Genomic DNA, 142,311 nt, shown 5'->3' with positions numbered 1-142,311 from the left:
GTTATGCTTTCAATTAAATGCCATTCTCTGAACAAATGAAAAACTTGAGATAATGGCAGTGGTGCTTGTCTTTGCGGACGTGGTAATGCCCGTGGGGAGTTTCTATTGAGTTTCAGTACTGGTAACTTCTGGGAATATATGTGTGTGTGTATGCAGGTGTGTGTGTGTATATATATATATATAATTTAATCCTTTTCCTCAAAAACTGAGGAAAGTTAAAGCTGTACATCTGCTGAAGGGATGGAATTGCACATTTATCACTCTTTCTTCCCACCCATGAGGAATGTCAGCCAAAATGTGAATGCTACTCTTGAGATTCGTGGAAAGGCTGTAATACCCAAAGTATGACTCCTGCTAGGAGCCATCGTGGGAGGGGACAGGGGGAAATAAACATAGCACATCAGTAACAAGATCAGTTCTTTTCCTTTTCTGTACTTCTGCATTAGTTGCAGTTGAATTTCTTGCTCTGCAAGGAGCATATCTGGCTTTGATTGGAACATGCCTTTTAGGGGAGTGGGGATATGTGGTGTGTGGGTTTTGTAAAGTGGTGGGGGTTTTTTCTTCCAAGGTTGAAGGTGAATGTGTCACCTTTTAGCATACCTCTTGGCAAGGTCTTGGCAGATCATTCTACCTCTTTGCCTCAGAATAGAGATATTTGGAATTTTTTCCTATTACGCAGTGATTTGGAAGGTGCTTTAACACTTCATGGCAATCCTAAAAATAAGTCTGAAACTGAAAGCAAACCGGCTCCCTAAACATACTTGTTCTTCCAAGATGTTCTGGGAGGTTTACTTGAAGCAGCTTTAAAAATTCTCCAAAGCTTTCTGAAATTTGCACCTCTGTCAGTTCATGCCTGAAGAAGAATGCTTCCAACAAATGACATTTTCCCCCCACTCTCATCTGTTACACAACTAATGATGTTCCTATGTCTGCAGGATTGTTTCCTGTGATAACCTATAGGCTTCCGCCTCTTTCATTCCTGTGACATAGGTGACATGAAAGATAACAGACAACAATGTAAGGAAGAGTATCTAGAAAGAGGTGTAACGAACAACAGGAGTCACAAAGAAAAAGTGTCTTTGCTGCCAGGGTCTAAATCAAAACTGAGATAACTTTTTCCTTGGTTAAAGTCAAACCTGGAATTTCTGCTTGTCCTCGAAGCTGGCCAAGTTAAAAAGCACATTTGAATCCATCCCATTAAAAGGCTATATCCTGTATTTTGGAGGTAGTATTCTGTAAAGTCACATACATAGTTTTGTGTGTTTTGTATTGCAGTGACCCCAAAGCGTTGGGAGGTCCAATGTGTAAGCTGCTCAGTGGCACAGGACCGGCTAGCAGAGCGTATTGGGCCTGTACATCCTGGACAAGCTGCAGCACCATGAAGTTCAGCGTAGGCCCATCTACCTCTCTTCACAGGCAGGCTTTGCTGAGCTCCTTCCTTAGTGGAGCTGATTCTGGAAGCCCTGAGGTAGCCAAGGTAGAGCTCTGTGCTGCAGTCAGACAGATGGGGCTTGTTCACTTCGTTCGAGTTGCTCAGTGCTGTGATGCTGAGACATTGAATCCTTTGAAATTACGGGGCCGTTGTGGAAACTCACAGTGTGCGTGAGCACGCAAGTGCCTGCTTCTGAGCTCTTTGCAATGAAGTGAGCTGCAGCTTTCACTGTCGTCATATTTTTTTATACTTCCCTAGCTGCTGTATCTTGCTAGAATTTCATAAGTCTGATTGAGAAACCAGAAACTGACTATTAAGAAGGCAATCCTAAGAATATTTTTGCTCTTATTTTTCCTTTTCTGTCTGAGCGATAGACTGATATGGTGAGATAATTGAAAATCCTCGAAAGAACAATGCTTACAGTTCTGAAATATGGACAGGTTTGTGTTGACTGCAGTGCTGAAGGCACTAACTTCTGCTGATGTACCTAATCTACTGTACAGTGCCGTTGCATCCTGAGGTTAATGTATAAATCACGTGGAGTGCTTATTTTATTTAAAAAAATCAGTAAGCAAAAAGGCAGTGCTGCTTTTTTCCCCCATCCCACACCCCAAAAAAGAGACTGTGTTTTAAAAATATTTGAAGTGAAAATGCTATTAATTTAGCAGAAGCTGATGGCAATATCTAAGTAGTTAGAAGCAGCAGAGGAGAAAAGCAATAGAGAGCTAAGCTTGTAACTTAAACTTCAGGCCAGGGACGGAGTGACACAATGTGTCTTGTTATACGGGTTTTTTCCTGAACCAGAGTTCAAAAGCTAGAATTGATTTGTTAATGGTATAAAACTGCTTGTTATATTGCCAGCCTAGCAAATACTGCTGTCTGTTTTATGCAAAGATTAAATATTAATTTATTTAAAGGAAGGGTTTGGTTTGTATATAAAGATCCTGTAAAACTAGTGATTTGCCGTTTGCTGAGTGAATTTGGACAAGAGGTAGGACTGTTGTTTGTTTAATCTATCTGAAAATGGGAATAACAACAGTGAAAGGGATAGAAACACTTGCATGAACTTTGAGGCAGAAGAGAACTGGACATCTTTTATTTTTGTTTCACTTGAGGACGATAGGATGAAAATCACAAGTGTTTCAGTGTTGGCTTTTACCTCGAACTGTGAGAGTTTGCCAAACTAAAATTGTTCTGCACAGTCTAATAACTGCATTCTGACCTAAGGGACGGAGGTACAAAAGAGAAAATTATCTTCCTGGTGCTGTGAAGCTTTAATTAATTTTTATGAAGTTTATTTAGGGATCTTTTTGATGAAGTCTCATAGGTCATATAATCTTAAGAAGGCCAACAGAATTCTGGGCTGCATAGGGAAGAGTGTGGCCAGCAGGTCAAAGGAGGTCATTCTCCCCCTCTACTCTGCACTGGCGAGGCCACAACTGGAATACTGTGTCCAGTTCTGGGCTCCCCAGTTCAAGAGGGACAGGGAACTACTGGAGAGAGTCCAGCGTAGGGCAACAAAGATGACTGAGGGATTGGAGCATCTCCCTTGTGAGGAAAGGCTGAGAGAGCTGGGACTCTTTAGCCTGGAGAAGAGAAGGCTGAGGGGAGACCTTATTAATGTTTACAAGTATCTAAAGGGTGGGTTTAAGGAGGATGGAGCCAGGCTCTTTTCAGTGGTTCCCAGTAACAGGACGAGGGGTAACGGGCACGAGCTGGAACATAGGAAGTTCCAATCAAATATGAGAAACTTCTTCACAGTGAGGGTGACAGAGCACTGAACAGGCTGCCCAGGGAGGTTGTGGAGTTCCCTTCTCTGGAGACTTTCAAGACCCGCCTGGATGCAGCCCTGAGTGATGTGCTCTAGGCAACCCTGCTTTAGCAGGGGAGTTGGACTAGATGATCTCTAGAGGTCCCTTCCAACTCTGAAAAATTCCGTCATTCCATGATTAAGCTTTTTTTCTGCGTGAAAGACTGTTCATTATTTTGAGTCTTCAAACGTCAAATTTGGCTCACAATTTTGTTTTGTACTGAGAGTAGAAATGAGGCTAGAGATTATGGAGTGCTTTAACCATAATTACTTAAAAAAACTTCCTGTAGTTTTATACATAATGATGGTCTCCCATTCTGTTAGAGGATAATTAAGAACTTTTTTATATTTCTTGTCTAGGGAAGTACATGTTTGTCCAGCTGTGTGCAAAAGTGTTTACTCAAGATATCTGAGGAGCCAAAGTAAAAGCTTAATCTAAAGTACTTTTAATTTATTTTTTTTAAGTTGAGCAAAGAACCCTACTCAGCAAGCTTGTTTTACTTTTCACCTTTTTAATAATTTTATCTTCTCCATGTGTTGTTGAAAAAGTTTTAACTGGAGAAATAACACATCAGTGAAATTTCAAGCAGAAACACACGTAGGATTTGCTTTGAAAATAATGCCACTTCTGCAGCGTGCAGTGAAGTAGTTCTGAGACTGTATGGTGACACAACTGGACCTGTTCTTATATTTACATGCATACTTTGCAGCTTATCATGTACTTCAAGTCTATTCTTCTATGTGGATTGTGTCCCTGTTTCAGACAGAAACACAGGAGGAGGATGTGCAAGTATGCATAGCTAATGTGAAATTAAGCTGTTCTTTAGGATTGACCTCCTTTAGTTTGAAGCCAGCCTTGTTCTATTCTAGATGGTAATTCCTTCCTTCCTTTAGGTGGAAGGAACCACAACCTTTTCCATTAACTTCATAGAGGCTTCCATGGACAGATAGAGGGTGCTGAGTGAATATTTTAAGGGAGGGGGACAAAGAAAAAGGAAAAAAAAAAAAACCCAACCAAACAAAAATCACATATCTGAACAAAAAGCATCATCTATACATTGAGATATCACCTCATTACGTCTCTGTTGACTATAAAAAGAGGCATGGTTGCATAATACAGTTGCAGACCCTTAACTGCAGTTAAGTGAGACACATGCCACCTCTGTGACTGAAGTAACCTTTCAGAACGAGGTCTGCAGTGCATAATGAAGCCCTGCAAATTTAAGACTCTATAGTATGCATCACGAAAAAGCACTTTTGAACTGGCACACAGACTGATGACTGTAGAAATATTAGAGCTGAGAGAGAGGAGACAAGGTGGAGTGAGGTGAACTGCAGCAGGCAGGGTGTGCCCTGTTAACCTTTTGCTCATGCTGATGACCAGAAGCTTAAATTTGCTGTATAAGACAGAGTCAAGAAAATATCTTTTTCTTATAGAATTTCAGAAATTCAGTGTCTTAAGGAAGAGATCCAGCAAGGGGAGTGATATGAACAAAGTGACCCAGTAAGTACAGCAGCTCTCTGTTCAGCATCGTACCTAAACTGATTAATGAAGTGTGAAGATTTTGGAGAAGCCTCAGGGCTGGACGATGTACTAGTCAGGCAGTATACAAGGTAGATTTGAACAATAGAATCTGCTGTTGGGATAAAAGGGTATGAGGATGTAGAAGAGAAAGAAGTGGAGCGGTTTTAACTATGCCTGAAGAATAGTTAGGGTAAAAAAGTCAAAGGGTCAAAATAGTCAGGGTAAAAAAGTCAAAAATAGCATGTGACAGGAAGAGAGAAGTGGTGGGAAACAACTAAGAGGAAAGTAGGTTACATGTAACACAGTTTCACAAGAACTTCTGTATGAACTTCTTTTATTTCATTTTCTGCTTTCCAGTGATACAGCTGTTGGCCTAGTTGTTGACATGCCTCAGAAAACTTTGCTAGGTGCATATCTGAAGGGGAGCATGCATAAATTATGATCTAATTAATGTCTGTGAAAAGGAATGTGCTCGCTTGGTTAGTGCAGGGAACTGGATCTCTGCAGCTCTTCCGTTGACTCACCAAGCCTCAAGGGCTGTCAGGAGGAATACTAACTCCTGTTTTACCCCAGACTGGGGCAGGGAGGCTCTACTAACACCTGAAGTATGTTTTGGAACAAGTCAGCTATCTCATATATCTCACTTATAGCCAAACTTTTGATTCAGGACGTGTTTACTTACCATATATCTTTTTTTTTTTCTCTTCCAGTTACTATTTCTTCAACTGCAGAAAAAGGTAATTTTTTTTTAATTTTTTTTTAGACATGAATAGTTTTGTTGCACACGAGTCTTAAGGGACATAGAATTTAAAAGTACTCCTATATGTGTAAGCTCTGTATAGTGAATGGATTAGTGCTAAGAAACAAGGTAAATATTGTGAGGTTGAGTCTGTTTAGCTTCTAGTACCACAAGCTTGGGATGGTGACAAGACCTGTAAGTAACACAACTATGATTTAGGTTTGCAAATATTTTTAAATGGGTACCTTCTAAGAACAGAAAAAGGAGAAGAGAGAAGGAACTGCAGCAGATCCACAAGTCCATTTTGTGTTTATTCCTGAACACACCCTGTGACCTGAAAGACTTCTGGAAGAGGAATAATTGTTCTAGTGCTTGCTATTTTCCAAACAGCTTACCAAATTCTTCGGAACTCCATTCTTTAGGACTGGTTGGAACTATGTAAACACAGCTATTTCAAAGGTGGCTATACATTATAATTTTAAATTTCCAGATCAAGTGGTTAAGGCCTTGTTTTGACAAACTTTCCTTAAGTCTTCATATTGGCTTTGGCAAGTGTATGCCACAATGGCTAGTACTTAGAGAGATACAAACTGACCAAAAAAATGCCAGCATTCTTGCTCTGCCACTTCTTTTAATTGTGAACAAAAACTAGTATAAATGATGATTCAATTCCAGAAGTTCAAAATACAGAGGGTTTTTTTATAGAACTTTATCTCCCACCTGCCCCCCACAGAATTATACATGATTGATGGGATATTTGTTTGGGAGTTATTTCAGCTTATGAGGGGACGTGAGTGGTAGACTAAGCATAGATTTGCATTTTGTCTGTCCGCAGAGGGCTGTCTTCAGAGTGTGAGACCATGGGTAAGAGGCTCTCATCTCTTATTTTTGCAAAAGAGCATAAAATTTGAAGCTAATCTAGCGATTTTCTTCCTGATGGGTGTTTCAGAGTGTTCTGGGAGAACACTCTGAAAGGAAGGAACCTTGATGGAATCTGTCTTCTTTCATTTTCTAATTAAGAGGTGAAAGAGTGGGAAAACCTTCAAAATAAACTGTGAGTTGTTCAAGATGGGAGTTGTGTCTTACCCTGGATTTTCACATCACATTGCACGGCTGGGCTTCACGTAGACTTCACAAAATTCTGCAGATTGCCACTGTGCTTTACTGTTGACTTGTATATGAATAAGTTTTACTTTCTAGTTTCTTCCAGAAAGGCAAGATCTATGTGTCAGTTAAGGAAGCCTGGCAGAGCAACGATGTTGGTGTTGCATAGTCAGATCTCTGGCTTTAATACAAATTCAGTGCCTGTCTGACTGAAGCAGGTGCTCTTAAATCTATCAGAGAAGAAAAATGCTTGGTTAATTAATGAGACTGACAGTATCATTGGAACCTGACTGTTAGACTTTTAATACCTGTCACCTGCACGCTTTTTACTCCTTCAATTCTAGAGAATGTCACAGGCATCCTGCATGCATGAATGCATGGAGATTGATCTTACCATGGAGGATGATCTTAAAATGAGATGTTAAGTGGTTTTTTTTCATTTGAAATGAAAGCATTTTTAAGTTTTTTAAAGTTTGTATAAGTTAACTCGCAATAGCCAGGAAAATAACATCAGAAGGGTCAAAAGGCCAAAGTACCAGTGACACTGCTATGTAAATCAATAATGTGCATCTTAGCAAATATATTGTGCTCCATATTTCAGTGTACTGTGTTCAAATCCTTTTACTTCAGTACTTAATTACAACTTTTGATTAAATTAGTGGCAATTTTTTCATCTCATTAAGGCTAGTTGTTTTGTTGTAACATTGTCATATTCTTGTCTAGATTTATATCCATTAGGATAGGGGAATAAAGTCAACTCTGAATCCCTCAACAATATAATATACTTGTGCTATATATAATTTCCTCTCTGTAATGTGACTCTGTCTTGGAAGTAGTGTTAAGAATGATTCAGAAAAGGATGTTAAATCTTAGGAGTGCTTAGCATATTCTAGGAGGATGCTAGGAGCATGTCTTAAGACATTGTCTTCCTGAGGGCATAAATTATGGTCTAATATGCATCAGTGCATTTAAAAAGAAATGACTTCACTCGGTCACAGCATGGCACCAAGAATCCTGTATTCCCTTCGCTTAGCCAGGACTTCCTCGTGACTGAGTCTGGCTGAACTGGCAGTTATTGGGGTTTGACGTTTTTGACGTATTTTCCATCTAGCTTGTAATTACAAGAAAATGAGCTGAATTAGGAATGAAGCTGGCTTATATTTGTACTGGAAACTGATCCAAGATGCTTCAGGGAGTAGTCTGCAGAGGAGATACTGCTACCCAAAACGGTGGGTAGATGGACTGCCAAAGTAAAACTCTCCAAAATGGTGTCTTTCCTCCCTCTCATTTACTGGGGAGTGCTGACAGGACAGATACCTGTAACCACAGTAGGAATGGCAGCACAGGAGTGAGAAAAGCAACAAAAACTTCTTCAGCATGGACTGCTGATTGCAGGCTCTTTCTCCTCTAGCCTGGGTGGTGCCCATCACTGGAACAGCTGTGAAAGCCTTGCTCTTCCTGGAGTTACTCCAGTTTGGCTGCTGAGGACAGGCCCTTGGCTATTAACAGTGGTGACAGATTGCAAGACCTTGGTTATTGCAAGAGAGAAGAGCACTTTAACGTCTGCCCCTTTCTAGTAAATACTGGTAGCACTGGCACAGATCTGCACCGTCACTGCAGCCAGCTGTGGTGCCTGTTACTCTGTGTGTTGTTTGGGCATTTACAGCCTGTGACAGACTTTGAGGTTCTGCTGTTTGCAGTATTGTGTGTGCACTAAAAGTAATCCTTCAAAATAACTTGAATTCTGGGGATGATTTTTATGGACAGAATAGAACCGTTTACTGTGTAAGTTAGTTTTGCTGTGCCTTGCCCTCCCCTGTATCTCATTTGCTCTTTCCTTCTATTCAACTCCTCTAACCCTCTTCTTTCCCAAAGCTCTGATCTATGCAGCTGATTCCACTCCAATTTTGTGTCCGTTTCTTCTCTTTTACAAACCATTTTCTCATACTTTAATTGCTTAACTGCATTATGCTTGAATGTGTATAGTAGGGCTTTAATAAAAGACAATTTCTAATTATGCAGTGCCTAGTACAGTGATACACGAGTTCTTTCCTATCTGGATGACAATTTTAGAATGGCTTTAGAAAAACGTTTTGCTTCTTGCATTTTCAGTTAGCTCTACAGCTGAAAATTTGCCAGATCTGTCTGTAAGGTTGGAGGAGCCAGAGGCAAAGATAAAAAGCACAATTCTCTGAAGAAAGCTCAAATACAGTTTGTTTGGATTTTTTACTGTAACAAGCAATGAAAATCCTGAAAGATGATAAATTAAGACCACGTCTTCAGTGACTGTGTATAAGCATTTTCTGAGCTGTTGGAAGTTCCCAAAGTTTCGAGCCTGTTTTGCGACCCACTAAGTGCGTCATATGGCTTCTTAAAGGACTCTCTTTATGTGCACGGGGAAGTAGGTCAGGTTTCCTTCTTCCTGCAACTAAAGATAATATAAGTGAAGATAATGTAAATATTTAGTATGACTTCTTTTCTAAGGCTTGCTGTTCTGGCACAACTGATCTGTTTCCTTTTGACAAGTGGTAAAAGAAACTGTTAGAGGAAACAAGATTGGAAGAAGCTTCCTGAGTTTTAAGGTCTGGGTCTCTGGTCTTTAAGGCAACCACATCACACAAACCCATTCATAAATTGAGCAAACACTCTACTAAAGCCACTTACATTTTGTTGCCGCTGTGACTATAATAGCAGGACTCTTCCAGATTATATTCCTGTGATGATTTGAAAGAAGATACACAGATAATTTTTAACTCCGACAGCTCTATCTAGGAGTGCAGTCCTCTCCAAACCCCTGGTTTGGAGTTTTTACTGTCATTGAAGACCAGTGCCTTCTACAATGGCACAATGCTGTGCCTTTTCTACTAGAAGTAGAAATTAAATTGAGTTCTGTAGGTCAGTTATCAAATACTTTACTATAATCTAGAACAGAATTGTAGCATCTTTTTTTATCCAAAAAGGTTTAGTCGCTTACATACCACAGGTGAAGCTGTGTTCAGTTCTCGTTGGTTTTGTTTGATTTGGCTTTTTCCCTTCAAAGTCTGTTTTGGAATGGTACATAAAGCTTATTATTTCCTTTAGGAATAGCAACCATTACGTTTGGCGATTAAAAAAAATAATAGAGAAAAAAAAAAATAAGTGTGCACTCGTAGAGTACTAAGTGTTCCCAGTGAAGGGGGTTTGATATAACTTAATTTTATCAGGTGATTCATAGTGTAGTAGTTCAGCCTTCATCAAAGGTCAGGGATTTTATTTCTTGTTCTTTTCAGCGATTTTCACTGAACTCTTATTTGTATATTTTATTGCAGTTGTCTACCTTGTGGTTTTTCATCTGTCATTTGTCATGTTTGTATGGTCCTATTGGAAGACAATTTTCACATTTCCTGCATCCCCCTCTAATGAGGTAAATATAACGCTAGAAAAATGTCAATGCCTTTTTTATAAATAGCTGAACTGTTTTCAGTGATGAAACTTGTTTGCAGTACTGCATGATTCACCTTTTGCTTCTCATCATCTAAAATAGAACAGCATGACAGTGTATCATGAATGAAAATTGTCAAATTACTCTTAAAATACTGTATAGTTTGTGTCATGACATTTCCTTTTACAAAATGCCTGTTTAATTCACTGCAAGTTTGACAGTCATGCACAGTCCTTTGCTATAAAGTAGCTTCCTTGAAACCTGAACTTTAACACCAATAAATCAAATACAGTAACAACATTTTTATATTTCAATTTGAGACAGTTTTGACCTTTATTTGGGTAAGAAAAAGTAGTAATGCAATGTATACTTGTAACCTGGAGGACTGAACCACTTACTACGAAGTCAAGGGGTAAGGTTTAGTAACAATTGAGAACTAAATACATAAAGGAGCTTTACATAATTGCAAAAGAATGCATGATGACTGTAAGAAGTTTTGTTTTGAAAAAGAACAGTATTAATTGTAATAAGTCTGAGATGGATTACCTTGTTTTCTGTAAGGTGTGTGTATATAAGGATTAAATACTGGCACCAAATTTAAAATACTTCCATTCCCTGGTTTTATAAAGCTTTTAAAATGGCTAAACTGGGGTTTTGCTTGCTCCATGGCGGTTGCATTTTTATTCTGTTTTTATCAAGACCAACTTTTAGTGCTAATGTCAACCTTAAACATTTTTGAAAAGAGTTAAAACAATGCTTCTAAGGAAAAGGAAACTGTGCTCTGCAGTGCTTAATTATGGCTTAGAGATCTGAATCTTAGAAAGCTGTAGGATATCAAGTGAAAAAAGCTAAAGACAATTCTGCTGTTCAGCTAAGAACAAAGAGTAGTAATGAACTGTTAAACCTAAAAATTCAAAGGGACTTGTCTATAGGGTGGTTTGTTTCGGCTTTATCTGGGATGCTTCTGTAGGAAGCAGCTAAGCAGGTTAGCTAATTAAAATGTCTTTGGAACCATGTTATTGCAGGTTTTGTAAAGCTATATGAACTAGAGCTGCTCATAAAGCTAATGCCTAGTAACTTTTACTGTCTGCTTGGATTCTTCAATAATAGAAAACTTCTGACAGTACTCATCCTGTAGTTGCAGTAATGTTGTAGCAAGCTTTTTATATTTGGTGAGTGAAAGGGGTGGTTTGGGCATATGGCATGTAACGAATATCTCCTATATCAGATGTGGGGGTAGATCAGTTTTAATACAATTTGCTTCTAGAGCTAGCTTTAAAAAGAAAATAAAAAAAAACACAACCTACAACAACAAACAACAAAAAACCACACATCAAAACCCCCACAAAAATCAATCAAATTAAAAAAAAACCACCACCACTTTTTCTCTCTCTGGGCAAGTCCCTTCTGTTCATGTACCGGTGAGTACTTAAGAACAAACACCTGACTTGAGAATCTCCCCATTGTATGAGAGTGTAAATGTATATATTTTTAGTCATTCAAATTAGCCATTCTTGCAAAACAAATAGCATCCTGTGATCTTACTATTGAACTAAAAAAAGATTCTGCAGCTGCTGTTGTCTTAGTGTAATCCCTGTACACTTGTCATAAGAAAGAACAATCAACATTATACAAGATCCAGAAAGAGGAAGGAAACAAAGGGACTCTTTCTGTTTTCAATAAGAACTGCTGCAACCTCATTGGAAATTCTGTTAGCTATGTGGTAACAGACAACTTTTGATGTCTTTGAACATATCCTGCCATTGTCCAAAGAGGCTGTGCCCTCTTAATTTCTGAAATTAGAACAAAAATACAGCTGTGCAGAAAACAAAAATCCTCTCCAGGATTTTTGGAGTGATATTATGATGTTATCTGGACAACTTAAAAAAAGTTTTAAATGTTATGATTTAGTTCCTTTTCTGTGCGTTAATGGTTTGCTATAGAAACGTCGTCTAGAAGTAGTATTTTGTGTTTAATGCCACCTGCTTGATTGCAGGTCATGGAGACAGGCATTCGGTCACCTAGCAGACTTGCAAGGGCAATAGGGAGGAAGGCATATTGCACTGCTGCTTGCTGGCTTGATGCTTTGTATCAGTCTTAAACTTTTTATGGGAGCATCTCCAGTTTTCGTTTTTGAGTAAATATCTAGCTTGGAGACGGATATTAAAAATTGAGATCAAACTCTTTGTGGTGACTGAAATGTTAAACTTTAATTGCAGTCTTTGCATAGATTGATCCCATTTCTGATTATTTAAAAGGAGATTATGTTTCACGTTGTATCCTTGAATGGTGGACAGGCTCAATAACTGAGATGATACTGTATGTAACGGGAGACTTAACTAGATTCTGTGAGATACCAGGCAATTTATTTGCATTCTGGATTAGGAAATAACGCAGAGAAATTGCAGCGGTGTCTTACTGCTTCCTTCTTTCTGTAAGTGGAGTCTTCATTGTTGCTTGCCAACTTACTGTAATCCAGAAGAGGAAAAAGTACAGGATGAGAGGAAAATGCATGTGAACTAATCATATACATGTTCTTGCTAGGAAAATATGGTCATATTAAACCACACTAAGCCAGTTTTTGTTCCAGTTGCACACACAGCATTTTCCACTCACTACCATGAATACTTCGTCTATGTGCAGTCATAAAAAGGGCTCTTGTAGTCCATGCAGGAAGCTCAGAGTTGAAAAGTGCTTTGGAACAGAAAAATACCAAAGGAAATAGTGAGTTTAGCCCCAACTCTGCAGGGGCTTGTCAGCACACTGGGTTTTGTGGGTCTTAATGGTAAAGATCTTAATTTCAGTTGGATACCAAAGTGTTTCACAAGTGAGTAAAAGCACTCCAGGTTCTTCTGGTAAAACTTTACACTTCAGTGAGGCTTCAAGAGGAATGCTCCTCATGCTTTACTCAGAATTGTGTAACTCTCTGAAAGGCTTTGCTGAGGTTGCTTTCAATACAGCTCATGGATTTTGAGACTAGTTCTGACTACTCCCAAGTAAAAATTCTAGTTAAGCTCTTTCAACTCCTGTGCTGAAGCCATGAAGCCCGCCCTCCCCCCCTTTTTTTTTCTCCACTGTGGCTTGTACCTCTCTCTAAGGTTCCTCTCTAAGAGAGGAAGTCGGATAAGAGAACTTTAGTGCCTTAGAGCAGCAAAGGACTGTTGCACGTTCCTCTTGTTCACAGATCACTTAATTTATGCTTATCAGGAATTAAAGGAAAGGTTGTACCTTAAAACTCCTGAGTATCTGGCTCCTTTGTGTTGGAGGGAAAATGCCATAGAAAATGCAACAGACATAAATATTTATTTATTTATTAAAATATGCCCAGGACCATCTTGGAGTTTTGAGGGTCTCCTGTCATTCCTGTAGTATTCTTTTTTCTTTATGTGGGTTATTTTGGGTCTGTGGGTGGGGGTTGTCCGAAGACATAGGATTAAGATACATAGGGTCTTTTCCTTACAGCTCGACTAGAACACAAAGTAATAATCTCTTCCTTTCATTCCAATTGCTCTCTCCCTCCTAGTTCTGCTTGTCAAAAGCTGATAAAGAACAATATGAAAAAGAAGAGAGACCAGAATCCCAGCAGGAGATTTTGAGAAGAGCTGCTAAAGACTTGCCTATCTATACGACAACAGCATCGAGAGGTGAGATATAAAGATAATTCTGTGCTCCTGAAGCACAGACTGGTAAATAAATCAGTGAAATCGATTTGATGTCACTGCGTGAACAATCTATTAAGCACATATTGCAAAGGGTATGACCTTGTTTTGTTATTTGTTTGGGATGGGTTGGTTTTTTTTTCCCCCAGGAGAAACGGGAGTCCTTTGTCTGAGGATCTCAGCATGTAGGCAGTGTTTGGAATTAAAAAAAAAGAAATCATCCTCTAGCAAGCAGATAGATGACATTTATCTCTAATTGTGGCTATAAAAATAAACGTTGCAAAGAAATACACCTAGAAATAGAGAAAATTCAACTTTTTACTCAATTTTATAATCATTTATATCCCCCTTTAAACTTCTTTTTCTGAGCTGTATCAGTTCAGCAGGAGGAGAAACATCATACTTAAGGCTAGAATTTAAGAATGAATAAATACTCTTTCATTACCATCTGTCATTCAGTACAAAGTTAATTATGAGCTATTTCTGTATTTGCCTTTAATATGTATAGGCATTCTTATTTCAACTTATATATGAATGATTTGTGAAACTGCAGTCTTGTGTATATTCATTTAAAAAATCTAGATTTATGGGGGGGGGGGGGGGGGGTGTATGTGTGTTTCTCTTCTTGAAACTAGCAATGCTGTAGAGTTCTCCAGAAACATAAACTACTCAGAATAACTGTTACCAAAGTTTACTGTGGCTTTCCAAAAATCTTAAGGACGCCTGGCTTTTTGAATACAAGCCTCCCTTTAAGGGAATCCCAGTCTTAAGTTCCTGGGAAGCTCTTGCCAGCTCTTAGCAGTTCTGCTTAGCTGTAGGTGTTGGCTTTCCTCCTCCTTTCAAACTGCCTGTGCTAGTGTCTTATTTCCATTGATAAGAGCCTGAAGGCTTGTTTAAAAATATCCAGGAAAGATGAGGGGAGTGCAGAAAACTCTTTAAGATTCAGTTCACGTTAAGAGGGAAAATGTTTGTAAAATTAAATGAGTTCTAATGACTTGACCATTGCTACTTGAATGCAGCAATCAGATACTGTGATCGATGCCAGCTAATCAAACCTGACCGCTGCCACCACTGTTCTGCATGTGATGTGTAAGTAACTGAATCTGAAATGATGGATTTTCTCTCTCTTGCCATCGTGACTTCAGTGTGTTCATGTCTTCAGCCTGTCACCCCTTGCATAACAGGAGGTTTTACTATTTGTTCCTCCCTCAGACCCTCAGCACCTGGATTTCACGAAAGAGCAAAGTTCCTCCTCTTGGGGCAATATTATTATTGCAGTCCCATTATCCAAAGTGGCAGAACTTTGTAAAACAGTGCTTATATTAAAAAATAAAAAAATAAAAAAACAGCAATTGAGAGAAAGTAAAGAAAGGCAGGTCTGAAATACTAGCACCAGCAAATGCTTATTATAGAACTCATTGTATCTTGCTTCTGCCGCCTTGAAACGGATGTGTGTTACTAATAATGCTAAAAATCTTTATCTCAAAGATTGACAGTGGAATTACACGCCTTAATGATTTCAAAGACATCACTGCTATTCCCTAGCCTCATTCTGAATCATCAGAGAAGTCTGTATGGGCACTGAAGACTGAGGCTATGAGTGAGACTTCAGTAACCTGAGCTTGAGGAAGCCTAGTTAACTAGAAGAACAACTAAAATCAAATTTTAGCAAATACAGTGAATGTGTGTCTGAAATATCTAGTATCTGTCCTTATACTAAAGTTGGATGAAAATGGCATGTGGACTATTCAGATTACCCACTGTGCTGCTCTTTTCCTCAGCTTTAAAAAACAAACAAGCAAGCGTCAAACAAAAGGTAGCAAAAATAGCCCTAAGGTAGACTTAGTTGAAGTGAATGCCAGGCTAACAGACTTTATCCGCACAACTCTAAAGGGCCCTTTGGATTTGTTTTCTCTCAATGTGCACATAAAACTAGTGTGGCTTAATGAACTATTACATGGTGTTACTCATTAATGCTCCCCATGTTAATTTAAGAGACTTTCTTCAAAACTCTTCTGAATCTCACTTGGTCCTTTTTTGGGGTAAAAGGATGGCTGCTATAATACGGCAAATTGGCATGATTGAGAAGGCCTTGGAAAAGATATAGTGGGACAAAACACTTAAAAAAAACCACCAAAACAACACAAGCCCTGAACCTGTAGAAGCTAAAAGTATGTGTCTTAGAAAGACAATGTATTTTTTTGCTTTAACTTCTGGAAATTTTGTCTTTCAGATGTGTACTAAAAATGGACCACCACTGTCCATGGTAAGTTTATTTAAAAAAAAAAAAATAATCAGTATAATAATGATGAATTAGATCCCACATGATGAATTAGATGCTGCTTCAAAAATGCAACTTTGAAGTAGAACTTGATGTTCACAGAACTTCTTGATGGTTTAATATGTGAAAATAAATCTTGTTCTTAATGTGTGTGCAACATAGAGTTGTAGGCCCAGTAGCCCAAATCATGCGGTTTCTCCTTATACAGAGAAACCCTGGCATTAACAAGACCTACAAGGAAACAGCATTTCTTTCTTTTGCTTAGTTTGGTATTGGTACCAGGAGAGGAGATACCTACTACACTGTGAGAATCAGCTCTTGATTCTAGATGATACATAAGACCCGCTCAGACAGTTACTCTTCTGCAGTTTGTATTCACTGGTAGTCAGTAAAAAGATTAGCTGCTATCACTATAAAAGTACTGCTATCGGTAGTTGACTTGAAGGTGGTTTTGTAACCAAAGCAACGTTCACTGAAATTGATGGAGAGGCTCATATGACTGCAGTTAGTTCATAGTGTGTGAGGCGCTTCCTATACAGGCTGTATGTATCATATGCTTTGCCAGCTCATGTCCTGTCCTGTAGAACTTCATGGGGGACAAAATTTATGTGAGGTGCCCAGATCATTTGGCCTGAGGAAAGAGACTTCATTCAAAATGGTGGCTTAAAATACTTCTGAAACACTAGTTGCCAGCTGTTTTGGACATACCACTGACATCATACACATGTTATGCTCTGCAAAAGCTGAATGTATTGGGGTTTATTTTATTTTTTGTATATCATAGTAACCTCTTTCTCTTTCCCCTCCTTCTAGGGTGAATAATTGTGTGGGATTTTCTAACTACAAATTCTTCCTCCTGTTTTTAATGTATTCCTTACTGTACTGTCTGTTTGTTGCTGCTACAGTCTTGCAGTACTTCATAAAGTTTTGGACAGTAAGTTCTAAGACTTTTTTTTGTTGTACATTTGTTTAATCTTGCATGTGTTATTGGAGGCTGCATCAGCATGTTGTCACTAACCATTTACTCTGTTCCATAGTTCATTACCATTAACAGCATCAATCAAAGTGACTGAAGCAGGAGAACCTTCTGAATATTAATGAATTAAATGTATTACACTGGCCAGGATGAGTAATTAGGGGAAGAAGTTCCAGTGAGGACACTGTGCAGTTTCTCTGCTCCATCAAAATCAAGTGGCACAGCTATGGGTTTTTTTGAGTCTATTTGGTCTAGATCTGTAGGTACAGAAAGAACTGGCTATATCAAACAATTACACATATATATATATGTATGTATGTATATATGCACACATGTATATGTAAAAGTACTGATAAATGTGAAATATAAATGGCAATTTATATTGTTATTTATAATGTATCTTCCTAAACTTTTTTATGGGTAATTGCTACCAGATAAGGCAGATTAATTTCTTGGGAACTGATTGAGCTCTGTTTTGAAGTCCCTACATAGGCGTGTCTGAACGTCGTACTAGTGTTTTTTGTTGACCTGATACAGGTAGAATGCTAAGATACACACAGTGTTCATGATACACATCTTCCTTGCAACTGTTACGAGTTGTCAAATGATCGATACACATACGTCCATCTTACTAGATTTAATAAAATTTATGTGAAGGGCAAGCGTCCTTGTACGTCGGTGTTATATTCCTCCTATCAGGTTTGTTCCAGTCGCAGTCGAGGCTGAACAATGTCTTCTGGTGTTGCTCCCTTTCATCTCCAAAACATTGTACTGTGCCCTCCTGTCTCTACACAGAAGAGCTAGCATCAGAATTCTCTTAGTCAGCTTCCATTAACTAGCATGGGAAAAATCACTGTAAGTGGAAGGCTCTCCATCACATCTTTATAAGTAAATATCAGCACATATATTTCTTAGATGCTAGTTGCTGTCGGAGTAGCTGAGAAAAGCAGTCATTATCTGTAGCTGTAGAAATAAGCTTTATCAGAGCAAAAAGATATTGCCAGGTAAGAGAAGCTTGATCGTGTATTCAGAATAGCTGTACTTTGAGACAGTTGGCATTAGACAGGTAAGATAAATGGTGCAAAAAGTACCTACGTTTGTGTTCATCTAAGCCTATGGGTCAGATCTGCCAAAGTACTATGTTTCTCTTAGTCTGACAGTTCTGTATAGCAGCCTGTCACTGGAGAGCAAGGAACTATGTGGGAATTGAGCTGTCAGTATTGTGTGAGATGAAGGCCATAAATGTATTTATCAGTCATAGCTGTGGCTTGACAGATATTTCAAATGAAATGGTCTGATTCTGCTGTTCGGTCCTGTTTGACTGTAAATAGTTAAATTTTTAATTTGTGAATGTGCCACTCCGAAACATCTGCCTGGCTGCTTTCCAGTGCTTTGTATGCAGTTTCTAATGAAACTGTAGATGCGCTCTTACATATTTACCAGTCAGTGCTTGAGCAAAGAAAATTAATTTGCTTTGTCACCTCACTTTGTAAGTGTTAGTGCCACAAAAGTCTGCAGGACATCTGACCACAATGAACATTTAATACCAGCATTTGCAGCAAGCCTCTTCCAAAGCCCACCGGACACAATATTGAAGTGGACGCTTAAGCAGAGGACATAAACTTAAGAGGGATTTTTTTTTTAATGATCTAGTTGTTTAAAGTGCTTCCTGCAAGAATGGGCTACTTCTGAAATGTGACAATAGACAATATAGTTGTGTGCTTGCACTTGTTGCTTTCATATCTGGTTACTTCCAAGACAGAATCTGTTGATGCCATGATCTTATCATTAGAGTAGGTCGCTGACTCACTTTACTCATTAAATCACTCGTTACATAAAGCTAATATTCCTCTGATCTTATAATAGCCTGGTTAAAGTAGACTTCTGGAATAAGGTGGCAGCACCATAATCATGTAGGCTTGCAAAAATTAGTATGTCTCTAGCATGTAAGCTTTTATGCAAGTGCTGTTGACTGCAGAATAGAGTCCTGGAAGGTTCTACATCTGTATCCAGATCAGATCAGAGCACTCCTGACACGTGCTGTCTGTAGACTGCTTCAGTGCATTGCTAATGCTCAGCGTTGTCTGCTATAGCATCAGACAGATTACTGTTTTGACATTTTCTGTTGAGGCTCTCTAGATGTTGGTTTTTCCCTCCAAAGCTTGGCGATGTTATAGCATCCCTTCAGAAGGTAGCGTTTCTTTTCGTTTCCTCATAGATGTTTTTCAGAGAAAGTGTGCAACAAACTGCTGTATATATCCAGTGTTGGGGTGGAAGATGAATGACTTCTTGGGGAGTGTAGCCTTGGTCACTTCAGAACTTGTAGTATGAGGTTGTGAAGGTGTGTGATAACTGCACGGATTTTAGCAATCCATTGTTTTGCACTGTTAAAACTTGCAGAGAGACACAACACACCTATGCAGGTACTTGCAAACATTGTGAGACAGGCTATCTACCTACCTCTTCTGTTGAAAAAAGTCTTTGTGTTTCCCACTTGCACATGCAAGACTTATACATAGCATCTTTCATGCTCTATGCAGAAGCGCTAAAGAAAGATCTCTATACTGTTCATACAGTGGTGGAACAGCCTCACAGGCTGTAAATGTTTCCCACAGGCTCACACGCTGATGTGGATGTTAAAAATCTGTTTTGTAGATCAAGGGAACAAGAACGACGCCTTTTTTTATACTCTTAACTGCTTTCCCTATACTCATGAAATTTTTATTTGTACCTAGGAAGTTGTTAAAGATGAGCAGATAAAACCTCAGTTTATCCAAATGTATTTGACACAAACACCAGCACTGGCTGAACGCCCAGTCCTTGATGCTTTGTTTACATAGTGCGTGGTGGTACTCTTATTCTTCCTGCGCTCCCTCCCCCTTGAATCCTGTTCCAGCTGTTTTCAGTGTCTTTCATTGTCCTCCAAATTATTTTGGCAATCCTGAATATAACTAATTCAAGAATGCGACAGGTGTTCCGGATAGATGGCACAGGCTTCTGCAAAACTTTGGTTGTATTAACAAAAAAACCCCCAACCCATGACCAAAAAAAAAGAGTGATTCCAGATCCTTACTTAAAACTCATTCCTCTTGCACGCACGCATAAGGACATATAGCATGTTTTCTGATATTTTTCTAGATTGAAGTTAAACCTACCTACTAAAAGATGAGTCAAGCTCTGACAGCACTTTTTTTTTGTTGGGGGTTTTGTTTGGGGTTTTTTGTTACTTGATATATGCTCAAATGACTATGCTTATGAAGGAGTTTGTAGGGGACTCTTTTTAGAATAGCGACTGGCTTCAGTCTATTATGTGTGCTAAGTAGCCTAAATTTTATTGTGCAGATTGCTTCCCTTTGTAAGCTCTGCAGCTCTCTCACCTGCAAGTCTCTGCTTCTGTGCTGCTGCTGAGCACAATGATTTTAAATAACTGTCTGAAGCTTGACTCTCTTTTCACGTGCTGTGGCACGTGGACTGCTGCTAGAACACAACTGTTATACGCAGTCAAAGCCTGCGTGCTTCTCTCCAGGAAGGAATCGTCCTTTTTTGAAAGATGCTTCAGTTCTGCAACTGAACAGTCAAGAACTTAAAACCAGTGGCTGAAACTGGGTGGTCAGAAGATGTGAATGCTCCCTGGGGATAATGCAGATTAATCATACATAATTCAAAAAATCCTTCTCCAGATTATAGAGCTACTGTTTTAAGAAGATGCAACTGGAATAAACTTGTATTTTCTGGCCCACAGAAAACACAAAATCTGAGCTGCTACTGCTTTTTGAGCTTCAAAATCAACTGGCCTGAGGATTTTTTTATAGAGAACTATTTTGTTGGCATATGCAATTCCAAAAGAGTCATAAAAATAGAAGTTACAAAAATCAGTTAGGAAAGTGGGAAATGCTGCAGTGTGTTCTGAGGTAGGAGAAATCATCATAGCTTTAACATGAAGCTTAGGAATAGGCAGCAATTAGAGTACGTGTTTTTCTAGCCTCGATTTCAAAGGATTGCAAAACACAACATAGCTCTGCAGCAGGGAGGAGAAGGGACTGCTGCACAAACTGTCTAAGCAAAACTGCATCCAAAAAAAAAAACCAAAAAGAGGCATTAAATAAGGAAACTGAACTTAGATAGCAGTTCAGAGAGCTGGACTCTGCTATCATTTGCTTACTCTAGCGTGATCTGATGGTAGCCAGCATTTTTGAAAATGCTGTATGTATCTGCCCAACTCCAAAGTAAAAGCTTGAGCTCTCCTTAGACTTTCTGCGCAGATTAATGGAACTTAAAAGCCATACATCTTGGCTACAACAGATTCCTTAAGAGCTAGCATCTTAGCTAAGACGGCTAATACCACTCTTTAGGTATAAAGTTTGGAATTTAAAAGCTAATTTAAACTAAGCTTTCCTGTTTCTTGCTTTATTTTCTGAAGTACTGGTTTAATTTCAGATGTTCTGCTAAAGATACATTCCACAAATGGATCTCAATTATTGAAGGATATTGGGAAGAAGAAAACCTGTACTGACATGTTATGGGTTCTTTTTTTAAACAAAAAATTATGCAAAGAACGGCGATTTTTTTTTATGGTTTTGACTGAAACTACATCTAATGGCAGTAGATATGTTCTGAAGTCAGAAAGATTTTGTAATTTATAAACCATTGCTTTATTTCTCTGGAGTATTCTGAGCTTTTCAGACCCTTATGAATGGTTTCATCATTCAGAATATTCACATAAACCTTACTTGCGATGAAAACAACTAGCAAAGAATGCACCTGGTGTAGTCGTGCTGTTCGAGCTGAGGAACCTCTTGAAAGTGATCCAGCCACAGTCTGAATAGCAGTACTTCTATGCTTCAGTAGAAAATTTCATGCCTTGGAAGTTAGCAGTGTGCTCTGATGTACTCTCCCCTCCATTCTCTTGGAGAATGGGGGCTAAGGCTGCTGATGGGCATTGGAACTCGGCATGTCTGAGAGCACGTGTGCTCACCAACCATTTCTTTCTTAACAAAGCCTATGCTGTTTTCAAACACTTCGTCTTAACATAATACTAGTGTTTAATAAATTGTCTTTGTTTGCGCAAAGCTTTGCCGCAGGAAAGCTGCAGAGAATTGTCCAAAGGTAAAATCCAATATTGCTGTAATTATTTAAATACTGTTCCTACTATAATTTTTCAGTCATTCATGGTAGTTATTTACACCATCACAGAAGGAAGGAGACTTGTAATCTGTTGCCTATGAATATAGGCAATGTACAGCGATATAGATATACCCTGTGTGTGCTTGATCTTAATTGAAACGTGTTTTAGTCTTAAAAGAAAATCAGCCTTAGATGGGCGGTTATACTGAATGAGCTAATGGAAAAAGTAATGGCAAAAATGCTAACTAAAGAGATGAATAAAAATAGCCTCTCTGCTTTCATAGTGCTGTTAAAGGTCAACTACTTAAAAGTACTGTGATTTTGAGGATATAGAACTATATCTATATATAGAATAGTATTGTTAAAAATCCCATTGGCCTCTTGAAAGTGCAAGCCTAAAAATAGTGGGGGCTGGGGGTGGAATCAACTATCCAGTGTGGGTGGGAGGTTGGTTTTTTATATGGTAGTTGTACTGAAATTGTTTTTCATGTAGATCCTCTGGTGAATCACTTCTGCCTGGTCAGAAACAGCAAATTTATTTTGCTAGGTACATGCTGGTTGTTGTCTAAACCTTAGAGGTCATCAAAAATTGAAGATCTGTCCAGGTCTTGTCTAGAAGTTGTTCAGTCTTGGAAACGCAGTATGACAGCCATTTCCCTTTTACGTTCCTTACACTGGTTCAGAAGTAGGTTCAGTGTTATTACCTTTCCAGGAAAGGGTTTGGAAGTTTTTGTTGTATTTTCTTCCCTTCAGAGGAAGTGATTTTGGACATGTTTTCTCTGTGTCTGCACAGTTAACATTTTTTTAGTATAGGATTTTTTTTTCCTTGCCCCCTACTGTGCATTTAAAAAACTAACCCTTGATCATACACAGTGCTATCAAACTGATGCGCATGCAGTCATGACGCTAAACTCGGGTGGAAGGGGTGCTTTTTTTTCTTTGTGTAAAGCGAGGTGAAAGACCTATAGCAGAATGGGTGTGGCAGAAAATCTTTAGCGATAATACTGCATTAGTTGCTAAAAAATGTTAACGTATTAATCTCTTTCTCTCTTTCTCCCCAGAATGAATTGCCAGATACACATGCAAAATTCCACGTACTGTTCCTTTTCTTTGTGGCTGCCATGTTCTTCATCAGCATACTGTCACTCTTCAGCTACCACTGCTGGCTAGTTGGCAAAAATAGATCAACCATAGGTCAGTTAATTGGAATACGCAACTGTTCCCTGTCCAGACAACCAAGAAGTCAATGACAATGTGAGGCCTACAGGATGTGCCATCACATATAAATGGAATTTTTAAATACTATGCAATAAGAAGCATATTTGGTGAAAGTAATTAAAGGTGAAATATATGGGGAAATGAAGCATGTGTAGGGGTCCTCTGCTGGAGCCAAGCATATGGATTCATGATAAATGTTAATTTCCTTTGTTTGTATTTTTGAGGTCTCTGAGGCGCTGCATTTTTGTTGTGTTTTTATACAGTGTTAAGTATGTAACACAATTGCTACTTGCCAGTAACTCTATTGTTAGAATACTTTGCCCCAGCCAAGGTGAAGACTCTACTGCATATGAATGTACTACATTTTGAACCAGACACAGGAGAATATTCTTAAATCCTTTGAAATAAAACGGAGACCTTGCTATTAGGAAGTGACTTGTAAAAGCAGTGCAGTAAAAATGGAAACACTGATGCACATTTCCTAAATAATAAAAGAGATTCCCATAACTTCCATTCTTAAATGTTTTAAATGGCATTGACCAGCATAAGCAAGTTACGTGCATTAGTTAAAATATCTGAAGTTCTTGCTAAAGCATTTTTGAAAGTGTTTTTTGTGGGGTGGGGGGGATGGGGACTGGTGGGTATTTCCACAACTGGCAATATCTTATATCTTTCAATGGAAGTTAAATTTCTGTCCTCAAAATTAAGTGGGTTGATTGAAATGGAAATAATGTTCAAGTTGCTAGAATTTTTTGATGGACAAAAATGAGGTTTTTTGATTGCTTGACAGGAGGATTGAGTCCTTTGTCTCTTGATGTATTCACAGTCTCTTTTTTAGCTTTGAAGAAAATTTTAGCATCTTCCTTGCCCAAAAGTCAATGATCATAATTGGCAACACAGTCAGTATTTTATTTACTCTCTGGATCATGATTGTAAAAGATAAGCTGTTGGTATGGTGAGAGCAATGAGTCTTCTCGGTTCTTGGCCAAGGGTGTAACCTGACTACAAAAATGGTGGTGGTTGGCTATAGTTCATGGTGTGTCTGTGTTTCTAATGTAATAGATCTTATCTTTCTCTAATACCACAGGATGTTTTTAATTCAACTTCAGACCTTAACACAAGTGGAAAAAACTATCCTGTATGGGTTTAGGTCCAGTAGTGCTTATGGTAAATGGCTTCTAGAAGAGGGAAGCCTGCTCAAAGGCTTCACAGGCGCTGTCATAGAATCATAGAATGGTTTGGGTTGGAAGGGACCTTAAAGATCATCTAGTTCCAACCCCCCTGCCATGGGCAGGGACATCTCCCACTGTCTCAGACCTTATGTTAAATGTAAAGAGAGAAAGATGACTGTTGAGCTTATGTGAACTTTCTTGCCTTTCATTTCTATTTTAGTCATTTAACCCTGTGATATTTTTTTTAATGGTGATTATTTGAGGTGACTCTTCCCCACTCCCCCATAATACCCATCGGGATTGCCTCAGCTTGCCCGACGCTGTATTAACAATAGAGAAGTTTGAGTCTGTTTATTCATCTTCCCTGACTCCTTATCACTCTAGAGATGTTGCCTGTTTTTCTTTTACAGAAACATTCCGTGCACCCACATTTCGAAATGGCCCTGATAAAAATGGCTTTTCTCTTGGATGCAGCAAAAATCTGAGGGAGGTTTTCGGAGATGAAAAGAAGTATTGGCTACTCCCTATCTTTACCAGGTATTCAGTCTGAATGGGAATGAATTGGGGAATAAATTGATTCCATGACTCTCGCCTTGCTTCCCCTTCTCTTAAAAAACAAAACACAACTGGAAAGCCAACTTTTAAATCCTGCACGATTAATATTGATGGAGGGAAAATGTGGAGGAGACAACTAAGCAAACTCTGCACAGCGTTTTCGTTCAAAGACAAGGGCCTCAGTGAGAAGGGCCTTCTAAATATGGAAGTTTGGAAAGCTTTGAGAAGCGTATCTCAAAAATTGGTGGCACCATTAGTGTCTGATTATAGAGCGGAAATCAGCAACTCACAGGAGATACAAATGCTTAAACTTCAGCTGCACTGAAATATCAGTTTAAAAGCACCCCCTCTTAGCCCTGAAAAAACTTGATGGCTTTCCTGTCTTGTAGATGACAGTTTCAGTATTGAAAGCTGTCTGAAAAAATGCATGTAAATAAGCAGCAGTGCAAAAAAAAAAAATCTGATAGGATGCAAAATACTGGTTTTAAAACTCCAGCTGAGCCAGTGTTAGGGACTTGCAGACAAGTGTCAGAGAAGCTTGATGAAGCAAGACTGACCTGCTGCCTACTCCCACCACTCCAGAAAGTCAGCAGAACAAAGCAGGTGCCGTGTTTCAACACTGCTTTTGCAGGATTGTGTGTCAGTTGGTGAACCCGTTTTGTGAAGCTGAGGTCTGATAGCAAACAGCAGAGGTAATAACAGGATCTTAAGTTGCCTCAGCTGTTCGCTGAGGTACCATGACTTTTCATGTGATTAAAAAAAGACAGAAGCTATGTCGTAGATGGATCAGTCTGTTTTGCCACCAGATTTTATCCTGATTAAATTTGCCTTAAAAGAAGGCTTAGCTAACCTCAGAATGATGGGTGGAGGGGAAAGCATGGCCACCAGAATATTATTTATGCTACAGCTTCTGGGGTTATAAATACCAGATAGTCTGACTACTTGTGCATGGTGGTTTGGGGGAAGACTAGGGCTACAAAACACAGTGATGTTTCTGAAATACATAGACTAATGCTGTGCTCAGCAATCCATCCTGAGTGACAGGGTGGGAATCATTTGTGCTGCAAGATTTAATTAACTGATCATCCGGCTTAGTGGTAGAACTGCCTTGCTCAAGTCTGGAGTTCAACGCTGCACTCAGTAATTGATTCGAGCCTGTAGTGTTTGCCTTTTGCATGCATGCTTGTTCCATTAATTTAAGTCAACTACAAACAGTGATTGGAATCTTTGTTTCTGGTTTAGTTTGGGCGACGGGTGTAATTTTCCAACTCGTTTGGTGATTATGGATCCAGAGCAACTTACTGTCTCAAGCCAAAATGAACCTGCTAAAAGGTAACTATAGCATTTAAGATATTGATGTACTCTACTTCATCTGGAGAAAAAAATGTTTCAAAACTATCTCTTAATTTTTTATACTTCTTGTCATCTTCAGAGTGAGTTTGTAAGTCTTCAGAGAAGGACAGAATGGATCAATGCTAAAATATGGTGCTGCTTGTGCAGAAAGTGTGTTTCTTTGTTTTGACCTATAACAGAGGCTATGGCTCTAAGGAAGCAGTAATACAGAAAGTAAGAGAGCTTACTGGCTCTTAGCAATGGTCAAAAAAGTCCTAGGGAAGACTGAATAATGGTCCGTGGGAAAAAAAAAAGAACCTTAAGATATTTTTTTGAATGAGAGAAAGGCGAGGTATTATTTGTATTTCGCTTCCTCCAGCGTGCTTAAACAACAGATGCTGAGACACAGCTTGCAAGAGAGGTAGATCACTGTGGCTATTGCTGGTTTTTAGCACTGGAGTGTTTTTAGCTTATCACTTTTTATCCCTCTAAATTTGCATGTTTTGCATCTTCAGTGTATTTTCAGGAAGCCTGCAGAGGATTCAAAGACACAGGAGTATGTGAAACTTCAGGGGGTGTTTACATTTGCCATTTTAGAAGTCTTTGGTATAGTTTGGTGAGTTTGTAGCTGCAGGTTGTTGTCAACAGCAATCACCTGAGTTATGAGGCATTAGGGGAGGTTCAAAGGCAAGACTGAGAAGTTGCTTCCAGTGCAACATAACCTGCGGAATTTACACAAGAGCAGGACCTTTGTGCAAGCAACAGAGTATCCTTTTGCATTAGGAAGATGTTCAGCAGAAGGCCCTAGCATCTACTGGTGGGAAAAGATGGCATGACGTTGTTCTTCCAGACAGTACTGGTTTTTAACTGTGTGGCAGTAGCATTGTTGTCAGTATGCCATTTCTTGTCTATCAGTCTGTGCCTTTTTTCCATTAGAACTGTGAACGGCCTGTGTCAGGCAAGGGTTTAGACTGATGACTGGCACAAGCCTATAGGAGAATTTGGGTTGGGGGCAGAGGGCCAGCGTAGGGGTTTTTGTTTGCTTTGCTCTTAAGTGATTTCAATACAAATATTCAATACAGAAATGTCTGAAATAAGCAGCTACAGCTATTACAGAATTCCTATTGACTTTGCTTACTTTTCAGCTCTGGAGCCAATCAGTCCTTTCCTCCTCGACCACTCAGCGAATCACAAAATCGATTGCTAGCCAGTGACAGTCAGTGGGTGGAAAGTGGCCCCGAAGAGGAAAATGTTAAATCAGGTAGCCTGCATTGTAAGACTTGTGATGATTCTAGAGTTTTGTTTGTGGTGGGTTTTTTTTTTGTTTTTTTTTTTTTAGACCTAAAACATCTTTAGGAATTGGTTGGAGTCAAGTAGAAGAAAATTTGTTCCATAGAATCAAGTCAGCATGTTTATAAGTTAAGGCTAACTTGTATCTTATGCTCTAATCCAAACTAAATTACTACACTAAGGTAATGGATAGATAATTCTGACTTTCTCACTTCCTGTTCTGAGATTTTGGATCTTTTCACATTTGATTAGGGGGAGAAAAGTATTTTCCTAAAATAGGCACAACATGATAAATGTGCTTTCTGGTTTGAAGTCTTTGCTATTTGTTGTGCAAATCTGCGAAAACACATAATTGAGATTCTCTCACATTTTAGGGGCAAAAAAGAATATTATAGTTTCATTGGAAAGCTGATCTCGGCTTGTTACTAACCAACCATCTCAGTGAGAAACAGGTAAGACCAACATAATTGATTGCCGTTTCTGTATAAGTAAACTAAAATAGATATCTTGAAGTCAAAAGTCACTAGTCATGGAATGCAGAGGAGTCCTCTGATGTTGGATGAGTAATAGAAAAGTCTAAATAAAACTCAGGATGGCTGTCCAGAAGGCAAGAATGGGAGTAATGCTGTAGTGCAGGAAACATGGGCTGGCTAGATCTGAGATGAGTCAACCTAATCCTGTAATTTAAAGTGAAGTGGGTAGTGCTGGATTTGTTACCTGACCAGGGAAAATAATCTAATCTGCTAAATAGGCAATTTCAAGATGAAGTCCTCACTTGAGGAAGCGATATTCTTAAGGAAAAACTCCTTAACTGTCTTTTTCTTAATTGTATATTGGTGGTCTGTGCTGTGCTTTTATACTTTAAGGAGCTGTGTGCGCACAGGGAAGTAAGGTCAATAGGTAAATACAGGTGTCTCCATACAGACTGCTTTGTCACACTTGGAATTGACGGTGATCTTCTTTTATGTAAGAGCTTGGCGCACACTTTGCATTCAGGAAATACAGTGAGTGCTGCTGCATATATGAAAACTTCCCTTGGTGTATTTCCAGTGACTAAATTAGACATTTCTTATGTTGACTTCATGCTGTGGTGAGTTTATAAGCTCCCATTAAATGTTTCTCTCTGGAAGAGAAGCTAATCTTGCTTGGACAAGTAGCAACCATAGACGCTGAAGGCTGGGTCATTTACCACCTCTGCATTTTTCTGTTTTCTCCCTCTCTTTCGTCCCCCCCCACCCCGCCCCGCAAAAAAAAAGTGAGACAGAACTTGCAATGAATTCCCATTTTCTTTGGAAAGAAAACACAGTATTTGAGTTTTGTGAGCTCAGTAATTTTAGGATCACTTTTTTTTCTTTTATTTATTTTTTTTTAAATAAGCCTTCTGATATAGAGTCATTGTTTTCATGCAGCGTTAGGGGGTTTTTTTGGTTTGTTTTCAAGAAAAAAAATAATCTGTCTAAAAGGTCTTTGTGGGGGATGGTGTGATACCTGGACTGAAGTTGGTCAGGCTGCTCAGTGTAAACTCATACAAACCCAAAATTAGACTGGTCAGTGGTCTTCTAAAAAAGCTACTCAACCATGAGAACCCACCAATGATGAGTTTTCCCTTTGCAACTTTTCTTAACGCTTTATATAAACGTGCAAACAAATGTCCCAAGCAAGGGACTCCTTTCAGCCTCTAGCTATGTAAAAACTAATCTGATCTAAACAGGTTATTAAGGCTTTTCTGTTCTTCATAGAAAGGACTAGATAACTTACGAGAGCAGTTCATCCCAGCAACCTTTGATAGGGTGTTATAGACAGGTCTTAGTCTTTCTTTCCACTGACCTAGAGAGGGAGCATAAGTTACTAGCTTAGGCTAGACAATTAACTGGTTATAGTTTGGGATTAATTTCCTTTCTGTCCTCCCTCTCTTCCTAAAGTCAAGCCAAATTTAGTAAAGGAAGATTGTGTACTTTTTGTTGCACTTGGCCAAACTGCTGTAGCTTTAAAAGTTGTATAAAGAAATAGTGCATAATTGCACTCAACACAAAAGCATTTTGGTATGTGTTATTTCAAGTAATAGTTAACTCATTAGCACAATGTTTCAGCCGTTCTGAGTTCAGTTGGATTTGATCACAGTTTCTGTAGGCCAAGGTGGTTAATTCCAGTCCCCCTGCAATTGTAAGGAGCTATGCAATAGCTGTGAGATCCAACATCTGTTCCATGCACTTCCGCATACCTTGTAGCAGACTGATAGTTGTATTTTTCAGTTTTAAGCCTAAAACACACAGCAGAAGCAATCAAAGTTATGGCTGGCAAGTAAAATTCCCAGATTATTCTAGAGAAAAGAGCATGATTTGCGAAAGAAGGCCAGTTCCCCAGCCTTACCTAGGCAAATACCATTTCTGTCCCCATATCTATCAATTTAATTTAAAATGAATGAGCAATTATTGGAATCAGGGATCCAAGAGACTTCAGCCACAGGTCAGTGGTGATGGATTGGCGTTCTTAGTGCAGATAATCTTCTAAAACATAAGAGGTTTTTAAAAAAAAAAACAACAAACACACACCTCCCAGAAGCCTAATTATGAGTTGAAGTTAGCTTCACTGCTGTCCTGAATCAGGAGTCTGTAAATTACATGTTACCTGGCAGTGTTCTTGTAATGCACTATGACCTGTATTTTGAAAGCTAGTAGTATAATTCCACTAATTACCTTTTTTGTTTCACTAGGTTTCTGCAACACATTTTGTGCTTGAATATTACTTAATTTTGTTTGGAAGAAGTTGATCAGTAAAAAATGGAACATGAACATTTTAGGAAGAGACAAGAAATACAAATTTCTGCACAGTACAATGGATTCTTGTAAGCACTATTGCAGAGCAGGGAAGTTAAGACAGATGCCTTAAGATTCTTAATGTGCATTTATGCAACATGAATTATATACTGCTACCAAAGGGCCAAATCCTGAAGTGCCCTGCTTGGATGCACAAGGTCCAGAGTGGGAACTATGCATTTCTGTTATGCTGCAGTGGTGGGGGTAGATTGCAGAGACTCCTACCTCCCCACGGGCAAACTTCATACCTTAGGCACTGCAGAAGTCACTTCCATAGCAGGTCTCCAGGGTACAGAAAGAAAGAAAAAAGGAAAAAAAATTAAAAAAAGATAAATCAACATAGAGCATGGCCGGTGAGTCTGAAGTGCGACTATGCATAGTTCAAACACCAGGTGATGGGGAAGGGACTGGATGATGTCTTCTCCCCTCTTTCTACTAAACGTGATCATAGCTCTCCAAGTCTTTCAGGACTGAGGATTCCTTCTACTAGCTGTGCTTTGGAGCAAGGCAATGCCAACAACGTAAAAGCCTTTTACTTGGGCGTTGCTTTTTTGCTATGAGATTGAGCCACCTCATAGTTTTAACTTGATTTATTTAACCATATCAAGAATAGAGCTCAAAGAGGCAAACTTGGTTTTTAGTTCAAAAAACATGGATTGTTACTTTCCAGCAATTGTCTATCAGCATACAAAGAAAAGCCAATCCAAAAAGGAATTAACAATTGTTACATTTTCTGTTAATGTCTGCATTGTTCTGTATGAGGCAGTAACAAAATGGTAAAGTACCCCTGAGAAAAACCTTATTGCAGTTGTGCGTTGTTAGAAAACGGAACTGGAAGAGTACTGCTTTTTCTATGGGACTCTCGATGGTTTATAAATACTGTTTTATACTTTTGTTTTATCTTTTTAATAAAGGCACAAGTTTTTATTGGTTCTAAAGTACCATTTAAACAAATATAAAGTACTTAAGAGAAAATTAGTGTTGGATCATACGTCTGTGTTAACACACTGAAAATGTGTATGCTTTAGTCTGCCACTTTCAAGTCCAGTTTAAGTGATGCTGATGTTGCTAAAGATTGAGTGTTCTGTGCAGTGATGTACCTGTTCACAAAAGGCAAAATGTGTTTACCGTGTAAGGAATGAAGTCCATCCTATGCTCAAGACTTACAGCAAACAACATGGTTTTTTTTTCCCTCGCTCTTCTATAAAGAAGACTGCTAACTCATCTTTGGGTGGTATTGGAATTTTGCACCTGGAAAAAGTGACAAGTACTATTTTCCTGTCTGTAACTTTTCTGATGTTCAGTTGATGCTGATTACAAATAGATATGAGCCCTTTTGAGACTGAAGGTAGTAGCAGAGTTGATCTAGACTGAAAGAACCTGTTTGGCTTCTCTCACAGACTGATTGCTACTTAATTCAAATATGTTTATGATGGCAATACTAAGGTATAAAACATACTGTAAGGTTTAAAACAAGTATTTTTTGTCTTTGGAAAGAATAAATTTTTCTTAGATATTAATCTTCTAGAACAAGAACACTTTGAGAACCTATGAACATGCTTTGGTTGCTGTTGGATGTTCTTGAGACAGAAGTAATAGTCCAAACTTGCATGTTTTATAAAAGTTGCAGAATGTTTCTTCAAACTTTGTACAAGAAATTTTGCATTTGTTAATTTCAAAACTTACTAAAACATTCGCTACACATTAATCTCAAAGGTTCAGCTTTTTCTTCTCAAATGTCAAGTGAGAAGTCCTCATCTGAATCTGAGCTCTCAACAGTACTGCACCAGCAGAATTTCCTGGGGAAGACCAGAGAGACAGAATACTGCAAGTTCAAATGGCTTTTTCTGAATACCAAAACCTGCAGTCCCAAACACTGGTGCAGCTGTAACGGAGCGCCTGGAATGTCATCTGGCTTTTGCTATATCAGCGTCTTGCAGCTAAGATAACACATGCACAGTCATCCTCTAGCAGAACTATAACCAAAATCTAGGTCTCTAATGTGGTAAATATCACTGATTTAGCAATATGGTCTCTGCTCAATATACCCCTATATGAATATGTATATACTGTAGGCTAACAGCAGTATAACTTGTTTGATTTTTAAGTCAGGCTAGCTAATCTACAGGAAAAACTCAAGTAAACAGACTGGGCTAAATCCATGTGTGTTCTGTAGCAAGTGCTGGTCTTCTGAAGCCAATTCTTTTTACACCTGGTGGACATTTTTGTGGCTTTTCATGAAGAGCTGATGTTTCTGACATCTTTATGCAGATCACGGGTACGTTTTGTCCCAGATTTTTCTCATGTTTCAGGTGAGGAGAGCAGGGTGCTTAGGATACTCTTGAGGCCAGAGTTCCTGTTGGTGTAAAAGCAGGCATTACTGAAAAGTCACTTTGGCAAACATGAAACATGTAAAATGATTCAAATATGATTCTTCCAAATTCACCACCCCCATGCTCCATTTTTTTACCCCAGAGAACTGGTTACTAAGAGAAACCCCAGACTAATAGAAAGAATTAAGTTCTTTAAGGGAATTGTGTTGATGAGCTCTAAGGGCCCACCAGTGAGTGGGATGGGGGAGGGGGTCAGGTTTTCCTGGCAGGCCCTGGCTGTAGAGGAGGTATCACCTCTAAGGTGGCAGGACAACATCTTGTGTCTTCCAGAGCTCTGTCCTGCCAGCTCCCCAGCCATAAGCAAGGGTACTCTGTGCAGTATCGAAGAGTGAGATAGGCAAAAGGAGGGAGCAAGCCAGGAATTAAAAAGTTGGTGAGGACAAACAGCTGTTGGCTGTTGAGTTGTAAGCAGACTTAAGTATTGTGCCCAGCAGAGGCAGGGGGACGTAGGGGTGCTCCAGGAAATAGGTCCTTTTGGCCCATGCACTGAAGAGCTGGAAACTTCAGGGAATGCAGTGGGAAGAGCAGCCCTACCTGTTCAGAAGGCCCAAAGGGAGATTGATCCTGAGAAAACAACTGGTTTGGGTGCTGGGTCATGTTGTACACGCTGGTTTTGTGCTTTAACCCACTCTGTATCAGAAAGTCTTGAAAATACGTAAATTGTCACTGAAAATAACAGCCCATAAGCTTTTAGGGCCATCAAAACAATTACTATTGCAGGCCATAAATAGTATTGTAGTTACTGTAGGATAGTTGACATTGGCTGCAATTACAAACTATGTTTTAGTATTTCTTATTGCTTTTTTCTTTAAAATAAACCCACATACACACAAGAGTCATGGACACAAAATGACATTAAACTCCCAGTGTGAGGACAGAAGCCTGATGCAGGGCAAGATTTCAGTGTGATTTCTCCTCCAGATTTCTGAAACGTCCTAAGATGATAGACCTGTCCTGGTGAAGATAAGGCAAGGAGATCCATAAATAGAAAAGAACACTTAAAACTACACAGCTGTTTTTTTCTTACGATGATTTATTCACAGACTGTACAACATACATATAACTGCTGCTCCTACCAAAGGCATGTTTACAGGAGAAGGGCAGGAAGAGCTGTAGGTTTCTGTCATAACTCATTGCCTACAGTATTATGCCAAGATTGCAGCGTCACAAGTTAGATGCATCGTAAGCCTTTGATTGGAAACTTCCACTTTAAATATTCAGGGTGTTATTTTAGAGGGACTTCAGGCACTTTTATTTTTAGTAACTTAAGCAGAAATTATGGGAACATTTTTGTTAAAGCTGCCCCTTGAGTGTGGAATGAAGGTACCAAGCTCCTTTTGGTATGCTATTTGTAGAAACTGGTCCTGTTGTCCAGCGCGCTTAAATGCCTACCGTTTTCAGGTACTGTTTCTTCCCTCATTTGATCTTGTGTGGCTCTTCTGTATTGTAAATGATGTTTTGGGGTTTGGAAGTTTTGTTTAAGTTCAATACCATTTGATATGCACTCAAAGAATTTCTTGATGTAGCTGAAGTATGGTCCAGTTGTAGCTCCCCACAGCCCCAAGAGGAGGAAAAAAGCAGCGTTTGCAGCGGCTCTAGTGTCTGGCAGATTTACCAAGAGATGCATTGACTGACATAAATTAAGCAGATCTGCCTAGATGAGGAGCATTGACTGATCGTACTTAGTAAAAATTAAAAAAAAAAAACAGCCAAACTTTGAGCTTCATAGTATATGTTCTTTGAGGACACTATCTAAAATTGTACATAATCGGGGAATTCAGGTATGTATTTACAGAGGCTCCAAATGGCACCTCCTTGAACTCAGCGCAGATCAAGAACACATCTTTCACAGTACGTAAAAAACAGGGAGGTGTGCAACGCCAGGGGCGCTGCTATCCCTAAATGGCACCAAAGAGAGCAGCTGCATATAAAGTGATTTGTTATAATACTGAACACATTACTGCACTCATTTCTATCAATTTATTTTGTATATATAGACAGCTTTTTATATGCATTTTTCTTAACTACATAACTGTCATGAAATGTAATGAAGCTACAAGTTGTAGTTAGTTTTAGTGCTGATTAAAACTGGTGTTTGGCTGTTTTGTTTTCTGCAGCAATTACTTGAATCTTGTTTCCATTAGGTAGTGAAGTCCAATAATGTTTACAGGATTGCTTGCTTTGTTTTGGGGGGGTGTCCCCATTTTTCTTCCCCAAGACACAGAGAGCACGTGCTCAGCAGTCAGGCAGATGTGTTGGGATGACGCACTGGGATCACCTTTATTGGCACCAAAGCATTAATGGTGACAGGCAGAGTCCCTTCCGTTTACGCTGCCTGGCTGACAACGTACACGCTCAGCATGTTTCTGAGTTCTCCTGTCCCTTAACCTGTTGCGATCAGCTTTATTGTGAGAAACTTCAATCTTTCTGAACAGCAATTTACAATCAAAAATAGCACAGAAGAGGCAGCAGTCCTGCTGCTCAAAACCTGCCCCCTCTCCCTGTCCGTTTTTTAACTTGGATGAATTAAACACCCCTAGGTTATTGCCGCAATTATTTTTGTATTTGCCAGCAAGGGTCATCAACATTTGCACTAATCAATGTCCCAGCTGTTCTACTTCCACAGTTACTCTTAATTGTGCTGCCTAAACTTGTAACGAGCTGTATTTAAAGTCGGAGGTGAAGTGTAAAAGGTGTATGTAATAATGACACGTTTATTGTAAGTTTTTGTATGTTACAGATAGGACTAGTCCTATGCACAGAGAAAACATGTTGCCATTTATAGTTTAATACTTGAAGTAACTTTTTTAAATGGGCTTTTATAAATGAATTAAATACAAAATCACATTGCTTTGCCTGGAAGTTCCTTCATGTTTTAATTGTATTGTGCAATTTCCCCATATGTATGCTTTTCCATAAATGTTATCTTAAGCCGTTTATAACCATTGAAAGTGATTTCAAGATTTTGTACATCAGTGTTCAAACCTGTTCGTACTTCTCTGAAGTATAATTCATGTTTAAATAAAAAAGTTGTACCACTTTAGGCCTCTTTTCCAAAGAGATAAAATATGAATGGACCTGACACTTTAATTCATCAGTGAATGCAACATCAACTTAATAAATGTATGTGAAAGAATCTGAAAATCGCTTAGCTGTAGCATGTGTGTATTAGATCAGTGAGAAAAACTGCCTACCTGGGAAACATTCTGTAACTGTTCCACAATTTTTACGCTCCAGCTGCAACAAACCCAAGATTACACTCGCTCCTGACATACCTTCCAGGTCACTTGGTCTTGAGAGGGGAAGTAAAAAAAAAAAAAACCTCTAACTTGTGGCTGACTGTATTCCTTCAGGACACTAAGCAAGACTTAGAAATCAGACTGCCGGTCAGCTGTGTTCCTTTTCGATCAGAAATAATCTCTGCAAGAGAGGGCAGTAACACTTAAGTTGATGCTGACGTGACAATGACCCTGCCATTTAAATTCAACAGTTCTTTCCAAGAAGTTTAAAAAAACTGGAACATTTTAGAATCTTCCATGAGTTCCAGCCTCATACAGCTAACTTTGTAATTCTAGTTCACCTTGGTCTTCGCATGCCTGATGAAGTGAGCACTGTGCAAGTGCTGTCAGTTGTGTCTCCAGTATTAATGTGCACAGAAGTGTCCCTTCAGGAGAGGGACCAGCAAGAGCCATCTGGTCAGTAACAGCACATAATCCCTTTCAACAGAGCAGGTGTGTTCTAGCTTTCAAAGGGAAATTAGTGAAGCTGTACATCTAGTTCAAGTCATCATCACGGCACTTGGGAACACAGGCTGAGTTATGAAAAGCCCTGGAGAACAGAAGGCAGGCAGGTGGTAAAGAGCCACAGAAAGAACTATCTTCTAAAGAGGCAATAATAAGAAAACACACTGTAGGACTGCTTTTAATGTAAGATTTTGTATACCGTAACAAAGTCTCATTTGTCATCTACCCTTATTATATTGAATTACAAAACTACCGTACTAGGTACAACAGCAGATCCCACGATAGTGCATAACACGTGCCAAATAGAAATACACCGTATTATTCAAGATGTCCACTTCTTCGTCACATTTAAGTGGTCTAAGTGATCACTCATATATCTATGCTCAGGCAACTTGGCTGTCACCAGTCTTTTGAAAGCTTCCCATTTTGCACGTCTCTCTTCTGTGTTATGTTTGTACTCCTGCTCCCGGGTCAGGTAAGGTCGACTCAGCCAATATTCATTCTCTGCTTCAATTTCCAGCCTTCGGATCATTGCTTGCTTCATTGACTGGGTAACCGCTCTTGGTTGCCTGTATTTTCCAATCCACTGTTTTCCAGGAATTCTCTTTCGGAGTAATGCTGTTGTTAAAAACATTGTGCCTTAAAATACAGACAAAAATATAAAATGGTCATTAGATTGGGACGTAAGTTAAAAATTTAACAAGAAAAATGAAAAGTCTGCACACACTTACTCTACTGCTTTTTAACTGTCTGATTTGAAGTTCAGAACCTGATATTCACAACCAACCATTATGTACAGCAGACAGTACAATGCCAGACATATTGGAAATGTAAGACCAGAAAAGGAAACCAAAAATATTTATTTAGCTAAAGAGTTTACTCAGTTATCCTTATGTTGAGACTAAAGCATCTCCTCCATAAATTATTTATGAAAAATACAGTCCCAGATACTATTAAACAAAGGATTCACTTCATCCATTCCTTCTTCAAATAGGTAACTGCATCATCAAAACAGAGGGTAATTCCAGGTTCATCTGCTAGATCCACATCTAGCCTTTCCTCAGTGTTAACTTTTGAACTACAGTCTGTCCATAAACATACTAGAATACAATTACCTGGTCTTGTTTATGAACTAGGGGAAATCAGATTTGTAGAGAAAAACAATATCCTGTTTTAGACCAACTAGTGTTAAGTAGAAAGCACAAATACAGCGTCCAACGTTATACACAGGTGTGACAAAGAGGCAAGAAAGGCCAAGCTACATTTAGATTTGACATACATGCTCTTCATTAACTTATTTATTAGGCCTAAACATGCCTAACTCCTAGGCCTCTCATTACGCCGCATCTTTATCAACTAACAAGTCAGCCAAGCACCTGAACCCGGCATAAAGCAGCACAACTGCTGAGAGAAGCCGCCCCGCCATACCCCATTCCCATGGTGCAGCCGCACGCTGCTGTTCCCCTCTCTGACCCCGTTCGAAGCGCAGCTGTGGGGCCTGGCGGGGGCACGGCTGCCTCCGCCCCTGTTTCCCCTCCCGGTAGGGCAGGGCAGAGCTGCCTGTCTGCAGGACAGCGCCAGCCGCTCGCCCTCAGGCCTGCACCCGCTCCAGCCTCGACAGGGATGGATGCCGAGGCGGCACAGCTACCCTCCAGGGCTCTCCCGTGCCACAGGAGCCGCCTGGGCCGCCAGACTCGGCCTGCGCGGCGGAGCGCTGCAGCCTGGGGAGAAGGATCTCCTGCCCGTTCCCTACCGCGGTCATCTCCCGGTTCAGGGCCCGAACAGACACCCCACACCCGTGAGGATGAAGCGCTCCGAACCCCGCCGCTAACAAGTCGCTCCCGCCCGCCCTCACTCACCAACCGCCCTAACGGCTCCAGCCCCCTCACCGGGAAGCAAGATGGCTGCGGGCGGCACCTCTCGCGAGGTCTCGCGAGATCTTGGCTGCTGGCGGGCGGGGCCTGGCGGCACCAATGAGGCGCGCGCTGCCCGCGGTTCGAAGCTGGCGGCGGGCAGTAACCGTTCTCGGTCGGCAGCGCGCGGCCGGGCCCGGCCCGGCTCCCCTCAGCGCCGCTGCCGGCCTCGGGGCGGCTGTTAACGGGTGTTCAGGGGGTTTCTGGGCCTCCTGTTCCCCGTGGGTGATGGACGCGTCGAGGGACTTCTTCGGAAAGCTGCGCGCCCTCGCCCTCACGCTGGAGAAGGAGGCGAGGCAGCTGGAGCGGGCCCTGCGCAGAGAGGACACGGGTGAGTGCAGGCCTCGTCCCGTCTCCTTCTCAGGGCTCTGCCGCTCCGAGGGCCGCAGGCCTGCTCCGGGGCTCCTGCCGGCGTGTCCGTCCCAGCCCCAGGCAGCAACACCCCGAGTTGGGAACGCGATCTGGAGAGTTGCTCCCGATCACTCTTGGTGATGGGTGTCGCACCTACATGCTGGGGCTGACGGCTCTGCTGGGATACCCCGGGGAGCGGTTGTTCCTCGGGAGTCCTTGGTTTGGGTTCCCGCCTGCCGTTGTGCCCCTCTGGGCATGCGGAGATGGGCCTTCAGTGAGCTGGTGGCCCCAGGGATGGGCCTGGGAGTAGCTCGGCAGGGTATTTTTTGGGCTCCCCCTCATATCATTGTCTCTCTGAGCTCCTTTGTGGCTGTGTAGGTGAGCTTTTGTCATGGGGAAAACCGGAATGAGTGGGGAATCACATTCTTGCTTTTACTGTTTTTGTGGATTGAGACAGGAAAACGCATTTGCAGGGCTTGTTCTCTCTCTGCACAGATAGCTCAAGTTTCTAATTGGATTTATATCTTTGCTATGGCTTGTCATATAGCAGGTGTACTCTTTTACACTATTGGCATTAACCTTGATTTCTAGTGAAAGAAGTAATGACTGCTGCATGTGTAAGTGAACAATGCCAACAGCTGCCCACGTTCAAATAAGGTGGAAGAATCCAGCTTTTTGTTTTACAGTGGTGTCTATATTACTTTTTTCAATTTTTATTATTTCAAGTTCAAGCTCTTTAAGGATAAGAATTGAGTATAAATAATTCTCAACAGCCCACGGACCCACCTATTGTACCAACATCTGCTATACATTAATTTTTACAGTATTAGCTGCAACAGTAAAATGGAAGCCTCTGCAGTTTCTCTGTGTAGTTTAACATAATGTACAAATTGCAGTCTCATGCTGCACAAGGTACCCAATATGAACTAGTTTCTTTTTGGTTTTCTCTGTCTTGACTTTACATATGACTCCAACATCTCTAATACAGGAGATTACGTTCTGATGTAGAATGTACTTACATGCTAAAATACTAAATCCATTTTTTCTTTCCAAACTCTTTTATGCGAACATGCATATCGAAGACTATGAAGATGAATCTCCAATAAGAGTCTTACATGACCTCCATTGTGAAATGAGAACTCTGAAGGTAACGTCTTGACTCACTTCCTTCTTGAAAAATTGGTGGCTGTGGGGTGGGTGTTCCATAAACTTATGGTTCTATTTTTGATCATTAAGCCACAATACAGCTATGTTAGCAGTTCTGACCCTTATTTTTATTCATTTTTCTCTAATCATACTGGCTGTAGATGACAGGGTAGTGTCCAAAAACTTTTGGGTAACTTAAAAGTGGATTTAGCACTGTTTATTAGTTTGCAGTCGCTGTTGTTGCTCAGATCAGCAGGAGACAAAGGTGAAAGGGAAGCTGTATCTGTGCCAGGGCGTAGGTATAGGGGAGAAGGACTTGGGAGCAGCAGCTCCCTAGAGAAGAGGTATGCTTGCTTGTGTTCAATGACTAGCACTTAGAATCAAGAAAACTTTTGCAGAACTTTCAGTACCTTCAGCCATTAAACTTGTAAAGAATGTTCTTTATTTCTTTAGTAGAAGTAGGAAAAATGGGCTATATAAATGAGCAAGTGTAGAAATAATTGAGAAGTAAGCTAGGATATAAACTTGAGGTTTACTACCTGCTCTGCACAAGTTCTTTGTATGTAGGGGAGTAAGAGTCCAAAGTAATTGCTGTTATCTCATATTTTCATGGAGTTTGTTTGAGACATTACGAGTAAGTAGTTATCATACTGTGAACAGTTTAACTTTTGTAAGTTTTTGTATGCTCATGCCCTATGTATTCCTGATATTTTGTAACCTAGATTTCAGGTATAGATAAGACCTAAATGTGCTCCTTATCTTTGTCTGAATTGATGGTCAATACTTATTCCCAAAACACTTCATGTGTAAACAGCTACCATGTGGTGATTTGAAAACCAATATCTCTATGTTTCCCTCTTCCGCTGCACCCCCAAAGGAAGATGTTAATGCCAGTCTTGGTAAGAGTTGTTCTGAAAAACAAGCAATTCATGACTTTATGAAGGCAAGTGAAATACTGATGCAAAGAAATGGAGCAGATCTTGGAAAAATAAGAGAGCTGTTCCAGAAATATGGCTACAAACCACATGTCAAAGACTCTACAGGTAATATTTCTTGGCAATATAGTATGGGAAGGCAAATGTAATTTTCCAGTGTTTCTCTTTAGCTATGTGTATATTTCCAATAATTAAGAGGTCAAGTACATTTATGTTGTTTGCTTTATAATAATATCCAGAGGGTGTAATATTCTGTTGTCATTGGTGCCATAAGAATAAACCAAAATACAAAAACTTCAAAGTTAGATCTCCTGGTGTGCTTTTGAGTTAGTGTATGGGTTGCTTTTTTTCTCTAGTAATAGTTATACTCAGAAAACAGGTTAGCAAACATGTTTTGGTAACCCAGAGAATTATGCTGCTTCAGCTTCTCATGCATGGGAAACTATTGTAGATGGATCTAAATTGGTTCGTATTCATATGTGATGATTCCATTAACTTAAATCACCATAGAGAAAATATTAAAATAATGTGCTCCACAGTACAAGTGGGACAAAGGAAGCATGTACAGGGATTAGGTGATGTGTGGCAATCTGTGAAGCAGCAGTAGCTTGATTGATTGAGGGAGAGAGATCCTTAATGGAGTCAGAAAGTGCACACATGCCTATGTGAAAAATCGAGAAATGACAAATGAGTTTAAAATTCTGTAACTCTCAGTACTATACATACCCCTGTCAGTATCAAGGGCCCAATCAATCTTCAAGAAGCCTTTGGCAGGGCATGCCTTAACCTTCCCCTGAGCATTATCCAGTCATTGCACAAAACAAAATTGGGAATTGTGATCATGGACCATATTCACCTCTGAGTTAAGCTACTGCAACTGTTTTACAAGATATGGCAGAAGGCTTTAATTTTATAGTACCTTTCTTCCTGTCTTCCCTCTGCCTTTAAAGAAGACTACAGACAGAGACGCAAGGTTAATTTATTTTAAGAGATATTTTTAAGCTTATCTGAATACATAAAAATGTTTATTTTATATACATAAAAATGTAATGCCTCTGCCATATTATTTTAAATAGCGCTTTTTTACCCCCCCCTCTGCTTCTTACATCACGCAGGAATTCACAAGTGTTTGGAGGTGTTTCAGTTTATCCAACTACAGAAATGTACAAATTGCACGTTTGCTTATTTCTGCAGTGGATTACTCTTGTTATCTGAAAAGCAACCCTCTTTCATGAGTTTTTAGTTGCTGCTTCATAACTTTTCTTCAATATTATTTTTCTGAAGAATGAGTGTTCTAGTACTGTATGCATCCTCTGCTCTTTCCCCCAAACCATTTTCAATTCTATACAAACTTTGTTTTCATTGTTATTTATGTTGTACATTTTTAATGAATTTCCACTTTTGCACTGAAATAAAAATAAATAAATATATTTAAGATTAGCACTTCCTGCCCACTCCATGTAGGGAGATAAATTCTATTAAAAATACATTCGTATAACAAAATCTTTCAATTTCATTTTTCCTAGAAATGATATTTACCAATAGAGTGAATACAGTAAATGTGAGCTGTATTAAAAAATATAGCTTAGCCTGATATGAGCTTTTGATGTCTGTTGTAGCTTCAAGTTCATTGCTTTGAAATGAAAGAAGGAATTTCTTTTTTACAATAACAAATTAAAAAAGGGGGTGAGAGAAATGCCAATTTATTTTATAAATTCTTAAATCAGAAAGTTCTGACGTGACTTTTTTTTTTCCTAATTACTTTTCTCAAACAGAAGAGGAGGAAGAAGTTAACAGTGATTTGGCAGTGTCTGTCCAGAATAAATCTGATGAAGAAAAAGCGGATGATATATCTCATCTTCCTGCTTGTACTGAGAAGCCACCGGTGCCCAAAGACCCACTGCGTAACCCCCAGCTTTCTGATTTTGGTCTTTCACAATATGCGTTCTCCAGGCCTTGGAGTGCAGTGAAAGGACAACATGCAACAAATGCACATCAAGAAAATTCAAAGAACAGAACTCTTCTAAAAACACAGAGCCCCTGTATTTTGCCCAAAACACCAAAACGTATGCTTAAGATGGACGATTATGAGTGTGCAACACCAAAACTTGAACACTTTGGCATTAGTGAACATACCATGTGTATGAATGAAGATTTTACAATGTCACTTATTCGTAAAGCTGCTCAGACAAGCAAGTGAGTAAATTACTTAAGTTCAGATTGTTTCTCTAATGAACTTCCTGTAGTTTATTCTTGCTGTACTAATTTCTTGCTGCTATTGCTCTTCTCTTTTTCTTCAAGCAGGTGACATGTTATTATGTACAAGCTAGTTAGTCCTGTGTCTTTATTCAACTCTCTGCGTGTCTTTTCATGTACCCTCTGCAGTGCCAGATGCTGCCAAGAAACACATCTTTTGATATCCTTCTTCCCTTGACTGCACCATGATAAGAATCTTCCATACCCAATCTATTTACGAAGGGAAAATGTACAGTATATCTGTATATCTCTTGCTTTCCTCAACCTTGGATTTGAGGATGTGTTGTCTGCAGTAGATATTACATAGCCAATTTAAGTGTTCCAAAAGCTTTAGGAATATAGACCCAGAAAAAGCTTATAAAGCATTCGGTAAAATTCCTGATTGCAGAAACAGTGTATTATATCTTACATTATCCAACCCCACCTTACAAGCAGTCAGCTCTCTTTTCTCCAGTCTTCTGTTGAAAAGACATCTCCGGATTTTCACTGTTTTCACTGTTCTATTTAAAATTTAAAAGAAAATAATTTGCAGTAGTGAGGCGTAGAACACCTTAGCAGTGAAAACATCCTTTAAAATAGTTTTGAGATCTCTCCTTTTGAATAGTTATGTAAATACTATAACATCTATAAAGCTTTGTAGTATCTGAATTGTAATAACAGGAAAACTGTTACTGAATCCTGAAAGAGATTAATTCAAAAATCACTCCTTCAAATAACACTTTGAAAATAGTTTCACAATTTATGTTCTTTTGCCATCTATAACTTTTTGTGGGGTTGTACTACTTTTCCTATTTGATAAGAACTGTTTTAAATGGGATCTTCAGCTCTAGTTATGGCTGTAACTTATAAATGGATACATCCACAAATGTAGATTCTATTTCTGTGGCTTCTAGTAAAACAATTAGGCAGTCCACTAGCCATGTTTATATATAATACCAGGGGAAAAAAAATAAAATCACACTATCAGTCTTCCATACCCTAGTGATAATACTAAAATTCTGTATAGAAGTAGTTATAGCATGATTGCGCTTTAATAGTCATTGTTGTTAATGACCAAAAACAGATGGGCACGCATTAATTGTGACTAAAGCTGCGTATCGATTCAGAATTAGTTGCATATATGAGTTCATGACATTAAGTCATTAAAGTTGAAATATTTAACTATCTTAGCTAATTTGCTTATTTTGCATCATTATTTTAGAGTTAGCTTGAAGTTTGATCAGAAAGGTTGAAACAATTATGCAGCTTGTTACCTCCAAGAAGCACTCATTTCGCCTCTTAGTGAGAAAGCTCAGCATGTTAAATGGGCAGAATGCTAAGGCAACCATTTAAAAAAAAAATAATAAAAGAAAGATATTTTTTCACTGGATAACGGGCAGAATCTCTTCCTTGAGAATCAGATAAGCAAAAAAAAAAATAGTATAAATGAGGTAGCCTTTTACCTGTAGTTTCCAGGTACAAAGACTGGTAATAATTCTGACTTTCTTGGAGACAGTCTTGCCCTTCCACAGGCCTTACTCGTGCCAGCCAGGTCTTGTGCCTACCTGAAATCTGTCTAGCAGCTGTGCATTCTGTGAAAACACTTTAAAAGTTCTTAAAAATATGTAGTAGACCTCAACTCCTCCAACTTTATTTTTCAGGTTTTCGGTTTTGAAGCAGGTTAAAAGAACAATATGCTTCGGTGCACCTACTACAAAACTGACACCAAAAGTAACTAGGAAATAAAGGAAGGAGAAAAAAAAAAAAGGATAGTGTCTGATCCAAAGTGTTTATTGTTATAGTTATTCTTCTCCATTGTAAAAACTAAAAATCATATTGTTTCAGGTATCTAGAATACTTTCAAGGCAAAACTGACTTGAAACAATTTTTTGTCTTTTACTCAAAATTTAATCTGTGTTCAGCTAAGTAAAATATACTGTCTCAAATGAATTATTTTTTTTTTAAAGTTTAGGCTTTTTGTAGAGAAGTTCTATATCTGGTTGTCATAGCTAAGATAACTTTTTGAATATTTAAATTATCTTATAGACACACTTTTGTGTAGAGTTTAGGTAAATTTCCACTTTTTGTCTGGTATTGTCTCTTAACTGCCTAGATCCTTATTCCGCTAGAATATCTTGGATATGAAAAAAGAATTTTAAAAATTTCAGGTTCTAGTTTTGTGGAATTGATACTAAATGGCTTTTGCCGTGGTTTAGCCTCAGACGGCAACAAAGAACCACGTGCCGCTCGCTCGTGCCTTCCAAACACAGGAAGAATCGTAAGAAAAGGCAAGACTCTTGGGTTGAGACAAAGGCAGTTTAATAGAACAGCAAAGGGAACAGGCAAACAACAACAACACGGATAGGGGAATATACAAACGCGATTACGGAACCGCCGCTCGCCGGCTGGACCCGGGCCGCCCCAGCCCGCTTTTAAGCAGCAACTTCCTGCCCCCTCCCCCGGCAGCTCAGGGTGGGCGTGGCTCACATGGCATGGAATACCAGGAAAAGTTAACCCTATCCCCACCGGAACCAGGACAGCTTTTCACTCTGAAGTCAGCTAGTGATTAACATAAGTAATCTTATGAAAAATGTAATTAAAAATCTTTTAGTGTTTACAATAACATTAGTAGGTCAAGAGCAAAAAATATTGCCTGTTTAGAATTTTGTAGGCAACAGGCAATTCAAAATAAAATAGACTGTACCCCCAGCACAGAGTTGATCATCTGCGATGAAGAAAATTGATCCTACTCTGGACGCTTTTTGTCTGTTTCATTTGGGGTTTTTTAATGCCTTGGATTGAAATCTTAGTGTATTTGATAGTTTGTGGATGGACTGAACATTTGCATGCTACAAATTGCTGCAGTAGAATCACAGATGAAAAATCTATGGAAAAAAAAAATCTTTGAGGAAATGAATTTTTGACTTGCATGTTGATGAACAGATACTGGAAAAGTGATCAGGTTGACAGTATTCCTTTAATTGTGATTTCCTCATATTACTTTAGAGCTAACTGAGGGTTTTGGTTTTCAGGTTGGTTAAAAAAGACGATCATGAAGTGAATATACCACAAATGACATCCAGGAAAATCATGGTTACTCCTGGGCAAAAACCAAAAGTGACAGCTGATAATGGTAAGTTAAAAATATGTGAAATAAATATATGTATGCATTTTTTATGTAATGCAGGTGTAAATGCATTGTGAACATATGCTAAGCTTTTAAACTGTGTTTCTTGTCAAATATAGTTAATTTAGGCCCAGTCGTTGCATGAGTACTAATGTGTAGAAAATGAAATGTTGATGGCTTCTATGGGAAAGTCTCTCACTTCAGTATAAATCTTTGCGTATTCTTCTCATATCCATCTGGAATTATGCAGAGGGATCCCTCATTTTGTAACTGCAACTTATCGTTATTTGAAATGGATGTCATATCTAAGCATGTGGAGGAAGAGGAGGTTATCAGGAATGGTCAACATGAATTCACCAAGGGGAAATCATGCTTGACCAATCTGAGAGCCTTCTATGATGGCATGACTGGCTGGGCAGATGAGGGGAGAGCAGCGGATGTTGTCTGTCTCGACTTTAGCGAGGCTTTTGACGCTGTCTCCCGTAATGTCCTCATAGGTAAGCTGAGGAAGTGTGGGTTAGATGAGTGGACAGTGAGGTGGATTGAGAATACCAGCTAAAATGATACAGGTTTTTAGAATATGTAAATCTATGAAAAACTAGTAGACTCGGAAAACTAAACTGGGGCACTGGAACTGATAATAATTAAATGTGTGTGTGTGTTTAATTTTTTTTTCCCCCTCCTAATTTCAGCAGCTGACTGGATGGCTTCTCCTATGATACTTGTGTTCTGTACTCCTGATATGAAAACTCCTTCCCGAACAAATTGCACATTATCAAGGTCACCAGAGATAAATGAACTGCCTCGTCCCACTCAAACACCACAGTTTCCAGATTTTGAAACAAGATGGCTAAAAACAGAAGCTAAGGTAGTAAATAGCAATTATGTACTTTTTCACACACTTTTTACCACAAGCAGTTTTTCAAATGTCAGTTTGGGATTCTTTTCAAATACTACATTTTCTTGTGTGATTGTAGAAGATCTTTCTAATGCTAATTTTGTAAGAACATTTATTAAATACCTAAGATAAGTAAGTTAACTGAAGGCATGTAATATCTCTTTTGCAGCAGGTAAAGCAGGGGGAAAAGATGGAGTGTGTGACAAAAAATGATGCAACAGATAAACAACACATAGAAGATAGTATTCCTTCTGCTGTGAGCTCTAATGAGTATCTTAAACATTTTGAAGACCCTTCTCCTCCCAAAATAAAACACTATGACCAGTTACTCAATACTCCTCCAGCTCCAGAAATAACAAGGATACCAGATGATGTTCTACAGGTTAGCTAATATCCTTTTACTATTTTGACGTTAAAACTATTTAAGGAAAAAAAATTAAAAGGGCGTAGTTCTATCAAATATTGTTATTCAAAAATAAAGTTATTTGCCATTTATTGAAAATGTATGAACTGTAATCTTGTTTTGAGTTCTTAGGTAATTTTTTTTAATTCCCTTTTAATGTTTCCTGTAGATTCTGTCCAAGTATAATCATAAAGTAGACTCTTCTAAAGCTAAGGAAATGGAGACCAAGGCAGGAAATACTATGAGGTATGAAAGTGACTTTACTGATTCCTGCAACAAAGAAAACAGGTATGATCAAATTTTACAAATTTGGTTAAGTAATTTAATTTGAAGGAGCTATGAAAATGCTTTAACGCATTTAGAAACTCATGCAGTTGCTTGCTTTTGTTGCTGTGACTAAATAACTATTCTTTGGCATGTTATCCGACTTCCTTTATTGTAGAGAGCAAATATTCTAATTGATGATGTGTTTGAATCCTCCCAACTTAAGAAAAAGAAAAAAAAGTAGAGTTGTACTGTTTTGTCTGTAGGTATATTTTGCTTTGTGTCAATTAAAGCACTGGTGACTGCTTTCCTCTGAGTAAATTTAGGCAATAAAACAAAGGAATTGGAGAAAATTCTATAAGTGACAACCGATTTCACAGTTGTTTTGTCAAAGACAAATTTATTTGAAATGTAAAGCCACCTTATGAATAATATGTGAGGTGAAATTAGTCTACAATAAGTATTCGTAATCTTTGAACAATGCAATAATAGCTTTAAAAAGAACTTGATCAATTTGAATAGAAAGAAGTTTTTCTGACAACTTGGTCAAGTGTAGATATTCCTGATCACATGTAATGTATATTACATTTGTTGATTATTTGTTAAACTTGGGGTCAGTACAGATTATTTAGGTAAGAGGTACGAGGAACATCTACGAAGTCAAATAATAATCAGAACAACCCAGAATGAGACTGATAAAAGTAGATATCTTAATATACTTGGAGTTGGAATCCATTTGAGTAATCAAATGGAGCAAAGCTCTCACTTTAGCTGACCCTTCTTTTTTTCTTGTCAAGATAATAAATTAAAAAAAGTTTTCAACATTTATGTCTTCTGCTAATTCAAAATATGATTGATATAATAAGTTCATGAACTCTCCTGGATATATTTGCAGAGGATATCCTGGATTTTTCAAGCCAAACATCTGAAAGCAAGCTGAAGACCATGTTGAGACTTTCACATTCATGGATCTTATCACTGAATCATAACAACCTCAAAAAGCAAAAGAAAATACTGGTGGGAAGAAAGAGCTGTATGAAGGAAAAGCTTTTTTTAATGGAGAAAGTTTGATGTAGATAAACTTGTTTGCATGAACAATTTGTGCTTAATTTTTAATTGAAATTATTGACAGAATCTGTTGAGGGTTTTTAAATATACATATGCTTCAAAGAGGACTGGGGTCGCGTATGAGGTAGTACTGCAGTTGTTTCACATGATTCTCGTTGTCTATGCTTGCGTTTGCAGCAGGCTGTAGAGAATGTAGTTAGGTTGCAATGAAGGGAAAATACAGTATATTCCCCCAGAAAGTGGATATCTCTGGCAGTTCTGGTGACACTGTATATCTCTTCAGGGCTGCGCTTGGAAGTGTAGTACTTCAACAGTATTTGGTATCTTCAACAGAAACAAGTCTTTTTCTGTGAAGAGTAACTTCTGTTTAAAGCACCTCTGTGCTATTAGTCACTTCTGCAATACTAAGACATATCAAACCTATCCCTGCATTAGGCTGTTACCCCTCTGATGGACAGGTATTTCTTATGCTGCTGCTTCTTTCCTATTTTAGTTTTCTTACATTGACATCATGTGCTCTACATCTGTTTTCCTTTTGACAGCCTAACCTCTCCAACCCTAAAAGGTGACTCTGGCTCGAATATGAATTATTTGAAAACATATCATGCAATGGTACTGCTTATATATATATCTTCAATTGCTGGAAATATTTGCTGGCAGGCATGTAGGTGATTGCTTACTCTCCTGCACTGCTGCCATGTGCGTTCTGTAAGTGGTGGTGTCACTTGTAAACATGCATGTCTATCCCTCTAATAGGCTGACCAAGCTTGAGTTCTCAGAGCTGTTGGGTGCTTTTTTGGTATCTTGTAGTCAAAGTAATTGGGACTTTTGTCCATAAAAAATCCCAACTAGATATGCTTGTCTGAAGCCAGTTTGCCACTTCCAGTGTCAGCTGTTCCTCTGAGTGACTCCAAGACTGCTCTTACCAGCTGTACGTGGTCTTCCTGTTGATCGCTAAAATCCTGTCATTTATATGAGGGCAGGCATGCAACACGTGAGAAGGGAGAGACTGTCCCAGGAGATGGGGAGAAGTGTATGCTTTTCTGAAGTTCCTGAACACAGCTCCACGTTTTTTATTATTTTTGTTTTTAAGTCCTCAGGATATGCAAACATCTGGAGATACCCAGAATTATTTCTCCAGTTGATTAGGTGGACTTATCCTAGCTAAAACCTAGCAAGTAAAGGAGCTTTTTCCTGCTATTCCAATCATTTTCCAGGATAAGCATACATTAAATTAACTGGAGAAGCTGATTTTCTACTAGTTCTGGCATGAGCATACTATCATTTTTCTGTGGTAGGTTCTGTTGAAAAATGTCTGTATTATTATTATGTGTCAGTCTTTGAGCTTGATCAACACTTTTGAAAACTAAATAAACGTCTCTGATGCTTGGTGGCTGCTTGCAAAACTAATGACCTGCTGCTATAAAAGCAGGCACTTGTTATACCCAACTCCTTCAGAGAGTGAAGGCCAGACCTGCTTCCAGCATCTTCACAGACTAAAACCATTTAATGGGCTGGCTGCTAGTCATGGAATTTCATGGCTGTAAAAAGGTACAACATGTGCTGCAAAGCAAGAATCTTTCAGCCAGACAGATTTATCAGCACTATCCAGGAGGGGTTTCGCAGCCTGCATTCTTCCACTCTGCTGTATAGCTACTTTCTTGCCATGAAGCAATCCAGATACCCTGAAAGACTATTTAATCAAATGGAACAAGCAGCACTACTGTCCTGGACCTTGCTGTATTCCTGCCCCCCTCCCCCCCGGCTCCCTTCAACTAATGAAATTCCCAAAGGGTTTATAAATGTCTTGAGAACAGCTCTGCACTCTACTGCCCTTTCCTCCATTAGGGACCTGTAGGGTTGTACACAGCAGTTCTGGGGTTCTCACTGTAAGACACTTGCATAATTTTTCTTGCCTGTTAAATAAGATTTTCTGCTACGTTTCATAGCTATTTCATTAACTAATATGAAAGGGATTCAATTAATATTTTGAGATACAAATTATCTTCAAGATGACAATTGAAATCTTAACATCTGGTCTACTCAAGCTATTGTGACATGATGCTGGCATGGGATTTTTGGAATCTAGAAATGAAGTTTTACTAGTTAGTTTTGTTTTTCTTGCCTACAATATTATCCTAATACAAGTAATAGTTCTGTTTGTATTTATGTTCTTTGTAGCATGACTATTGCTCTGAGGTGGGTATAATCAGAGCAGCGAAACAAAAACTAGTTTTGGTTTGTCATGCTTTACCTTTGAAAACCTTTTAGGTTTCAGTAAGGCAGTAGTTTGAGTATCGGGGGTGGGGAGAGAAAAGTTGGCAGAAGTGAAAGCTTAAGGAGTGTTGGAAACTGATCTGTATTCAAAATAAGCTGTGGAGGGGGGGTGGACAGTTTTGTGGGTTTTTTTCTTTTTTTTTTTTTTTTCCCCCCTGCTGAGATCTGTTCTCTCACACAGGTGTCTGTGTGGCCATCTGATAAACTGCACGTGTTCAAACACTGGAGCAACCAAGGATGTGGCCATGGGGCCAGAGGAGGTTGAGACTCCCCTTAATCCACCCCGCTGTGCACTTTCATATGACATGTCAGAGTGGGAATAATGCAAAAGAACTTAAAAGTTGCATGTTGGTTTGTTGGATGAAACTGATTGCAGCATCGGCCTGTCAGAAAGTGCAGTTTGGATAAACAGTAGCTAAATAAGTAGCAAGTGCAGTAGTTCTGTAAGGGACAGTCGTCACTTGAAAACAGGGGGAGTTGATTCAAACTGCAGTTCTGTGTTATGCTTAATCCAGTTTTACTGGGGGCTCCTTCCACTAGAGGCTTTTTCACCATTTTTTGCGCACAGAATTCAGAGGTCCTGCAGTTTTATGATGGATTCCTTCTACTTGCTGAGCAACTGAAAGGCTAATTAATTTTTCTAGCTTATCCTCTCTAACAGTGATCACCCAGGCAGAAGCTGAGTTTGTGGTTGCTAGATCAGATGGAAGGATGAGAACAGGGTCACATCCTCTCTCAGTAGCCTGCAGTCAGAAAGATTGAACCCAGCACAAAATCGCACTTCAATGTTTAGGGACGTCTAGGAAGCAACCAAAAAAGCATAGCCTTTAGTTTTCCTTCACTTGCTGTGGTGCTTAATCTTTTTTTTTCATTTATGTATATCGAAAGTGTCAGCTAACAAAAGCTTCTCTCTACAGTCCCATTTGTTGTCAAAGGAGCATCTCAGTTGTTCTGCCTTATAACCCCAGTTAAGTGGTCAATGCTTTCTTATCTTAGAAATATTTTGCCTGAGGTTAAATTACAAATATAGACCTTGCAGTGAAATGAAACTTCACAGATGGCTGTCACATGGATAAATGACAAGCATCACTTTTAGTGCCTCCTGTTGTGCTATTGATGTTTTTTATAAATCAGTAGAGCAGTAACTGGAATCCAGGCTTCCTTGGTTATTTAAAGCATCATGGATGCTTTAAACTTTCAGTAAGATGTGATATTTGCTTTGTTCCCTGTTGTTATTATTCGGATGTTCCAGTACTTGTGGTGTTTGCATGTGCTCCAGCAACAGCTGTAGCTGATGTTGGAGCTGCCTTATATTTTGGGAGTACCTTGTTTCCCCATGGGACAGTAATACAGAGACTGTGGCATTTATAAGGAGCAATGACAACATCCAGTGGCCGCACTATGGAATCGCATGTACACCAGTCCCCAGGAATACAGTTTCCTACCAGGAAGACATCAGTCAGTGCTGGCTGTATTATCTATCAACTTAACATGAAAGTTCATACTGTTCTTACAGTAATATCCACTTTTACAAAGGGGCAATTGACATCATGGTAGGGAGATGACCAGGTCTGTGAATATCTTTGACCTTGTCTTTCTTATGCAAGTTGAACAGTTTAAAAAACAAATATGCACACCCAGGAAAGAGTCCACGGAAAAAGATGTGGTGATACACAGGCGTTTCTCCTGGGGAGAGACCAAGCGAAGGATAGTTTGCCAAATGCCCAGCAGGAAGGTGTTCAAATACTTTCATAATTTCTGGCTTAAAGCCCTGTGATTACACTCCCTAATGATTGCTGACGCAAGGGTTGTAAACCAATCTAAGGCCCTGCTGCTCGGTCCTGCCTTTTCTCTCCCCTGCTGCAGATCCCACGCCCTGGGTTTCATCACTGTTGTGGCTGCAGGGGAAGCCATTCCTGCTTGCCCAGCCACCAGGAACTAATTGTTGTTTTCCAAGGTTAAATTATTCATGGACTCTGCATGCTGACCCAAATCACTGCTCACCTGCGAAGGCACGGACGGGTGTTGAGGCAAGAGGAGGGAACGGGCGGAGGCAGTGGGAGCCAGGACATCCTCCTTCACTGGCAGCTTAAGGTGCTCCAGAAACTGTATCCTGTCTCTCTGCTTTAGTAAGGTTTCCTGAGGCTGTTGTCCCACAAGCACTTCTATGGCAGCTGAAGCAGTTCCTCTTCTTCACCCCACCACCCCTTGCTGCTGCTCCCAAACCCTCCTCCTTCTCCTGGGGCAGCTGCTTGGGCGGTTGTGCCTGAATTAGGCTGAAGAGGACACAGCTGCTGTGACAAACCTCACCCTTGCAAGACGGCCCCATAGGTGCAGGGTGGTGTGGTTCAGTCCTGGCTGTGTAGACTTGTGATGTGGTGTTGGTGGGACCATATTTCAAACCTTTAGTACTCTTACATGCATGTGCTTCCCTTCTTTTCAAGCATAAGCTTCCTGCTCTCCAGTGCAGTTCTTGAACCAAAGGCAGCAGGAGCGTGGCATGGTTGCCAGCAGACCCTCATCTAGGTGAGGGCTGTGGGATGGTGCACAGCCCCAGCTGAGCTGGGTGTTGGTACAGGACTGCCGCATACCTGGTGCTGTTCTTCAAATGCCCTACCTGGGACCACTGTTGGGGCTCTCCCCTCCTGCCCCCTGAATTCTGGGGTATGTGTTTCATGGCTTTCAGCTAAAAGACTAGAAGGAAAAGGGTCAGCTATGCTTGCTTCTGTCTCTTGCTTAGCAACAGAGTGGTGGCAGGTCTTCTACATCTCCTAAATGTACACTGAAGACTCAAGAAAAGGAATGCTTGGATCCAACAGTGGGGTTGTCTGGGGCAGGTGAAGGTTTCAGGCTCCTGCTATAGTATCTTCAAGCCTGAAGACTCTAACTCATGTTTGCCTGAAGCACAGGGTGGGGAATTTGTACCTCAGCCAGCACTAAGGAGCTCACACAGAGGTGTCCTCGAGGCTGTCACTTCGGCGTTTACTGGATTTTCTTGCCAAGTGTTGAAAAGGTCAAGTGAGTTTTTGGGACAGGATGCCTCTACTTAAGCCTGTCAGCTCTGTGAGACTGGAAACACCCCAGCGAGGGTCCCAAACACCCCGGCCCCTCTGAACCCTCCAGCCCTTAGCCATTTTTTATCTCCCATGCCTTGACTGGTGTGCCAGCCAGACACCTCCTTCTCCTCACCGACAGGTCTTTGTGGCCAGGCACAGCGCCTGCTGTGCCCCACACCACACGGGTGTTTGACAGTTCACATTCCTCAGTGTCCTGTTCTGTCGGAGGAGCTGATGCTTTTTTTTTAACCCAGCTGATCTGCTGCAATGTCCAGACACAAGGGCTGAGACAAGAACAGCAGGTAACTGGATCACTTTGGTTTTGGCAGGTCGTGTCTTGGCTGTCGCATTACTTACAGTACTGTTCTTTGAACACAACTGTAGCTGTTGTCATTCATTTGTTCTGACGCAACAAAGTTTCTGAGACCATCTCATTTTTCCATGCTTTCCATCACAAGAGTGAGACCTTGGTGATGATGCTTAATGTTTTCCTGTTGCATCAGGACTGTTTCTGCTTTTTCCAGAGCAGTAAAACAAAACTTAAGTCCTCGCACCTGCTGCGGTCCGATGGAGAACACAGTGCTGGAGCATGGAGTGTGTCTGATGCAGCCCGGGTTATTGACAAAGTGTGTGTGAGCCTTGTCCTCGCTGCTTAACTAGGGAGGGACTTAGCCCAGACACCAGTTCCTCCCCCGAGATGCAGCCAGCTGCTCCCAAAAGCACTGCAGAAAAGCTTTTATAAGGGTCGTGCTGCCACAGTAGGGAGCTGACTAGGTCTGTGAATTCCTTTGATCTCATTTAATTCAAGTTGAGAAATGAGGGGAAGTTGCCTTGGTTTCATAGCTGGGTCCGTTTGACTGCCCACAGGCGAGGGACGCAGGGCAGTTGTGGCCTTGGCCGGCTCAGCCAGCTCACTGCTGCAGCCAGAGGGGCCGGGGCTCACAGGGGCCAGAGACCTGCATGAGCGGCCCAGGAGTTTGTCACCGGTTAAAGGCAGAGAAAAACTGAGGCCCTCTGAGGAAGGACAGGGACAAGGCGAGGACTGGTGGGTCACTGCAAAGGGGGAGGAGAGGTGTAGTATCCCTGGAGGGGTCTGGGCAGGAGCCGAGAGCTGCAGGCAGTGCTGCGGGCGGCAGGGTTTACCGCTAAGAAATGATGTCAGGAAACCTTTTTTTGAAAACTATCATCCTAGTTCTTTGCCTTATGCAGCTGGGAGATAAAAAGAGCTGTGGAGGGGTGGTTGCTGGTGAAAGTGCAGAGATGAAACTGAGAGTTGTGTCTGTCAGGGCTTTAAGCATCCAAAAAGGAAAGGGAAAAAAAAAACCTCTCATCCAGCTGCCTTGATGAGGGACAAAAATTCCCTCATGAAATTGCTGCATACAAAGCAAGTCCTGTAGATTGACAGATCTGGGTGTAGTGTTGTCTATGTTACTTTGCTTCCTGAGCATATGGGATTGCTCACTGTTGAGTTTTGAGACCATGTTTTATTTTCCCCAAACCACAGTGCTGTACATATTTTGCTCTTTTTAGGGACTGACATCCTTCCTTAGCTTTTATAGTAGCTTGGAAAGAGACACACGACCTCGTTACTGAGTAAATTCCCTCCTGTGCAGCAGAAGCTCAGCAAGTGATAACTTTAACTTACCATTCTACCTCTTGCAACAGTTGGATGGTTGTACCCAGTACTGACTCTTCTCACAGCTGCTCGCTGTATCCCAATGTCCGAGTTCAAAACCGCTGCTGTTGGCCTCAATTGCATAGTGGATTTTTGATGCAGGGAATCCTAACAGGACTGATCGCTCAAGTGTCTTTTCCCCATAAAAATAGGTACATAAAGTTGAACTTTTTTCACTTCTGCATTACCTTTCTGTACGAAGCGCAAGTGTTTGAGGGAAAATCTCTTTCTCAAGAGATGCTTAGCCCGAAGCAGCCAGGGAAGAGGTCAGCTGAGGTTTATACTTCCATGGAAGTCATGCAAAGGTGAACTCCACACCTAAGCGCTCAAGCTGAAGGATGTGCTACTGAAGGCAGGTCTGCATATTCATTTCCTGGGGATTTTGCCGCCAAAGATAAAGCCAGTACATTGTTCCTCTTTTTCTCTCAAGTGTGTGAAGACCTGCCCCTGCCCTCAATGGGCCATGTCTCCCATTCCAGCAGCAAAGCTGAGCCTTCCAGAGCAGCTGAGTCACAGACACAGGCTCCCTTGCTGCTGTTGCCTTATATACTGACATTTAATTTTGATAATTATCCTTAAATGCAATTGAAGCAAAAACCAGGACAGAAAAAGGAGGAAATGCCCATTTTTCTGTGTACCTTTAATGGCAGGTCTGTCGTGGCTTCGGTGGGAGGCTGCGCAATGCTGTAATTACATGCTGGATGCTCAGGGCTCACAGCCCAGACAGCTGGAGCCTGTTCTAAGACCAGAGGCACCTACATGTCTCAAGATCTCCCCCTGCAGTGACAGAAGAAACTGGCAAGCACTGAACTCTGGGAAGCCACAGGCCCCAACTTCCGTGCTGCACTGATTTCCTGGGAGATGAGCCACCCCTTCTTTCTCCTGCTCCTTAAGGTACCAGGCAGCATCAGCTGCCTCCCAGAGAGCAGTGTCCATCACGCAGACCAGCCTTCCAGTTTCCCCATGGACAACCAAGACCCCATTGCTACCTCTTCCTCTGTTTTGAGGTTCTGGAAGCTGGCCACTAGCCACCCTCAACACCCTCCAGCTTCATCAGTAACTTTTAACACAGAACAGCCTTGAACCTTGGTACCTCACTGCTCCTTGGCTTTGCCCTGACACCCAAAGGTTACAGTAAATTGAGAAAATAGTGCTCAGTACAAGCTGCAAGTATTTCTGAAAATTACATTACTGAGGCCCAAGCAGCAACATTTACAGAGCTCAGAGTGGTCAGTGTAAGGTTCAAAATCATAGGTGTTCATTAGATGAAGATAACTAAGGGAAAGAGGCTACAGTATTCACCTTCCTTAGTCTGGAAGCCAAAATTGGGTGTTGTCCTCTTGGTCAGTGTACACTGACAATATATTGCTTGTGGTCAACAGCCCAGGAGATCCAGGCATGTGAGCCAACTGCCTCCACCCCACAGGTCTGCTTGGCCAAGAGCCCAGTGGTCAGGGTCAGGACTCCCACACGTCCTGCCAGAGTACGGACTTGCTGCCTGACCTCTTCTCGGTTCATCTAAACTGCAGGCAAGAGCATCTCAGGACAGAGCACCAGCCATTATATCTTCATTAGGAAATAGTTCTGGGCACTCCTTCATCAACCTTGATCTGAAAACACCGGATTTCTTCTAGCCAGGTCTCTGCAGACACTCCCATCTTCCAAAACAGTGGTCTCCAAAGTGGGGTGTGCAAGACAAGACAATCTCCAAAGCAGTATGCACACAAGTGGTATGCAGGAAGAAAATATTTTTGGAATCATTAATAAATACAATTTCAAAATATTCTTAAAGTATTTCACCATTTTTCATTTCTATTTTTGTGTAGTTTTAAAATGCATATATTAGTATGGTAGTACATGTGTATGATTTATTTTAAACAATTTTGGGGGTGTACGCTCAAAAATGTTTTACTGATGGGGTGTGCAATCAAAACAAAGAGAGATGACTGTTCTAAAGAAAGCAAGATCTTGAAAGACAGCTTTATACCTTCTGTTTTTAAAGATGACACTAATTCCTTCAGAACTCAAATAAGGATGATGTGCAAGTGTGCCAAACCACACCTTCCTCTGGTTAAGGCTCCTCAGTATCCTGGGATACACTGGTGCCACTGAGGCCACTCCCAGTCCATGGATGGGCATTGTCTCAGCACAAGACGGAGCAGCCCCTGGAAGCCGCAGTGGTCTGCCCTCACGCCCCTGGACAGGCAGCCTTACACAGCTCATTTCTGACTTTCCCTGTTGTCAGGGAGCATAACACTGAGTTTACCTGCCTTCGACCACATGGCTCACAGGCTCATCCTCCAGAATCCGGACAGCAGTGGTTTAGAAAAATCCTCTGGTACAAGGAATCCCCATGAGGACACCTACCTCTACTCAACAAGCCCAAAAGTTACCAGATAAAGACTGGCCCTCCTTTCAGTATCAACTGCTGCTTAAAAGCCGACTTCCAAATTTCTCTGCAGAAATCCACTTTAACAAACAAACCAAACCACCACGCTATCAAAAGATTAATAACATCAATCTTTATTCCAAACAGGACAGAACTACAGAACACCTGTAATCCTTCTGGTTGTATTTTATGGAAGTCTTGAAACACTGGACACGCTGACTTACTGTTCAAACTATAACAATCAGGGATAGGATGATGGCACTGCTAAAGATAAATGTTTCTTCTAAACAAATAAACTAAAAGGTTTAAAAGTTAACTTTCATTTCTGATGCTTAGCTTTGTCTTCAGGTGTTCTCGCTTAGCAACAAAAGCAAAAAAAAAAAAAAAAGAAGCCTGCTTTAGAACAGCAAGTAGGAATAAACAGATGTGATCATACAAAGAAGCAATAGCTTAGTATGGTCTCATGCGGCTTGATGGGGGCGGCGCACGATTCGGAGGAGTAATTGCTATATCCAAGTAGTCTCCTATCTGGAATTTCTGAGACTGCAATGTCATGGAATCATCTGTGCCCTTCCTGCCCGACATGGTACTGCCGATCTCCTTCACCCTGCGTGCAGGAGAGGAAAGGCAAGGTGGTTAGCAGAGGCAAATCTCTCTAGATGCCCACACCAGGAACTGTAGCGGCTCATGGCCACCCGCCATGCCATCCTCTGCACGTTAAGCTACATGCACAGGATGCTGGCATTTTTCTCTCCGCTACCAGGTGCGCCAAGAAAAGCCACACCGAATCCTCTTTCTCATGGAGCAGAGGGGCGGGGGAACCTTCTCCCGTATTAAGTTAAATACTAGAGAATCCCTTGTCCCCTTCCATACACACACAGAACAAGACCCCACGGAGAAGGACATATCTACTGGTTGCTGACAAAGGTTGGCTCATACAGTTTTGCAAGATGGATGCCTGCAACAGGATCACTGCTAAAACCCAAATACATTCTCAGATTCCAGACCTACTACCCCTTATATCACCACAAACAAAGCTGTATCTCAAGCTGTAGGTCCACGTTCTGGTTGGCTGCCAATAGAGCGACCAAAGCCTTCAAGCGCACAGGCTCATTGTTCTGGGAACCCATCAACAACGATGGCCACCAAGCAGGATGTAGAGTTTGCAGTGGTCATCATATAGTCTGTTATCAAGAACTTTAGAAGTTTGATTTGTGCGTTCTGAACTTTAAATCAGTGTTAATGAAAATTAATTTACGGCTCCAGTGCCTGAAGTCTTCTATTAACCCAGAGAAGAAATGCCGTTTACCTATATCCAGGCCTCTTGAGATCTGTAAAAACAATTGCAAAGTTGAAGTGCGTGCCCTTCTTCCGTGCTTCCGGGTAGACTTCTTTCACTAAGCTGGTCAGCTCTTTCAGAGTGGCGTCCATCCTAGATTAAACAAAAAAACCAAAGCCATTCAAATTCTCAACAACAAAAACAATAAAAAAAGCTTCCCCAATCCGACTCAAGGTGGAATCAATAGATTGCTACAACTTAATCATGCATTTCCTTGCCTTTGCATACTTTCTGTCGATACCTGAAGATAAGCAAGATCTTACATTTCGGCTACATGGTGAGCTATTGATTTCACAACCACACGGCATTCCAAACAATACATTTCGGTCTAACCATCAAGTGACAAGAAATTGCTCTAATTATATTGTACAAATGTGGTACAAAGCATACAAATAAGCATACAAAGTACAAATGTGATTCTAGCTGTATTAGCTTCTAACATACTGCTATATTAGACAAGCCTCTTCACCTCTGTGCCTGTTTCAACATCTGCTTTTCCATGTCTCCCAAAAGAATAACTATTTAAACAACAAGGAACTTTTTTTTAATGCATTAATGCATTTATACAGTGAGTACTGTGTTTCCTCATCTACGTTGGTATCTATGTTAAAATAGCTTATTGAATACTAAAGGAAATGTAAAATAAAAAATCATGAATGGTTTTCCATTTGCATAAGGTTTCCATTTCTGCCCCAACAGGCAGCACTCCTTTTCCCAGCCTTCAACCAGACAAGTGCTAAAGCTCATTTCTAGAATTTCAAGAACAAAAGGACTCAATCATCACAACTAAAGCAGCTCTAGTTATAGACACTGTACACTCACGCCAAGCTTCCAGTAACCGAGGAGCAGTGTGTTGATAGACAATGCCCATTCTGACTTCTGCAGATGGCAACAGCTCAGAGACCATCAATAGCCTGGACTGAGTCCATAAATCCCATTAAGAAGTAAATTAGAACTGCATGCTTTGCTAGCCACAAAAATGGATTTATTCAACCATATGACATACAAGTTATAACCCTACCAGACATCTTGAAGGAAAAATACGATTTTAAAAGTAGCACAATTCACTTTCAAAAGCATTCGTCAAAACACTATAAACAAAACCTAATATGTTTGCAATGCAGACTAACACAGTCCTCCAAACTAAATTTGAAAACAATAAAAAGCAGCTCTGTTGAAGCACTGCTACCTGAGGAGACAAAAAGAAACACCTTACTCCACTCTGAAGAGGCTCTGACTTAAAACCAACACACCATTCGCACAACGGCTCAAGCATTACGGGACAACTATTTCTACTGAAAAAAAAAAACAGGGCTGTTGGAACAAAACTTAAGCATTAGCTAAAGGAAAACCTCTGTATTGAACAGATTCATTGTGATAACCAAACACAACACAAACCTCTGATGACAAGCATCAATAATTGGGCAACTCAACCGCAGTAAGTTTCAGTGCGCAGCAATCAGCACTTGGCTGAAGCTGCGCTTCCGTGGACGGAGCTGCCATGGCCATAGGCAGAAGCGCCGCATTTCAGCGGCAGCTGCCTTCCCCCGCGGACCCGCCACCGCAGCGGAGCGCACACCTGCCCCCACGGAATCCTCCCCACGTTTCTCGCTTTAAACGAGGCCTATCAACTCCCCCTTGCAGCCGGGTACCGCAGAAAGAGTTCAAGCCGCGCAAGTTCCTCGACACCGCCGGCGGCCCCGCTCGCCTCCGTGCCCCAGGGCCGGGCGGGGGGGCCCGGGCCGCCGCCGCGCACTCACCAGGTGTAGATCTGCAGCTCGCTGGAGGGCACGTTGCCGCGGGAGAACTCGTCCATGCGGTGGTGCCGCCCGTTGTTGGTGGTGAAGACGCGAAGCAGCAGCGGACACGTCTGCGGGGCGAGGCGGGGATGAGGGGCCGGTCACCATCCCCAACCGCCCCCCCACCGAGGAGCCACCCTACCCTTCCCTCCTCCCCCCACTCCCGGTGCCCGCCCTGCCGCGCCCGGGAGCGGCGCAAGAGGTAAGGCGGCACCACCCCCGGCACCTTCTCCCGGTCGATGGGCTTCTCCGGCTCCTTCTTAATCTCCTCCTGCGTAACCCGCGACTCCACCGCCATCTTGCCGCGCCGCGCAAACAACCGGCGGCCCCGGATGTCCCGACGGGCGCCTCAGATCTCGCGAGAGGAGAGAGGGGGCGGGGCCGGCCGGTGCACGCACGCACGCACGCACGCACGCACGCACGCACGCGGGCGGGGCGGGGCGGGGCGGGGGCTGTGAGGGCGGCTGCTGGCCCAGGAGCGGGAGAGAGGGCGGGATGTATGGAGGCAGGGACGGATGGACGGACGCCTCGGTGGGGGCGGCCCCCATGGGGCACCGCTGGCTGGATCCCGGGAGCGGGGCTGGGCAAGCGGCCGTAGAGCGAAGGGGAGGTTTACAGGAGGAGAGAAGGTGCGGCTGCCCCACCCCCGCCGGCTGCCGCCACCCCCGCCGGCTGCCGCCACCCCCGCCTTTCTCCTGGGCCTGAGGGGAAGGGTGGCGGGCGCCGCCCGGGGGCGGCCCTCGGGCTCCCGCCCCGGAGGGGTGGTGGGCCCTGGCCCCGCAGCCTGCCCCATCGCCACTGAGCCGCAGCCCACGGGAGGCGTGCTGCCGTCTGTTGGTCCGTCGGGGCCGGGCGGCGCCGCCACCGGCCGCCCGAGTCCGGCTTGGGGCCACGGTTCTGGCTGTGGCCCTGCTGGGTCTGTCAGCTCCCTGTTCCGGGGCAGTGTGATGCTCCGTAGTTGCCTGACAGGACTTGACGCGGTTCTTCTAAAAACCTGTAAACATCAGTTTCAGAGTCCCTGATGTGAACAGAGTGTTGCGCTCTGCAGGCTGGTGTGGCAGGGGTTAGGGTGGGCTGCCCTGGGCCTCTCCTTGTTCGGCTCGGTGGTATGCTCTCGTGTTCTCCGAATCATCGCTTGTCTGTTCTAATACTTAGAAAAGCTTTCGATAAGCTACTGATACTGATGCCTTTTGGAAAAAGCCACTTCTTCCCATATGGAGACAGATTTAAACAGATGTCTAACATAGGTAAACAATATATCAACCACTGCAACTAGCAGTGATTAAAATAAATTACAAAGGGGTAAATCATACTGAGAATTTAGTTTCCCTTAATATTACATTCAGGAAACATCAAATGCATATGCTTTCCATTTATGGTCTTGTTTTTCCAGGAATAGAGTCTTGTATTAGGTCAAATTTGAGTCTGTGGTGGTGTCCTGCAAAATAAGTAGGAGAGGATCTGTGTTTCTGATGTGATAACTTTTTTAAATGTTGATGGTTGTTTGTTATTCATATTAGAATCAGTGGCTGTTCATTTGTTTTTGCAGAATTTACACTTAATATTGTTTCCTCAAGTGCTGTGAATTTATTTCTTGTTTTAAGAGTGAAACAAAATTAAATTCTGCTGTGAAATGACGCAGAAACTTGTGTGCTTGCAGGTGCAAAATAAGAGACTCACAGAATTGTTGAGGCTGGAATGGTGCTCTGGAGCAGATTGCCTAGTCCAAGCCCCTGCTCAAAGCAGGATCAGCAAGGGCCAGTTGCTCAGGGCCGGGTCTTGGGTGGGTTTTGAATACATCCGAGGATGGAGACCTCTCTGGGCAACCTGCTCCAGTGCACAGTTACCCTCACAGTTTAAAAAACCCCAACATGTTAGTTTATTTTTGTTTTTATATTTAAATTAAACTTCTGGTATCTTAGTATGTGCCCGTTGCCTCTTCTCCTGTCACTGGGCACCACTGAGAAGCCTGGCTCTGTCATCTTTACTCCCTCCTGTCAGATACAGGGATAGGAGCACCTCTCTCAAGGTTGAACAGTCCCAGCTCTCTCAGTCTGTCCTCATGTGACAGATGCTCCCATCCCTTAACCATCCCATTAAGCTATATTTGATGCTTTCTTATTATAGTGCTCCTATGCTGCTCACATAATTTTCTGTTGATGCTTGCAGCAGAGTACAACGCAGAACTACGTGCCACTGAAGCTGTCTCCGTGTCCCCATTCTGCAACGTATTTCTCTGAGTAGAGAGATCCAGGGTGAATTTGCGTCTGTGCCAGGTTGCTTCTCAAGTAGAAGTATAGATAGATCTCTCGTGAGACCCCACCTGGAGTACTGCGTCCAGTTCTGGAGCCCCTACTACAAGAGAGAGACGGACGTGCTGGAACGTGTCCAGAGAAGGGCCACGAGGATGGTCAGAGGGCTGGAGCACCTCTCCTATAAGTACAGACTGAGAGAGTTGGGGTTGTTCAGTCTGGAGAAAAGAAGGCTCCGAGGAGACCTTTAGTGGTCTACCAGTATCTTAAGGGGGCCTACAAGAAAGCTGGTGAGGGACTTTCTAGGATGTCGGGTAATGGTAGGACTAGAGGGAATGGATTAAAGCTAGAGATGGGTCAATTCACACTGGACATTAGGAAGAAGTTCTTCACCATGAGGGTGGTGAGACACTGGAACAGGTTGCCCAGAGAGGTGGTGGAAGCCCCATCCCTGGAAGTTTTTAAGGCCAGGCTGGACAGGGCTCTGAGCAACCTGATCTAGTGGGAGATGTCCCTGCCCATGGCAGGGGGGTTGGAACGAGGTGATCTTTTAGGTCCCTTCCAACCCTAACAATTCTGTGATTCTGTAGTATCGTAGAGAAATAAATACAATAAATTCTGCACCATGAAAAAAGCATATGCTTGTTAAGGTGTTGTAATTGTTGAAATATGAAATACCTGTGCCCTAAGGGTGATATTGTGGTTTGATTTCACATTTTCAAACACCATAGATGTATCTTTTCAATGGATTATTTATTCTAAAAATATGTAGGGGAGAAAAAAAAAATAGAAAAATATATTCACCTATGAAGTTTCTGTGTGCATCATAAAGAAGAGGAGAGTTATGAGTCCGTAGTATTAAAAAAAAAAGCTCTTGCAGTTCACCTCTAATATAACCAACAGCATTTGGTTTAAAATGTTGATTTATGGCACACCTAATACAAGACAGAAGAACCAATGGCCTATTAGAGTTCGCCCTCAGCTTTTATTAACTTCCTTTTGTGGTAGCCTGGATAGTATTGTACAGTTTTTAATCTACATTAAGTTATAGCATATCATCATTTTATTACCAAAGGGAATGACTCAGCCTTTGCAAGATTTTATTTCCCAGGCAACGATACAGTTTATTACACTGCTAAAATTAATTATATCTGCCCTGATAATACACGCTTTGGGCTCAGTATGTGAACGGCCATTTCCAAAACAAAGGAATTTATGTCTAGGATCAGGTATCATAAAGGAACAGCTGTAACAAATAAAGCACAGTTCTGTTATGAATCTAAGTAGTTCCTTCTGCTAGAACTTTTTGAGTGCTTTATTTATGTGAAAAATGACCTGGTGTGCTTGAGTTTTAAGTAAATTCAAGCATGACTTAATTTATTATTCATGAACTGTATTAACAATCACAATTTCTTTTCAGTCTAAAATCTTAGATTCTTGTTATGTATTTGGAAGAGAAAGTTGGAAATTACTCGGAAATGAAAATGCAATTATGTGATCTGTAACTGGGACTGCAGGATGCAGGTTTTACTGGAGACGGTGCTGTCTGGTTCAACAAGGCATAACACGGTAAACTGGGTTCCCAGCAGTTTAGGCTGGGGTCCCACGTGTACCCGAGAGTCTCGCAGCTCACTCTTGCCAGAGGAGGGGGATTTAGCTCCCTGCTGCCTCTCCTTACCCTCAGTCATGCCAGGGGTTTTTCCCTCCCTTCTGCCAGGTGTGGCCCTTAGTAGATGCTTCCAAGAGTAGGTTAAATTCCCTAATTTAAGATAAAACTATCCAGCTGGGGGTGAGTTTTCTGTCAGTTTGTTGTATTTGACACTTTCTAACTGATTCCGTGATTTCTAGACCTGGCGCAAGGAGACAGAGGGAGAGGACAGGAATGGAATAGCGTCTGTCCCTTCAATGGCAGCGAGGCAGTTGATGGCTTCACCCTCCCTTCACATTTTCTTAGGTTTTGGGGGTGAGGGGTCCCTCTACTTTTCAGGGACGCTGAGTTCTGTGCCAGCAGTTTATATATGTGCGAACATATGTATACAGTCTATGCTATAAAGAAAATTAAAGCTCCTTGTTGCGGTAGTGAGGCAGAGAAAGACTATATACAAGCAAGTCTCTAGTCTTTATTACTGTAAAGGAGATACCCAAAATATGAATCAAATATTTTCAGATAGGAATGGCTGTAGAGAACTGAGGCAAGTGGTCTCAGAAGTGTTAATTGCCTCTTTAAGAATTGTTAACACACATTCCTGTTTAAGTGGGTATTTAAATAGTGAACTTTTAATTGTTTAGTGGAGCATCTAGGAAAGGTATGAATGAGATGGTGTGTTGGCGCCAGTAGGATACGGGACTGGGCAAAGCTGCCAGAGCCATTCAGAGAAGGGCATTATGGGTCATGTAGCCCATTGGCCTATGAAACATTTACCATAAGTAAATTCTGATTGAAAGGGAAAAAACAAAAGGAGCAGCTGATACTGTGGGACTTAAAACTTTCTATGCAGAACAAAGAATATGATAGTAAACAAAAAAGTGTGCTTGGGAAGATATAGAAAGGAGCAGCACAACTGGGCCTGGGATATCCGATATTATTGAGCTAAACCTCCAAGGAACTAGAAAAAATTGTAACAGATGACCAGAAAAGGAACTCTGAACATTTCAGACCCGTGAGTATATTGAATCTCAGTTCAAAGAAGCTGAATTAGCCTTACTTTTTGCAGCGTGCTGTTTTCAGGTTCCCAAGGCTCGCAGGACTTCTGGGTTATTGGCTGCACTTGTGAGTTCTTCCTAACCAGGGCTGCACACCACTCCTCGGTTTTGTATGGTTGTATGCGTATCCGATAAAGCTTGTTTGGTCTTTATCTGACTTGATCTTTATCTTGACTGTGAAAGGTTCAGCTACCCTATTCTGGCAACAGCACAATCATCTTTCAGGCACCTTTGCAATCAGCCTAGTGAGCAAAGTCTCAAAGTGGATGGAGCTGCTACTGCACACAGACTTTAACTGGTGGTGTAAGAATAACCGTCGCATTTTCTTTGCAAATACGATTGCTGGTATTTCCTACTTTTTGTGCCATGGTAACATCACAGATCTGTTTTATGTTCCAAATGCTTCATGTGCAGTAGATTTTGTTACAGTGTTTTAATTTCCGGTATTTTGTACCAAAGTTAGTGTAGATTTCAAGAACCCTGTAGTGTTGCTAGAAAATTAGACTGTTTTCATTTAAGCTTCAGTTCTTGTTCATTGTCCTGTTTCGAATTGAGATGATTTGGGCTCACAAAACGCACTGGTAACTGTTGGGCTTCTGTGGTCCTGTTCAACTTGCATGTGAGCCAGCGGGTGAGTGAGTCAGCGTGGAAGAGGCCAGCAGGAGCAGGCTGTTAGTTTGCGAGGTACAAAATGACTCTGTCGCTGTATATGTAAAGCACGCGGAGACCCCGGGTCAGTATCCTAATTCAGGAGCACCAAGACTCGACTGCATGGGCGGAATCTATACTTGTGTATAGATCACATATATGTTTTCTTCTTTCTTTCTAAGGTCATCAGAAGGGGCCACACGTTGATAAAAACACTTTGAAGATGATTTACTATTATGCAATATTGCAAAATTGCTATTTAACTGTTAATGTGACAGTAGCAGCGGTGAGTCTGTGCAGCCTTGTGCACGCTCCAGGACCCAGGAGTCATACGCGAGGCAGAGCCATTGGTGCGCCTTGTAAACCAGCTGCCTCGTACTTGCCCATGTGAGACCCTGTTTATCGTTGTTTGTGATGTTGCCAAATGTTATAATTCTGCCCTTTGGATGGAACTTTTCCACATCAGGTGTTTCCTGAAAGAGCAATCCTCAGGATGCCTTTTGTTCAGTTTCAGAAAAAATGTTTCCAAGAATAATATTTTAAGCAGATGGACGTTATCCTTCACATTTCTGTTATTTTTTTGTTAATTTTAAATACCTAAAGCAGTTTGTCTGAAAACCTGCAGCATCCACCTACTTTTGAGACAGAAACTCAGTTTGGCAGAGATGCTTACTCCTGTGTCGGAAATGTTCTCATAAAGCAAATCTATTTGACTGAACTGTCATCTTTTTTAAAAACCGCAATTTATCCATACTCAGCAGAGACCAGCTACTACTGGGCAGCTAAATTGTCCCTGATGCATCTGGGTGTGCGAGGGATTCGGAAGGATGTCCACAGTCCTCCTGTGCTCTGTGACAGGCCTGGGCATGGGAACTGGGAACAGTGGGGCTCTTTCTTTTTTCCTTTTTTCCCTTAGGGCGCTGCTGCCCACAGCGGACACTGATAAGGGACCCTGCCCGTGTCCCCTGAGCAGTGACAAAGGGATCTGGAGAGCAGCTCCACAGCACTTCAGGCCAACCCAGTGCAAAACTGCAGTCTAAATCAACAACAGGGTGTGTGTTATGCAAGAGAAGTCCAGCAAAATTTGTTAATAACTGCTTGAATTTCACCTGGAAGAGACCAGAACAAACTGGAACTTGTAGTTGTCAGCAGAGGAAGACAGAATTCAGTTTCAAGTAAAGAAAAAGTAAGTCCTGGTCTGTCACGTAGAGTTATTTTCTTCTCTATGCAAATAGACGTGAAGGTGTGATGGTGAGATGTACTAAATATTCCATTGATTTTTTTCCTGGTGGGATAGTAGACTCAGTTACAAAATATAAAATTAAGGAAGAAATGTTGCCAGAATCCAAACCTGGATTTCATTAAAACGTGTTGTCATTTCTCTATAAAATACATCTGCTACAATGTTCCAGAAATTTTAGACACACAATAGAGTAATAAACTGCTTTTATAACTTGGGTAAAACTCTACCATAGATTCTTGATTTCCCCCCTACTGTTTGTATTAAATTACCTCAGTACAGAAACGTTCATACACTGAAAGGAAGGAATAAATGGGTTGTCACTGCAATAAGTGGAAATTTTTAAAATTGTGTACGAGATGTGTGTAACGGAGAGGCCAACCAACATCAGAAGTTTGTCAGCCTGTAATTCACCGCAAATAGGTCGGCAGCATGGGCCCCTGCCTACACTCCCTTGTAGCTCTGTTTCCCGGTTTTCCTTCCCTGGGGCAGCTCTGCTACCGACAGCCACGGTGGGAAACCCACTGTGAAGGTTACTTTCATTGCTGGTGCTTTTCCCAGTTGTGGGTGTTGCTGCCACCAGTTTGCCCAGGGAACACAGAGTCAGCCTGACCTGCAGCCCCTGCGCCGGCTGCTCTGAGGGCAACAGCGCTACCCTCAAAACGCCCCCTGTGGCAAAGCCAGCGTGTCCCCTCACAACATCATCGCCTGGAAGAGGTGTCCTTAATATTGTCTTCTACGTTTCCTGTGCAGACAAATCCCTTCCCTGGCTGCTTCCTGGATTAACGTGATCCCATCCTTGAACAGGACACAAAAGTCTGAGAAGGGGGTGAGTATCTCCTTCAGATAGACACAGTCCTGTTCATGCTTTGGTGGGAACATTTCCATGAATAAGCATTAACAGATTAGGTTGATGGTTATTCCAGTATCTTCCCCTAAATATCTGTTCTTTTCCCTTCCCATGGAAGAATAATATTAAAAGACTCTACTTTTTCTCCTAAAGCAGAAAATTCCAAGACATCTGACTGAGTATACCAAAGTACATATATTTTATACGCAGCTCCGTGGCTGTGCTGCTCTTCAGCTTGCCATACATCTCTAGAAGCTTCCAGTCTGGCACACACAGTTCCTTTTGAAAACAGCAGATGGATAAAGGTGGATCCCGCACACCCAGAACAGATATTTGTTTCCCTGTTTTCTGCCCCAGGATGATGGGTCTTAACACAAAGAATCTCCCTGTGTCTGTGACGTTTCACACCGAGTATTTAATGACAATGGAGCTGTTGATAAGTAAATCCTCTCTTGTCAGCCACAGCAAGAGTAATATTTTATTTGGTTTTGTTCTGGGGCTCACAGAGCCGTGCAGAAGGTTTATGAGTGCTGCTGTATCCTTAATAACAAAGGTTGATGTCGTGTAAGCCGTTACATGTGTCCTGCCTCCAGAAGCAGCATCGTAAAGAGCTGAGCAAAACTTTCCTCCAAAATAAGTAGTTCCATGTGACAAGGCTTGTCAAGCAAAAGCAAAGCCTCAGCACTCCGAGACAGCCCAGCTACATCGCAGAAATACCTTTTGTGGCTCAACGTGCAGGTCAGAAAACGCAATTCTGTAACTTTTTTCTTTTTGGTGTTTTTTTTTGGTTTTTTGTGTTTTTTTTCTCTCCTGAGTGGCCACTTATGACCAAAATGTTCTGGCTGTGATAAATTACCTGTAACATTTTGAATACTGCAATATAAAACCAAATTCCTGAGTGCTCTGTCGTATGTATTGCAATATCAATTAACTCAATGTTTTTTAAAGAAAGGAAATGTCTATCACTGTGAATTTACAATATGTGAAGTTTGAGCCCAGAATGAATTCTGACAGCTTGGTTACCATAAGCTCCTCAGAGACACAGTGCTTAGTGGAAACACTGACATAATCTTAACGATAGTGGTGGGAATAGTGCCAGTAAAACAGAATGTCGGCATTGTAGGCATAACGTAAGGCAGAATCACTTCGGCTCCCCAGATCACAAGAGCTTTTAAAGAAGAGGTGATAGAAAATTTGTGCACACCTATTCCTTTGACCAAGAAAGAGTAATCTCTGTATGTAATGGTGACTATTGTTATCAGCTGTATTATATTTGTTTTTGCACATGGGAAAAGGTGCTGGGGAAATTTAAAGAACATTTTGTTGCAAATCTACGAAGTCTTGCGGCAGAGCAACGGAGGCGCGTTGGGGTTATAGATGAGCGATCGTGAGGGCATGGACAGAGATGCACTCTGCAGCCAGGGTGCTAGCGGGAAGAAGTCACGGCTTTTACATTTCACAGGCTTATTACAATGAAACAGGTTAGCAAAAATACTTAAATTATTTACACTAATCTCGTTGCTCTTGCCTGGAATGGGCAATGAAGGGTTCACACCAGTAGCTGTGCTGGCACATCGGTGGGCCAGAGGGGATGGTGATGAAGGGCATCCTCTTGCAGTGGTTCAGCTGGAGTCACGAAAATTACATTTGTCCGTAACCTGGTGTTTCCAAATGACAAGCTGTATGATGTGACATTTCATGTGACAGTGTGACAGACTGTGACATTTCAGATTGCGGTGAGCAGTGCTCTTTTTTTTGTGTGCACAAGATGTGTAAGAAAATGCAGCACTCCAAAAAATAAATAAGTGCCTTACAGAATTGCAGGAGGGAAATTTTTGCAAATGAAGAACGGGGAAGGAAAGAAATAAACTATTTAAAGAGTGGATTGGAAAAAAAAAAAAAGGCCTTAGGTTGACACTACCTCACGTTCAGCTTTATGCTTTGTTACCCCTGTTACAAGCTAAGAATAATTCCGATACATTTTTTTGAAACTTCAGGGCATAGAAGAGAAAAAGAAATGGCTCTTCTACACCTCTTAGATCAGATTTGTTCAATAGGAAGCAAGATAAAATATGCTCTGGCATTTTATTTGTGCTTGAGGAATGCAAAGGCTTAATAATTACCAGCTGATACACCAATTTAATGCAGGTGTTCAGATTTTTAAAAGACCAGTATCACTTAATATTACTTTTTAAAAAGAGATCTCAGATTTTTCAATGAAACAAATACTAGAAAAAGAGACACCATTATGCAAAAGGAAGTGAAACTCACAAATACAAGAACTGCAAAAATTCTATTACTAGAGGTACAGATAGATTCCTTGCCTGTTAGAGACAAATGATTAGCTTAGCACAGAGGTTTGAAAATATAAAAGTGAAATATTAAGAACACGGGGCACAGTTATTGGTAAATTCTTGCATACAGATTCAGACGTATGGGCCAGATCTTAAAATGCCATTGAAGTACAGCGCTCTGGCTGCTCAGCACTTGGTTCAGACTTGGGTCTGGCTTCACCCAAACCGCTATGGAGCTACTGCTCAAACACGCTTCAGCCAGTAACATGAAGGAGACTCAGAAAGGATTTTAGCCAAGACCAGAGATGAAATGATATGCTGTAGGAGTTATTAATCAGTTTCTGATTACAAACCCTGAAGACTAGTCAGAATGAGAGGTTCATGAGTGTTCATCCATCCTGGGCTACAAACGAAGCAGGAAGATTTGTGTATTTGTGTTAGCATAGCTTGTAGTTCTTCTTTGAACTACGGCCAGTGGATGCAAATGATTTGGCATACGAAGGCATTACACATTTTTCATTATTTTACGTTTAGATGGCAGATGAAATCTTTGGTCAGTCATGGAGAAGTTCTCGCTTTATCTGCACTCAGGGTTGCCTGGATTTGGATGAACGCTTTTTCATCTCACACTCTTTGAGCATTTTTTCTTAAGTTGGTAATTTTTGGTGCTGTCAGTGGTGGAGGGCCATCAAGAATGGGCTATGTACCTGCTTCTGGGGCTCTGAAGCTTATCCTCCTGCTCTTTGTGGGGTGGGAGCTGTACAGCTCCTTTAGCTCTGCACACACTGGATGCTGACAGCTGAACTGCGGGAGGGCTTACAGTTTCCTCAGGCTGCTTGAACGAGTCCTGGCTTCTTGCTGGGACAGCAGTCCCATGATCCCAGCCATCCAAATGAGGGTTGTGAGTGGCTTTATCGGAGACTAGCTGGCAGAGATAATAAATGGTAAAAGGTAGTTGAAAGTAGCTGGTCCTTGGTTTGAAAAATGTCAGGTGTAAGTGTTATTGGTCCTACCTGTGTGTCACTGACAGAGCACGAGCAAGGCTGCGGGGACGCTGCGGAAATGTGGGAAATTATACCTTGGGCACGCTGTTTCCTGGCCCAGCCAGGAGCGAAGCCAGAGCTATGACAAACAGCAATGCTGTCTTTTACTAACAGCATAGCTTTTAAAGAAAGGCTCCCAGAAAAGATGAATCCTGCTTTCCTGACTGTAACAATACCTATTTAATCCCAAAGCACCTTTTCTTACTTCGAACTATAAACAAGTCCTCTGACTTCTTGGAGAGGAGTGAGCAGAACGCCAGGCTCTCTGCTTGACGGATGTGTGAAAACCTTTGCTCCCCATAGCAGAAGAGGGATGAGACGGGCATGGCGCAGGCGAGGCGTCTGTGCGCAGGGAACGTGGCCGTGGCAGGTCCCCGGGGAGTTTGCTAAGTGGCACCAATATACGCGCCTGTGCTGCTGCACCAGCACCGCCATAGGGGACAAACGAGGACGTTAAACTCCCCTCACTGAATAGACCATTCAGCTCCTGCGCTGTCCTCATTCAAGTAAATAACACGTTTCCCCCCTGAAATTATTTTGCATTTCCCTGAAGGGTTCTTAAAATACCCGCAACACAAAGCATAAAGGAAAAACTGCTGGAATTTGGTCCTGCTGAGGGTAAGGTAACAATATGAAGGATATGAGGCAAGGTACCATTTCATTGTGCTTTATTAGTGCTTGTAATTTACATCTCATCGCTCTCAAGGCCTCTGCTGGTAATGTTTCCTTCTTCTAAGATTAGAGCTTAAAGGTATTTTAAGAATTCTAGTTGTCGTGCAATTAATAGCGTAACACTTTGTTCTGAGTAAAAAGATTTGCTTATTTTGAGCAGTAACAGTATTTTGCATGTAAAAAAAGGGGACTGGGGAATGTTTTATTGCCAGCACTTTTCCTTACAGGGGGATGAATCACTTACATTCTTGGCAACCAAGCTCAAATTCACAAGAATGCTCAGCTTGATCAACTTCCTTCAAAACACTAAGCTCAAAGTAAAGAGGAAAAAAGAGAGAAAGAAACTTGGATGGGCTTGGATGCGGAAGACATTGCAAGATGGACATCCAAGCAGGAAGACAATAAATCTAGTGTACAAATTGTTTTGCCCAAAGCAAGTCACTGACTTGCTGTTACAGGAGGGTCTAGTCTAAATTAAGAGAATACTGGAAGGGGAAGAAAAAAAAAAATCAGGGAGGAAAAGAGCCAGAGAAAAGAAAGAAAACCCTGCCGATCTGGCAGACATGGCGGATGTTGTGTCAAACATGGGTTTATTTGCTAACAAAACAATGTGAATTTTCAAGAAAAATTACCACCCTTCCCTTCAGAATGGAAGTTTGTGCTGAGAAACAAAATATGAGAATGCGGTTAATTTAGGCGTGAGGAAACTGCTCATGTCCAGGCTGTGTTTTCACACGACAAAGGCTGAGGGTCATGGGGGATCTTCTTTGGCAGCAGCCGGGGGTGAACCAAGCTGTCCCCTGGCTGATCCTCTCCACCCGTGCAGTGGACCCCACTGAAGGAAGGATGGCACTGAGAACGGTCCCTTTTGGTTTTATTCTAATGGATTATTTTTCATCTGGATGGGTTCCCTGGGTCAGTTCACCAAACAGCCACCCGTTGCACTGCGTGACATACCCAAGCGGCAGTGGAGAGGATGACCAGGGGAAGGGGACATGGTGGAGGCGGAATGATGAAGCTGGCCAGGCATCCCCGCTGCTACTGCGCCACCTTGGCCGCAGTCTTCAGCACAGCACCAGTCGAAGGCACATCTGGCCCTGCTGCTCACTTCTGCTCAGAGGCAGTCAAACAGCAGCTTCAGTCAGAGCAGCACAACTGCTTGTTGGCTGAAGTAAAAACAACCCAAGCAAAACCCAAAACACTATTTAGTATGGAATTCCCCCTTTTCTAGGTCAGGTTCTAGGTCACCCTGTGGTCACGCAAACAGCTGTGCCTTGGTATAAAAGCATGACTGTGAGGAGTGCTGGAAGACATGGAGGGAAGTACTGCTCCCCAAAAATACGTGTCCCTTCACTTGGTAGCTTTTAATTTCCCCCTGCTCTTCACCCCAGTGCTCTGCCCCCCTGTGCCTGTGGTGCAGCGCTGGGGCTGCAGCAGGGCATCGGGCAGCAGCACCTCAGCATGCTTAAGACAAGCGTGAGTGTGTCACGCCCTGCAGCCAGCATTGGGCTGCTGTGCTTCTGTCCAGGGCGTCCCCCCAAAATATATGTTCACCTAGTGAGCCTAATATGGGGGAAAAATAATAACCAGGGAACAATAAGAAGGTAGCAGGCCTGGAGGGCTGGACCTGGCCACAAAGGATGGGTGCGACTCAAAGCAGGACCCAAGATACTGCAGCAGTGTCCGTGTCTAATACCCTGGGCATCACACAGTTGCTGTTGCGTATCTTCAGGATCATAGTTTCAGCATGTTGCCTGCTTCTGTCATGTTCTGCAGTGCCCACGCACTAAATCCAGTACTTCCTCCCTGATTCTGTAATCAGAGATGTTGCTTATATGTAGTAAATCCCACACATTTGGGACACTGTGAATTTACTGTGTGTTCGCCAAGCAACCGCATCCCCTCCACAGAGTAAGATCAGTGCTTCCTGGTCCGGTTTCCTGCACACAGATTGTACAATAGGTCAGCAGAGGTCCTGGGGATACGTCCAGGTTTTCCACATGTGTAGCCTTCCTGTCCAAACTACGGAACAGACAATCCTCAAAAATCCGTGCAGGCAATTTTTCTGGGCAGAAAAAGAAAACACTTAGCACATCTGGACCCAGGGTAGCCTCAAGTCAGAGCCTCCAACACGACATGAAACACTGCACCAAACTGCCAAGGAGAAATGCGTGGAATTTTTGCACTGTAGTTTTTAAGACTAGACAAAAATCTGCCATAGTGAAGTGGGATAGCCTAAACTAGATCCTTCCCAGCCTTACATTCCTGTGTTTCCCTGTAAGGCAGGACTGGTTTGACTCTCCCCGGCATGAAGAATAGCAAGCACAGTCTGTTCCCTGCTCTGCAACCTGCTCTGTCCTTCTCCAGCCTCTCGCTGGGACCAGCACGAAAGCCAGGACAGACACTACTCTCAACCCAAGAGGGCTGGGCACGGAGAAAAGCAAGATTTGTATGCAATGAGTCTGTGTATTCACGCATGGGAGAAACGGTGGCAGCAATGGTGTTCTCTCATAGTAACGCAGAGCAAGATGGAAATGTGATGAAGGTTTTTTTCAGGATTAAAATAAGCAGAACAAGAGCCAGTTGTTGTTTTGGGGAAAAGGAGAGCAGTTCCTGTCAAAACGTTTCACCGACTTGGCAAAAATGCCAAGCTGGCCCTGCCTGCAGCGTACATGGACTTCAAAGGGCTTATCTTGAATAAGGATTAGCGGGAGCCAGATCGCTGCTTCCTACACGTATTCAGCTGAGATTAAATGATATGCAAGGCTATACCCCACGGGTGTGTCTTCCTTCTGATGCCAGCCAAGCTGCTGACGCCTGTGCCCTCAGGTTTGTAGGATCAGTCTTGCTTTAGCTGCATACACCCAGAGGGAGCTCAGCTCTGACCCAGCACCGGGAAGAGTGGCTCACGCTCCACAACCGCTCGCTTCAGGAGCACGGCTCCGCAGCGGCAACACTGTGAAACAAATGGTCAGGCCCCGGCTCCAGCGTTGAGCCAGCCGCTCAGGAGGGGCGTGTGGTTCTCAAACAGGATGCAGGCTGAATAACCCTCCATTCCTGAAGAGGGTGGTCCCCGAAGGTCAGGGCTGGCTTCAATGGTGTGACGGTGTGAGAGGAAACTGCCTCAGAGGGTGCTTTCATAATGCTCGGAGTGTGAATAAATTCAGCCTGTTGTACGCTGGGTTCCCAAGGGTTAGTCATCAAAAACGTGAATAGGAGAATAAGGTTAGGAAAGGAACAATTCTCCAGCTGAACTTCCATTACGGGATGAATAGGAGTCCTCCTCCCCCCACCCTGCTTGATTTCAGACAAAGGGCTTTGTATCCCATGTAGGAGTTCTCTTTGCTGCCTGGGTTGAACATATGGATGTAGGTGTCACAAACCTAGTAGGGCCCAGCTCACAGAATCACGAATACCTGAGGTTGGAAGGGACCTCTTGAGATAATCTAGTGCAAACCCCTGCTCAAGCAGGGTCAGCTACAGCAGGCTGCTCAGGACCATGTCCGGTCAGGTTTTGAATATCTCCATGGATGGAAACTCCACAACCTCTGCAGGCAAGGTGTTCCAGCTCTGAATGGACAGGCAACAACCAGAGACCTGGTGTCATATAGATCATTCTGGCACTTTTTTGTCTTCACGGTAAATTATTCAGTAAAAGTACAACCTTAATAATTGTATTTGATATTCACTCACTGACTGGTTCTGGTGAGGCTGGGTATAACGATGTGGGCCAAGGCTTTACCCAGTTGCTTAATTATGAAAAAAAGACAGTCAAAGAGATGGTCAGGTCCTACATGGGATTAAAGCCCTGTGGCCCCATGGGAACACTCCTGGTTCAGGACAGAAGCAACCATTACCCCAGTCAATGCTGTGTTAATTTAGTGGAAGGAGGGCCAAGGGCCTTTGAACCTGTCACAACAATAAATCCAGAAAAATGACGGAGATTTTTCAACCTTTAAAACACAAAGAGGTTTCTGGGAATATTTGCCCCTTGAGCTCCAGACGGTAAGGGGACAGACAGGGTCGTGCTTTCAGTTCCCATGCTTCGGAGCCAGCACTTTGCCCAGACCATCACTGTTACCAGGGCATCTTCTCAGTTCTGGCAGGAGATCTTATCTGAAATCTTAATTGAGGCACATTGAGGCTATCCAAGGCAACTTTATATTGCTCAAGCTAAAGTCACTGAAATGTTTTAATTAACGAGCAAACACAGTCTGTCGCTTTCCTCTGTGTGACGCACAGAAATCTGTCTGCTTCCTCCCTGAGTACAGTACAGCATGTCTAAGCCACTGGCTACTATAATTACAATGGGGTAAGCATTTATATGGCGCTATAAAGGTGAACTGGGTGCTTTGCAAATAGGAAAACACTAATCTCATTCCCAAAGAATTCAGAGTCAAACGACAGGCTGAGAGAGTTGGGGTTGTTCAGCCTGGAGAAGAGAAGACTCTGGGGAGACCTTATAGCAGCCTTCCAGTACCTAAAAGGGGCCTACAGGAAAGATGGGGAGGGACCCTTGATCAGGGAGTGTAGTGATAGGACAAGGGGTAACGGTTTCAAACTGAAAGAGAGTGGATTTAGATGAGATATTAGGAAGAAATTCTTTACTCCGAGGATGCTGAGGCACTGGGACAGGTTGCACAGGGAGGTTGTGGATGCCCCATCCCTGGAAGTGTTCAAGGCCAGGCTGGATGGGGCTTTGAGCAGCCTGGTCTAGTGGGAGGTGTCCCTGCCCAGGGCAGGGGGTTGGACTAGATGATCTTTAAGGTCCCTTCCAACCCAAACCATTCTATGATTCTATGGTCAAGAAAAACCACGAGGCAATTGTCTTGATGGAGAAAATGCATCCTGCAGAGACCAAGAATCACCAGGGCAGGAGGTGAAGGACAGATCTGGGGAGGGGGAGTCCTGGAGCTGAATGACTGGATGCCACTCAGAAACACTGGAGTTTCTTTTCTAATCTGTCATGGATCTCATAGATGAGCTGTTGGAGTTAAGGAACCTGTGCATGAGTTCTCCTCCCTGTAAAACTGATATTACATCAACTGATGCAGCTACCAAAGGCAGGCTGCAGAACAGAGGCTGGCAGGAGACAAGAGGTATTGTGGCAGGAGAGCATCAGGAAGCACACAGGAAGCAAGAGAGGGAATGGGGAAAAGCAGAGAAAAACTCCGAAGGGTGAGGGGGCAGGGAGCCAAAGCCAAGATTAAGACGGTATCCTTCAAGTGTCGGGGAGGAGAATGTAGATTAACAACAGGGAGCACTGAAGAGCCTGAAGAGTAACTGTCAGCGAATTGCAGGAGCTGAAGCAAGTAATGGCCACAGCATCGAGAAGAACTGTAGTCATGGTGATAGAAAAGCAAGGGCCACTTCAGGATGAAGAAGATACTGAGACGGAAACCAAAAGCTTCAGATTAGGCCTTTAATGAGTGACCAGTTATATGAAATAAAATGAAAGAAGAGAAAAACCCTCCCCAAACCCAGAAAAAACAGAGGAAGTACTGAAAGCAGATTTAGAGAGACTGAGACTTTTATATTGGAAAAAATCAATTTGAAGCAGAATGAATATGTAATAGCAGCAAGGACTCCAGGAGAAGAAATTAAAAAAACCACAGGGATATGAAACTGGACAGTCATGGACAGAATAGAAAATCATTTCCCCACTAAAAAGGTGCAGGCAGAGATGATCGGGTGCGTTGGGGAGGAGGGGGGAACGATCAGCAGTGCCACGTTTCCGGGGCCACCAGACAAACAATTCCAAGGGCACTGGTACCGCCGTTTGGTGTCTCCCACTCTGTGCACACACCTGCTCTTATTTGTCGAGATTTACCGTGATGTTTCAAATGGACACGACGTGAAGAACAGCAATAACTCTGAAATTCCAAGTGGCCAAGAAAACACTCGTTGCACACAAACACGGTCTTTCCTTGCATTGCACAACGTTGCACAAGGCTTCTTAAAAAGTAACTTCTGAATTTGCACACCGGTATCGCTGTGTACACAGGGGATGGCTAAACAGACCTGGTGTGTAGAGAAATGGGTGACACAGCCTGAGCCTGCCCTCTTACCACATACACACCGAGGGGATGGCATGGCGGAGAGCGCTGGAGCAGCTGGAGTTATACGTGATTATATGAGAAGTGGACAGTAGATGGAAGAGCAGTTTGACTGATTTTGTTAGGCTAAAGGGAGTACAAAGGCACGCGGGGAGTAACTGTAAATAAATTACAGTACCTGAAGCAAGAAATGGCCAGAGCACAGAGAAGATTTGTAGTCATGGTGACAGAAAAGCAAGGGCCGCTTGGGGTGTTTTGCCTGCTGTCATGAGATGCCACTTTAAAACAATTTGTTGTGACTTCTGTGTCTCTACCAATTTTGATTTATGGTATAATAATATTACTATTCATGTGTTTATCACATTCCAAGATTTAGAGAAGACTTCACTCATTTAAGTTACAGACTCAGAATGGTGATTCTCATTCTAACCACAATCTGTATTCTAATTATTTGCAAATCAGGTATCCACCTTGTATTTCTAGTGACTGGTGATGAATAAAAGCTACCCCTGACATTCACTGCCTTTTTTCTTTAATCATGGAGTTGAGATTTTATGAGCTCTAGCACAGTACGCAAAGGTAACATACAGCAGAGACTGAAAGAAAATAGCTAAAAATTGAAAGTATGTTTAGAACTGCTGTGGAGCTTTTTAGACAAGCAATTGTGTATTCCTGAAATGAGCTAAAAGCAGCGGCTGGTGTGGGAAGAAAGTTCCAAATAGATGTAAGTTGAAAGACTGCGTGGAAGACCAGGAGACACGTGGTGATAATGATAGTCATCAAATGGGAACATGCGGTGGTGAAGCATTTTTAGAGTGGAAAGTCTTTCAGTTCGGATGCTGTTTTCACATTAGATTATTCCGTGATGATACTGTAGTAGAGCATTATGGGCAGTTGGGGATTTTTCACAGTCTCCTACGCAGGGGTCTCGCCAAATTTTCCCCCGACAACTTTTTAGGGGCTGTAATACTGAACCTAATTCCATAAAACTTACGGATGCCATATGGATGCCAAGTCCCAACATGTGATTTTCTGTTTCTATTGCAAAGGTCAGGCAATAGTTACCCCCATCCTTCCCCCCTGCTTGTGGTTACACAAACTCATCTGTCAGATTCGGGCCAAGTTATTTCACTTATGCAAGTCACTCACCTCAGACAATGGTAAATACCTTCTCTCAATTTTCTGGTGTCCTTCTTTGCTGATAAAGGTATGTAAACAAGTGCAGAGCACACAGGATCTCAGCTCCCACAGTACACAGAAGTGTGACTGTAGTCTTTCCTCAGTATCTTTCTCTCTCCCCTGAGAAAATATGTGAGGTTTGTTGACTGGAGCTTCTTATGCTGCTTTGAGATGCCTTGCCAAGTTGTATGTTATCCCACTTCCTTCCTGCAGGCAATCCAAACAGGGGAGGCTTCCCTTGGAGCCCTGCCCCTCACAACTGCACCACACAACTGCTCAGCTCTCCAGCTCTTACAGCGCCAGAAATGCGGTGGCCGAGTGCTGGGCTCAGCAGGAGCCCTGAGAACGTGCCACCGCTGCGGGCAGACCTCGAGCAGGCGAGCGCTGCAGCCCCACTGTGCTCCGAGCTCAGGAGATGCCGTGGGCCAGCGGCTGCTGCCTCGCCCCACCGCGCCGTGGGGCTGCTCGGCCCCGTCTCACAGATGTGGCAGGTGTGCCAACACACGGCCGGCTCAGCTGGCATCATCACCATGAAAAGGCAGTTTAGTTAGGAAAATGAGAGGCAGCAATAGGCTTATAGCACCACTGGAAAATTACTGCGTGTCAAAGAGAGGCTAAGCAGCGAGGATCTGAATTTCTGCAGACTGTCTAGGGCAAGATCTAAGTTTTACAGGTTTCCCCTAGAGCTTTATGTCCAGGTAATATCCTGGAACCGAGAAATTAGACATGCCCTCTGACTCTTCATGGTTTGCATCCTTTTTTAATTTTATTTTTTTTTTTACTGACAGGCTGATCTAGTTGCTGATCGTGAGTCAGGAGATGAGGGTTCCAGCCCTGGCTTTGCCACTGAATTGCTGTGTTCCTTGTGAACATTCACGCAGCCTAGCCGTGTTTCTCCATTCAGCTTCTCTGTCCACCTTACCTGCAGAGATGTAACCTCTGCTCTGAAGAGCTGGTCCCTTATTATGTTTTTTTTTTAAGAGCAATTGCAGCCTTCCAGTGCGCCATCACATATAGCAAGATTAACTGGTACTTGCCCATGCTTCTCTGGAATGTTCTCATTTAGTAGCTGTTCCACACGTGTGGTTGCCTTGCGTTAGCATGGTCTTACTTCTGTTTCTTTTTTTAATTTATGGCCACTTCTGTCACCTACTTCCCCCACTCTTTGATACAAAAGCAGACTTTTTAAAATTCTTCCATGTTTTACATTGGCTCACCCTTTTTTCCTTGTGCATTACTGATGTCAGCCTGTGATCTCTCTAGTTCTCTTCCTCTGCACTGTGTGTCTTTTTCTTACCCGTGGCTGTACTTCCTTGCCCATCTGTACTGTTATTTTAATTGTCTTTGAATACAGATTAATAGTACTTCTGAACACATGCCAGTACCCATTTTTCTATCCCATCCCTTCCTTTACTCTGTTCCATGTCCAGTTTTCTCTCAGAATTTCATCAGTTGCAATTTGTTGCTGTTATTAAAGACATCCTTTCCTTGATAAACTCATTTCAAAATATGTGTCATTTATTGTAGAGGTCACAATATAAATTCCTTAGCAGCCAGCAGTTTTTAAATTGATAGATCAGTCTAATGCAAAATGCAAATTTGAGAGATACTTTAAAAAATATATAATTTTCTCCCGGGAAGAGCTACACAGGAGTTTAATACCAGACCTTCTAAATAGGTACAGTGAATTATCGGAGAAATGAACACAGCTTTCTTTTAGATTAACGCTAAATTATGATGCTGGGCTTTGAGGCATCAATTTAACATAATGATAGCTCACAGAAGGCACTATTCATCCAGAGATTTCCTAGTCTTTCCAAGACATGGGAATCAGTCTTCTTTCCTTACAGAGAGGGAAGCTGAGGTGGAGAAGTGAAATGGTTTGCTGGCAGTCCCAAAGTGGGACAGGGAATGGAGAAAAGCTGATCTGCTCTATCTTTGGCTCAGCAGACCTGGCCACCACCCCCTCCTCCAAATCAACATGAAAGGTTTTAGTGGAGTATCACCGTTCCGAAGCCTGGGATGCAGGCTTCTTATGGCTGCAAAGTGCCCTTGCACTGGCATGTGTGTGTAGGGGCAGTTTGTAGTCTCCGTAGGCTACACACATGGCTCATTCTTCCCCACGTGCTCTGGTGCTGCTTTCCCATCCTGTACTCCTCTAGGAGTACGCTAGTCCCAAACCTTCACCTCCGTACCAGTGGCTCTGGGAATTCCTGTGTATTTTCTTCTCCAGAGTACTGGAGAAAAAAAGCGCCTCATTTGTTCCCTCAGGGCAGAGGTTCCTCACAGTTCCCTCAATTTTTTTCCTCCCCACACCAGCATTTTGGGAAGCTACCCTTGTCCTCACCAGTTCCAGAGTCCTCCATTCCCTGCGCCAAGCCAAGGGCTTTGAACGTTCCTCCCACACCTTCTCTTTCTGTCTGGAGGGTGAATCATTCAGGGTGTCTGCGGCAGGCAGGGCAGAGCTGTGGCGGGGGCATTGTTATGCTGGGAGATGCTAACAGCTACTGTGCCAGGCCCTTGATGAAAAGACAATTACACGCCAGACTGATGGTTGCTGGGTGCCCTCACCACATGCCAGGGCTTCATGTGTCCTCCATTACCCCCTTCTCATTTTCTCCAGGATGAGAAGGGCACTGCCTATGGATGCCTAAAAATTCTGGAATCAGTTGGCTGTGATGTTCAAAAGCCACTTACATTGCATCCGAACAAAGTGATGCCATCAAGCTGATGGCAGGGACTTGAAAATTTGGCCGATTCATTCCCAAACGGAGAGCACAACTGGCTGGCGCTTGTGAAATTCCACACAAAGTCCCAACATTCCTGCAGTCCTCTTGGGCACTGCCTGGGCTTCAGCTGCAGTCAATGATTGATACGAAGTGTGCGGCTGGGGGCAGAGTACATAGGAACATGGGTCCTTGTGAAATTCAGAGATTTGAACCTCCTGTGTGAGGGCTATAAAGGCAGTCTGAGCACCCAGGATGTCTCACCCAGTTAATGTGAGCCTAGGCTCATGTTTCCCCTGCAAAGCAGAGGCAGTTTCCCAGTCAGATTTGTCCTATTTCACCTACTTTGTGCTGAAATCAGAGGTATTTCTGAACTACCAGCTCTTATGTCCACTCCACCTTTGCCACCCCAAAAGCACGCTGTGGTAGATCTCGTGGACGTAGTCCTGACCAAAAGAAAGCATATCTAAACCATGGTTAGAATCTGGTTAGAATTTATTTTTTCAACCACTCAATTATTGAAGCAGCGAGCCTAACTTTGACTGTCACAAATGTAATTTTGCAACACAGTTAAACGTATACATTATATTCACATATAGGCTGTGTCGTCTGTACTGTGCTGGAGGACTCAGAACTCCTGTTTCTGTTTTTGCATTGGTGATTTGGGAACAATGATTCCCCAGTATCATTCTGCAAAGAAAATAAATATATTAAAACAAGGACATTTCAGTCATGTTTACCTAAGTCTTTTTTCCGTGCGCGTCATTCATTTTGTGTCACAGTGGTTTGTTCTAGACATGTTGTCCCAGTGAAGGATGTCACAGTCAGCAAATTCTTTGTCTGTATGCTCATGCACACGTATGTTCACATGTTCATAATCATTTCACGTGTGAGTGTGTTTTCCTGTTTTTGAAAAAAAGACTAGCAGAGAACTAGACATTGCTGATGATATTCTTGCTTTCCTTTCAAGTTTTCTGAATGGGTTCAAGCTTTTATTGGCTACCAGCACTGTGTAAAGAAAAAGTTCATCCACCCACATCACAATTATTTGGTTGCTAGGAGTATTTTTAGCAGCACAATTTGGTAATTTGTTCCAAATACAATAGTTTAGAAAGAGTCACGCTGTGGCCTAGCTAATGGTGAAACAAGAGTACGGGGAGGGGGCAAGGCGACTCACAGCATTAGATGCAAGGGGATGCAGCTGCACAGAGCTTCCACTCCCCTCGCTGTCTCAGGTGGGTGGAAGGAGAAAGAACATGAGATGGTGGAGCTGTGGTCCCTCCCACCCCACCCCCTACACAGCGAGGCAGACAGCTGCCCAGGCGAGTCAGGAGGCGAGTGCTGTAATCACCATGGATCCAGCAGAGTCACTCACTGAAGCGGAGCCATGAATAAACACACTGACCCTTACTCATGGTAGATTATTATCTCATGGTCTAGTCTGTGAATGGATTTGCTCGTACAGACAAATTGTATTGTTCTTTTTATGTAGTGTATTTGCTTCTGGAGATACCTTACTGTGGAGAACATTGTTGGGAGGAAAAACTTGACTGATACACAGTAATCTCCAAAAACTTACAGAAATCAAACCATGTTTTCACAGAGCTGTATCATGCTACAACCCAACTGAATTCCATTTCCTTAGTATTTTTGAGGAACGTGATTTCTAATACTTTGTGTTCTAAAAGCAGAAATAGTCGCAGTCTGTGGTGTACCAGCTGAATACAGGTACTTTCTAGAGAGCGGATTCAACCCATGTCTCCGGTACCTGCTGCTCTGCCGTAGGGAATTCAAACCCAGCAACTCTGTGCAAACGTATGAAATTCAGAAAGCACAGCTGTCTGGAACCAGAAGGTGAAATAGTGCAGCTGAGTCTCATTCCCAGATGGATTGGAATGCAAAAGGAAAACAAACCGTTCTAAAGGAGAAAAATAAATGAAAATGTCTGCTTTACCTAGATTTAAGAATGTGGATGACAACCAAATCTTACGAAAGAGCATATTAGCACAGAGTAAGCAATTTTTATCTCGATGCTGTTCCTTTAAACCAGCCTGAACTTTGTTGGGAAAAGGTCTCAAGCCATTGAGCAATCTCTGGTTTGGGCAATCATGTTGCTATGCTTCATCGGTTAAGCACAGCAGTAATTCAGAAAATGAAGTCGTGCTGCATCTGTCATATCATTTAAAATTTACTTCAGTTTTGCAGGTATTTGAAGATTGCAAAATGAACAACATTACCCTGCAATATTCTGACGATGTTGGAATCTGCTCTGAACCTAATGGGTTTCTTTAGCTCCTCAGAGTCAGAGGTTTCCTCCTCCCCTGCAATATATTCCAGTCAATGACACTATTGAAATTCCGACAGTAATTTATATACAGTAACTGGCTGCCCTCAGATGAGACGCTAAACAATTTCTGCGCACCAGGCTGCATTTTTCTCATGAAATGTAGCACTCTATTGGCAGTCACTTCTTCCAAACCAGCATCATTTATAAGCTCTATTGACAGTTTGCATAGAAGGAATTTAAAAAAAAAAAAAAGGATTATGATAAACAAGCTCAGAGAAATATCCTTAGATAGGACTGTCCATGAGTAATATTACTTACAAAAATAGTCCACATGGCTTCAAAAAGGCTGTAAATATAGCTCCTATCCTGGAAAGACAGTTAGGCACAGACTTCTCTTTATACGTGCTCTGGGTCCCGTTGAAGACACTGGAACTAGTCGCATGGTTAAAGAAAACCATGTGTCCCAGGCATCTGCAAGACTGACATTTTTCCCTGCCAAACAGAGCACCCCTACAATGAGCACCTTCCAGCTTTGCAACAGGATTTCAAGAAATTTGAAGTATTATTTCAGGACTGCAGGCTTCTTCCACGTTAATGATCGAAAGATATATGCATATATATATGAAAGCTTACTTTCTTATTGCTCTTACTCTCTATTAGTATTCCCTAGTTATAGCTAGTGTGCTTATTTCTCATGCTGAGGGGTCAGAGCCAGCCTCCCAGATCCAAACATTGCTGTATTTGAGTGTGTGAGGATTATTTGTCTTTAATAATTGTCTTTATTGAAGACCATAGAGATATCTAAAATCAGAATATTCCTGCTTTCATGAAAAACAGGCTCAGATCCAGGCAGCTCCATCTGTAACGAGGTCAAACACGAGCTTTGCACCCAAAAACGCTTTGCAGCTTGGGTCTGCATTTTTGTTCCAGATGTGAATTCCCTGTCTGCTCTCTTCCAGCACCTTGTAGCTCTCTTAACACAATAAAATACATAAAAAATAAGTAACCCCCCTCAAAAAAAACCAAAGCAAACAAGAAACCAAAGAAAAGCCAAAATAGGTGTTGATAGCCCTACCACTTTGTGTGTAGTTCCAGTTCAACGTGGAAGGACCACTAATAAAAGCTTATCACCACAAATAAAAGATTTTCACCACAAAACTCACGGTGAAAACAGGGTTTGGGGCATCCGGCAAGCAGGCAGGCACCTCCAACGTGCCTACCTCAGCCCTTTTCACCTCAGCAAGCGGGAGGCCACGCCGCTCCCCTCACCACTTCAGCCACCCTCTCCCCGAAAACCCAGCAGGGGTGTGCGTGGGTGTATGAGGGGAAAGAGTGTCCAAACTGCCCGTGAACCTAAGGAAGGACGCCCTCCGGTCCCCTCGGGGTGCGACGACCGTTAACGGCCCTTCCCGCCCTGCCGCCCCAGAAGCCCCGCCCACCGCTGGTATGCGCCGGGAGGGGCGGGGGGGGAGTGGAATGACGCGGGCGCCGCGGAGGTCACGTGACGCTGACTGGAATGCCAACAATGTAGCGAATGTCCCGACTGCGCCCCGCCACACTCGGCGCCCGGGGACGGCCGAAGAAGCCGTGGGGGGGTGGGCCAGGGAAAAAGATGGAGACCGGCCCGCCACCACCGGGTCGCCGCCGCCGCCCTTGAGCCGTTCCGTGACGGGGAGGCGAGTCGGCGGCGCAGGGCGCCCTGAGGAGGTGAGCGAAAAGGGGGGGGGCTGGGGGGGGGGGTGGCGCCGCGCTTCCCCCACTCCCCCGCAGCTGCTGTTCCCTGAGGGGAAAAATCGTGTGGAGGAGGGTGGGGGGCGCGGAGGAGGGTCGGGAGTGAGCGTCCCGTTTGTGTGTCCCCCTTCCCGGGGGCAGCCTCGGCCTCTTGCCCGCACCCTCCGACATTTTCCGGACACCCGTGTGACAGCCCAGCCCTGCAGAGGGGGGGGTCCCGCCCGCTTGAGGCCCTCGGCCGGGCAGCCCGGCTTTTCGCCCCCGCGCCACCGCCGCGGGGACCGGCTCCGCGGTGCCCCAGCAGGTCGGAGCTGCCGGTAAATGGCCGGAGTTTATTTTGGGAGCTTTCTGCCTGCCAAAGGAGTGGGTTTGGGGCTGGGGGAGAAGGAGTTGGGGCGCTCGCTTTACGCGAGGGTGCACCCGGCCGCACACGGGGGTTGGAGGCAAAGGGTCTGGGCCAGGCGCCGCCGCGGGGGGATGTCTCTGAAGGCGAGGGCCAGGGGGAGCCGAGCGGGGGCATCCAGAGCCGGCCAGGTCCCATCTGGCAGCGGCGGGGGCCCTGCCGTTCCCAGTCAGCTGAAGGTCACTGCCAAAATTCAGCACTTCGCCACCCTCTCTCCTGCCTCGTGAGTGGTGTGCGTGTTGAAATACCCCCTTCCCCGGCAAAGGCACTGGCGCAAATGACGCAAAAAAAAAGGTTACTTGGAGTGTCCAGGCTCTGCGGTCTATTATTGCTGGTCTTCCGTGGATGGGGAAGGTGAGCTGTTTCCCACAGCGCTGGATTGGGCCAGTGCTTATGGTTGGCAGTGGGACGCAGGCACGGAGTTACTTTTGGAGTTTTGTTAGCATGAGGAAGGAGAGGAGGACTGATTTTTGGCAAAAGTCCTCACTTCAGTTCTTTAAACTTTCACCATGTGCCCCACTTAGAAAGAAAAGTATGGTTTGTATAATAATGAAACTCCTGAAACGCTCCATCCCACCTGCCCACCCCTCTGACAATCTTAGTCTCTAGTACAGAGTGGACAGCCCCTGCTTCCATGAATTTGAGATCCAAAAAAACCCAAAACAATGCCTGTAAATTGGGGGAGGGAAGGCAATTGTAGCTGTTCCTTAAAACTTTACTCCTTCCTTATGCAGTGATCACTAGTTCAGCTTGCCACAGTGCCTGTATGGTTATAGACAGGGAAACAGCCTGCGGTTTGGGACTTAGCTCTTAAAGCACAACTTCTTGCCTGTGTCCCAGCTCTACAGAGCCACTAGCACATGCAGCCTGTTGGTGAATGAAGAAACAGGAGAGTGAAGAGCTAGTGCTGCTGGGACGATAGACATCAGCATATAATTTCAGTGTTGTTGGTTGTTTGCTGCCAGAGCAGCAATTAGTTGTATTTCTCAAATGAAAAAAAAGAATCAGTTATTCAAAAATTGTTTTCACTTGATGCAATTAAAGTACTGCTGCACTTATTTGACATATTATATCTTCAGAATAATGGACAGGCTTCTAATTAGTGCAGAATGTATAACATTTTGGAAAAAAGCTTAGGATTGTTTAGTCAGAATGGTTTGAAGCTCAAAAATAATTCTGAAAAATCATTTCTCATGATGGCAGGAAGGCTATGATACATTCATGCTGTAGGCAAGGTGCAGATTAGAAGGATTTGGAGTTATCCAGATCCAGATGTACAGTCAGAAATGAAACAGAGTTAGACACACTATGTATCTTTTAAAGCATCAACCCTTTTTATTTTTTGCTAAAACTGCAAATCACAGGAAGATTTTAAAAAGCAGGCAGCTTGTCTTTCTTTGTAAATCATCTGTAATATTTAGTGCTCTGATTTCTTGGCTTATTTTACATATGTAGTTAAAAAATCCTTCTGCAAAATATGAAACACTTTTACAGCTCCAGTACTTACTGTCATTGCTGGTCTCATTCATGCTGTCTAAACGATCAATGTTTCTTTCTCCTTTAGCAGTATTGTAAATGTAAGCTGAGGAAGTTGCCAGCTGGCTTGACCTAGCATTATTAGACTCGAGCTCAGGCTAAAGGTCACAAAAGTTCTTTATGTGAAGCATGTGTGCAAGTGGGAAAGCAGTCCTTTGCTGCAAAAAGGTGGGGGGATTGCGAGCATTTCCAGCATGTCCCAGGCCTGAGGACTGGCACAGGGACTGAAAAGGAAGAACAACCCAGATTCCTAAACTCGGCCATATGGTGCCTGCTGCTGTCAGGAAAAGAAAGACAGTTATAGTCCAATTAATTGCTCTGTGTCTTTTAAGCACTAGCTGTTATGATGTAATCCTAAAAAGGCTGCAATACTGTTGTTGGGGTTTTTTAACAAGGCTATGTGTTATGTTTTGCTATATTCTGTCTAAGTAGAAAAAATTCTGTTCTTGGGATCCTTCAGTTGCTTTTGTCTTCATTGAGAACAATGAAAACTTGATCTGTTATTGACTAATAGCTGATTTGTTGTTTGTGGAAATATCAAAATCTAGATGAGCAGCTTTAGCACTTCCCTTAGAACAAGTGACAAACCCGGTCCAATGTGCATGTGGGCATTTATATCACTCTTAGTCCTGTAGGAGTTAGGGTTGCAGGATATCCTTAGAGAGTACCGAGTGGAGGAGCTCAAGACATCAAATGTGTTATAGGTATCTTAGTTAACTGAGGATTTAAATCTTAGCAAAAGAGGTTGACACGGATTAATCTCAGTTAATCTGTGCTTCTGCATTTCAAACTGGTGAACCATCATAGAGAGTCTGAGGTCTGACTTCACTGTTGCATTTCAGTCCGTGGTTGTAGAGGAAAGCTTGAGGTGGACTCTGTACTAATGAGGAAGTGGTGATGGGCTTCAGAGGTGAATGTGTCCAGATTCTCTTGGCCTTCGCAGTAGTAAGCTGTTTACTTGGCAGTGAGAAGTGATGGTAAATGTATGGAAGTGGTTGTTTTGTTAGGAAATAATACAGCTATCACAGGAAGAGTTGTTGCAATGAGTTGAGTTTTAGTATGACCATGTGAAAATAAAAAAAAAACCCAACAACCAAACAAAACAACAAATCCAGTCGACTTCTGAGTGACCAAGAGAAATGTACTGTGTGTTACATCTTCTGTATTTGCGATTTGAAAACAACTGAACAAAATCCTAACCTTCCCAGCAAAATCCTAATCTTCCCACCATCCAGGAGTCACTTTGCAAGTGCTAATAGCAGCAGCAGAAGCAAGTGTGCATAAGCAGCATCAATAGCGAGATGACATTTCTGATTAAGCTGTATTTTTAATCCTCTTCCAAATGCACCATTATTTAATATTTCTATTATGATGTGTGGAATAATTACTAAAATGATGAAAAATGCAGCATTTTTCACACATTAAGGAAAGGTATAAAATCAAAAAGTTTCTAGGGTAGAATACAACCGCAGCGAGTATGCGAAGAATCCACTACATCTGTGATTCCCTGTACAATATTGCTACTTTGCCTCTTAACGCAACATGATGATGCCACAAAGACTTAGTTAAGGTAGTATTCTTGTTGTAACTTCATGCTACACGGAGATTGCAAGTTGCACAGTAGCTCAGCTGTGCTGCATAGTTCCCTGCTACATGTCATAAGAGGTGCATAAAGCTGTCTCAAAGTCTCTTCTTTTTTCTGTGTTGAGGTGCTAACTGAGCTGATTTGGCCTCTTCTGCTGCTACTGAGTAGCTCCATCTACCTCTCTTTTCTCTTTCTTACCTATAAGGCACAGATAATGAAATATCATTTACCCTCTCCTCTTCCCCCCCCTTCCAGTTCTGAGGAAGAATTCTTACCTTCAGGCTTTGCTAAGATATTCATGTGGAAAGGCAAAATATCTTGTGTTTCTGTTATTCACTTTGTTATTGAAATACTAGGAGTTGCTATGGTTAGAGTCATCAATATTTCCATTATAAATCTTTTTCATAAACTTCTGAAACTGAGCTCAGCTAGTGTAAAACAAACAAAATCTTAAGTGGGGAAAAACATTTCATGAGCATACTCTTCCCTAATTATGAAATAGGATAGGCTTGTCCAGGATTTGGTTATGCAATTGGGTGGGAAACTTGCCGCAGTTAGGTACTGCGAAATTCTTAAACGTTGTAGTTTCTAAGGGTTTTATTTTCATTTATTTTGAAAATGGAACTTTAAAGAAAAATGGATTATTTATTGATTATGTTGAGAAAGCCTTTTGGAATCTTATTCTTGAAAGCAGATAAAGTGAAAATCATTAAAGGGAATCCAGCCATGACAGCTTAATAGGTTAAACTGATTCACTTTCACTTGATTAATTGTCATGCTGTCCCTTCAGAGGCATTTACAATATCACCTTAATTGCATGTACTTTCTATTTTCTTTTGTTTCAGACACTGTCAGTCTGCAAAATGATGATTCCAAGGATTTTCATTTTCTGTAGGAAATGTGAAGATCGTGAGCTGAAGTAAAACGTTGGCAGAAATTTCTTGAGAATTTTGCCTTTTCTTTTTCTCTTCGAAGGATTATGTTTACAAGAAATTGATACCATCAAGTGACACTTTTTCGAAATAAAGTAACTTAAAAAAACTAAGAATAAAGCTGTATTTATGCTCAGAGAAAACTGGATTAACAATGAGGCCAAAGACTTTTCCTGCTACGACATATTCTGGAAACAGCAGACAAAGGTTGCAAGAGATTCGAGAAGGTTTAAAGCAACCATCCAAATCTTCAGGTCAGGGGCTACCTATTGGACCAGGCAGTGAAACTTCTCTGGACCCTAAGATTTTAATAGGGAAGGATGCTGCAAGGCAGCAGCAGATGAGACAAACGCCTAAGTTTGGACCATATCAGAAAGCTCTGCGAGAAATTAGATATTCTTTGCTGCCTTTTGCTAATGAGTCAAGCATTACAACAGCTGTTGAAGTAAATAGGCAGATGCTCCAGGAACTGGTGAATGCAGGTTGTGATCAGGTACGTATGAGTTTGGAGGGGGGATTGTCACTGCCTTCAAAACACATTTATACTCGGGACTGAAGAAAGGGTGGAAGTTACCAAGCTTGCCAGTTGAAAAAGGCACCAATTTTTCTGGCGGTCGTGCTGCTGTATGACTAGCAGAGTAGATGGACTTGCTGTTGAGAGATGTGCCTAGTATGGGGTTAATTCATGTTAAAGACAGTCATGGTGACCTCTATTCTCTTTTATGTTTTCTCAGTTGGTGTAGAAGGTTGAACAGGGTAGCTTGTGGGGTTTTCTTTCCCTCTTCTTTTTTTTTTTTTCCCCTCATTTTTTCCCCTTTTCTTTTTTCTTGTCAATACCTTAACAAGCCTTAGCTATGAGCAATAGGGTGGAATTTTGTCTAGCACATTTAAGCTCAGTTCACTGTCAGAAGCAAGTAGAAGAAATGACAGAGACAGCATAGGGTCTTTGAAGAAGCTCGCTTGCTGTTTGCCAGAAGCAGGTGGAACTGGCTAGATGTTCAGCACCAGCAGTGGTTGGGTGCACACCTTTTCTACCTCACCTTCTCTGCTTCTATCAGGAGGTGGTAGCCCTGTCTCAGGTAAGGGACTTGGCACAGAGATGCTTGCTTTTATCATCCCAAGATTGACACTAGAATGTATTCTTAATTCAAAAACTATTCACCTGGTGCAGAACATGGTCTTTTTGTGTTAAGCTGCATTTGTCTTGCACGTGCTTCCCCCGTTGATGTTGACTTTCACCTCTGTCCAGGAATAGTTCAAATTTTTTTCTTTTTAGAGATGAAGGGCTGTTTTGGGTTCAGATCCTCATTGTTGTAGAAACTTCTTTCCTGTGGGATCAAATGGCAGTTGTTGACAAGCTGAAACATTTCCATTTATAGTCCTTGATATAAATTGGAGTGATTTAAAACCAAAGTGCTTTCAGTGGCATTTCCTTGATTTCAAAACTTAACCTCTATTCACTCATGGCACAGTGTTAGTTTCTTGACTCTCCTAAACTATATTCAGAATCTGTATAACAACGCTACCATCAGGCATTATTATAAACAGTCTGCATTTCTTTGGAACTATATAGACATTAATTAGTGCTGTTTCTGTTCCAAAGAGTTTATGCTATGTGAGACGATCAGGGATAGAGTAGATTGTGGATCCAATGAGAAGTGCTGCAGTACAACTAAACACTTCCTAGTCCAGTGAACCAAGATACTGTACTGAATTACTTAACTGGAGGAACCAAGGATTTTCTCTGATCTTAAGCATGCCATGAAAACACAGTGTTTTTTAGAACACTACCCTCTAAATTTCTCTAGCTGTTTAGGATGAGAACACTCCCTGTGCATACGAGCCAAGGTTAAATGAGCACAGCTGGATTCTGGATTGGAAATGCGCATTTGGTAGGTTACATAGGCAAATCGTTCACACACAGAACAGGCTTGTTGGACTGAAATCTTGGAAAGTACTTTGAGCACACTACAGCACAGAAATGTTAAGCCAATGTATAAAACAGAAATACCTGAGCACCTGTTAAAATGTCTTGGTATTAAAGGCGGTATAATGCACTAATATGTACAGTTTTTAATATCTTTAATTATTTTGACTTCAACATTCATACAATGGTATTGCTTCTTATAGAGGACTGAGAATGAGCCCAGTTCTGACTCTGATGTGGAGATTTTCGCTACCTCCTTAAATTTGGCTGCACGCTTTTGGTTGGTGGTTTGTTGTTTTTTTTTTTTCCCTTCACTGGTCATGATCCTTCCATCCTCACATTTAGTTTTTCTCCCTAGCTGTGACTTGTTGCCTGGAGACAACATTATTGGGCTTATCCCTTTGGTGTGTTTGGCATTTAAACCTAAGCATAAACAGGATCACATTTGGCTTAGAGTCCAGATAGGGGTTCCAAAACTGGAGTCTTGTGGCTAAAAATGCTGGGTTTCCTAATGTGGGTCCAGGCCATAGGAAGGTTGGCTGTCCTGGAGGGTTGTGAATGAATGGAGCTTCTTGAGATGGTGTGAATGGTATCTGGCCCTGGAGATGGCGTGGTGTAGGGTGACAGACTTTGTTACTACCTCTAGATTCTTCCTTTCCTCCTGGTGCCTGAGCTGTTTTGAATCAAATGCTGAACTGTTTCAGAGCATGAGGTGTAGGTGTAGCTGTCACAAGCTACCTTATCCCTGCTTGTGAATCAAAACCTTTAAATGCCTACCACACGAGCATCTTCTGTAGTCCTGTAGGCAGCTAGCAGATCCCTGATTTAACAGAGAAGTCAGCTTCAGTTCCTTTGGGGGTGGTTTTATTTACCTGTGGACAAAATGCCAGTGTGAGGTTGGTAAATGGGCATTGAACACCCCCCCAAATGCCAGGAGCGAGTGTTTAGAGGTTAAGGATTTCAGTCCATGAATAGCTAGCTAGAGGTCTACTTGAGCCTTCCCCTACAGCAAGCCTGCAGAGTACAAGATCTTACATCTCCTCATCCTGCTTCATAGTACGCTGATCAGCTCTTCAGTGGCTGCAAGTGTCCTGAAGTTAGCAGTTTGTCATAACAAGCTCTAATCATTGTGAAGGAATGAATAAGATGGCTGTAGCGCTATTCAGTTTGGTCTTATGTGAACACCATTTTCAAGTTGGATTTGGGCTGATGCTTTTTGGTGTTCTAAATGGAACACTGGAAAGTAAACCTAACCTAATCTGTTCTGGTGGACACCATGCAAGAATCGTGATTCTTCTTCAGTCTGTTTGTTAGGCCACAATAAGGATTTTTGGAAGGGTGACAGGGAGCAGTGACAATTCAGAAGGAAGGAGTATACATTTTAGAGTCTGGGGAAAGGGTACTTCTATTTATTACTCTTATTAGCTCCATTCATTTAGCATATCTGTAGCATGGTTAGACTTGTAACAATAACCATTTTACGTACTATAAGAGATATTGCCTATTAGGTTTGTAGCTCCATGTTCTGCCTAAGTGACTCTAAGGTTTAAGATTAAATTTAAATTGGTTTAATTAAATAAAAAGGAAACATAACATTTTATTACTTTATTCTTGCTCTATGAAAGACCCATACAGACAGGAAATTGGTTATAAGCTGATTGGTAAACTTCAGTATATAAAATGCAGTGTAATTCATGAAGTAAATACAAAATTTTTGTCTTTCAGTTACAGTCATCATAGGTGTTACATGTAAAAACATATCTTTTTTAAAATTTACTAGAAAGTTGCCAATGTCCTTTTAAGTGACCTCCATTCTTTCACAAAAATGTCGTTTTAGCCATTTGGCCCCCAAAACCTAGTGGGGAACTTTGTTGTTGACCTGAATCCAGGACTAAACACCTTTTCTTTTTTTTTTTTTTTTAAAAGAGATACAAAACAAAATTACACACATAATTAGTCATAGTTCTCAAACAAATGGAGTAACTTGTCTGTTTTTTGCATAAGTCATCTCTTCAACAGTAACTATTTAGCAAGTTTCAATCAAAAGTAATTAGTGCAGCATGAATTGTTTTGAAACTTGTAGAACGTGACTGCAAAAGGCTGGACCTGTTTTGTTGCAAAAGCTTGAAGCCAAAAGTACTGCTAATATACTGTTCTTTAGTAAATACAACTCCTTGGGCTTGGAAGCGTAACTTGCAGTCACCGTGGAGGGACAAGAGTGTGGAGCGTCTGTCCTGCAGGCTGGTAAACCGCTGGAATCACCTGGAGCAACTGGATGGCGTTTGGGGTGTGGTGGTAAATGCAGCTGCTGTTGTGGATTGAATTTTTCTAATGAATAGATGCAATTGAGCATATGATCAGTGACATTCCAGCAACCTGAATGGGCTGTACTGTACTTACTGTACGTCCTTAGAGCATAAACAGCCACTGACATTGTAATTTAGAGTGGGCTGCAGCAGTTCTGGATGAACTGCGGAATGTTACACACTTGTCACTTTTTTTTTTTTTTTTCCCCCTCAAGCAAACTTCTTTTCTTTGATCAAGGGTGCCTTTTCTGGGTGAAGATTTCTAGACATGGTTTGTTTGGGCAGCTATTTTTAAGAAAAAATTAGGTTTTGGGATTTTTTACAGGCTATGCACCTCCAGGAGCATGCATCATGTACTATACACTGAATGGCTAGAGTTTTGCTTTTAGGAAAATACCTGTTGCAATGTATGTATTAAGAGGAGTAGTATAAAAAGGTAGCTTGCCTTTAAGGTGAACAGCAGCAAACTTTGTAATAGCCCTGAGCAAATGGGGGAAGTAATTTCATAACGTTGGCCTGTCCCATAACAAGATTTTGTCTTTTGGGTAAACTTCACTGGTGTTAAGAATTCTGCTTGCTCAGCTATGTACCAAAACATCAAGGATTAACATCTTGGTTGTCATCTGTGTGTTCTGGGTCCAGATTGTTTTGTTAATAAAAAATGGCAAAAGAATGATCTGCTATAAGATTGCCTAGGTTATTCTGTGGGACACGTGTTAAAGGCAGCAAGAGTCATTACAAGCTATGTTGCAGGCCAGGAGGAAATAAGTATTCTTGGGTTACAAGGAGAAAAAAGGGGTCTTCAAATGAGGGCACTCACTGCTGAATGCAGGAGAAGGATTTTATTTTAGCAACTGCTGTAAATTTCATAATTCAGGCCAGCAGTCTCTTGTGTGTTCGTTTGCCATCCTCATTTGAAGGTAAGTTGTTCACTCTGTCTTCTGATTGCTATCTGTGTTGAGAGCTTGTTTCATAACCTTTTTTCTATACTTTTTTTTCTTTTCTCTCTAACCTCCCTTTTTGGTTTCAACCTTTTTCCCATTTCTGAGAAGTTTCCAGTATCATCCAGTGTTCTTCCATCAAGGCATGTAAGGCAATGTGTTTTCCCACCAACACATTTGAAGTTAGCCCCTTAAATCATTTCAGTTTTTAGCTGCTTCAGAGAGTGAGTCATAGCTTTTCCAGGGGCTGAAGGCAAGAGGCGAGGACTACTCTTGAGCCAATACCTGCCAACACTTCTCTCTTCTATCCTGTTCCTCTCGTCTCCAGTCTTCCTATGTTGCCGTCACTTCTTGATGACACTGTCTTAGCGAATATACTTAAATCCTCTGTCATGATGAGGTTTCTGCAGTATATTTGGGAAGATGCTCTTGGATTTATTCTGTAAGTGTGGCTTAGAGTATGCTCTTGTCCTGCAGAAGAAAGGAAAAGAATTTTGTGTTTTCCCTTCGATTTTCATAGTGGTAGAAATATTCCTTGGCAGTAGTAGGTGATTGCATGCATTCTTTCACATGACAAGATGTGGCTTCTTGGCAGCTGGGCAGTAATATGGCACTGACCAAGACTGCAGTATGTTTTAAACTCTGCCCTTTATTCTTGTTAGTCATCTTTTTTCTGTGGCAAACTATAGAATAAATTGCATCTTCGTAGTAGAATTATGATTGAAATGACAGAACAGGAATCAGATGCCAGACTTCAACTGCAGATAAGTGTGAATCTTGAGTTATGTTAAACTAATGCTTCCCTATTCTTCATGTCAGATAATCATTCTAGAAGCTCGGGAGCTAATATAAAAGTCTAAAATTTTATATTGCTGTAACAGGGGGCAGGATTAACTTGCATTGGATACTTAAATTGTATTTATTAGAATTTAATTGCTGGGAGAAGGTTGAGCTATGGAATTTTTTTTTTAATGAAAAAGGAAATGGCTTCATCACAGTCACTAAAAATTCTGCATAAGTGTTGACTTCAGTGTCTGAATAAAAAAGCCCTTGTGACCAAAAGTGAAGATTGCCATTATTATAACAGGAAGTTGATATCACAATAGTAGTAGGGTGTAACTGTTCCTTTTGCATTTTTTTTGTTGTTCTCAGCCTAAATCTCTGCTGTTCTTTGCAGCTTGTATCCGAGAGGAACCAATGTGATTTTATGCTGAGACTGAAAAATAGCATTTCTGCATGGGGGGGAGGGGGAGGTTGTGGGGTGGTTTTTTGATTATATTTGCTGGTTGTGTGTGTGTTTTTTCTTTCTCAAAAAAATGGAATGACGCTTTTAAAATTAGAGAGATTTTGGTAGAAGGACTGGATGCAAGTAAATAAAAGCTTATGTTAAAGATGCTAATTGAATATCGGTAGAATGCAAATAAAAATCCATGACTGCGTCTCATGTCATATGCAGGTATGTGCCATACTTGTGTGATTTCTTTTATTATTATTTTAAATCTTTTTTTTTTCTTCCCTAAAGCATGGCCAAATATACATGGAGTAATTTACAATGGCAGTCCTTTTTCTCACTTTTTTTTCTTGCTGTACACGCAGGAAAAAATAGTTTGCAAACAGTTTGAAATTAGTTGATCAGCAGAACTGAAACTAAGTTAACAGGAAGAAAAAAAAAAAAGGTAATTTCATCTGTACCCTGTGTAGAAATACTAGTACTGTCACCAGGTACATGAGTTTATAGTAATTTAAATTACAAGAGTGTAGCCAGGCATTCAGTTGCATAATATAATCTGATAAATTGAAGGGAACTAAACTACTTTTTCTTCCATTTTATTTGTAAAATATCATTGCCAGATACTGTCGTATTTGCCCAAGGGCAGAATGAAGTTACTGTGACTGCATTTTCTGAAAGCATGGCAGTATTACAACTGTCTGTCTGTTTCCTGGAAGTATTCTAGATGCTGGCTGAATTCTTACCAGACCACTGTTAGAAGGAGAAACAGTGACCAGCATAGTCATGCCCAAGAGGTAGGGACTGAGGATCACACTGCTGTTGCTCTGAAGGTGAACGTGCCACAAAGCACAGAAGTGGTGCTTTATGGTTGTGAGGTTCATCATGTCACTGTCAAGCAGACCACAGCTTGTTGGTGCTCCCTTGGGCATAGCATTCAAATCCTGCTCAGCAGCTGCTTTTGGTGGTGGTGACTCCTATAGAATGTCCATGTCCCATGTGTGTTGTCTATGTATCCCCCCAACCTACCATAAATCAGGCTCCAGTACATATAGTGTTTGTTCTTTGGGTACTGGCTGTCTCTGTGACTTGCAAATGCATGTGTGCAATGCTATCTAAAGTAGACAAGGAGAGACAAGAAAGAGACCTTCATTATTTATCTTAATGAACAGCCAGGCAGGCCTGGGTTTTCCTTTATTTGATTTAGGAAATAATTCTGTCTAAATTGCAAGCTGCCTCACTGTGAATGTAGCTACTCTAGAGTAGATAGTTTACAATCAAGTACTGCTGGAACAAATGCAGTTCGCACTAGTAAAACCAAGGAGGGACAGACACGCTGTCTGTTTGCTTAAAGCTACAGATATTTGTGTTACTTTGGGCCTTATCCTTATATAAGTCATGTGTACAGCATGTGAAATACATTCAGCTTTTTTTACTGTTTCTGCTTGTGTTCATAACCTAATTGTGAGTGTAGCTTAGATCTGGCACTTTTATGTTGCTTGCAGTGGAAAATGCTAGTCCTTATTTCTAGGTTTTCATCATTCCCTAGCTTTTTGGAAAAAAATAAAATAAAATTTAAAAATGCCTCTGATTCCCAAAATAGAGGCTGAAGGTGCTGTGGCATTGTGGTCTTTGGTGTTATCCTACCAGAGCAGCTGCAGGCTCGTATTGTCCAGACTTGAAAGGTATCCTAATTTCCCATCTTCAGAAGATGCTTAAATAAAAGCTTGATGAAAGTCAGCCGGTCAAACTCTTGCTGTCTGCCTGCTCTACACACCTGCTGCAGGTCACCCAAAATACTGTTGCTGGAATATTTTTTACTTTAAGTTACTTGGAAGCTGATGTGTCTTCCCTGATACCATGTGGCTTCTGCTGAGGTGATTCTGTCAGCTCTGATGTTGATGGGGTTGCCCAGCTACAGCTGCAACACAGCAAAACTGGTTTTGTTCTAATGGTCTTGTCCTGACATCTGGACTCTTACTGGCACCCAAGAGAGCCATGTGTGCATATATGTATTATGACGACTGCAATGTTTGCATGGTACCAGCTGTTTGCGAAGAAGTTAATCCATACGGTCTGGTACTGCACTGAAGATTTCTTCTTCAGTCTAAGTAAACAATATTCTAATGTTTGAGGCTGTGTTCTGCTTCCCTGCAGTGTAAGAGAGATGGATTTTTCCTGATGAGAAACTTGTGCTCTTCATTTTAACTGAATCCAAGCAATTAAAAATATTTCCCTAGGGAAGCGAAGGATGAAGAGAACTGTAGAGGATATGAAAATACTTTAAAAAAAATTATTTCTAGGTCAGTTAATTTTCAGAACACTGAAGCCAAAGAACACTGTGTACCCATAACTTTGTGAATCAGGTAACAGCTGTGGCAGGGACAGCCTGTGAGAATAACTATTTTCTCTACTGCTTTGTCTTTGACGCATTTAGAGAAATATAAATGCAATGTAAATATGTTGAGATTTAAATGTAGATTGCTTGAATGACCACGCATTTTTCAACTGTTCTCCGTATCCTTCGTTACTTACTCTAATGCATGATTTGTAAATTACTCATTTCATCTGAAGCATGCAAAGATGCAGTGTGTTACTCCTTGCATGCATAAAATGCTAGAAAGATGACTGCTGATACTAGGCGATAATACAGTTCTTGCCCTTCAAAAAGATTGACTTCAGTAGGACAACCAGCAGTGTAAAATTACTCCTGCATAAGTCTTTATATGGTTAGGTTTGTATTTTATGCAGCATTTATGAATGCATTGGATGTGTGTTATTTCAAAACAGAAGAAAATGTCAGCACAGACTCAGAGATCATCGTTGCTGCTCTGCAGCTTCTTTCTGCCGCTGTTCATTTTGTTCTTCCGCTGTATCAACTCCTAAATATCTTCAAGGCTATTCAAGTCTGTACCTTCTTTTACCTGTTGTGCTATTGCACTATTTTTTTCTGCTCCATTGGTTTGAATGACTAATATTCAACACCTCCTACATGCTTTTCTCCGTGTTCCTCTGAATACCCTGAGTTAATTTTTTTTTACTAATTGCAAACTATTAAGAAAGAATTCTTATAGACTTCAACCTTATTTTTTAGATATGATGTGACATCCTAAAGAATTATAGATGCAACTGTAATGTGACTTTGACAGCACACCCCATATATTTTCATTTCTGCATCTTTTCTTCCATTCAGTGTCAGGACTCCAAAGTCTCTGCTTAAACTAGCCACCTGTCCTGCTTTTCTTCCAGCTTTGCCACAATCACTGTGTTCATGGCACCTTCCTGACAGATGTCAGCCTGATAAAGATGCATAAAATCTAATGTAATCAATGTAACTGGAAACTTGGAAATACTAATATGTGCAGGATATCCTGGTTTACAGAAAAAATCTCTGGCTGTCTCAACTAAAAATATTTAAAAGTTGTGACCCTATGACAGAGATCTCTGAATCAAGACAAATCCACTCCATTTTGGGCTATTTTTGTCCTGGCTCCAAATGAGTGCTGAGTAATTTTTGTGAGAGATGTGCATTCCACCTTGCTGGAGCCTGTTTTTTCTGCTTGTCCAGGGCAGTTTCTTGATCATGCTTTTAGGCGATGCCCTGATTGCCTGTGTAATGTGTACTGCCCAGACTTGGTAGCAACCAGCTGGCTGTGTGCTGGAGCAGGCTGGAATTCCTCTTTTTCTTTCAAGTGCTCCAGCAGTTGCTATGCTGGAAACTCGCTTCCATCTCCTTTCTGTGATCATTTCTTGCACCTTGACCATCCCTCCCATTCTGAATTTTTTTTTATTATGTTCTCTAATGCAAGCACTAAGTTCACCGAGTGCATTTTTTGAAGGTCTTTTATAAAGAACCTGTGAAACGTGTGGTGTTGCAGTCTTGCAAATGGTGGAGAGAAGATGTTGGTGCAGTGCTCAACAGGGCAAACCAAAGACCTCAAGCCTAGGAATTTACAAGCGGGCAAAAGTCCTTGGTCTCTGCCAGGGCACGTGGCGAGCCAGCTCCCCATACTACAAAAGCAGGACCTCACTGGGAAGTGCCAGCAAATTCAAAAGCAAGCCACAAGAATTTTCATTTGCGTTGCTGTGCATCCCCCCACCCCCCATCTCTCTGTTTACTGAGAAGTGAACCTTCAGGGGTTTTAGCCACATGAAAGTAACCTAGAAAAAGTATTTTTCAGTACTTCGGTGCTGTAAAACCTTCTGTAACGAATCAGTTCCACTTCTCCAGGAACTTCCCTGTGGTTTGTAAGTGTTAGAAACTGCTGGAGGTTGAGAACTTGCTGTTGCAGGCCCCGCTCTACACTTATGCAGAACTGGGTGCTCAGATTTACTGCCAAACTTCTGAGCCTGGAACACCTCTGCTCAGGAGGCAAAGGAGAGTCTGAGCTGCAGCACAGTCTGTGGCAGAGCTCCTGTGTTGGAGGCAGAGCTGCCTTCTCCCAGATTCCTGAGAAGGTCAGAATGTCCCGCTATGCGTTCAGCATCTCCAGGAACGCTATGTTGGGCAAATAGCAGCACTATGTGTTTAGCACGATTCCTTGTTTTTTTGCAAAGAGCTGTTTTTTTTCCTCTTGCTTCATGGAGGAGGGTTTGTCCTCCCAAGTTCTCTGCTGTCTACCGGAGTTTGAACTCGGTCATCACCCTGCCCTACATGCGCCAAGCAACGGCAGCCATGGCATTAAGCAGAGCATCTAGGGGAGGCCAGTTAGCTTACTATAAGCTGCACATAAAACTTCCTTCCCTTCCTCTCTTCCATTACCTTGAAATAGGACCAGTTGGCCAGCGCTAGATAAAACCGTGAGTCAAACTTGCAGGGCAGCATCGACGCTCCTTGCACACAAAGTTTTGAGTCCATGAATTTGGGGAAAACCCTGCCACTAGGCTACAGATTTCCTTTGTTTTGCCACTTTCACGTGGTAGTTTTGTGGTTTCCCAGTCTGGGAATTGGGGATAGAGGAGGTATTACTGCTGATTATTCTGAGAGGAAAGTGATAACTGACAATCATGAGGGCAGATGGGAAGCATAACAAGGATGAAGTCCCTGCTAAAAAGCAGGAACTGGATGTGTGAGCAGAGAGAATGATTGGGAATCACTTGAGGAGAAGGGCAATTGGGTCACAGAGCTGGTAGTGCTGAGTTCAACTGTGAATAGCAAACTGGTTGTTTTAACTGGAGGAACATTAGTGCTAATAAAGTATCTTGAAAATTTGATGTTGTTTTTGAGGATGAGAATCTTGATCATTCGTACTGAAGTGCTGTTTTGGTCTCTCAGCCCCCAAGCTGCCTGTATGACTGAAGCCAGCGCATTTCAGCAAGGGCTTGTGCTCAGGTCTTAGGAAAATCTGTTTCTTCAACTCTGCGGTGTGGAAGAAACAGCAGCCTGAGCCAGAGCGACTCCCTGTACACCAGGGAAAGCAGCGTGGGGTTCCCAGCAGTGCCCCCCATCAGCAAGTGTCTGCTGCTTGCTAGCTGGCGGGTACTGCAGAGGAGGAGAGGCGTCTTCCCCACTTTGCCAGCGTGTTGAATTTAAAAGCTCCAGGTTGCCTTGCTTTCCTCCTCCCCACTTCCCTCTTCAGTGGCTTTTTGTGTGCTTGCTGTGTAAAGTCATGCTTAACCCCTTATCCTGCCCACATGCTCTGTTCACAAAGCTTAATTGCTTTTTGTACTTGTAGGTAACACCCTCCTGTATTCTAAACGCCTGGCTTCTATGCTTGCAATGACTGTTCTTGCATTTGGGAAAATAAAGGATTAGTTTTTCATGTAAAAATAGCTGTATTATTTCCATACGCGAGTAGCAGTCAGGGCAGGCATATTTCCAGGTCAGCTTGGAGATGGGGCTGGATAGTGAAACCCTCTGTTCCAAAAATGGACTGGAACCAGCAACAGTTCTTGATGTGCTGAGCAAAGCTAACTGGCATGGAGAGAAGTGGGATCCCTTTTTTGGGTGCACATGCAACATACTGGTATTCTTCTGTTGTGGAGGGGAGCCAAGCATTGACATAATGAGCACTTTACTCTGTTAAGTACTTACGTTAGTTTTACAGTTTTCTCATAATCATGTTCTTTTGGTAATTGTAGGCATGGGTTTTGAATAAAAGATTACAAAGGAAAGTTTCTTTGGGCAGCTACAAGTGCTTAGAGTAGGGAAGGGATGTTTGCAGGAGCAGTCTGTATTATTCCCCAAGATGGTGCGCAGTTGGGTACTGAGTAAATAAACAGTAAATGTGCAAATCTTGGGTAATGTTGCTCTGTACTTATTTAGATAGCTCATCTGTACTTTGGATTTTGTTCTCTGTGGTAGCTGTTTTGTGAGTCTCCTGGCTCATTGCCATGTATTTCTAGATTTATATGAACATGATGTGGATCTTTTTCATCTTCCTATTTTGCTAGTTCATATTTTTACTTCCTTCAGGCATATTTTAGAGGGTGCTTTAAGGCTTTTGAAAACTAGGCAGCTTGAATTTTCCCTTTATCTTCACAAAGTCAGTACATAAGTCAGAAAAAAACACAGAAGGGGAATCACAGGCAGCATTAAAAATGTTCGTTCAGAACAGAAAAGCAGATTTAACATTAATTAAAAACTCAGCTCTGTTTCAGAGTTGCAAAAGTCTTTTATTCGCCAGATTTAACATTAATTAAAAACTCAGCTCTGTTTCAGAGTTGCAAAAGTCTTTTATTCACCAGAGGACTGTTAAAGTTAGTCATTTTTGGCATACTGTCGGTCAGGGAAGCGTGACAAAGTGCAGTGGAATGCGCTGAGCTGCGATCCAGCTTGTAGTGGTATATGACTTTAGTGTATGGAGCACTGCAGGAAGTGCTGGGGTGGGTGGGGAGGCCTTTTCATTTCATCAGCTACTGAGTAACAGTGTCGTCCTTCCTCAGACCCCACCTACAATAACAGAGGGTCCCTTGGATGCTGGAGTCAGAAGACAAAACGTGGAGAGCTTATACAATCTGAGTTTCTGGTAGAACTTAGCTCTGTTCTCTGAGCACTGCTGTGCAGAATGCAGTGAGATGAGAGAGTTGGGAGGAATAGAGCGTTTGGGATTGCAGATCGAATGTGCATATCTAGACTGGGACCGTATCCCCAGCTCCACCGTGCTGGAAGGTGAAGATTCTTGGTCTGAAATTTTATCCTCATTGAAATCAGCAGTAAAATTCCTATTGATTTCATCAGGCCAGAGTTTACTGTTTATTTTGAGCAGTAAGAATCTTCCCGTTCCACCAGTACACACACATGCAAAGTCCATTTACTTAGACTTAGGTTTTGGCACAGATTTTGGCCTTAAATGGAAATCTGTTCAAACCCATCTAATATCAGTAGCTTGGATTTCAAATTACATGGATGGTTAAACCCATCTATATGTGATAATTAATAACCAGTGAAGATATTCCTGTAATGTGAAGCATACCTGGTATTTTCCTTCTTTCTTCTTTAAATTATGAGGTTGGTGTCCACAGAGTTTTCCAAGCATTTGTAATGACATTATAAGAAAACATGATGGTACCTTTCCTGGCAGAACAGGATGTTTGGTCTATGACCTGTGTGTTAGAAATTGGGAGAAGCTTCTTGTGGTATGGATTGTGTTACTTTGGTAAATTGCTAACAAGAATTTTACTGTTCACCTTGGGTTTCACATTTGCATTGCTCTGTTAGAGTGATAATCAAATATAAAGCCGCTGTTACATTGGCATTGCAGTAAGGCTGTCTGGTGCAACATTACTGCAAAAAAATGAGGTCTCTACCCAGAAGACATTACAGCCTGAACTGATGTTCCTAAGGTAGGGATGTACGAAGGTTGCAGCACAGAGAAGATAAAAGGATAATGATATTTAGTGGTTTTATTGGTCACATAAGTATCTCTGTCATTCTTACTGTCTGCTTAATGTTCTTCAAGAGGAGAGCTTGAGGTTATCTTGAAGATGTGGGTAGATGTTCAGAGCAGGAGTAAATGATTAGTCAGCTGGTGGGATGCCCAAGCCCATACATTTCAGGTTAGAAAGAATGCAGAAGTTGCTTGGCAGATACATCACTTAGATGGGAGCATTTTAATAGTCATTGAAAGCTCATTAGCTTAAATAGATCCTGTTTAAGATGTAACCTGTCAGATTATTACAGGTTAGGGTACTTCTGCTTTAGATTCTTAGCTCTACTTTTCTGCAGACACAAGCTGAAAGTTAAAAACTGACTACTAAAATAGATATACCAGAATCATTATAGTCATTCAAGAAATGGGCTGCATATAGAGCTACTATGACTATATTACTGTTTTCTTTGCATGGCAGTACTTCAGATAGTTCCAACACCTCAGATATTGCATGTTGTGGAACACAAATCGTACAAATTTCAGTTGTGGAAAAAAATTGCCTAATTCAGGTTTTCATGCATAATTATATGTAGAATCATAGAATTTTCATGGTTGGAAAGGACCTTTGAGATCATCGAGTCCAACCACACACACACACACACACACACACACACACACACACACACACCCCCCCCCCCCAACAAAACCCCAAAAAAAACCCAAAACAAAAAAAACCCCTACAATCTCTGTCACTAGAGCATGACCCGAAGTGCCAAATCTAGACGTTTATTAAATACCTCTAGGGGTGGTGACTCATATATATATGTGTATATATATACACATACTTCTAAGCTTTCTTATCACTGGCCTCTGTGGCTAGTCTCTGAAGGTGGTGGCAGATACGGGAAAGCTTGATTAAAAATAATTAATCATAATGTTGACAATTTTAAGAGCTAATTGGATGCCTCGGAGAAAAGGAATAGACAGTTGCAGTGCTTGTTACAGGAAGTGAATGTTGACCTTGGAAGCAGAGTGTCTTCTTGAATGCTGCCGTTCAGGAATCATTGCATCTATAATTCTGTGTTGCACAGCATTATCCAAGGCAGTGTGCACGTGGACGGGAGCCTGTATAAGATGCATACACAGTAGAAGTGAGGAAAGAGCATTTCTCTGGAGCTGTAGAAATTACTCCAACACAGCCTCTCAGAGCTTACTGGTGTAGTGTGAACTCAGTCATCAAAATATAAGGACTGTCTCCATGTATCATTACCATGGAGGCTTAGCTTTGTTTTGGGCTTGGCATGCTCAAAGAGTATGAATGCAGATCTTCTCATGAACCTGCAGGGCAGTGTGGTGCAATGGCGTCTGTTTAACAGTACTTGGCAACATGCACACAGGTTAGAAACCAGTAGGAGTACTGTCTCCGCCCAATTCTCATAGGGAAAATTTAGGAACTTGAAACTTGATTGCCTAAGCAGACATATATCCTCGCCTTTGGCAGCTTTGTTGAACAGGTGCATAGAAAGTATATTTTTTTACTTCGTCTAGAAACAGAGATGTTCACCAGTGCACTACTGCAGATTGCAGAGTCTTAGTTTCTGGGACTCTATGTTCTGAAGCTTCCCTTCATGCCATGTAGCATTGTGCTTATTACTTACAATGTTACCCCATGAAACCACTGGCCAAGTTTCACTCTGCATCTGAAATATTCGAGAAGAATTTTGCCCAGCATGATTTTGCTGTAGATCTCACTTCTAAGAATACGTTTTTTCAAGGAAGAAAAGTTCCATTCAAATACACAGAAAAACTTCTTTACAGTGAGGGTGACAGAGCACTGGAACAGGCTGCCCAGGGAGGTTGTGGAGTCCCCTTCTCTGGAGATTTTCAAGACCCGCCTGGATGCAGCCCTGAGGGATCTGCTTTAGGCAGTCCTGCTCTAGCAGGGGAGTTGGACTAGATGATCTCTAGAGGTCCCTTCCAACTCTGAAGATTCCATGAATTCCGTGATTACTCGTCTCCTATTGGTTTCTTAATATTTTGCACCCTTAAAGATCTCAGAAGAAACATTGCTGTCTTTGAATATTATTCATGCAGCTGAGCATGTGCTGTAATAATAATAATACTAACGATGATGATGAAGCCTGAAAAACAATTGCCAGTTAGAACATTGGAAAACAACAGTCTCCTAAAAGTTTCAGCATAGGCTTGAAGGAGGGAGGTGAGGAACATTGATGCACTGCCAGGATTACCGGGAACTGGTAAGCAAATGTGTCAATGCTGAGTGACTTGATCAAGGGAACAGTTTCTTTATCAGCTTGAGCCTTCGCAAGCTCCCTCCTCAGACTTCAACTGTGGAGTGGAATCATGTCCTCTGCTCCGCTTTCCTCCCTCTCCTTTGTTTCAGTCTAATCAAGTTCAGACTTCTTTACAGTTCAAAATACTGTATTTTCCTAAGAAATGTAGTTATGGAATAGGTCCAGTGTCTTCTAGAGTCAGCGTTACAGGGTTTTTATTGGCTTGATACAGTGAGATTTTTTTTCTTCCTCCTGTGGTTTAAAATTACTTGTCTAACATGTTGATTTATAGCCTGTCATGTAAGACTGTTTCCCTTTGGCTATATCTTTTTAAGATGATCAAATATATTTCTGAAAAATGTCCTGTTGTTGCCTTGAAATATTAGGTGATAACTGCACAAGTAAGAGAGGGATTAGCTTGTTAAACTTAATGACACCAACACACAAAATACTGCAATTAAAAACTTTCTTAAGGCAGCATAGATAGAGGGAAAAAAAAAAAAAGAAAAACCTTATGGTCTGAGATATCACAAGCATATTCCCTTCACCTGGGAAGTTTGTAGGTTGGTGTGAAGGAAGAAAAGGAGAATCCTGTGCAGAAGCTCCAGGAGAGCAGCTTTTGGTGGTGCTGCCAGAGCTGCTGTCTTCCCGCTGGTTCCTCCCCGGTTCATTCCAGCAAGCTGTGCCAGCACAGTGTTTGCAGAGCTGAGTGGTGACTGATCAGGGAACTGATCCAGGTTAAAAATAACTTTTTTGGGGGTGCTGGGAGGGACACCAACACAATTCGGGGTACGGCGGGGGGCACAGAAAAGAGCAGAGAAGTTGAGAGTGGTGGCAGCTGCCTTGGCTGTCAACCACCATCAGAGGAAATGCCGAGAGAAAGCTCAGCCTGCGCTCACGTGCTCTCCTCCTTCCAGCTGTGCTCCAGAGATGGCCATCTGCTCAGTGCTGTCTCTTCTTACTCCTCCTCTCACCCAGGTCTTACTGCCCCAGCTGAGCTGCTGATTGGAGTTAACCCCAGCTCACTTGGGTCAAAATGAGCTGAGTTAGCTTCAACAGCTAAATCATCGGCCTGTGCTAACGCAGCTGTCTCTGGCGGCAAGCGGACCCCAGTGTGGTCAGGCAAGAGGGAAGCAGGTGATACCTTGGGCAGAGGGAGCAGTGAGAGGCAGCCAAGGATGAGGTGGAAGTAGTTTTCTGCCGACACACTTGCAGCTGGAAGATAATATACGAATGCTAAGTTATGAATGTTGAAAGTAGTGATATGGTTGTTTTTTGTGTTGCTGCGGCCGATTTCACTGATGGCTAATGTCAGTTTTGTGAGGAGATGCTAATGTTAAGGGGATGGCATTGAGGAGGATCTTGCAAGAGGATTTCTTTTCTTACAGCAACCTAAAATTCATATCACAGACTGCACATAAATGGAGTGGAGCAAGAAAGACGCTTCTTCAGTACTGTGTGTCTTTACTATTAAAGCGTGCTGCTTGGCCAGTAGCCAACAGAAATAACATCGAGATGAACTGAGTAAAGGTGCTGCTAAGGAAATGCCAGACGAAAAAAAAAAAGACAGTTTAAGAGAAATATTGTGGAAACCTAGAAAGAAATGGTTTTATACTTTCAATAGATACTTTTGAAAATAATTGCACAATAAAAGCAAAGCTGGATGACTGTATTCCTTTTAGTTGCTCTGTTCAATATTATCTAATATTTGCCCCCTGCTCTTCTATGTTGAACTGGACTTGGGTGTCTGCTTACAAGGTTCCTCTAGGACATCAGTCAAAGTGTGTGTTACCAACTGCCTTTTTAAAAATGTATTTATTTATTTATATTTACACTTCTCTATTCTCACGGAGCACAGAAAAGGAGCAGTCATGTGAAGCATTACCATGGAGCACAAGCAGTCTTTCATTTTCTTCCTGCTTCTGGTCAGTTTTGGGGACCCCAGTGGGCATTTCTCCCTCCCCCCAGTAGCTCCCAACTGAGGAAGATGCAGCTGCTCTATTGGGGGAATTGTTTACCTCTCCCTGGAATCTTGTCCCGGTCAGCTATGTGCTAAGAATGTGAATAATTTTGCTGTGGCTGCTTTACATGTAAAAAGCCTGACCTTAAGATATTTTATCCAGCTGGGTTTTTTTCTTTCTCTTTTCTTTTTTGCCTCTAGCACTGGTAGAGTTGAGAGTTTTATCTTGCAGCTGTAGAAAGCTGCAGTGACTAGCAGTCATATAAAACATTTAGTACAAACGGGTATTTTTGTAGTCTTAAAAATCATTAAGTGGCAGTCAGCGTTTAGTAATTCTTACTTTTGGACCTGTAGTTATACATGTGTATTTGATAGTGAAACTAAGCGCTGTGTGGAGACTTCTGGAAAATGTCTAATGAGATCCCTAGTGCTGCAGTTTGAGTATATTGTATTACAAGGTTGAGCACGTTGATTTTAAAATGTTAAAAGCTGAATGCCTTTTTATGTTTTTGAATGAAAATTTAAAAAAAAAGATAGCATTACAATTGATAAAATTCAAAAATGCCAATAAATTTTTTTAAAAATAGTATTATATGTAGAAGTTCTGTATCTTCCTACTCTTTGAACAATAAATATGCCAAGTTGTCTTGCCCAGCACACTTGCAATCTGTGTGTGTGTGTGTGTCTATGTGTCTGTACTGAAAAATATCAGGAATCTCAAGATAAAACCCAGATGTTTGTTCAGTCACATGAGACATGCTGCATTGGACTGTGAGGCAGAGAGAGATGTAGCCTTCGTTTGTCTCACAATGGAGCTGTATTTGTGAGATATATTTTTTTCTTTTTGACTGTGCATTACTGCTTGATGTCAGTTGGGGTCCAATTGTGGTATAAATCCTCAAAGGACAGAACTGTTCAGTGGTAATGTATTCCAGCTAGATACCTTGGAGGTTTTATAGTTCTGTTAAAGTACTCCCCAAAGAAAAATTAAGGGGAACAAAACTCTCCTAAGCTTCTAAAGGCCATATCAGGAATACACTTGAACCTTGTTTGGAAAATTATGTTAGTTTTTGACCTTGAATGTAAATGAGTGACTTAATTTTACTGTCTTTACTTGAATTTTTCTTGTCTTGGAGAAGAGGTTTTAAAACAACAGTTGACAGTTCTAGTGGTTTAAAACAGAAAAAAAACCCCATATAAAGTTATAAGAAAAGGAGGGGAGAGGAGTATCACTCTTTAAATGTTAAAATCTTATGAAATATAAGAAAACTTGTAATGCCTTAAGTAGCCAGCACTCAGTAAAAATGACAGAGGCACCTTTAACAGAAATAGATGCAAAATTGGATTTGTAGAGTTTGATACGGAGAAATGTAATAAACAGTACTAAAGCATTGCAGATTTGCAGCACCGTGTGACTTTCTGGGGAAAAGCTGACTTTGGCAGAGCAAAAAGCTCTTCCAGTCTTTGACACAATTCTTTTCTGTGCTTTGGGGCTTTATTCCTGGACAACAAACCTCATAACTCATCTTGCTGAATCTGAATACCCAGTTTACAAGTCTCTTGTAGCCGGTTTGGCTAAGAAATAATTTGCAAGCTCTGTGAATATTTGTAAAAATCCTCTTTTACACATAACTCTCTATATATGTATCTTTATAGTAGAAGGAAAAGCAACAGGAAGCACCCGTCTTAGTGTCTGTGGCCACTGAAATGTGCTTTGATACACAAATAGTGTTATTGTAAATGTAATGCCAGCCAAACGCATTTTTGGCTAACGCGTGAGCCATAAAATTAGCAAACACATCACTTGCTGCTAATGGAGAGGAATAAGCTCATCATGAAACCTTCACTGAACCTCTATTCAGTCCAGCTTGATTTACTTGCCCTGGTAGAATAAGATACTGCTGTCTTAAAAAAAAAAAAGGGGGGGGTGGGGTTGGGATGTGGGCGCTAGTAGGAGGGAGTCATGCTGTCATTCTGACAGCTCACTATGTGAAAAGTGGGTCTGGAAGAGAGCAGCGATGGCCTGCTGCTCTTGCAGCAAATGTGCCCTGGTTACTAATAAGTATAAAATACTAAGATTGCAGAACATCCCACCTGAGAGAAAGAACCTGAAAGAACTTGATTCCAAGAGAATACTTAAAAGAATTTATGTAGTGCTTTTTAAATGGCAGCTGCTCTTTGCACAGCAAGGTGTTGCTTTTGCTGGAACTCCCATCTTAATGTATTCAGTAATTTAAGATGCCTTATGTCAAGAGTAGGTTGGTTTTTGCTTTTGTTTTTTAAGATTGCATGCCTTGAGTGTAGGGACACTTACTTGGATCCCCGGAGTACGGAGTAGCAGGTGCCATTTTTTATTCATTGCTGGATTTCATGCATGAGGATCCTGGTGCACAACTGGAAATTAAGCTATCTATACTGTAGTGCCTTTCTTAAAACAACAGTGCTGTTCTGCATCGTGGTGCACCTTTCTCTCAAGGTTGGGTCCAATTCTACCTCAATTTTGAAGATGCCATCTGTCCAAGGCTCTTTACCGTTTTCTATATGTGTTGAGAGTTTGTGAGATTTCAGTGGAATCAATAAATTCCTGAAGGCAACTTGCTAAGATTTTTTTTCCCCAGGAACTTGTATTGCTTCTTTGCGGGGTGCTGCAGTGTTTATTAATATTCTCAAAGTGGCCTTTAACGCTTACATTGGTATTAATGTCAGCACTGTTGGCCAAATACGCATGTTTCATTAGGGTGAGTCAGACAAGGGCAAAAGTGGAGTAAGGAGGAATTAGTCTGGCTGAAGTCTGCGTGTTCTCTTGGGTAGAAGAACTTTCTGATTACATTGGTGAAATGCACAGCACCTTTCCTCTCCTAATGATTTCAGTACATCTTATGAAGAAGTGATAGGAAGACGCTTCCTGTTCTTCCTGTCTTTAAATTGAGTTTCTGGATTCTGTTACTTTCTGGATGTAAGCCATACCAATCCAGAGGAAGATTTCAAACAAATGGTGACTGAGTATTTGAAGATTCTTGCCCCATGTATGTCTTCCTTCTACTTAAAAAGGCTGCAACACCTGATATTGTCTACTAATAGCTTTTGTCAAACCCTGCTACTCAGTGCTGCTGCTGAAAGGATTTGCTGCTCTTTGCATCAACTCAACTGCTTTACTGTTAGGATAAAGAAAGTAGAAGACAGGGAGATGGGAGGTGTTGCATTCAAGACTTCAGCAACTTGAATCCAAATACAAAGGCTTGGTAACGGGCTCTCCACTGGCTTGGAGTTCTGTGCCATGTAGAAAGGATTTGATTTGGAGTACCAGATGGGCGACTCTTGTTCTTTGAGTTACACTTGTAAGCATCAGAGCTCGCCCCGTGTTGGGCTTGGTATGAAAAGGGGACGGCGTGTTTGGTAACACCTCTAGTTATTAAAAAAATGTCAACAGGAACCTGGAAGGGGTTTTCAAGTAAACATTACAGGAAGATGATGATGCTTCTTGGTTTGGGACAACTCATTTGCTTATACTTGAAGTTGTTTTCTAATTGCCCTCTGTTTCCTTCTCTTTGGAGTTCAAAAGCTACTGTAGGATGTTATGTTACCTTTGTAATAATACAAGTATTGATGAATCCTGCCATGGCTTGCCTTGCCTTGACTTGTGAGAACAGGAGAAACTCTTAAGCCTCACTGGTTAATGCAAGGCATATGGCTGAGGCACTGTGTGACAGAGTACAGGTCACTGCAGTGGCTGCCAGTCATGATGGACAGGAGTGAACTGGAGCTGAGGCTGAAACTGCTACAGACCATGTCCAGAGGGTGGGATGTTTCCTGTTCCTGTAACCAAAGTGAGGGGATTTTAGGGAAGTAAAATAGCACCTTTGGAAAGGAGCTACATACACACTTGAATGTGTGTGCATGTGCATTCACACATGCATGAAGTAAGCAAAGCTCTTCCATGCTGCTCTGTGACATAAACCTGCCAATGCAGTAATTTATAAATGCTGTTTGTATCATAGAATCACAGAATGTGTTGGGTTGGAAGGGACTTTTAAAGGTCATCTAGTCCAACCCCCCTGCAGTAAGCAGGGACATCTTCAACTAGATCAGGTTGCTCAGAGCCTCATCAAGCCTGGCCTTGAATGTCTCCAGGGATGGGGCCTCCACCACCTCTCTGGGCAACCTGTGCCAGTGTCTCACCACCCTCATTGTAAAGAACTTCGTCCTAATGTCTAATCTAAACCTACCCTGCTCTAGTTTAAAACCACTGCCCCTTGTCCTATCGCTACATGCCCTTGCAACAGCCCCTCCCCAGCTTTCTTGTAGCCCCCCTGCAGGTACTGGAAGGCAGGTATAAGGTCTCCCCAGAGCCTTCTCTTCTCCAGGCTGAACAACCCCAGCTCTCTCAGCCTGTCTTCATAGGAGAGGTGCTCCAGCCCTTTGATCATCTTTGTGGCCCTCCTCTGGACCAGCTCCAACACGTCCATGTCCTTCTTGTGCTGAGGGCTCCGGAGCTGGACGCAGTCCTCCCTGTGGGGTCTCACGAGAGCAGAGTAGAGGGGAAGAATCACCTCTCTGGATCTGCTGGCCACGGTCCTTTTGATGCACCCAGGATGCGATTGGCCTTCTGGGCCGCAAGCACACATTGTTGGCTCATGTCCAGCTTTCCATCCACCAGTACCCCCAAGTCCTTTTCTGCAGGGCTGCTCTCTATCACGTCATCCCCCAGCCTGTATTGATAATGAGGATTGTCCTGACCCATATAACGTGATTTGGCCTCAGAATAAGATTTCTGAATTAGCACATAGTAGTGCTACTTGTTTGAGTTCTCTCTGCTCCAGTGCTGAGGAAAGATTAGGAGAGATTTGTACAACTTTCTGTCTGTTGATGCACCCGCCGTGGGTCATTTGGTTAGACTGAAGTCTAAATAGTTTAAATAGCTCTCCAATGAGCACACTTAAAAGAGTAATGAGGAACAGTTATGGCTGTATATACAATTGTTCTGTTTTAAATTAGAAATACTTTTTAGAATAGGATTCTTCCCATGTGTTTGTGTAGGGCTTAGTGCAGTGCTTCTGATTGGCTGGCTTTGGGTGCCATCACAGTAGAACGGATTTTGTGCAGCCAGGAGATATCTCAAGGAGTGAAGATGTACAAATACACACTTTCCTCTCTCCTTTATTTTACTATATAATGCAAACCTGGCCTGTGAATTTTGGTATATGTAAGTCCAGGGGTACTATATGCATGCAAAACTGAGTGCTGTGTGCCTGCTCTTTACACCTCTGTTCTGATGTGGGATCTGAAGAAAAGCGTCTGTTTTCCAGAATGGGGACTTTCCGTACTTGGGGAGATACTACTGCTGCCTATTACTGTTGACCAAGTTTGATTGCTAAATCAGGAGCCTGTGCTCCTTCAAAACTTGGGGGAAAAGAGCGTGTGCCTTCAGAAAGGGGCGTTAGAGCCTTTGAGGTGCGCAGCAAGTCACTGTATATCTTGAGTGCACACAGTGTCACCCTCTCCACCAAATATCTAGGGAAACTAGGCTTCTACCATAAGCTCTTCAGCCACAGATGTGCCTTTTTCCAAGGCTGGTGGGACAGGGAGAAGAGGTTCTCTGTCACTGTTCCTCAGGTCTATCCATTACGCTGCTGTCCTGATGGGGCTCTCTGCACTCTGCTCCCCTTCCTCTCATGCCTGTATCCTGGTTGGGATGGAGCAGCTCAGCTCCATTCTTGCTTCCCAACCTACTTGGAAGAAAGGAAAAAAAAAAAGTGGTATTCATGATGGCTTTTGATTATTTTCACTCCCTTTCTATTATTGTTGTTAATGCCACGGCCTCTCTTTCTTTGCCTATTTGTAATTGTTCTTTCATGACACTTGAGCTTCATGCAAAGTGCAGGTTTGTTGCCTGGGGCAGGACCTCTTCCAGCTTCCTGCAGGCCTTTCCCTTTCCAAATTCCTTCCAGAGTGCCTGACGTGCTTCCAGAAATGCTATAATAAATGGATATATAAATACATATAATGAAATTACTTGTATTGTCTGACTGGTGACACAAATAAGAGCCTTATTTCTTCAGGAAAGAAGATGTCGTGAATTTTTTAATACATGGCTTTCAAAGGGCTCACAGGCTTACTTGAAATCAGATTAATTTCAACAAAATTGCATACACATATGTGCACACCTTATACAGTACCTGCGTGTATGTCTGTATTTACACACACATACTCTCTGTGACATCAACAGGAGTTGTCTGATTAAATTGCAGTGCATGTATGTTTTTTCTTTAAACACAATGCATCTCTTGAACAGTTCATCAGAGCTTCCTGAAGTATTTACATACACACTCTTTGTCTGGAGATGCCTTGTTATAAATAATCGCTTCATTTCACAAGCATTTGTTTGGAAATATGTTGAGCAGCCATGCTTGGTTTATTTCCAAATGTCTTAACTTTGGGACCTTAGATTGGTTTATAATCTGAGTAATCTGAAGTTTGTATCTCTCCTTCTCATGCAAAGAGCAACTTTGTGTGAACAACTTGTGGAACACAAGGACTGTAGTGTAAAATGGCAGATGTCCTCTGTGAAACACCCATGGCCAAACAAGCATGTCTTACAGGAGCTGCGGTGGGGGAATGTGCTATACAAGTTCTGTTAAAAGAATTTAAAAAATAAAAGAATTAAAAAAGAAGTTATATGCTGCTATTTGATACAAATGGCATAGTGTTAAAAAGTGTTTTGATATAACTGGTGCCTTTTGAGACATCTGCTAAGGAGCTATATCATATTTCCAGTTACTGTTCTCAGCTCTTTTTTCTTTTTCTCTCTTGCGCTTTCCAAGTTGGTGAAGGTGTTACGGTAGTTTTTCTTTTTAAGTACCCTGCTGCTAAGTCTATAGAGTATTTTTTTTTTCCTCTTGGAAGAACTTAAATAACTTTGATTAGTCATGACCTTAGGGAAAAACAGCTGGGAAAAAACACTACAGAAGTGTCATGATGGCCCTTTTATTTTGAGGTTTTCGTGATACTTGTGAAAGAATTTGAATTGTCTCTAGTGCTAGCAAAATACAAAAACTAATGTGATAAATTTCAAATGTTGGTTTCATTTGTCTGGTTCATTTAGAATCATAGAATCGTCTAGGTTGGAAGGGACCTTTAAGATCGAGTGCAACTATCAACCTAACACTGCCAAAACCACCACTAAACCATGTCACTAAGCACCACATCTACCCATCCTTTAAATATCTCCGGGGTGGCGATTCCACCACTTCCCTGGGCAGCCTGTTCCAATGTTTGATAATTCTTTTATTTTGCTTTTTAATCATACAGAGCTATTTGAAATCTGAAAAGATACTGGAAACATTTTGAACAGCTATAATGTTTATCATCAAAAGATGCTTCTCAATCTCTAGTTACTTTTTCTTTTAATTTTGCTCATTCCTTCCATAGCTACAGGAAATGTGCCATGTCCTGTGGTTTAGAGGATTAAGGTGGTCTTATTTCAGCATTGGTTTGTGGTGGTAGTGATATGAGGGGTTTTATCCTGGGACTCAGGAGAATTGATACCTTAGCTCTACAGCATCTTTTTGCCTACTACTCCAAGTTGAGTATATTGTGCTGGACTTAATTACCTCACTTTAATTTAATAATAAGTAGTTGTACTACCATAAACACAACAATAGCAGGACCCCATTGTACCGCGTGCTGCACAAACACAGAATAGTAAAGATGCCTGCATTCTGTAGGTGACTATCTAAATCAAGACTACAAGAATTTGAAGGCAATCAGAATGAGTGGTGGCATAGCAGCCAGTGTCATGTTAGTTTTGTGGATTTTTTTTCTTCTGAGAGGATGTTTACCGACGCATTGTATCATTTCCAAAGTCCTCCCTCTATTTTTAGGCATACTCCCTTTGTTAGTTCTTCAAATATTCCTTGTAAATGTTATATAAAAACCTTCTCGTTAAAGTTGTTCCTTACCTGTAATTCCCCATTCCTAATTTACAGTTCAGTTATTTTTTTCATATGTTGATGCAATTTAACTTAGTGAGTCTTACATTTCATCACCTGTCCATATTGTTCTTCTGTCTGCCCCAACTTTATGTACTACAGGGTGTCCCTCCTGCATACTTTTTACATTAATAAGTCTGATAATTAAAAAAGTAATAATAAAGGAAGCACTCTGACAATGTGAAGTGGGAATGCACAGTCAGTACAAAGCAGTGCAAATCCAACGAAAATAATGGATGACCTTAAGGGCTGGAGTGCTACCAGAACTGAAAATAACTTCAGGAGCACAAAGGGTAGAAGTGCTGCAAGCAAGGACTAAAAGCCAGGATTAAAACCCCAAACTCAAACTTCCTCTGCTGAAATCAACAAAGAAAAGGAATGACTTTACCAGAAGGATAACTTTTCCATCACTGTTCGCATGTCATCAAGAGCAGCGTGTGCAGCTCTTATCAAAACCATGTCCCACTCTGATCTTTCTTGATACAGAGATGGGCTACTACAGCCATAAAGAAAACGAAGAGCCTGTTTTACAGGAGAAAACGAAAAGAATGTGGTTTGTTTAGCCCAGGAGGCCAAGATGCAAGCATCTCTTAGGATTTAGGGAGCTCATTTTCTGCATCAGAGATGCTGAAGTTAAAAGGCAATTGAAACAAAAGGCACAGGGAATAAACTGACCCCACATAATTTAGGCTGAAAATAAGAGGGAGATTTAGCACTGCTAAAGCAGTATAGCTTTGGAGGAGCTTTATAACAGGAGCAGTGGGGGCAGAAAACTCTTAACTAGCCATGGGGGTAGGTCTCCATTAGTTTCTGAATGGGTTATGTGGTTTATGAACGGACTTAAGTGATTCTGCAGCAAAAAAGTGGGGGCTGCTTTAGGTTTCTGCTAGTGCTCATTTCCTCCTGCTGTTTTGATACACTAAAACTCAGGAGCGCTAATGATTCACAAAATAGCTTCTTAATTATGTGGCTAGAATTTTTTAATCAGGGTTATGGTTAGGCATGGGAATTTGTAGGCAAAATTTAACCCCTGGTGTTAGCAACCTGAAAACGGGCAAAACAAAAGTAGAGTACAAAATTTGATGAAGCGTCCAACTAGAGAATAATTACAGGTAGAGAATATTACAAAATAAGGTTCTCTGTTCTGTGGGGCTGCACCAATCCTGACAGAGCATATTGTACACATTGTTTCCTGAATTTCTTAGGTTTTGCTTGTTTAAAGTCATGAATGAAAATTCCTACAATGGTGGGCTATCGCAGAAAGGTTTGTAATCAATTCTGGATCATCTCTTCTGGCATGAGCTTTAGTTTTTTCCCTTCCGCAGGGAACCTGTATCTGTTTCCTGCATCTGTCGCCCATCCTTCTTTGTGAATGGAAAGCAAGTAATTAATTTTTGTTGTTGTTAGCAATTAATAACCCTTGCCAAATCTTGGAGGACCTATTGTCTCTTTCAGACACAATGTTCTTGGGAAAAAATCTTGCTTATTGTAACCTCTTGTGCAATCTTCACTTGGATGATAAATACATCTTGGCAACTAGGAGCTTTCTGAATGAAAAATGTTGCTGGACAACGCTGTAGTACAGCAAGAACGCAAACCTCTGCCAATGCTGGTGGAGTACAGCCAGGCGGGAGGGTAAAACGGGGAAAGCCTTTCACATTGCCTACAGAGCACAGAGTGATATGAGGTCTGTATATGCACACATCCAAATATCTGTTTACCATCAAACAAGGATTTTCCCTGTTGAGCATCTGAGCTCAAAGGTGGCCTTCCTTCTAGCAAAATCTTGAAATCTCTTGGAAAGCTGCCTTCTACCAGCATGAGACTGGGGAAATAACGGAGAGTGTGTTAACCATGCAGCTGTCTGGTTTGGGTAGCCCACTGTAGGAACTAGCTGGAAAACGCCCTTCTCCCCATTTTTCTCTGTGTACATACAAATTTGGGATTCTGCAGATTTGCCTCAGTCTTCTTTGTGGTTCATGGCCTGAATTTGGTTTTCCATTAGATCTGTCCAGAACCGCAACTGACCACTGAAACCTCATTTTAATATTGCAGCAGTAACGTTAATTACAAAATTATTAGAGCTAATTGTAAAAGCACATTTTCCTCTTGTAGCTTTTCACCTTTATTTTTTCTGGTTTATTTTTTCACCAACAGTTAGTGATGTCCGGAAGCAAAAAGGTGCATGAAAACCCTGCACGGAGAGATGTTTGAATCCTCCAAAGGGAATACACAGAATGTAAAGAATGAGTTGGGTCCGGGACCGCTCTGTTCCCTTGTGGTTTATGTGTGCGCTGCCAGTGGCTTGTGTTTCTCCTCGCAGCCTGACAGCTGGCTGTGGGGTTAGCAGAACACAGCCAGCAGCCAGGTTTCTCAACCCGTACTGCGGCTGACAGCGTTTGGCCTGGTGAAGAGGAAATGATCCGAAGCAGAGGGCCTGATGCAGTGTACCTTGCAGTTAATGGAAATCTTTGTTGACCTCAGTGGGAGCTGGATTTGATCCTGTGCCTACTTGAATGTTTTGGTGTTGGATATGGATCCAAGTGGATTTTTTTTTCATGTCTCATTTCTGGTCTTTTTTCCCTTCTCTTTCTAAAATGTACTTACCTTAGAGTGGCGTAAAATGAAGACAGCTCAGTGTCAATGTAGCCATGCACTTTTTTCCTTGCCCAGTGTCTGTCATCTTGTTTCCTCAGCCCTTCTGCTGTCTGCAGTATCAGTTTGCAAGATTTTGGCATTGATTTCTCTCCTTCTTCTTAAGGTGTTCTGCTGCTTCTCACAAACACCCTTCATCTCACTTAAGCCTCTGCTCTCCAAGTGCAATTACTGACACTGCTTAATCTATCTTCTGCCCTTCTTCCCATCCTTCAAAACAGCCCTTATATCGATTCCCATCAAATGCAGCCCAGGCTCTGGCCCCAGCCACCCGTGGGGAGCCAGCTTCCCCTTCAGCAGGCTCCTGGAGGCCAGCCCTTCGCTGCCTCGTCCCAGCCACACTCCCTCGTTCAGCAGAGCTCATCGCTGCGTTGCATATAGTAAGGAGAGGGCCACCATGCCCCATTAGCCAGCAGCTGCCTCAGGCACAGAGCAAACCCTCTGTGAGCCTCAGCCATGCATCAGCTTGTCCCCCATTCCGAATGAAAAGGTGCTGGAGTGGAGCCCTCTTCATGTGGCTGCCAGAGAGGAGTGAGCTGTGGGCATGGAGGATGTTGATGGGAAAGGCCAGCAATCACAGTGCTGGAGCTTCTTGTTGCCCTTCACTCTCGTGGAGTATTGCATGCCCCCAGAGGGGTTTGTCTCCTGGGTGGAGAATTATGATTATATGTGATCTGCCTCTGAGAAAAACCCTTTCCTTTTGTATGTGGAATGTTTATTTTTTGTTGGTTGCTCTCCGTTTGCGTGGAGATGATGCAAGGCTGAGAGACCTGTGTCTGTTTAGCCTGCAGAAGAGAAGACTGAGAAGGGTTCTTATCAATGCTTATAAATATCTACAGGGCAGGTGTCAAGAGGATGGGGCCAGACTCTTCTCTGTGACAGGACAAGGGTCAACGGGCACAAGCTAGAACGTAGGAAATGCCATCTCAACATAAGGAAAACTGCTTTACAAGGCTTTTGTGAACAAGCCTCAGAAACTGGGGCTCGTTGTGTCCCATGATAGCTATGGGGAAAGGGCCAAAGCTATGGGATGGTATACAGGGGAATCACTGGTGTTCTTTTGAACCACAAAAGAACTTACTTCATTTTTTCCAGCAGTAATGTAAATGCTAAGCAAATAGGGTATGTAATGAGGAAACCCCTTGGAGCTGGGAGCTGGCCTAATGAAAGATGAGAGATGGTGAGCAGGAGCTCGAGCAGGGGCTCGAGCTGCAGTGGGGGCTTGCAGGGGTGAGATTGCCAGCAACACAGCTGCCAGTCCCAAGCTCTTACTGGCCCTCTTAGGTTATCGTACAGTCCACAGTGAAATGTATTAGAGTTTACTCCTCCCATATTCCCACTAAAGTTTAAATATGAATCCCCTAATATATCTGCTGAAGGTAGAACATGCAGCTTCAAATAGACCAGTGTCATTTTTATTCTACTTTTCTGACATAGGCAATGGCAAAAAAAAAGAGAACAGTAATGCCACAGTTTTGGGGGTGGAGGGAAGGATTGTTTTCAGACATGATATCACTGTGCTGGTGATAAAAAACTAACCTTTTTTAGCCCCTTTGAATTGTGTACAGCCAGCACAGCTAAGAGAGGGAAAAGTGGATTATATGGACTGTTTTATTAATCATTAAGATAATTGTTTACCAAGCATTTATTCTCTTGGTACTTCATTGCAGACAAAATCAAAAAAACCCAAAGATCCAAGCCAGCCCAAATGTGTGTATGGAGCACATTTGATTTAGGAAACTTTAAGACTTGTGATCTGAGGCTAGATCCAGCTGGTGTAAATGGGCAGAGCATGTTAGCAGCCCTGTGGAGCTGGGCTGTAAAGCCCAAAGTCCCTGGATGATGAGAATGCTGAGTACTAGGATGCGAATTTGCTAATACTTTAGAAATGTATCCAGAAGAAGAAAAAAGAAATAAAGAGAGGAAAAAAACATTGTGGGAAATTCTTTCCTTCATACATAATAGTTTTCTGTTGATTTAAAATTGCCCTTAGTAATGTGTTGATGCCAGTGAAATATTTCAGCTATAGGAAATGTGAAACCAACTACTGCCTTTCTATGAATTATGAGTCATAAATTGTATGAAAAATATTCAAACTTGCTATAGCTATTCCCCAGGCAGAACCTCTGAGTAATGGAGAAAATGCTGCCATTTTGGGGGGAGTAGGAGGGGACTGAGCTAAGCGAAGCAAAATGCCAAGTGCCAGCATGTGCCTCTGTGCTAAATGTGAATTAGTGTCATTGGAGATGATCCTCCCTTGCTAAGTAAACAATTAGTGAGTATGTTACATGTACTTGCAGTTCAGTCGAGCAAAGCTGCTCTTTGCTCCAGATGGTACAGAAAAGGGGGTACGTGTTGGGGCTACCTGACTGCTAACCAGTGCATAGAACTGCCCTGTGGGAGAGTGGTGCGCTTCAGCCATCACATCTGCAGTCAATAAGCCAAGCCAAGAAGGCACAAACTCCATCTGATTCAGGGCTCAGTGGGCAGGTTGCAATGACAGAATTCCCCTAAAAAAGGCAGAAATGTGGCAAGATAATAGGATACTGACATTTGCAGGTAAGTCCTTGATGGTGACATTCATTTCATCCAACTTTAGCCATCTAAGAGCTAGCAGTCCAGTTCAAATTAGTCCTCTAATCTTCTGTCACTAATGGTCAGTTTATCGCCTGTTATATCTTTTTTTATGAATTGCCTTTTGGAGGTGATTATAGAAAGGTTCTCAGCAACTGCTTTTGAGTAAGTATCTAACTTTTTAATGAGTGAAGTTCAGTGAGTTGAATTCAACGTTAAAGCTCTGGATTTCAGTTTCTCCATCATTTCAGGGAAGACCGTGTAGCCTTGTGAGGATTTGTGAATTTTGCTTTGCAACCAGAGGCTAGCATCACTGTTGAAAAATATTCTGTATACCTGAGCTATAAGTAAAAGTATAAACAAACTGCAGGAGAGTGTGACTTGCTGGCTGTAGAGCAGGGGATGCTAATGATGGTTGTGCTAGAATAGTTTAATGAGAGTGTTCATAATTGCCCCAGTTTTAGTTTTCAGGTTGTGTGTCTGGCATCCATATTAACTTCTCAGCGATGGTTGTGTGCCCAATAAAATCCAGCTAAAAAGACTAACGATGTGAAATGCAGTTTGGTGTGCCTAGTCATTTTCCAAACAGATAGGAATGATGTCCTGGCTGTACTGAAAACAGTAGTCTTTCTTCTCCATTGACTCTAATGGGGCCAGGATTTGCTCAGCAGAAATCAGCCCCTGTCTAATTAGTTTCTTGTGGCATCTGTGAAAGCATAAAGCTTTTACTGTGTTCAGGTGTGACTAAGAGACATGCTCTCAAATACCAAAAGCGAAATACTTCATTCTGTTTCATCCTATGTCAAACTATGCTGCCTTTTCCAGACCTGATTCAAAGTTTAAGGAATCTTACAGTACACATTTCAATTTGCTGCTTTTTTAATTGCCAGAGTCTAGGTAGGTTGTGGTTTTTGTTATTTTCTTCTTTTAATTTTTGAATTGCATAAGGCATGCAAATGTTTTCAAAATATGAATCCATTTGGTTTCAGGCAGCTGTGATCTGGTGTGAATTATAAAATGTTTCTATAAATGTAAGAATGCTTACTGCTTTCTAGCCTGCAGTACAGTGCTTGGGTTTTGTCTCAGTGTGATTCAATTCTTGTTTGCTTTATACAGGAGATGGCCATCCGAGCACTGAAGCAGACAGGTAGCAGAAGTATTGAAGCAGCTCTGGAGTATATCAGTAAGATGAGCTACTTGGATCCTAGAAATGAACAGATAGTACGTGTAATTAAGCAGACCTCACCAGGTAAGCATGAACCGTTTCAAAATTGTCTTACTCTTTCTTGCTATAAGCTATTTTTTAAAGTAGAGTTGTTGATGGGGAGAAATAGGGATTGGTAGTATTCGATAGTACTCTTGTAGGAGACAGTGATGTGAACATGCCCCTGCAAGGTGAGCTGGGCTGGAAGCTGGACACAGCTCACCTGCTTTGCAAGAGCACATTCTTAGTCCACCTTCTTAAACACAAAGTTATTTATCCTTCAATGCAAGTCACCTCAGTCATCTCAAGCTTACTGCAAAGTAAAAGCTTGCACGTAAGTAATTGCTGTGGAGTTGTGAGATAGCTTGCTTCCCAGGAATTCATTAATGTTAACATCCTTGTAAGTACACTGCAGAAATAGCTTGGGCCAAGATAACAGAAGCTTTTCCTCTCATCCCTGCTAGTCTGCTTCCGTTCTGTTCCATGTAAATTAGCAAATGGGAGGATTTGGGCCCTGCATATGCCTCATCAGCAAACGTCAGACCACAGCTGACAAAAGACCTTGCAAGAGGTGTTTCCATTCACATATTGGCACTTACAGCACTGCAGAATGCTCTTGATCTGTGATCAGGATACACACTAGTTTGGATAGAGTTTGTTACTTTTATCTTCTTTCAGTTTCAAAAATTGGCCAGACAGACAAATAACCATGCTCTGACTGGCTAAGCCTGTGTAATGACACAGTGTTACAGGCTGCAGAGGAGTTAGTGGACGAAGGGTTGAGTGGATTGGAGAGCTGTCGTCAGGGGCCTGTTTCATTGGACAAGGAACTTCTCTTGTGTCAGTGGCAACATTTAGACTTAAAAGGTCTTGTCCATATTGGACTACTTGAAGCTAACAAATCCGTTCAAGCAATCTGATTACAGTAGTACAAACCTCTTAAGCGTGGTCAGAAGTCGAGTTTACTGTGTGCAGGTGATTTCCATGTGACAGATTTATCTTCTTGACCATCTCAGTTGCACCTTTCTCCTTGCCTTGTCAGTGTTGTGAAGGGTGTTAAATTTGGGTTAGTTGATAGAAGGGCATGTCCAGAGATGAGGAAAGCTGAGGAAGAGAAAGCCCATTCAGTTTACAAAGAGAAATCCCTGGACAGGAAGGAGGTCTTCAGTAAAGCCACTTCTTTCCTGGGGGATGCTGAGGGTAGCCACATAAAGGGAAGATGGAAAAGGGTAGGGAGCTCATTTTCCAGGTGATCACTCTCAGGTGTGGAGCTTCAAATATGATGGAAACGGGTGCATGGTTCTGCCCTTTCTGTCAGTCTTAGGCTTCCTATGATATTATTTGGTGAAATTCTGGAAAACCCTAAGAAAATGCTTCCTGGAGTGCCACCCTGCAGGATGACCACCTGACAAGACAAAGCAGTACTGGCCAGTATATTTAGTGAGCTCTATCCTAATACATGCATAAATCTGGCCTTGACTGAGCCTTAAGGAGAATTTAAAATAACTTCGACAGAATTCTGCACTGTATTCTGCTTTATAGTACAAAGGCTTTATTCCTTAAAGAGAAAGAACACACCCAGTCCTAAAAAGCATACATTTCCTCTGAAAGGGTTGCAAAATCTTTCCAGGCTAACATTTTAATTACTCAGTTGTCTTTCATTTGCATTTGGTTTTGCTTTCTTAACGTTCCAATGTATGCAGCTGCTTTGAATACTTAACCTTTCAAGATGAAGATCCGCCTTTACTTTTAGGATACACAGAATGCAAAACTTAAATATCATGCAATTAGTGCTTGCCTGCCTGAGGTGCCACAAAATCATACTGATTTGTTTGGTATCGTTTTGTTTGTGCTAGGATAGTGTAGGTGTCCTCTAGTAGATTAAGAAGCATGTAATGCTACTTGGGAACTTTTCATTTGCAGTTTGAGAATTTGAATCTCCTGGGTTTGAGTTCCATATATTGGTATATGGAAATAGATTTTGCAATTTATTTATTTATATCCTGCTTTAATTTCAGTAGTAAAGTTAACAAGAGTTTCAGCATACTGGCAAGACTCAACTAAAACTTACCAGAGAGCTATGTGTAAAAAAAGATCATCCCATGAGTATAGTTGATTAATCTTAAGAATACAGTCTGAACTAAAACCATAAGAGGCGAGAGACAGTTTTAACAGTTACCGTGTTGGATAGGAATGTGTGGAAAAGAATCATCTGCAACTGACACATTTGGTATCTTCACAAATCCAAATATTCCTCTGTCAGACCAGAACGGACTTACTGGTATACAAATCTAGGAGGTGGATGCCATATCTCTCTTTACATCAGCAAGATTCCTTGCACAGCTGAAGTATGTGTCCCAAAGGAGGACAATTACTGCTGTTACTTTCCTTCATGGCCTCTGATATGGAAAAACAAAAGTCTGTTTGCCCCAGAGGCTCAGCATGAATCCTACCGACAGACATGACAAGTGGGTCTTATGGCTGCCTCCCACCTCTAGGCCAGAGTAGACACTTCTTAGGATGCTTTGGATTGACACAGCCTCATCAGTGCATCTCGCTGTGTCCCAGCAGATAAGCTATTGGGGAGTGCTGTTAGAAGTACAACCTTGGTAAGCATAGCCTTGTGGTATCATAGGAAAAAGAGCTGCTGATTATAGATTTCACTTTAAATAACACTGGTTATTTGTCCAACTTGATTGCATTTCAAAACAGTGCATTGTTTATGAAAGTGTAATTTAGTACAGGGGCAGCCTCTTCAGTGTGGAGAGCTGGTACATAGACATGTACGTCCTTGTGTGTCTGTGTATAGCAGGGCTTGTGTGTATGGAGGTGAGGAGTCAACAGCTATGCTCAAGTGGGCTGCATCTGGCCAAGCTGGGACATGCTGCAATACAAATATTTGGGAAAGTTTGCAATCCAGTGTCCAAGTTTGTTAGCGCAATATGACTATTCTTATGGTCCTTGTGAAGTTAAGATTTTACAGGGCAATTGTTCAGGCATATATGGGCCAAGTCCTGCGTTTTATGAAAGCTGAGGAACCAGAAGGAGAACAGAAAAAAATTGCAACAGCACAGTCTCCCCTTGTCTTTTTGGCATAGCCAGTGCTTTATACACCTGCAATTTGTCCTCAGATCAAAGAACTGATGAAAAGTGACATTGGCGCTTCTAGTGTAGGAACGCTGCTATCTTGTCTCTGCACATTCTTCAAGCTAAGATTAACATATTGACACCCCAAAAGATTTGCCTTCCAAACAGATGGAAGATGAGTAATATGAGGGTATACTTTGTGTCCGACACATTGGAAAGAATACAGGACAAACTGTGTGATGCCTTTGTTGCGAATGAAGGGGAGGGAAACAAAGATTTTTGAGGAGAACGATGGAACAGAGAGTTGTAAACAGATCTCCAGCATAAGCAGTGAGCTCACTGTGCTGAGGATGTGGACTGTGTGATGACCTAGTAGCTTATAGTAATGTTGACTTTAAGTTGTATTGACAGTCCTTCCGGGAGCTTTTTTTTTCCTGTTGGTGCTGTATTTAACCCCTGGCTCTGTAGCTTCCTTCTGTCAGTGAGTAATGACTGATAATACTGGTCCGGCTTTAAAAACCAGGCTGTAGTGTAATCTGATGATTTCATAGTTAAGGAATTTGTGCTTCTATTTTCATGATTTGGTAGAACTCCCTGATGATTCCTGGCATGAGCAGTGTTGCGGGCCAGTAGCTTGTTATCAGTAGTAATACTTGGCACCTATAACTTTAAATGTTCGGAGTGCTTAATTTAGACTTTGGAAGGTGTTTTTATGACACATGTTCCCTACACAGTGTGCGTGCATGTGTGTGTACATCTGTATGTATAGATGCATGAGTAATGCAAAGTAATTTGTTCACCTGATTTGTTTCCTAACATTCTTCTGTGTTCTTTTTATAAAGGAAAGGGTATTGTGCCAAATAATGTAACCCGCAGGCCAAGCTTCGAAGGATCAAACGAATCTTTTCCGTCCTACCATCAGATCAGTAATGCAGCCTATGAAGGGACAGGCTTTGGAGCAGAAGGTGCAAATATACTTACTGAAGTTCCAAGGCCATACATGGACTATTTAATCTCTACTTCACAGTCTACAGCTATGAATGCTCCTGTACAGCGACCCTCTGGAGTAGGCACTCACAGCACACCAACAAGCCATCAGCAGAAAACATACCCTGCAAATATTGAGTCTTCTGTGATTAATTATTCAGTGGCTAATCACAGCAGTCAAGCTTTGCAGCTGCCGGCATCTCATGGCTCCAACAGTCAACATTACAGTAGGCAGCACATGATGGTGCAGGGGGAACCTATGGGGTATGGTGTTCAGCGGAGTCCATCCTTCCAAAACAAGATGCAGCAGGAGGGAGGATACACCAATCTCCCAAATAAAGGGGCAGTTGTTCAGAATAATTCTGGTCATGCATTTCAGCAGTCACCATCAAGCCTGTACATATCACATTCTCATCACAAACAGACAAGTCCTTCTTCTCATCAAATGCATGTGATATCCAGAGGTCCAGCCTTTGCTAATGATTTTTCAGACAGTCCACCACAAAATCTATTAACTCCGTCTAGAAATAGCCTAAACATGGACCTCTATGACATGAATAATCCTCAAGTTCAGCAGTGGCAGGCAGCAACACCGTCACGTCGAGATTCTTTACAAAATCCAGGAATAGAAACATCTCCACGGCAACATGTATCCTTCAGACCTGATGCCACAGTGCCGAGCAGAACAAACTCCTTTAACAACCACCAGCAACAGCCACAAGTAACGGTGTCTATAAGACAGGTTCCTTCAGGAAAACCCGATCCTTCAATTACGTCTCCAAATACGATCACAGCAGTCACATCTGCTCATATTCTCCAGCCAGTGAAGAGCATGCGAGTGATGAGGCCCGAGCCTCAGACCGCAGTGGGACCTTCCCATCCTGGTTGGTTACCTGCACAGGCACCGGCTGTGGATGGCTTGGAGATCATTGAGCAGCACGTGCCACCTGTTGGAGCAGCTAACGCCTATCAACTAGATGTGGATTATGGTAACCAGGAACTGCGGTGTCCACCACCACCATATCCCAAGCATTTGTTGCTTCCTGGTAGCACTGAGCAGTTTGATATCAACTGCTTATGCATGGGCGTAGAGCAGACCCTGCGCGTAGTCCCCAGTTCAACGTGCAATAAGGCTGAGGAGACCAGTGAGCGAAATGACAAAAGCAGCAAGAACACTAAAGCTGAAAAACCAAGCAAGGATAAAAAGCAGATTCAGACATCTCCAGTGCCTGTGCGAAAAAATGGCAAAGATGAGGAAAAGCGAGAATCCCGAATAAAGAGCTACTCACCTTTTGCCTTCAAGTTCTACATGGAGCAACATGTAGAAAATGTCATAAAGACCTACCAACAGAAAATTAACAGAAGATTACAATTGGAGCAAGAAATGGCTAAAGTAATTCTCCATGTTTTGTTATAATAAAAGCTAATGGGATCAAATTGATTATTACTATTTTTAATCAGTCAAAAAATTTATAAAGGCATGCTCCACTGGAAGTAGTAGGTATCCAACACCTCCCTATACCAGACTATTTTTACTTAGAAGCCTGGGTGCAGGTCTGGGAGGCTGTTTGAAAAACATGAGATGTGAAATAATGTATCTTCATACCAGAAAAGTAAAATGAAGCAAAACCCCCAGTAGTAGAAAAGTGTTAGATTTGCTTAGGCAAGAACTCAGAAGCCAGGTTTGAGGCTGAGATAACCCTGGCAATATTTTGGCAGCTTTTGTAAAACCCTTAAAAAGCGTTTTCTTTTTGCTCCAGTTCTTTCTCCGTGTTCCATGATAGCCACTCAATTCACCAAAGCCATGGTTCAACTTGGCAGTATATTCACTGTGCCATATTTTCAGATTAATATGTAATATTTGACTGGAAGTTGTTTGTTGAACACATGTAAGTAATAATATTGTGCAAGTAATCATATCTTGGACAACTTGAACTGATCTTGGGACCCTTGCTGGAACTTGTTCTAGAAGCAGGTCACAGGGAGGTGCACTTTTCGACTGAGAGCGCTTCTTTCATGCCTAACTGTAGCTCTCAAACCTAAGCTGATTCACTGATAGGGCTGCTTAAAACAAAGCTGCTAAGTTCTGATGGTTGCTCTGGCAGTTTTGTTTTTAATTTTTAAATGTGCAGGAGGGTTTTTTTCCCAGGCATGACTAGAATATGACTAGTCTACTTTTGTATTTAAGGATAAACTCTAAGGAAAGCTATTATTAATGCATAATGGATAATAATTAACTACTCGATCTTCCCTAGCACAGTCAATTTCTGGAGTCAGTTAATTTGATGCTTACATTGCTCCAGAAAACTCAGCAGTTTGTTTGTTGAGGTTAAAATTAAACTAATATATTTCTAAAATCTCTTGAATGGTCAGCATTTTAGTGACAGTTAATACTTTGTCCTCACTGCAAGTACAGATTGTGTTGCATTGCTTGGATTTAGTGACTATTTTCCTGAGATTGAGATAGGGAATGATCTCTAGAGAAGTAAAACAGCTAATTGCTTTAGTTCTTCTCTTCTGACTCGTCAGCTTTCACTCACTTCATAACTCAGAGATAATTCAGCTATAAACAAAAACAACTCCTTCCCTTAGCAACCTCATCACTGGTTGGAATAATACACTGTGAACTCAGGAGATTTTGGCTATCTGAATATCGCATTATTCTCAAATTAACCAAGAACACAACATACTAATTATTTTACCTTAAAACAATAAACGCTTCCTTTATTATGGATTGCTGTACTTGCCTTACATTTTAAAAACAGTATTACTTGTTTTGATTTGGCTGATGCCTTCAGTCTGAAAATTCATCCTACCTGTTCTGCAAGTTTCTACAGACCTCCTCCATCCTTTATTCATACAGATTTCATTTTTATACCATGGGGATCTCGCTGCATAGTGTGGCTGCCCACATTCTACTTTAAAGACATAGACAACAGATGTGAAATTAAATCCATCTAAGCAGCAGCCCTGTGGGTGTATGCTTGGGTGTCTAGTCTGCTGATCAGTCAGCTTGAACTCCCTCCACCCTCCTCCCCATTGCCCCTTCCCACCAGGCACAAATCTTCCTTTCAGAGTGCTTCAGTTGATGCCAGCGAATTCTGGATTCTGGACATGGGGTATGCAGAAAGAAAGGGGCATGCTGCAGAGGATGGGTTGTCAGAGGATCCTGGAGATCAGCCCAGGGGTTTCTGCTGGTGGGGGCCACCAGTGACTCTCAGGAGAGGGACAGACACTGATGTTATCAGAGTTGGCAGTCTGCAGGCTCTGTCTTGAAGGGTGAGGAAAGTCTGGTTGGATACTGCTGCTGCTCCCTTTCTCAGGAGGTCTCTCCCCGCAGCCGTGTGAAATGTTACTTGCAGTTATTTGGAGGCTCTCGGGACAGGAGGTGGACAAGCCAGCTTTTTTGCAGCTTATGTGCAGAGGGGAAATAATACATTTAGAGGGGAAATAGCACCAGGATCTGGGCCGCAGTGGCTGGGGGGAGGCCAGAGCTGAGGGTTACATGCACATATTTCAGGAGGGAAAAGGGAGAAGTTGCAGAACAGATGGTCAGGAGATCTACAAACTTTGAGAGCAGAGGCTGTATATGGCAGAGAAGAAAAACGGTGTCTAAAGAAGGTGGTTCCCAAGGCACTTGGGAATGTGTAGGTCAAAACTAGCTGCTTAATTACAGCTCAAAACACAGCAGTTAAACAGCACTCAAGGTAGGAGCTGTTAATGTGAGTTGCCCTGGAGAACCATTCATGAGCAAAGTGGACTGCTGCATCTAGGTTTAATTTCAGCTTACATTAAGGTGTATTGCAGCACGCAAACGTATAGTGGCATGCAGTGGCGAAGTGCCCATTTGGAAGGTGTAAACTAAATCCTATGATCAGGTTTGTTATGTTGTATTCCCCTCTCTGACAGTATTGCCCCATGCCTCTTCATTCAGTCAAACGAGAAAGGCAGACCAGTCTGAAATACAGCAAATTCAGGGAACAAGTTAGGGCACAGTGAATTTGCCAGTATCTCAGAAATACCTCAACAGACAGACAAGACAGTGTATCTCCTGTGACTATGTCTTTTCTGGTTCTGGGTTAGTTTTTCTCAGAAATGCGTTTCGGGAATGCTAGTTTATTATTCTCTTGCTATGAATGTAACAGTACTAGCTCTTGTGGTTTGCTTTCTTTTGTAAAGGCTGGCCTTTGTGAAGCAGAACAGGAACAAATGAGGAAAATTCTTTACCAGAAGGAGTCCAACTACAACAGACTTAAAAGGGCCAAAATGGACAAATCTATGTTTGTGAAAATCAAGACTCTGGGTATTGGTGCATTTGGAGAAGTATGCCTGGCCTGCAAAGTGGATACCCATGCCCTGTATGCCATGAAGACTCTGCGAAAGAAAGATGTGCTGAACAGGAACCAGGTGGCTCATGTCAAAGCAGAGAGGGACATACTTGCTGAGGCTGACAATGAGTGGGTGGTTAAACTCTATTATTCCTTCCAAGATAAAGAGAACTTGTACTTTGTGATGGACTACATCCCTGGTGGGGATATGATGAGTCTACTGATTCGAATGGAGGTCTTTCCAGAGCGTCTGGCTAGATTTTATATTGCAGAGCTCACTTTGGCTATAGAGAGTGTGCACAAAATGGGATTTATTCATCGAGACATCAAGCCCGACAACATTCTGATAGACCTTGATGGGCATATCAAACTGACTGACTTTGGACTGTGTACTGGATTCAGGTGGACTCACAATTCAAAGTACTATCAGAAAGGTAGTGTTCTTAGGCTTTATTTGTGATGGTATTGCATTATTTATTTTGAAACAAACAGGTACCTCTTGGCAGAAAAGCTAGCGTAGAAAACAGAGTTGTGTACATTGACAAAGAGTCAATGACAGTATGATGCATCTGTCTCTCGTTAACTCATTCAATTAGTTTGCTTCCAGTCCTTTGTTTCCAGTGCTGTTTAAATCCCGGTCAGTAATCTGGCTGACTGTAGCAGTCAGTCGTAGCTGACAGTAGCAGCAGTTTTTCAGTTTATACTTGTTTGGAGGGTCTCTTTTGATGATGAAGTATTTAATTACAGACTTACACCTCCTGTGTCTGCCATTGAGGAGTATTGGTGTCTGTTGGCAAAAAGGTCATAAACAATTGGTATAGTTAATGTAAATGTACTCCATTGTTCTGTATCTCCCATATGGGAGCATACTTCCTTGCGCTGAGAGAGGGATATTTTGCTGGTTGTGGAAAACCAATTGTGAAGGGAAGAAGGAAATGCCTTGGATTTTAAATTTAATGCTGTGAGAGTAGAAGATGGCACAAACAGCTCTAGATAAATGCTTTTCTCGTTGTGTGTTGTGTTTTATGACCGTGAATGCAAACTTTCTCTCCCATTTGAAAGGGAGCCATATCAGACAAGACAGCATGGAGCCCAGTGATCTTTGGGATGATGTGTCCAATTGTAGATGTGGAGATAGGCTGAAGACATTGGAACAAAGAGCTAAGAAACAGCATCAGAGGTGTCTAGCCCACTCATTAGTTGGAACCCCTAACTATATTGCTCCTGAAGTCCTGCTTCGTAAAGGTACATAACCTCTATTTTTCTCCTGTTTGAGTGCCAATGCTTTGAAATACCTTGCTGACATTGATGGTGGTCATACCTCGTGTGTCTGTGTATATCTACACTCTGAGACCTTTGAATGAGACTGGTAATAAATGTCTCAGATGATGTTGGCAGTGATGCTTTTCAAGTATAAAGCAGATTATCTGTACTCATGAAGTACAACTATGACCACTAGCAAGTTTACATAGACCAGTGAGTAGCCAGCTGATGGTTCTGAATCACTGATTCAGATGGGACACTTTATGATGTAAACTTGATGATGATGTAATATGGATGATGTCAGCTTGTGGAAATGTCCTCCAGATTCTCAGCCAGAATCTTGGGGAAACCCAACAAAAAGTCTTCCACAATTTACACTGAACACCGTACATTTAAAAGCTCGGCTTGAGGAATTTAGACAGTACTCGGTGGCTACCCATGCAGAACAGACATGGTCACTGTAGTAAGAAATTTAGTTGTTCAAAGTTGTCTACAAGTCAGATCCTAAGCCTGATCTTTTTCAAGTTGAGAGATTTCACATTGGAGCCTACATCATCCTATGACACAAATCTCCATTGAAATCAGTGTTTAAATTGTCTTCCCTTTTCAGAGATCTCAAACATATTTGTCTTGTCACAGCAATTCAGCAATTGAAATTATTCTGCTTGGAGCTTGCTCAGAAAGTCATCTGTGGCTTTCTTCTGTCTCTAGAGCAAGGCTGTGTCTTTCAGCAGCGTTTCAAACTTGTGGTTTCACCTCCACTGAACCTAGAGGGGGACATCAGTCACTAAACCTTTTTGGTATTCTTTGAGGTCCAGTTTGTGCTGTGTATTATGTAGTTGTGGGACAGGGCATGATAAAAAACTTCATTCTTTCTAATTATACGATTTCACCACTCACTTTTGTTGAGAATTAAATTTATTCAGAAAGATTCCCAGACAACAGGACTAGATCTTTACTGACATCAGTAGAATTCAGGTCAGCAAGCAGAAGTGACTTTATGAATTGGGAGTCCTTTGTTTTTAGGTCACAAATTGTTTGTCTGAGAAAAGACAGAAATCTGTGCTGTATGTTTTGATACTTAATCACAAGTAGCTCTGTACACATTCTCCTCGGTTGGTGGAGGACAACCTTTTGACTTGCCTTTCAGGATACACTCAGCTCTGTGACTGGTGGAGTGTTGGTGTGATCCTCTTTGAGATGTTAGTGGGACAGCCTCCTTTTCTGGCTCCTACACCCACAGAAACCCAACTGAAGGTAAGCTGAAGCAAAATTCCAAGCTGGGTGGCAAAATTTTAACCTTTTCCCTTCCCTTCACCTCCATGCACAGACCTATCCTCTCTTGTTATACTAGAGAAAGGAGCAGTGATTACAAAAGCCCTTCCCAATCAATGAAGGCACTGAATATCAGACTAGAACTGGCTTGTCCAACTGCATAGATAGTTATTAGTTTTATGAGTCTTCTCAGCACAAGTTCATCCATCTAAATTCCTTAAGAGTGCCTATCAGATTTGAGTAAACTGATGTACCAGTGATAATTACAGTTGGCAATGTAAGTGTTTCAAAGTCAAGCAGTGAGTAGTTTTTTATTAGAAAGGCTGTATCTCATGATCACTTTTCCTAGTTTACATTTTGGAGATGAAATGAAGTAGTTCCTTGAAGTCATTCTGTGAAGTCTTGTGTAAACTGAATATGTTCTCAAATGGGACTGTGGGAGCATTCAGGAAGGAATTTGCCTTTTTTTTAAATGGAATTGCTCCTTTTATCTGCTATTCGACAATGTTTCTTGATTCATTAAAGTAGCTGTTACCAGCTGATGTAATCTAACCTCTGGGTTCTTGAACCTCTAAAATTACTATACAGACTGTGAATTGACTAGTTATGTGTATACTTCCACACAGTTTACAATCGGAAGGATTTTGTTTCCAAGATTAGAAGTTGTTTAATACCTTTCTTACCTCCAGGTGATAAACTGGGAAAGCACGCTGCACATTCCCTCACAGATCAAGCTAAGCCCTGAGGCAACTGATCTCATCACAAAGCTCTGCTGTGCTGCCGAGGACAGGCTTGGAAGAAACGGAGCTGATGATATTAAGGCCCATTCTTTCTTTCACTCTATGGACTTCTCTACAGATATCCGCAGGCAGCCAGCTCCCTATGTTCCAAAGATCAGCCATCCAATGGACACTTCGAATTTTGATCCAGTTGAAGAGGAAAGTCCTTGGAACGATGCTAGTGGTGACAGCACCAGGACATGGGATCCACTAGCCTCTTCCAATAGCAAACACACAGAACATGCTTTTTACGAGTTTACTTTCCGAAGGTTCTTCGATGACAACGGATATCCATTCAGGTATCCCAAACCTTCTGGAATGGAAGTTGGCCAGTCTGAGAAATCTGATGCGGAAGACAAAGGTGTAGTGGATCAGACTGGAGCTTGTCAGCCTGTATATGTGTAAATTATTGTATAGAGTACTCCAGATAAGACTAATCTCAAATCCAGTAGGGCCTTTAACTGATCCTTTAGGAGCTGATCCTGCAGTGCTTGTTCAGGTATGACTTCAGCTGAAGCTGGAGTCGTCCTGGGGAGTCCGAAGCTTGCAGGGCCAGGTCCTGAAAATGGCACTCGTGGAAGTTCAGGTCAGTTTTACTGTAAATAACTTTGGTGATAATTACACTTGAAATCCTGGTCTTCACCAAAATCTGCAAGGCCAGCAGTCTGTCCTTACTAGGACTATTTTTATTTGAGGTCAGCATCCCCCTACTCAGATTAACATTTACAGACTTCTGCAACTGTCAGCGTTATTTTTTAAATGAATAAAGAGCACTTATATTTTGTTTATAGCAGGGGGTTTTTTTCCTACTAAATTATAGGGATTAACTTTGACAAATCATGCTGCTGTTCTTCTTTTCTACGTTTTTATTTTATCCATAGCACTTATTTCACATTTAGGAAGATGCATAAAGCTGAAGAACATGTGATGAAAGGTCTCTGTGCAATAATGTAAGAAAGAAAAAAAGAAGAAAAATGAAAAAAAAAAACCTGCTCTCTAATTTTCTAAATTTACTGATGCAGTTGTATTCGCACCGTGATTTTTGTTTATTATATGTGTTTTCCACATTTCAAAATTGTGACATAACCTTAAAGCTGCTTTATTTCCTTCTGCTTATTGGAGTGTAATAGAAAGTGTGAGCAAGTGACAATTCGGGTGTGATTTCATTGTCTAGTGTGTGAAGAATGTTGCATGAGCAGTGTTTTTCTATTTGAAATGGCCTTTTCTTGCCATTCACAGGCAGGTCCTGTGGATCCATTTTTACTAAGGGTCTAAAATTAGACCATTTTAAACCGTGTGTTGATAATGTATTGTGTGGGTGGTTTCCTCTTATGATTGTATCCAATATTAATTTTGTAAAACAGATTGCAAAGGTTATAACTGAATAGTGATTTTGTGGTCTGATGTAATAGATCATTTTAGTAAACATGTATCGTCGGCACACACGTTTCCCCACAAAGGATCAATAGCAAGACCATTACTATAAAGTTGATTGTGGCAACAGTCTACATTGGGCTTATTCACGTAGCATGTAGCACAGCGACCGTTGTTTAATACTAGCAGTAATGCAGAGCACCAGTACTAACATATGTAGCTCAACGTCTTCAAAACAGAATGTCTAAAGCTGTGCTCCCGTAAGACATCGAGATCCTAAGTGCGATGAGGCTGATGTTGAGTGCGTGCAGCTCCACGGACATCTACGGAGCCTGGAGGTACATGGCTTTTCCAGACATCAGATTCCTACACGTGACCGGCTGTGTATCCGTTTAGGATCCTGATGTTTTAGGCACTGACACCTGAAACTGTTGGCATTGTTGGTAGGTCACTCTGGCCTGTTGTCTATAGATAAAAATGTTGCTGTGATGGAGCACGATAGTCCTGCATTTCTGTCAAATTATAGGCATACTTCGAAATATCAATTCTTAACTATGTTAAAATATGCATTTTTTGTATATGTATAAGTGAGAATTATTCAAGGTGATATCAGAATACTAAAGATAATTAAGCCATACATATTTGCATATATATTTTATATATAACTAAATAAGTAAACACACACAAAAATCCTTAATTCAGATTAGTGTAACAGTCCTATTTAAAGTGATTGACGTAATAACATTTGAGGAAAACACTCCTTTAATGTGTTTTTGCTTTATTTTATTTTTAAATCTGGAGCTTCATTATTTTTTCCATATATTATTCCACATATTATTCCTTAATGTTTTAGCATATCCTATTCTATCCATTGTTTAGATATCTAAGCAACAACATATAAATTCATCAGCCTAAACTAAACAAAAATGATTGTGTATTTGTTTACATTTGTATGAAAGGAATGTTCTGAGGTATGCAGTGCTTGTGTTGTGACAGTTCATGTAAGATTCAGTATTACTGCTTTTTTTATATAGTAATGCCTTTTTTGTTATTTACATCTATCTGACATTCTTTCATGTGGTAGGTTCTTTCTCAGGAACTCAATTTAACTGTTATTTATTGATATATCATTGCCTTTGAAAGCTTCTACTGGCACAATTTATTAAAAATCTGAATCAAAATCTAAAATGCTTTACGTGTTCTTGAAAAGGATAATCTCTGCCTATTTGAAGGCAAAGTTTTTAAATTGATTGTTTTTGTAATGTTAGTGATGGGTTTGAATTGCAAACACGAGATACAAATCTCACCTCTCCTGCAGCATTTGATGGGATCTCTGGGTACATTAAGACAATTTCTTCTGTCCTCATGGCCCTTGAGAATAAGGGGCAAGATTCCCAGGTAGAACGTGCTTTGGTGTGGCCAGGTCAGTAGGTGGCATAAAATTCAACAGAGTCGCTTTCTCTGCAGTGGCGGCTCTGCCAGGGCAACCACAACCAGTGTGTCTTGCCCCCTCTGGCTGTTGCCTCTGACGTATTTCTAAAATGTAAATAATTCATCTGCAAGTACAGAATCTTTGCAACTAAGCAAACTGAGAGAGCCCAGCCCAGAAGGAAGCAGGTGCTTCCACAACAAATATATTACTCACTTAAAATCTATGCTGCAGGGAACAGAAGCCAACTGCCGTTTTACCTAGAGAAGAACTTATTTGAAAAACAAATCTTTCTAGCTTATCAGGCGCTGTCTCTAGAAGGCTCACGTTCTTTGCAAACATTTCAGGGGTAAATAGATACTTGGAATAAATTTTATGGAATTTGGACAAGTAAACAGTATGCCATGCACTGGGACTGGCTCTAAGCATTCTTGGTTCTGCTGAACTTCCTGCAAAAAGAATCTAGTATCTTCTTTTAAGAAGCTATATCAAGTCAATGTTTGTATCAAAAACCCTCTTCCTTTAAAAAAAAACAAGCAAAAAAAAACCTCCTTAGATGTATTTATTCCTGACTGAAAGTAAGGAGTTTATTACTTATTATTTATGGGAGACCTTATCACTCCCTACAACTACGCGAAAGGAGGTTGTAGAGAGGTGGGGGTTGGTCTCCCGAGTGACAGGCAATAGGACAAGAGGAAACGGCCTCAAGTTGCACCAGGGGAGGTTTAGATTGGATATTAGGAAAAGGTTTTACACTGAAAGGGTTATCAAGCATTGGAACAGGCTGCCCAGGGAAGCGGTTGAGGCACCATCCCTGGAGGTATTTAAAAGACAGGTAGACATAGTGCTTAGAGATATGGTTTAGTGATGGGTTTTGTCAGAGTTAGGCTGATGGTTGGACTTGGTGATCTGAAAGGTCCCTTCCAACCTAGGCGATTCTATGATTAATTCTGAAGTAGTGTTCTTAATTAAGGCCACAGATGACAAATGTAATCCTGACTTTACTAAGTCAAGGTTGAACCTGCTGCTGATCTTGGTGAGACACGAATTTCATTCCTGGGTTTCAGCGAAGATGTGTGCGCAGTAACGCCACCTAACTGTATGTACAAAAGTCTAAGTAATTGCCTTAAAAAATTTAAGTCATTGCTGTTTCCAGAATGGAAACTTTATAATGCAATGGTGCCAGTGGCACAGGAACAGAAAGGGCCTCCGCAACCTTTCCTGCCTGTGTTCTTCAGCGTGGCCAGATTTGCCAAGAAGGAGCAACGATTCTCGTTAAGCAAACTATTCCTAGTTGGATGCAAAAGAGCTACCAGCAGAAGTTATAACCAGGTACCTAACCTGAATAACATGAAAGCTAAACGAGGGAGAGAAGCATTTGACTTTCAAATGGAAATGGAAGAATGAGGTTAGCTATGCAGGAAGCAGGCGATAGTCTGGAACTTGATGGAAAATGAGTCTCATAAACATGAGAAAATTCTATTCTTCTTCCCTGTAATTTTTGAGGTATGAAATAACTGCCTTAAAAGCTTTCCTAGAGAAACTGCAGTGAGAGGAGGAATTTAGAACATATAATTTGGTTCCATCCCAAAATACAGAAACATTGGCAGAAAATGGCAACTGTTACTAAAAGTATTATTGGAATTAAAAATATTAAATCTTCCCACAGGAAATAATCGCAGGAATAGATAATGTAGAAATAGCAACTGTTAAAACACACACACACACACACACACAAAAAAACAGTGTAAAAATGTTTTTCGTGGCAAAGAAATCTGCTGCGGCAAGAACATGGAAGTTGTGCCTTCCTCCGGTTTCGGTTCTGAGCAGTGAATGAGCAGTCAGTGACGCAGTAAAAACAGAGTCCTGAGCTTGTTCTTGTCAAAATAAACTGAGGATCTGACCCATAAAGCTGTTGTCATCTTCTGCAAATGCAACAGTAGCTCCAAGCCCTGCAGAAGAAACTGGAGCCTGGTGACATGGACAATTTAAATTCAAATGGACCAACGGACGCGCTGACTTGTCAGCTCTCGTGGTTTGGAAGGTGCCTTTACTTCGGGTCTGCGAGATGAAAAATACCTCTGCTTGCATCTGCTCATTTTTAGATAGTGAAGAAAATGGGGCTTCATGAAGCAGGCCTTGTGTGATCTTAAGTATTTCTTAAATTTCAGCGGGGCTCAAAAAATAGGAGTGTGTAATGTGCACCTCGCCTCCTGGTCTCAGTCCTGGGATCTCCGTGACCCAGGAAAGCCACAGGCACTCGGCCCCTTCGGCTGTTGTAAGAGAAGGGGGAATTGAACGCGCGAGGGGTACAGGTGGGTGAGGAGAGATAGCTGAGAGTGTTAGATCAGGAGTGGCAGCCCGGATAAAGATGGTCCAGCCTTGCTGCAGCGTGCAGTCGTTACCCCACGGGGGTGCGTGTGTTGAGGAGAACGTTGACGTTGGCACCTCCTGTTTGGCTCGCACTTTTTGGGAGCGCACAGCACACAACGCCCTCCTCAGAGAGTCCTGCTGGCCAGCAGGGAGGGGCACGTAGCGAGCCAGAGAGAGCCACAGCTTTGGGTCACGCTGTACGGGGAGGAAAGGGGCTGCGTTGCCACCCGGCTCCCATGCCGCCTCCATCCCTGGGCTGCTCTAAAGGAATGTGGGGCAATAGCTCACTGCGATGCTGTGGGTTTGCCCAGCCAAGTGCCACAAAGGAGCTCACCACATGCCAGGAAGTGCTCGTCACGGATGGTGAGGTTTTCCCCTAAACTCCTGACTGTGCTTCCGAAGGCTGCATCAACTGTCCCCTAAATACACTTGTCATCAGTAATAGCTTTTCTTTTTTTCCTTTTATGCTGTTGGGCAGCTGTGGGTGGGTTTTTTTCTTTTCTCTTTTCAGGGCAACAGTTTGCACAACTCTGCTCCTTTCCAAAGGGAGCACCAATAGCTTTGTATGGCCAGAGGGGAAAGCGGGCTAGCGAGGAGGAGGATCTGCAGGTCGATTAGTAACTGGGCAAGTCTGATGGGATCTCTTTAGTAATGCAAAGTCTGAAAATGAAATCACCGCTCCTGAAAGCAGTAGCTCAGCCTCTCGTTGCAGTAGCCTCATGGTCTGATGAGTTATTGTGTCTTTTTTGATAACTGCTTTCCATTGCATTGGTCATTCTTGGCCTTAATAGCAACAGTAAGCTCAGCTTAATAACTGCCTGTGGCTTTCGTTGGTCTGATGAGAGCTTCAGAGTAGTTAATTTCTCTAAAAAGATACCTGATTGTGCTGAATAATCCAATTGTCAAAAAGGAATGAAAGGAACACG

The 142,311-nt window shown here is 41.8% G+C and overlaps 5 protein-coding genes and 1 long non-coding RNA gene across 15 annotated transcripts in view; 4 read left to right on the top strand and 2 right to left on the bottom strand.

Annotated features, from left to right (window-relative positions):
* The window catches only part of ZDHHC20 (zinc finger DHHC-type palmitoyltransferase 20), a 50,660-nt gene extending 13,709 nt beyond the window's left edge, over nt 1-36,951 (top strand). For 2 of the 4 annotated variants that reach the window (XM_054200407.1, XM_054200436.1), the window contains exons 2-13: nt 5,478-5,504; nt 9,919-10,013; nt 13,555-13,675; nt 14,710-14,779; nt 15,924-15,956; nt 16,785-16,905; nt 23,133-23,265; nt 24,872-24,998; nt 26,259-26,348; nt 27,494-27,609; nt 28,013-28,090; nt 30,352-36,951. In XM_054200407.1, coding sequence (XP_054056382.1) covers nt 5,478-5,504; nt 9,919-10,013; nt 13,555-13,675; nt 14,710-14,779; nt 15,924-15,956; nt 16,785-16,905; nt 23,133-23,265; nt 24,872-24,998; nt 26,259-26,348; nt 27,494-27,609; nt 28,013-28,050 — 971 coding nt within the window. In that variant the 3' untranslated portion in view covers nt 28,051-28,090; nt 30,352-36,951. Of the gene's footprint in view, nt 1-4,679; nt 4,747-5,477; nt 5,505-9,918; nt 10,014-13,554; nt 13,676-14,709; nt 14,780-15,923; nt 15,957-16,784; nt 16,906-23,132; nt 23,266-24,871; nt 24,999-26,258; nt 26,349-27,493; nt 27,610-28,012; nt 28,091-30,351 lie in introns of all 4 variants that reach the window. The other 2 variants (XM_054200426.1, XM_054200417.1) reach the window with 2 other exon arrangements.
* On the bottom strand, nt 36,743-38,524 carry MRPL57 (mitochondrial ribosomal protein L57). Of its 4 annotated transcripts, none has more exons than XM_054200446.1 (2): nt 38,450-38,524; nt 36,743-37,229 (listed from the first exon to the last, which is right to left on the bottom strand). In XM_054200446.1, the coding sequence occupies exon 2, from the start codon at nt 37,222-37,224 to the stop codon at nt 36,913-36,915; it is 312 nt and encodes a 103-aa protein (XP_054056421.1). In that variant the 5' UTR covers nt 37,225-37,229; nt 38,450-38,524; the 3' UTR covers nt 36,743-36,912. The 4 variants fall into 4 exon arrangements, with proteins under 4 accessions (XP_054056421.1, XP_054056436.1, XP_054056428.1 ...); XM_054200461.1 differs by having other exon boundaries at nt 38,480-38,518; XM_054200453.1 differs by lacking the exon at nt 38,450-38,524 and adding an exon at nt 38,344-38,417.
* An 82-nt stretch (nt 38,525-38,606) lies between these two features.
* On the top strand, nt 38,607-50,873 carry SKA3 (spindle and kinetochore associated complex subunit 3). 3 transcript variants are annotated; one of them, XM_054188325.1, is made up of 9 exons: nt 38,607-38,834; nt 39,937-40,001; nt 40,878-41,043; nt 42,711-43,131; nt 46,203-46,303; nt 46,993-47,165; nt 47,365-47,577; nt 47,768-47,886; nt 48,758-50,873. In XM_054188325.1, exons 1-9 carry the CDS (start codon nt 38,732-38,734, stop codon nt 48,789-48,791), a joined length of 1,395 nt encoding a protein of 464 aa, XP_054044300.1. In that variant the 5' UTR covers nt 38,607-38,731; the 3' UTR covers nt 48,792-50,873. The 3 variants fall into 3 exon arrangements, with proteins under 3 accessions (XP_054044300.1, XP_054044299.1, XP_054044301.1); XM_054188324.1 differs by having other exon boundaries at nt 46,990-47,165; XM_054188326.1 differs by lacking the exon at nt 38,607-38,834 and having other exon boundaries at nt 39,942-40,001; nt 40,882-41,043; nt 46,990-47,165.
* A 7,564-nt stretch (nt 50,874-58,437) lies between these two features.
* On the bottom strand, nt 58,438-61,844 carry SAP18 (Sin3A associated protein 18). The gene is made up of 4 exons (XM_054183269.1): nt 61,692-61,844; nt 61,427-61,536; nt 59,637-59,759; nt 58,438-58,934 (listed from the first exon to the last, which is right to left on the bottom strand). The coding sequence occupies exons 1-4, from the start codon at nt 61,761-61,763 to the stop codon at nt 58,778-58,780; spliced, it is 462 nt and encodes a 153-aa protein (XP_054039244.1). The 5' UTR covers nt 61,764-61,844; the 3' UTR covers nt 58,438-58,777.
* A 5,476-nt stretch (nt 61,845-67,320) lies between these two features.
* Nucleotides 67,321-73,867, top strand: LOC128904542 (uncharacterized). 2 transcript variants are annotated; one of them, XR_008464530.1, is made up of 4 exons: nt 67,321-68,254; nt 69,062-69,137; nt 69,752-69,896; nt 73,395-73,867. It is a non-coding gene; the product is annotated as an uncharacterized LOC128904542 (long non-coding RNA). The 2 variants fall into 2 exon arrangements; XR_008464529.1 differs by having other exon boundaries at nt 69,062-69,896.
* A 13,055-nt stretch (nt 73,868-86,922) lies between these two features.
* LATS2 (large tumor suppressor kinase 2) lies at nt 86,923-142,069 on the top strand. Its single transcript, XM_054201056.1, has 8 exons — nt 86,923-87,122; nt 91,516-92,095; nt 124,403-124,535; nt 128,420-129,957; nt 132,744-133,326; nt 133,955-134,137; nt 135,306-135,412; nt 136,120-142,069. The coding sequence occupies exons 2-8, from the start codon at nt 91,757-91,759 to the stop codon at nt 136,612-136,614; spliced, it is 3,378 nt and encodes a 1,125-aa protein (XP_054057031.1). The 5' UTR covers nt 86,923-87,122; nt 91,516-91,756; the 3' UTR covers nt 136,615-142,069.
* Nucleotides 142,070-142,311: the final 242 nt, after the last annotated feature.

The sequence above is a fragment of the Rissa tridactyla genome, chromosome 1, assembly GCF_028500815.1.
Source record: "Rissa tridactyla isolate bRisTri1 chromosome 1, bRisTri1.patW.cur.20221130, whole genome shotgun sequence".
Classification (NCBI taxonomy): domain Eukaryota; kingdom Metazoa; phylum Chordata; class Aves; order Charadriiformes; family Laridae; genus Rissa; species Rissa tridactyla.
This window is presented reverse-complemented; position numbering and strand designations above follow the sequence as displayed.

What these genes read in the sequence shown, in the direction of transcription:
- MRPL57 (XM_054200446.1), bottom strand. Translation starts at nt 37,224, where the DNA reads ATGTTTTTAACAACAGCATTACTCCGAAAGAGAATTCCTGGAAAACAG.
- SKA3 (XM_054188324.1), top strand. Translation starts at nt 38,732, where the DNA reads ATGGACGCGTCGAGGGACTTCTTCGGAAAGCTGCGCGCCCTCGCCCTC. An exon ending in AAAGCTGCTCAGACAAGCAA is followed by an intron (nt 43,132 to 46,202) that starts GTGAGTAAATTA and finishes TTTGGTTTTCAG; the next exon opens with GTTGGTTAAAAAAGACGATC. An exon ending in AAAAGTGACAGCTGATAATG is followed by an intron (nt 46,304 to 46,989) that starts GTAAGTTAAAAA and finishes TCCTAATTTCAG; the next exon opens with CAGCTGACTGGATGGCTTCT.
- SAP18 (XM_054183269.1), bottom strand. Translation starts at nt 61,763, where the DNA reads ATGGCGGTGGAGTCGCGGGTTACGCAGGAGGAGATTAAGAAGGAGCCG. An exon ending in GAGCTGCAGATCTACACCTG is followed by an intron (nt 59,760 to 61,426) that starts GTGAGTGCGCGG and finishes TGTTTAATCTAG; the next exon opens with GATGGACGCCACTCTGAAAG. An exon ending in CTCAAGAGGCCTGGATATAG is followed by an intron (nt 58,935 to 59,636) that starts GTAAACGGCATT and finishes TCCTGCACGCAG; the next exon opens with GGTGAAGGAGATCGGCAGTA.
- LATS2 (XM_054201056.1), top strand. Translation starts at nt 91,757, where the DNA reads ATGAGGCCAAAGACTTTTCCTGCTACGACATATTCTGGAAACAGCAGA. An exon ending in TGAATGCAGGTTGTGATCAG is followed by an intron (nt 92,096 to 124,402) that starts GTACGTATGAGT and finishes TGCTTTATACAG; the next exon opens with GAGATGGCCATCCGAGCACT. An exon ending in TGAAGTCCTGCTTCGTAAAG is followed by an intron (nt 134,138 to 135,305) that starts GTACATAACCTC and finishes CTTGCCTTTCAG; the next exon opens with GATACACTCAGCTCTGTGAC.